General features: G+C 34.3%; 2 protein-coding genes across 2 annotated transcripts; one reads left to right on the top strand and one right to left on the bottom strand.

Annotated features, from left to right (window-relative positions):
• Positions 1–2,852: 2,852 nt before the first annotated feature.
• LOC138710934 (muscle-specific protein 20-like) lies at positions 2,853–108,932 on the bottom strand. The gene is made up of 4 exons (XM_069842134.1): positions 108,716–108,932; positions 10,205–10,416; positions 6,650–6,770; positions 2,853–3,125 (listed from the first exon to the last, which is right to left on the bottom strand). The coding sequence occupies exons 1-4, from the start codon at positions 108,902–108,904 to the stop codon at positions 2,934–2,936; spliced, it is 714 nt and encodes a 237-aa protein (XP_069698235.1). The 5' UTR covers positions 108,905–108,932; the 3' UTR covers positions 2,853–2,933.
• LOC138710935 (myophilin) lies at positions 31,187–70,364 on the top strand. Its single transcript, XM_069842135.1, has 4 exons — positions 31,187–31,344; positions 57,273–57,472; positions 60,150–60,270; positions 66,093–70,364. Exons 1-4 carry the CDS (start codon positions 31,339–31,341, stop codon positions 66,273–66,275), a joined length of 510 nt encoding a protein of 169 aa, XP_069698236.1. The 5' UTR covers positions 31,187–31,338; the 3' UTR covers positions 66,276–70,364.
• Positions 108,933–111,325: the final 2,393 nt, after the last annotated feature.

Below are 111,325 nucleotides of genomic sequence, written 5' to 3'. Positions count from 1 at the left end.
GTTGTTCGTATGTGTAATACCTGCCTTTATTTCGATTAAATATTGCGAAATTCTTGTACATTCATTTATGCACGATTCAATAATTTTCAGTTGCACCGCACGGATATTTAGATATGTTGAAATTATAGGTTATGTTTACTGTACCAATTGCCCTTTTCTATCTAATTTTAGTGGTCTCCAATGCCCTGCCACTACATATGTATTTTATGTCATATGAAAATTATAGGTTATGTTTACTATATTTAACTTATATTCGCAATTATACATTACAATTAAACATAATGTCATGTATGACACCCGTCACATTCTATTTGTCTGTATTTTAATACTACAATTGAGTACTGAATTATTGTATTTATCTACTACCTAAGAGACGAAGTAACACAATCGTACGTACACTACTTTCATAGGAGTGGTATGGTAAATTTTCTGTCTACAATTAATGAAAGTAGATGTGCTAAATTAAAATCACAATATAAATTCGTTTTTATTGAACCTCAAAATAGCTTCCATTCTAAACTTAAAATGTTGCTGCGAACAGATTATGTTAACACCTAAAATTCTCTTCACATTAAAATAACACAGTTTTGTAATTATTTCTGCAACATATTATGCAACAAGAAGTAAACGGAACTTATGGGCACATTACACTAAATAAAACTTAGGCTATGATACGCAATAAAGTTATAATATAATAATTCACTGAGCTCCATACACTGAAATAGAAAACCCGAACATACATTACGGCCTGGTGTAGATCGAAAAGGCATTGACTGTGCCGTATTTCGCTTTGTTGTGAAAAGTTGTGTAAACTGTGAAATGTTCGTTATCGGTTGTAATAACTGTAAATGGCTAAAATACAATAATATGGGACAAGGAGACGTTTGTGGTACTATAAATATTGTAAGAAAAAGAGGTCGGAGTTATCCTTCTTCTGAAAGATCCAGGAAGGTGAGTTTATAAAATATAATATATACTTTATGAAAAAAAATATATAAACCTTATGTATTTCATATTTCAATAGGGGAAGGAAGGTATTAATTTTTTCAAAAGAATACGATATCGAAAGTACAATACATTTTATCGTCTGCTGGGGAAAGGATCTGTGATGAGGCGATACTAGCGATCCTGGTGGTTAGCAACTATCTATGGATGCATATTTCAACTGTCTATGTATGCATATTTAGTAAGTATTGAGCTTCGTGACTGTATAGCAGAGGTCTGCATCGGACGTTTTCGCTCGAGCGCCAAGTAGTTCATAGCATAATCCGATAGGTAGCGCACATGCACATGATGAGAAATCCTCGAACGGTGTAAGCCGAGCGTTAGACATTCGTTCTTGTTACAGTGATGAACTGTGTAGTAACATCATAGATATTTATGATTTCAAAATTTTGCAGTGTTTAACTAACCTCTCCATAATATAATAATAATAATAATAATAATAATAATAATAATAATAATAATAATAATAATAATAACTGCCTCCCATTGGAGGTAGCCCAGAAGGACTCAGTATACTCTCCTACATGAATTTTGCAATATTAAATGTTTACATAAATTTTGTAGAAAGAAAATTAAAATAAACATATTTAGTAGTATTTAGTAGTAGTATTAGTAGTATTTATTTATTTAACCTGGTAGAGATAAGGCCGTCAGGCCTTCTCTGCCCCTCTACCAGGAGATTCCAACTACAATATCAACAATAAAATTACAATTAGTATTAAATTTACAATTACAATTACAAATAATATTACAATTAGTATTACATATATGAATAGAAAGTGAATAAATAAAAAAAATTAAACAGAGTGAATATGATGACTCAGAATTTGGCAAGATCGTTTCAAAACTGAAGTTATGATGTCAGCAGTAAGTGTCTGTGGTAGTTCAAAAGTCTTCCTGAAGCGTTCAAAGAACTTGGGAATCACACCACGAGCTCCAATAAGAAGACCAATCACCTCAATTTCTTCAAGCTGGTATTTTGCTTTGAAGTAATCAACTACAAAACTTGCTTTAAAATGTAATATAAATGTGTAGGTAAATGTTTTTTTTCCCCCACACAGGAGTGATTTTGTTTTTGCCACATCTGATAGATGTTATTGGATGTAAATGTAATTATTATAAACGGAGAACACAATCACGATAATGCAAGAACTGTATCAAGTTTTCTAGTAATAATAATAATAATAACAATAGGCTAATAATAATAATAATAATAATAATAATAATAATAATAATAATAATCTCTAATAATTAGTGTATCAATCCTTGCGTCTGTAACAGTTGTGCAGCATGATTATTCGTGTTATTATATTTTCTGTGACGTTATCTCTGTACTAATATTGTTATTAATCTAGACTACTGCTATATCAATAACATTTTGTAAAACGTTTCTACATTGTCGCAGTATATAGGCGGAACACTATGTATGGACCTATCATATTATATATGGTAAATCAAATATTGAATAATTATTAATTAGCAATAATAACTGTATATCGAAGTTGTTCATACTATTTTATTTATAACTTCATGTTCCTGTTTTGGTACGTTCCATTAACTGTTTCATTAAACGTTTGTCATAAACGCAGAAATAAAAGCCTTAGTTTTATCGTGTGAGCAAAACATACGTGTATCTTATGTGTCGCCTTCCATACAAGATAAGACATGTCGGTGAGATGACCTTGTACTGTGCTTCTATTTATTACGAGCGTATCACGACCGATCGTATCTCACTCGAGGGTGCGACACTCGACCGAGTTCAAGCGGGCGATTTAACTCCAATGCAGCACTGTGCTGTATATACTAGACTGTGATTATATGCTAAATAAACAAAGGTACTCCTAGTGTTCTGTGTTAAATGCAGTTTATTACACACAGCTGTGTAGTATACATCTCAGAATTAGACAATGTTGTCTGGCGGACACGTTTCACTTCCCCAGCAGAATCTTCCTGGTCGCGCCGAAGTTCTGGCCGGCCTGGGTGGCGCCTCTGTTGGAACCTGCCTGGAGTCCGATCACAGTTTCACCAGCTCGGAGTTGTTCTTCACTCCAGTCTCGTCTGTGTTCTTCCGACGGCCTTGGTCCCAGCCAGGGGCCACGCCATTCAGGGTGTTTGTAAGCCTGTAACAAAAGAAGTAGCGGTTGTGTGGGTAAGACACACTGATTTTCTTTACTATACAGAGTAGAAGGTAACCAGTGTACCAAAATGAAACTGGCAATAGATCATGAGGAGAGGTCTGAAAAATCTAAATAGTTTTTTGTGCGAGATCGTCCGTATTTACTTGGTTTCCGCACAAAACCAATCCGCGGAAAGTCTCAAATTCCATATTCAGTATTCCCAACCTAACACACATAACAATTTCCCTCTTCTTACCGCTTAAGTGACATATTGATTTTACTGCTTTAGGCTTTTAACATATTATTTTTAGAGACGTTCAATATAGTAATAATTATAAATTGGAAACTTACCACTGCAATTTCACCTAAATGGCACTGTTAATTATTGTTTTTAAATATTTGCAAAAATTAAGTAAACTCTACAACTCCACTAAAGTTACTGCATTCGTGATGCAAGTAACATTAAGGAAGCCGTGAAAAAATCAACAAGATTCCAGACTCATCATAGACTGGGGGAAAAAAAGACAGCCGTATATCACGGCCTGCTGGAGTATAGTAAACACAGAAAAAATTTTAAAGCAACAATGTTGAAGATAGATATTTTTGTTTTGCAAATTTGCCGTCATTGAACAGAAACAAAAATGGAGATTTCATTGCAACTAATTAGAAATTCCTCTTTCAGGTATGTAATAAACGATCTTCGCACAAAATAATGTACGATACACGAGTGATATGTTTTCTTTCAATTCTCGGAAATTAAAAATGCGACTGAAATTAAAAAAGCTCAACTACGTTTCGCTTTTTCAAACTTTTCCTCGAACATGAAAACTTCAACATACCGCTCTTGTAACGCATATTACTATTTCATAACATTGACCATTCTAGAGAAAATCATTATGTTTCTAAGAAACAGTTGGCTACATCACGACTACTGCAATAACTCTAGCAAGTGCAGCCACCCATCTCTGACCTTCCCCTCCCCCTCTGCGGTATTCAGTCACACGGACGCGATCCTGGGGCAAATCGTAAAACAGCGAACGCGAAGCTCCGCCCACGACCCCTTTCCACTTTTCCCTTACAAGGTCACCACACATTCTAGCGAGAAAGAGTGGAAATAGGGGTTTAGGGTGGGATGACATCTAGTGGAGGAAAGTGGAACAAAAAGAGTGAATGCGGCATCTACGAAGCAAAAGCGGAACTTCGTCCTGTTTCTCTCTCCAGCCTCTCCTTCTCTCTTCCTTGCTTCATGTCTCTCTCTCTTTTTTTTTTTTCTTATGACTTAGCAGAGGGTAGTATTCGATCCGTTGATCTTCCTAACGTTCCTAACGAAACGCACGCACGCTTTTTGGTCACGCTTTAGACCTCTCGGCTACCGAGACGAGTTGGTGGTATTTATGTTTAAGGGAACTGCCATAACGTATTGCAGAAATGCAATGTGTGTCGTTGGATATGTCTTAGTACGTATGTGGTTGTCTAATGCACATTAATTTGGTTGTATTGTGTTGTGTTGTAAAATATGAAATACGTGCGAGGCGGTAGGCAGTGATCCACCGAAGCGGGGCAGATAGTATAGAGAGAGAGAGAAAGAGAGAGAGAGTAGAGAGAGCAGAGAGAGCAGGCGAGCGAGGTGCCGAGCGGCGAGGGTGGGGATAACTTCCCCTACTGGCGTTCGCTGTTTTACGATTTATCCAACAGACTCAAGACACTAACCATTCAGATTATTTTTTACGTATCTACTTATATAGCAATCAGCCATTTGTTTCGGGTCGTTACCGCAATAGAGCACTGCAAACATTGGGCAAAGACTATTTTTTTCCAACTTAACCGTGCGTCATCGAAGGAGAAGTGTAATAAAAGCTTTGTTAGGCCTATATTTAACACGTAGAATCACCTCTTAAATTTTGGTGCATCGGTAGCCTTCCACTCTGTAGTCTATAGACCCTATAAATTCTATATTAACGTCCCTCTTTATCCATAAAAGCTATTTAGAGGCGAAAAATAACACATTTGAGGAATGGCAGAATAATAATAAGGAAATCTGAAGAAAAATATCATAGGATCAACAAGCGATGGCCACCGGCGTAGCTCTGTCGGCTAAGGCTCTTGCCTACCGATCCAGAGTTGCGCTCGGGCGCGGGTTCGATTCCTGCTTGGGGTGATTACCTGGTTGAGTTTTTTCCGAGGTTTTCCCCAATCGTAAGGTGAATGTCAGGTAATCTGTGGCGAATCCTCGGCCTCATCTCGCTATCACCAATTCCATCGATACTAAATATTCTAGTATTTGATACAGCGTCGTTAATTAACCAATTAAAAAAAAACAAGCGATGAATATCACAGACTTATGAGGCCTTACGGAAAAGTCGTACCTTCACCAAAACGCTTGAACGAAATTGCCATTTTCAGTTGATTATCTATGCGGGAAACAGATGACGATCGCAAAGTATGTTTTATAGTATCGTAAAGAATTTGCATTTTAAAATGTTGGCAAAAAAAAAGAAACACGTGCTAGGGAAGTGATAAAAACAAACAAATGCTAGGGAAGTAATAAAAACAAACAAATGCTAAGAAGTAATACAATTTTAGCGATAAACAGCCGTGATTGGATAAGCACGCCTTTCGTACCGTTTTATTGATCAAAAGTAGTATGACGTAGTAAAAGTGTAATAGTCAATGCAAATCAGTACATTGTACGTGCAATATACTCGTAGATATAGTTATAGGTCATGATACCGGTCAAATCTTTTATGTGATTAATTTACAAAACTAGAATATTTTATAATATTGATACTATAAAATCAATGTTTTTCTCGATAAATTTTGATGATGTGTGTAATAAAATAAGGAAAAAAAAAAAAAAAACAAGCACATTAGTGAAATAGAATTTTAGGAAGTCAATTAATACTATTTTATTGTATTAGAGTACCTTATTTTTTCATTATTTATTTTCATGTTGTTTTATGGTCTAGATATTAATGTAATAACTATGTAACCAATTGTATTCAATTAGAATTAGAGTCTGGCTGGGCGGAAGAGAAGGCCTGCTGGCCTTAGCTCTGCCAGATTAAATAAATAAATTATTATTAAATTATTATTATTATTATTATTATTATTATTATTATTATTATTATTATTATTATTATTATTATTTCTTCTAATCTTTATATACTTTCTTCTGCTTTTATCATCTCCCTACCATTTGTTTGTTTGTTTGCCAACATTTTAAACTGCAAAATTTTTACGGTACTATAAAACATGCTTTGCGATCGTCATTTGTTTACAGCATAGACAGTCAACTGAAAATGGCGGCTCCGTTCAAACGTTTTGGTGAAGCTAACATTAGTGAAATAGAATTTTAGTAAGTAAATAAATATTTCATTGTATTATAGTACTTTATTTCTTCTAATCTGTATATACTTTCTTCTAATCGTGTAATAGTTAATTAAATCCCACTACATTTTTCTAAATAAATCAAAATCTCTAGTGAGATTACTGTTGATAATTTATTTCAAAACTAATTAAGTACTTACTGTTCTTCCAATGGCGAAAATGGTCATTGTAACAGTGGCAATATTTTTACGATCCCAGAGGTCAACAGTTTGAAAGAGATCTACGTCCGGGACTCCATATGCAGTACAAGCCTTCTGAAATCTGTATGAAACAAATGCTATTATTGGAACCAAGACAATAAATAAAGCGTAGGCTACAGACCTACGACTATGGTGGCACATAAAGCATTATTCAATACATCTGTTTCTAGTACTTCAAAAGATGCTATAGCAAATTTTTCGTTCTTAATGGATGGGCAAATAAACAAATGAAAGTGCTTATTGTAAATTAAAAAAAAAAAAAAATTGTACGTCGGTGGACTGGAGTTTGACTTGGACTCCGAATCTCCTTACTAACGATCTGAATTAGGACTGGAAAGTGAAATATACGTTTATTAGTAAGCCTACATGATCCTTGAGTCCGTTTAATCTGTATCCTGCTGTACTTTCAAGATTATGTTACAACTTATGACATCAGGTCATGCGTATATTATGCTACACAGAGTATTTCAAAAGTAATGCATAATTGCAATGTGGAGATTTTTGACAAAACGCTCAGATACTTCAAACCACAGTCCAGTATATACAGTCACGAAGCTCAGTACGTACTAAATATGTATCCATTGATAGTTGCTAACCACTAGGATCGCTACTGTCGCCTCATTACAGACAATGCGAAATAGTACCGGCACAGTCTCTTGTTCCTAGCAATCTCAACAACTCAAGCTTCGTGACTGTATATAGCCTACTAGACTGTGTTCAAACCTTGTATTTATAAATTAATATTTTTATGGAAAAATATTCTTGCAACAATTGTTATGACGTTATCGAAAACAATTTTGTATGACACCCTACAGGTTTTTAAATATTAGCTGAAAGAACACATTTTTTTATACCGCGGAACGTAATTTTATTGTAATTGAATTTGGCGTTTCTCTGAATTTCTTAAATTTATGAACAAGAAAATCACAATTTAATTTTAGATATTCAAAATGTTCACAGTTTTCAGTGCAAATTGGTTGTATTGAGCATAACAAAACAATCTAATGTCGGTAGGGCTATCATATCAGTGGAAAGTGTTTTTTTTTTTTTTTTTTTTTCGGAAATTTTAACGTCGTCGTTGTGGACAATTACTATACATAGGATTTTACTAATAGAGAATGTAACAAGGAATACTTTTTCCTTTCTCTTATTTCGATAGAATGAACGGTTTTCATGTAAATTAAACAAGAAGTTTAGCAAATTCGTTGCCTGACTAACATGACTGGATGTGGCAACACGGATCAGCTGTTCTCAACTTTCTTTCAATAGAGTTAGGGGATAATTTTTAGCCAAGGTCGTCATGTCCCGGTATTACGTGATTATCCAGTAGAATTGGGTGTCTTCCGATCTGAGGTGAAGCTTGTATTGCCATCAGCTTAATCTATATCGCAGTACCGATATTTTCTAGTTCGGAACGTCTGGACACAATTTTAAAATACGGAGAGACGAAATGCAACTCGCGTGCCGTTCAATGCTTGTACGCAGAAAGGTTTTCAGTAGGACATTTCTCAATGCAGAGACATTCATCGCTGTCTGCTAGCTGGTCCGTAACACGGGCAGCGTAATTCCAACATTTCGCAGTCGGGATCGACAACGACCTGATGAAATTCTTGACAGGGAAGAGGAGATTTTAAATTTAATCGAGAAAACACGGACCGAAGCAGTCGTTTGATTTTGCAATACGAAGCCTTTTGTTTACATCTCACGTCGGATGAGTTCAATGGACTTTTTATAGACTCCAGTTTAACATGGGAAAAACATATCGAATATATATGCACAAAGTTATCAAGAGTTATATATTTACTAAAGAAATTACTGACTTGCGTTTCTCAAAATTATTTAAGGCGTGCCTACTTTTCGTTCTTTCAGTCGATAATTAGGTATGCCTTAATTTTCTGGGAAAATGGTAGCAAAATTGGGAGTGTCTTGATTTTGCAAAAGAAAGCCATTAGAATTCTATGTCAATCAAACTATCTTGAACATTGTCGACCTCTTTTCAAACAATCACAGATATTAACTGTCATAAATTTATATATATATATATATATATATATATATATATATATATATATATATATATACGACCTAGTCCTTTACACTCGACAAAATATTAATAGCCAATATACATGATCATGAAATTAGAAATAGTGAACAAATTAATATCCCATACTGTAGATTACATAAAGCTAGTACAAATTTTTCTGTCATGGGGATGAAATTATATAATAAGCATCCCAGTCAATATTATAAGTTACCAGCCAATAGTTTCAAAGCTAGATTTTATAATTGGCTTTTAATTCATCCTTGCTACTCTGTAGATGAGTTTCTTAACATAAATTCATACGAAATTGTTTTTTTAATAAATAAAGTTATTTACATTTAGTTAATTATTATATTAAGAGTGAAGTGTTTTCATTAATTTTAGAGTTTCAAAATGTTTTGTGTTTTCATTCTAATTAAACTTTACTGTTTTCAATTATATGTGTATTTATGCTCGACCATGCCGAAATGTACTAATTATACACCTGGTAGCAGTCCTTTAATGCATGTCATTAAAGTACACCTACTCATTAAAGTACAGGTCTTCAGCCAATGATAACTCAGCTTACATGTGTTCAGCCAATGACAAGTCAGCTTTGTACCGTTATAAAACCGCAAGTATCGATTATTCTCGGATATGCAATCGAAAGAGAATTAGCGAAAAGTCACGGAGGCTGGAAATCCAATACTGTCGCAGAAGGTTACGTTCTGTTACTATAATAATTAGCGTTAATTGTAAATAATATTCAAATAAATTCAATTTGTCATCTCGTTTTTCAATGTCGAATTCAATAATCAAGGTTATAATATTATAATATTATCAAGTTTAACGGGACTACGTCAAGGTCAATGGCATTATTGTTTCTCGGAAAAAATCAATACTTTCGCGTCTGCGCACATCTCACAATTCACGACCTAGAACAAGGTCACGTCCGATCTTGTCAGATACAAATAAAATGTATACATCTGAATACCGGTAATTTCAAGTTAGAAATATGGTCGAGCATAAAAAGTCGTATGAAACTCGCCTATAATGGTAATTAAGAAGCTCGTATGAAAATTATGAAACTCGCTTGCGCTCGTTTCATAAATATCCATACTCGATTCTTAATTACTATCATTATAGGCTCGTTGCATAATGTACTATTTCAAATGTATGTTTTTTTTTTTCCTCCATTCTGCATTGTGACGAAGCCTATCACTGTTTGTTTAATGGCTTAATAAATTGAATTGAATTGAATTGAATGCCTCCGTGTGGAATCTTAGGCACTGCGATGTTGCCAGCGAATTTAAACTTTCCATGCAATTATTTATTTTACCATACACTTAATCTCAAAATTTATAACATATTTTTTGTTTATTTATCCTTATTTCAATGGACAGAGTTATAGCGCTTCCATTCTATATAGCTACAGTTGGAGGGTTCATAAATCTATGTAATTGGTGAATGCTTACTGGCTGAGGTTGTCCATCATCTTGTAATCGCCGCCTGTAAGGTTGATTTTGGGGATGAGACCTGGCTGCAGCTTGTTCATCAACTTGCACAGAATGATGCCATCCCGCAGGACGTCCTCGTACTGCACTCCGTGGGGAAAGCGCTCCCCTATGACGGCCTCTATCCACGCCTGGGCCTCCGCTTCCTGCTCCGGCTCACGCTTGCCTGCAACCTGTATAACACAGAGGCCAGTAGTGGTTACTGCAGTGCTCAGAGACGTGGTGTGAATTTCTCCCTGTACAAAAATTAATTATTCCTTAAGTAAAGTGTCCATCTACACGTCATTGGGATGCGCAGCACGAAGGTAGATAAGCTCTCATGATTTCTGGACCTCTGTACTTTCCGATTGTATCTCTGATCCTTTCTGGAAGTTAAGGTGGGGTAAAAAATTCCGCCGTTATCTAGGCTTGTAATCGAGCTCTACTACTCCGTAGCCTGTCTCTCTATCGACGGAGTTAATTCGGTTTTAATTCCGTTATATACAGGGTGTTTCCGGGCTAGTGTTACTTTCAGGGATAATGGGAAGGGCACATGTATCAATTTGAGATAAGGAACCCTGATCCGGAAATGACCGAGTCAAAAGTTATAAGCAAAAATAGTTGTGTGGAAATGAAATAATTTTATTCCTCTGTACACCTTATTTATGTGTATTTATCTGTACAGCTTACACATACTGTATTCATCTGATGTTGTTTACGTTGCCTACTTACAGTATTCCATTCAGTGCGCTGTCTGAGGGGTGGGGACAGGAAACTACACTAAAGCAATGCAGATAGCGTGATGTGTAACGGACATGGTCGGTCCTGATATACACGTCTGTAGACAGCAGTGTATGTGTACAAGTTGCAGTGTCCAGTCGATCAGTCCTAGTGAAATGGAGGAGTACACGAGAGCGGATTATGCAGACCTGATTTTCGAATACGGATGAGCCAATGGGAACAGGAGACAAGCTCACAGATTGTATCGGGCTAAGTACCCACGTAGGAGACATCCGGCCCATACCATCTTTCCACGCCTGTTCCAAAGTTAAGGGAAGGAGGGCACGTGGTGCGAAATTACAATTCCATTTCCACACAACTATTTTTGCTTATAACTTTCGACTCGGTCACTTCCGGACCAGGGTTCCTTATCTCAAATTGACACATGTTCCCTTCCTCATCATCCCTGAAAGTTAGTAACACCAGCCCGGAAACATCCTGTAGATATTTTTAATTATTTGCTGTCAAATATTTTTTTCGTAGAAAATTTATTGTTGTTTGTTAGAGCTATTTATCATTCAGGGACGTCATTTGAGTTTTTACTTTGGGGGTGGGGGACTTTTTTTTAGGGAAGACTTTATAAGCAAGGTGTAACTCGTAGCATACTCCTTCTCTATTTCGTCTGAGAAAAAACTATTTACAATGCCGTAAACAGGGGTAAACTTCACCACAAAAAAATTTGGACCATGATACCAGATGTCCGTAAACAGGAGTAAACTTGACCACGAAAAAAAAAAACTATGATATCAGAATATATTTTTCTCCATTTATTAATAGTTGTTTTTATTATTTTAAGTACAAATACGGATGACATGATGGTTTAATTTTCATGATCAAGTTTACCCTAATTTACAGTGTATTTCCAGTTTCCACATATAGGCACAGTTTTATCTTCTTATTTTACTTAAACGATGCGTTATTTACATGCACTTTGCTGTTAACATGATGTAGGTGCAAACAAATTAACACAAATTTATGTATACTTACTTATGGCTTTTAAGGAACCGGAAGTTCATTGTCGCCCTCACATAAGCTCACCATCGGTCCCTACCCAGAGCAAGATTAACCCAGTCTCTACACTCATATCCTAACTCCATCAAATCTATTTTAATATTATCCTCTCATCTACGTCTCGGCCTCACCAAACGTCTTATTCCCTCCGGCCTCGCAACTAACACTCTATATGCATTTCTGGATTCGCTCATACGTGCTACATGCCCTGGCCATCTCACACGTCTAGAATTAACGTAAAATTATGTCAAGTGAAGAATACAATGCGTCCAGTTCTGTGTTGTGTAACTTTTTCCATTCTCCTGTAAGTGATTCAAAAGAAGTACAGAGCGTTCGCCATTGGCTGAGGCCAGGAAAGCGGCATGTACTGATACGCCGCTTTGTGCGCGCAGTTGTTGAGACACGCTCGACAATCAAGGACATCAAGGTCGACAAGTTATCAGTTGTGAGCCAGATGTTGCAGTATTTAACACGTACAGTGCAGTTTCTTGACACAGTTGCATAAATATTCAGCGTGTGTGTAAAATTTGTTAACAATGCAAAATGCAAAATTCACTCTTGAACAAAGAGTTTTTATGTATGATGCATATGTGAAAACAGAGTCATGTAGAGAGGTGCGTAGCCAATTTGAAGTGAAATATTCGGGTGTTCCAATTCAGGGTAGAGAAACTGTTAGAGGTCTTGTTAACAAATGAAGGACAACAGGGTCGATAAATGCTACAATTCCTAAGCGAAAACGAGGAGTATTGACGGGAGAAAAAATTGATGAAATCAGTGCATCATTTACACGCTCTCCTAATAAATCTCTAAGAAGTGTTTCACAGGAAGTTAGTGTTTCTAAAACATCAGTCTTTACTGCTGCTAAACTTTTAAAATTAAAACTGTACAGAGTATAGTATAGAAAGCGGAAGTTTACGGATAGACGATTCCCGCAAGCGACACCGAAGGCAAGCCGCTTTCCTGGCCCCACCTGTAGGCGAACGCTCTGTATATATGTATGATATAAATGGAGAGAAAAAAAAGTATTGATGTTGACAAATTCTGAATTAACATGTTTTAATGGTGTAATATGCAAATTTATTTAACAAATTCTTGTTCCATTACGCGAAATTTAAATAAGGGCGTCGCAATCTTACAGCAAAGATGACGCTGAGAAAATTTGACCGTTTGCCTAACTAGTGCATAATGTCTTTTATTTCTCATGGGGCGGAACGCTTCCAGGAGCATCGCCAAATGGAAATGGGCTAGCCTCCGACTTGGATTCGTATACGTTTACAAGCTTACACGGCGATGCAACTGGGCGACAACTAATTAAAGGTACGGGTCGGCATAAGAAAGACGAGTTTGCACCTCAACCTTTTAGTGACAGACTAAATTACACAGGGCGCCCAAGAACAAATGTGATTCAATTCTTGCAGAGTATGTTACTGTAAAGTTACACGCGAATAATAACCTAATGCAGGCGTCGTCAACCGATAGCACAGTCGTGCTGGTTGAAGCTGCATAGTGCACAAATCTACACGTGAATCATTTGCTGTGCAGGAGAGGGGAGGGGATGACAGTTGAAACCAGCTCAGTGGCGGTCTACCAGTACAGTCATTCAAGCGTTGTCTGTATTCCTTATACTCTCATAGTCTATTGGTTATGCACCATTCCATGTGTTTCTTATCCTATAACTTAAAGAATTTGAAACATGCAATCATTAATTTCTTCTGGGAAATTAGTAAACAACCCGAGCACATTAAATATGCTGAAATCACCCAAATAATACACTGAGTTTAACAACCCATTTTGTTCCTAAGGCTGGAAACAGTTTCTTCAATGTTATGTTTAACGTAAATTAGGCTATCCCATCTTTCAACAACAGTAAACTAAATTAATACATGAAAATAAAGACCACAAATATGTACAACTATTAAAAATTAATAAACTATATTCAATATTTGTTCTCCATCAAACTACAGCCTATATAAGAGAATTGTTTTCCTTTACACTACATTTAATAAACATTTATGCTCGACCATGCCGAAATGTAGTAATTATACACCTGGTAGCAGACCTTTAATGGACCTCATTAAAGTACACTTACTCATTAAAAGTCAGGTCTTTCAGCCAATGACGACTCAGGTTACAACTGTTCAGCCAATGACAGGTCAGCTTTCTACCGTTATAAAACCGCAAGTATCGATTATTCTCGGATATGCAATCGAAAGAGAATTAGCGAAAAGTCACGGGGGCTGCAAATCCAACTGTCGTAGAAGGTTATGTTCTGTTACTATAATAATTAGCGTTAATTGTAAATAATATTAAATAAATTCAATTTGTCATCTCGTTTTTCAATGTCTAATTTATTTTTAATGTTATCTCTGTAGGTTCTTATGGCCTAGCAAGGTCATTGTGAACATCTGTTCCTCGGAAAAAATCAATACTTTCGCGTCTGCGCACATCTCACAACATACGGGACATTGGGCAAGGTCAGGTACAAAGAAAATTAATAATATCAAGTTAGAAATATGGTCGAGCATAAAAAGTCGTATGAAACTCGCCTATAATGGTAATTAAGAAGCTCGTATGTAAATTATGAAACTAGCTTGCGCTCGTTTCATAAATATCCATACTCGCTTCTTAATTACCTTCATTATAGGCTCGTTGCATAATGTACTATTTTCCTTTCTAGAAACAGTACATTAAACTTACTTTAAGATAACGAATTGCGAAATTAGTTACATTTTACCAATAGAGTTAGGGAAAGAATGTGTAATGTTTAGTTTATTATTGTTATTGTTATTATTATTATTATTATTATTATTATTATTATTATTATTATTATTATAATACACATTAGTTATTAGTAATTTTTGGATGAAAGTGGTTCGTTCTTCTCCCTTATATTTTTCATAATAATTTTAATGATAGAACGAATAATATCGTTGTAGGTTGAAATTCCTTCTGTTATTCAGAACTTTACCACAAATCAAATACGTGGGCACTCCCGACTTTTCAACAAATAGAAATGACTCTTCCCATAATAACAAATTCAATGGCGTGGATGGCCTATCGACATCCCTTCTTCTGACATTTCTGGTCCGCCACTGTGTACTACAGAGAACGAACTGCGTCCGCGCGCCTGCACAGACATCGCTACACAGCAGGAGAGGCGCTGCACGTAACTAGATAGAAAGATGCATTTATTGATGCATTTATTGATGCATCATAAATTATACAAACTCATGTACACAAGATCCTTCGCACGAGCCCGTACGGCCATTCGTGCTGCAACTATGCACAGTTTGAATCTTCAAAGAAAACAAAAATAATACTACTAATAATAAAACAGTAAAACAACAGTTATTATGATTACTACCGTTATCATTAATTATCACAATTACAACTAATCTAACTTCAAACCAAATTTAAAAAAATAATAAAAATAAAATAAATGTAAGATATGAAAAGAGAGAGAAAAAAAAAAAGACACAGTGAAACATATATATATAGGGGAGAGTCGGGTAGTATCGGACAGCGCGTTTCTTTCATCTACCACCATATGGTAGTACCTGAATGACATGGTTACGTTTCTCTATGCGACATCACAGAAACGTAACCATGTCAATCAGGTACTATCATCGTGTGGTAGATGAAAGAATCTCACTGTCCGATATTACCCGATGTCCGATACAACCCGACTCTCCCCTATATATATATATATATATATATATATATATATATATATACATATACACATATATATACATATATACATATATATACATATATACATATATCAACAATTCAATTCCTTATTGAGACTGCACGAAATAATCCAACTAATAAATCGTCGGTTTCTTGGTAAAAGTGACAAATGTCACATTCCAAGGCTTCCAAGTATTATGATAATTTAAGACATAATTTTATATTAAAAACTAATAATGTAGCACATTTACCTCCAAAATAACTTCCTACTAACATCTAAAGAAGTACAGATATCTTTGGATGGATCATTAAACCTTTAAATGCCTTTTCCCAACAATTTTGTATTTTGGACTTGGTCACTTTTACCAAGAAACCGACGAAATATAAAGGTAGTTACAGGAGAATGGAGAAAGTTACACAACGCAGTACTGCACGCATTGTATTCTTCACCTGACATAATTAGGAACATTAAATCCAGACGTTTCAGATGGGCAGGGCATGTAGCACGTATGGGCGAATCCAGAAATGCATATAGAGTGTCAGTTGGGAGACCGGAAGGAAAAGGACCTTTAGGGAGGCCGAGACGTAGATGGGAGGATAATATTAAAATGGATTTGAGGGAGGTGGGATATGATGATAGAGACTGGATTAATCTTGCTCAGGATAGGGACCGATGGCGGGCTTATGTGAGGGCGGCAATGAAACTTCGGGTTCCTTAAAAGCCATTTGTAAGTAAGTAATAAATATAAAGGTAATACATAAAAAAACATACACACGCAATAAAATAAAAATATAAAAAAGACACAATAAATACAAAATGAACATTATCCCCTAAAAAAATGCCTGTGTGTGCAATTTGGAAAATAAAGGTTCAATTTTTTTTTTTTTTTTTTTTTTTTTTTTTGGTTGCACGTAACTAACGCCACGGTAAGTTGAGGACGCCTGACCTAACGTAAAAGTACAAAAGTTAATGGAGAAAAAGAACATTGGTGAATTTAGTCGAATTCTCTTTCCCTCTTTATACATTTTGTTTATAGTTCCAATGTACAAAATTAAACATTTTAGGGCTTAGGAATCAGAAGTTTTGAATACGAAATCAAAATTAAAAGCAAAATTAATGATAGCAGATAATTATGTAATTTTGGAGAGGTTCTGCAAAGATATCTAGACGGAAAAATTAGGAAGAAAATTAATGGAGATACAATTCAATTATTGATTTTGTTAAACAAAAACAATTGGAGTGATTTGGGAACACAAAAAAGGGTGACAGATGAGAGACTGCTTAAGATAATCATGGAATGGAAGTGCACGAAGTGAAAGTGGAAGGCCACCTGACATCTGGATGAAGAGAATTCATACATCAATTGGGAAGAAAATTTGTGCGCGAGTAGTTGAGAACGGAGGATAAAAATGTGCCTTAAATTTGTGCCTTAAATTTTAAGCCAATGTGTAATCATTTACTCTTGTAAACATTGTTAAAACGGAAATATAATCAACTATGTTACAATAATCTTTATGCTCGACCATGCCGAAACGTAGTAATTATACACCTGGTAGCAGACCTTTAATGTATGTCATTAAAGTACACCTACTCATTAAAGGTCAGGTCTTTCAGCCAATGACGACTCAGGTTACAACTGTTCAGCCAATGACAGGTCAGCTTTCTACCGTTATAAAACCGCAAGTATCAATTATTCTCGGATATGCAATCGAAAGAGTATTAGTGAAAAGTCACGGAGGCTGGAAATCCAATACTGTCGCAGAAGGTTATGTTCTGTTACTATAATAATTAGCGTTAATTGTAAATAATATTAAAAAAAATCAATTTGTCATCTTGTTTTTCAATGCCTAATTTAATTTCAATGTTATCTCTGTAGGTTCTTATGGCCTAGCAAGGTCAATGTGGATATCTGTTCCTCGGAAAAAATCAATACTTTCGCGTCTGCGCACATCTCACAACATACGGAACATTGCTGAAGGTCAGATGCAATTAAAATTAATAATATCAAGTTAGAAATATGGTCGAGCATAAAAAGTCGTATGAAACTCGCCTATAATGGTAATTAAGAAGCTCGTATGAAAATTATGAAACTCGCTTGCGCTCGTTTCATAAACATTCATACTCACTTCTTAATTACCTTCATTATAGGCTCGTTGCATAATGTACTATTTTACTCGACCATAAGTCTTACTATAATACTATGTTCATTTGGCTGTATGTGAGGTGGCTGTATCTTAATGATATATATTGAAGTACTGCTATTCAGTATTTTATTGCAACTATCTACTATTGCGATATTGATTAATATTGAATATTTTCAGAGTATAAAATATTGTTTTTATTTTTTTCTGAACATAAAAGGAGTATTTCTTTTGATAATTGAAAATGTTCGTTGTTATTTGTTATAATGAGGTTAGATTCATAATTAGATTGGGAGTTACGAAGTTTATAATTACAAATTATTGTTTTTATATATTATTCGTTTATTATTTTCTTGTTCTAAAGCAGTGGACAATTGGAGCACATTTTTGGTTACCACCTGGCTGTACAGGTTTGTCGTTCTGGTTCACTGACATTGAGACTGCGATACTACTTTTCATTCGGTAGAGATATAGTCCAAGCTCACACAACTTAACAGTTTTGGTACAGACTTCCTAGCTCTGTTCATATGCTGCAGCGTCTACAGATATAAATACAGGAACATCACTTTATTTTTACCAACATTTTTAACATTAACCTGGCTATACTCGGAAACACTGTTGCCCCCTTCCATTATAGGAGTTTGATGTTACTAGTGCAATATGTAAACAAATCATTTTACTAGGTATAGGAGGATAGAAAAGTAGTGTATCCATTTATGTTGTAGGGAAATACGATATTACGATTTTCAGTTTGATCATCACTTTTACGGAATTTATCAAAATACAGTAGAGTAGTAACATTTTTTTTTCAAAAACTTAACTTTTCAGGCGGCTATGTTCGTTATGTAATGTCTACTTTATTTAGCATATTAATTATTGATGTTATCATACAATATAGAGAGTGCATTTAAATTGAGGGGGTCATAAGTAAAGGGCTGTAAGTGCACTTAAGTTACTTTTGAGAAAATGGAATTTAAATGTTTAAGCTTTCGTAAAATCGGTGAAATTTTTTATTTAAATTTTAATGTGTGATGCGATTAAAATATCCCTTTGCCACTAAAATTTTAGATACTTTTGCTTACACTGGATGCACTTAACTCATGTTATTACAAATGTCACTAGCATTCCTTTGCTTCTAGCCACCTCAATTCAAAAAAAGCTAATCTGAATTTTTAAACAAGTTGCTGAAAATGGTTGCCGTTCATTACAATGCAGGCTTCAATTCAGTACGCGTATTATTAAAAACATTTTGAAGCATATTCTCTGAAATTGAATTTATCGTTTCTTGAATATAATTTTTTAGTACGATATTATTAATATAGGTCCTTTCTTCTATAGAAAATGCAATCATATTTATGAAACACACTATACACTGCAGTGTTTACTTCACTGCTTGAAGACTTCGAATGCAACAGCGGCCGTAAGTTTGTGTGTCTGACGGGAGCAAGGACATTAGTGAAGGGGTGAGAGTGAAGTACATTCAGAAATACAGGTACAATAAAAATGCAAGTAAAAATAAAATGATGTCCCTGTATAATATCTCCTTGCAGAGTGCAACCAGAATGGCACACATTGAGGTACACTGAATGTAAATAAAATTTTGAGAGTTGTGAAGCTTTTTGTAAGAAACCACACTGCTTTATGTCATCTGGCTTCAGAGTTATGATTACTTTCGTTTTTATATTGTACCACAATATTTTCAGATACTTCGTACAGGTAAATGTTTGATATTTCCACGGAAGGTTCATTGAACCTCCGAATGTTGAAAAATGTAAGACTGAAGTTTGGTAAACATTTTTCACTTTATGATTGGAAACATAGCTACCTTGAATTGCATAGTTTCTTGAAGGAGTGAACAAAAACTTTCCTTGTAACTGGATGTCCACTGGCATGAAAACTATCTATGTGTACGATATAAAATAAACAAAACGTTATAAATAAACGAATGTATAAACATTACAGCAGTCATGGATCCATAGCAAAACCGGCTGAAGTTGTGTTCTACATCAGCACTTTATTAACAGGCGCACTATAACTTTTGGCAACGCATTGGCCTTCATAACCGACTCCCGATGCCAAATCTTGATGACGTAACATAAACTGTGTACCATCACAGCATGTACCATTGCCAGAACTACCCACAGTTGTAAGGCCCCTTTCATGCAACAGTAGGCGTCCAAGACGGTTTGCGTGCCAATAACCTCAGCCGTTTCGAGATACACTCCGCAAAGAACTCCGATATTCTAAGTGCATTATACTATGTTTCAAGACACTGCAAAACACACACACATACACAAATACTAATGTTAGTCGCTCTTACTGTTTTAGTGCTTGTTAATGGATTCGTACTCCGACTATGAATGATAGAATTTTAGAAGGCGATAAATATCTCTAGCACGATAAGAGAAGTAAAACGAATGATCTTGTGTCTTAAAAGTTTCGGCGTATAAGAAGAACCTGAGCCAGATGAAATTATTGCCGAATTGTTTCTCACTCCACCAAATTTCTCAGCTTTCGGAAAGATGTCTCTGTGGATGAATTCAGATTGAGATTTTAGATATCTCTGAAAGTCGAACAGAAAAAGTACAGAAAGAGAGCTGAAGAGCTTGGTGGAATAAGAGTCTATGCCACTCTTTCACCAAAATCATTTTTTTTCCTTTTGCAAAATATCTTAGCAGGTACCACCTAGTGTACACAATTTTGGTTGTGGAATATGTCTAATTTTATTAATTAATTGAAGGACATGATGGAAGAAAAGCCTATTCCAAGTTTTAAACTTCTGAGAAAAACAACCAAAAAGGAAAACAGTGCGTTGTGCTCCTCTAACCCACATATGTTGGAAGAACTTAAAGACAATATAAGAATTTTTTCATCACCCACCAATTTTTTAGGGAAAGGGTTTAATATAATTTGGGTGTTTTATCCTTAAAAATACGAACTATATTTGGGTGTTTTCACGCCTAAAATACGAACTATATTTGAGTATTTTCATGCTTAAAAATACAAACTATATTTGGGTGTTTTCATGCTTAAAAATACAAACTATATTTGGATGTTTTCATGCTTAAAAATACAAACTATATTTGAGTGTTTTCATGCTTAAAAATACAAACTATATTTGGGTGTTTTCATGCTTAAAAATACGAACTATATTGGGTGTTTTTATGCTTAAAAATATAAACTATATTTGGGTATTTTTGTGCTTACTTACTTACTGGCTTTTAAGGAACCCGGAGGTTCATTGCCGCCCTCACATAAGCCCGCCATTGGTTCCTATCCTGAGCAAGATTAATCCAGTCTCTACCATCATATCCTACCTCCCTCAAATCCATTTTAATATTATCTTCCCATCTACGTTTCGGCCTCCCCGAAGGTCTTTTGCCCTCCGACCTCCCAACTAACACTCTATATGCATTTCTGGATTCGCCCATACGTGCTACATGTCCTGCCCATCTCAAACGTCTGGAGTTTATGGTCCTAATTATGTCAGGTGAAGTATACAATGCGTGCAGCTCTGTGTTGTTTTTGTGCTTAAAAATACAAACTATATTTGGATGTTTTCATGCTTAAAGATACAAACTATATTTGGATGTTTTCATGCTTAAAAATACAAAATATATTTGGATGTTTTCATGCTTAAAAATACAAAATATATTTGGATGTTTTCATGCCTAAAAATACAAACTATATTTGGGTGTTTTCATGCTTAAAAATACAGTAAGTAGTTGTAAACCGCTTTATACATAGCCCATAAGAACCCAATATATTTGAGGTGTCAGCAACACCCCACGCGACTCAATGTTACAAAGTTAGACGCAACTGTCTAAGGATTAATTGGGTTATTTTACGACGCTGTATCAACATCTCAGGTTACTTAGCGTCTGAATGATATGAAGGCGATAATGCCGGTGAAATGAGTCCGGCGTCCAACACCGAAAGTTACCCAGCATTTGCTCGTATTGAGTTGAGGGAAAACCCCGTAGAAAATCTCAATCAGGTAACTTTCCCCTACCGGGATTCGAACCCGGGCCACCTGGTTTCGCAGCCAGACGCGGTGACCGTTACTCCACAGGTGTGGACTCTAAGGATTAATGTTGTCCGTCAACTGATATCTTCTTCTGCCCCGAACATGTTTTCAGTTCACTATTCCTTCAGTATATCCTTTACTAGGCAGTTTCTCCTTAGCCAGTGACCCAGCAAATTTCTACTTATCCCGCTTGAAATTACTTTAATATATTAAACATGCACAAGGAGAAAGAAATGTCTGTAAGCAGATGGACAGACAAACAGTTTTCAGGAATCATTTAAAAATACGGTACGTTTTAATATAGATTCCGTAATCAATTTTTAACGTTACTTTAGCCTATATTTCGTACAGGCTAATAATTTCTCTGGCCGACCCATGAGCTATGTTATTGATCGACTTGGGTCAATGCCTCGAATACGCGGAGAGCCTTCTAGCAATTGCTGCTCTCCTGTGACAGTCATTTGCGTGAGTGTTGGCTGGTTGCTATCCCTGGAATGCGAGTGGTCGGGTAAGCTGTACCCACATATCATACCAGCAGGTGTTCCGGCTTCGTGTGGGACTCTGCTCCTTTTACACATCCCTCTTAGAACATCAGTGACGAGGTTCAGTTGTTACAGGCTGCAGGCAGATAGGGATTCTTTGGCAAGATTTGTATAACCCAAACCTTTCCGTTCTTACTATGACACTGCATTTCTGCAAGCAACTGACTATGCGTTCATTTATTTACTTCTGTTGTTTTTGGATGGCTACTGTTGGTTAATATGAAATAAAATAAGCTTACTGTAAATAGAAAACCCAAGAACCTTTTAGAGAACAAGAATCACGAACTCTAATACAACAAAATTATTCATCAGAGACAGAACAATGCCGTACAATTTCCCTGCTACTTGTAAATGGTTACTATTGGTTAATATGAAATAAAATAAGCTTACTATAAATACAAAACCCAAGAACCTTTTAGAGAACGAGAATCACGAATTCTAATACAACAAAAGTATTCATCAGAGACAGAACAATGCCGTACAATTTCCCTGCTACTTGTAAATGGTTACTATTGGTTAATATGAAATAAAATAAGCTTACTATAAATACAAAACCCAAGAACCTTTTAGAGAACGAGAATCACGAATTCTAATGCAACAAAAGTATTCATCAGAGACAGAACAATGCCGTACAATTCCCCTGCTACTAGTAAATGGTTACTATTGGTTAATATGAAATAAAATAAGCTTACTATAAATACAAAACCCAAGAACCTTTTAGAGAACAAGAATCACGAATTCTAATGCAACAAAAGTATTCATCAGAGACAGAACAATGCCGTACAATTTCCCTGCTACTTGTAAATGGTTACTATTGGTTAATATGAAATAAAATAAGCTTACTATAAATACAAAACCCAAGAACCTTTTAGAGAACAAGAATCACGAATTCTAATGCAACAAAAGTATTCATCAGAGACAGAACAATGCCGTACAATTTCCCTGCTACTTGTAAATGGTTACTATTGGTTAATATGAAATAAAATAAGCTTACTATAAATACAAAACCCAAGAACCTTTTAGAGAACGAGAATCACGAATTCTAATACAACAAAAGTATTCATCAGAGACAGAACAATGTCATACAATTTCCCTGCTACTTGTAAATGGTTACTATTGGTTAATATGAAATAAAATAAGCTTACTATAAATACAAAACCCAAGAACCTTTTAGAGAACAAGAGTATTCATCAGAGACAGAACAATGCCGTACAATTTCCCTGCTACTTGTAAATGGTTACTATTGGTTATTATGAAGTAAAATAAGCTTACTATAAATACAAAACCCAATAACCTTTTAGAGAACAAGAATCACGAATTCTTATATAACAAAAGTATTCATTAGAGACAGAACAATGCCGTACAATTTCCCTGCTACTTGTAAATGGTTACTATTGGTTATTATGAAGTAAAATAAGCTTACTATAAATACAAAACCCAAGAACCTTTTAGAGAACAAGAATTACGAACTCTAATACAACAAAAGTATTCATTAGACACAGAACAATGCCGTACAATTTCCCTGCTACTTTTAAATGGTTACTATTGGTTAATATGAAATAAAATAAGCTTACTATAAATACAAAACCCAAGAACCTTTTAGAGAACAAGAATCACGAACTCTAATACAACAAAAGTATTCATTAGACACAGAACAATGCCGTACAATTTCCCTGCTACTTTTAAATGGTTACTATTGGTTAATATGAAATAAAATAAGCTTACTATAAATACAAAACCCAAGAACCTTTTAGAGAACAAGAATCACGAACTCTAATACAACAAAAGTATTCATTAGACACAGAACAATGCCGTACAATTTCTCTGCTACTTTTAAATGGTTACTATTGGTTAATATGAAATAAAATAAGCTTACTATAAATACAAAACCCAAGAACATTTTAGAGAACAAGAATCACGAACTCTAATACAACAAAAGTATTCATTAGACACAGAACAATGCCGTACAATTTCCCTGCTACTTTTAAATGGTTACTATTGGTTAATATGAAATAAAATAAGCTTACTATAAATACAAAACCCAAGAACCTTTTAGAGAACAAGAATCACGAACTCTAATACAACAAAAGTATTCATTAGACACAGAACAATGCCGTACAATTTCCCTGCTACTTTTAAATGGTTACTATTGGTTAATATGAAATAAAATAAGCTTACTATAAATACAAAACCCAAGAACATTTTAGAGAACAAGAATCACGAACTCTAATACAACAAAAGTATTCATTAGACACAGAACAATGCCGTACAATTTCCCTGCTACTTTTAAATGGTTACTATTGGTTAATATGAAATAAAATAAGCTTACTATAAATACAAAACCCAAGAACCTTTTAGAGAACAAGAATCACGAACTCTAATACAACAAAAGTATTCATTAGACACAGAACAATGCCGTACAATTTCCCTGCTACTTTTAAATGGTTACTATTGGTTAATATGAAATAAAAAAAACTTACTATAAATACAAAACCCAAGAACCTTTTAGAGAACAAGAATCACGAACTCTAATACAACAAAAGTATTCATTAGACACAGAACAATGCCGTACAATTTCCCTGCTACTTTTAAATGGTTACTATTGGTTAATATGAAATAAAATAAGCTTACTATAAATACAAAACCCAAGAACCTTTTAGAGAACAAGAATCACGAACTCTAATACAACAAAAGTATTCATTAGACACAGAACAATGCCGTACAATTTCCCTGCTACTTTTAAATGGTTACTATTGGTTAATATGAAATAAAATAAGCTTACTATAAATACAAAACCCAAGAACCTTTTAGAGAACAAGAATCACGAACTCTAATACAACAAAAGTATTCATTAGACACAGAACAATGCCGTACAATTTCCCTGCTACTTTTAAATGGTTACTATTGGTTAATATGAAATAAAATAAGCTTACTATAAATACAAAACCCAAGAACCTTTTAGAGAACAAGAATCACGAACTCTAATACAACAAAAGTATTCATTAGACACAGAACAATGCCGTACAATTTCCCTGCTATTTTTAAATGGTTACTATTGGTTAATATGAAATAAAATAAGCTTACTATAAATACAAAACCCAAGAACCTTTTAGAGAACAAGAATCACGAACTCTAATACAACAAAAGTATTCATTAGACACAGAACAATGCCGTACAATTTCCCTGCTACTTTTAAATGGTTACTATTGGTTAATAGGAAATAAAATAAGCTTACTATAAATACAAAACCCAAGAACATTTTAGAGAACAAGAATCACGAATTCTAATACAACAAAAGTATTCATTAGAGATAGAACAATGCCGTACAATTTCCCTGCTACTTGTAAATGGTTACTATTGGTTAATATGAAATAAAATAAGCTTACTATAAATAGAAAACCCAATAATCTTTTTAGATAACAGCAATCACAAACTCTATTGCAACAAAAGTATTTATTGGGGACAGAACAATACTATACAATTGTCCAGCTGCTTGCAAATAGTTACTGTTTGTTAATATGAAATGAAATAAGCTTAATAATAAATAGGAAACCCAATAATATTTCTAGATAACAAGAATCACAAATTGTAATGCAAAAGAAGCATTCATTAGAGACAGAATACTATCGTACAATTGCCCTGCTTCTTGCAAATTGCTCTATTAGTTAATATGAAATAAAATAAGCTTCCTATAAATAGGAAACTCAATAATCATTTTAGAGAACAAGAATAAAAACTCTAATAGCTTACAACAGAAGTATTCATTAGAGTCAAAAGGGTATCACACAATGGCCAAGACATAAAATTCAGGATTTTTTAAAATAAAACCATCTCACTGAATTGTAGCACCTAGTACATACAACTTCCAAATATTGAAAAAAAAAAGTCTACCAAGGCCTACATTGATTGGCTGATGGATGAGGTAAGAGATATAAGAGTTTTTCATAAACCTAAATAGAAGCGTGAAAAAGATTGGACTTTACCAAGCATTGAGATCCAATTGCAAAAATGTATTGTTATAACAACTGTAATCAATCCGTTTTCCGTTCAACGGCAACCGTTTACTTCAACTTTTTTTCTACAATTCGCTCTCTATTCTTTTTCCTCTTGCCCCTGTTTTTCTATTCCTTTCACAACTCCTCCCATTGAACGAGAAGTCATTAATTAACCTTATCTATACTAATAATAAAACTGTAACCTAAATATTTCTAGTGATTTTCGCTTTTAAACAAATAATTGGTGTCAGTATGTATAATGAACTATTCTGAGACCGAAAATCGCAAACGAGCGCAGAGCGAATATCGAACTTCGCCATATTCGATAAATTTGAACCGAACATAGCGCCTGTAATTCACGACACTAGTTCAGTGGTTACTTCCGTGTATTTATTCTTGTGTAGTTCTTATATGTAACAGTGAAAGACACTAGGAATCTGCTGTCAATAATTATTATGAAATTAAATTCATCCCGTAATTCTGGAAAAAGTTGCAGCGGTAAAAGAAGGAAAGTAAATGACAAAATCAATTCACATATGTGCAGTACAATAAATGGAAATGCATTCGAAATAAAAACGTGAACGGTTACAGCAAACACTAAAATGTTTTAATTCGACCCGTATAGCATCTCCTCTGCTATCAAAAATAGAATTGAAGTACGATATGAAGAGTTCGCGGGAAAAACGATGAATGTCACAGTTTTTTTAAGGTTGATGTCATTATCTAATTCAATGGATCACTACGAAATTTAATGTTGTTGTTATGAAAAATGGTAAAAAGGAGAATCATCACCACGAATACAGTAATTCTTTCCTATATTTTCTATAGAAACAGCACTACATATCGCAGTTATAGACTCAATTAGATCATTATCTAATCCTTAACAGAAATGACATTCATCGTTTTTCCCGCGAACTCTTCATATATTATTGGATTATTATTGTTATTATTATTATTATTATTATTATTATTATTATTATTATTATTATTATTAAATTTAATATTCTGACCCAATATTTAGGGTTTGCCTTGTGACACAGAATAGCTCATAATAAAATTTAAAATGAAAAATAAGGCCATACAAGCAGGTTTCAAACAAAAGAGATTAAGACATAAGGAAAAAAATAGAACCTAGTACAATTTTTGTTTGTATGTCTGTTACATTTTCTCGCGATAATGGCTACGAAAATTGATATGTGAAATTAGTTAGGGCCTTCTTAGTTTTTAGGCTATATGACATTCAAAATACTTTCTTTAGAAGGGGAGTTATAATTGAGACTGAAGTACATAAATCAAAATATGTCGCTTAATATTGATTTTATATGGCAATATTACATAACAAAAGTTGCTTTAAAATGTTTCCAACAGATTTTATTCTAAGCAAAATTTTTATAGGACCGATATTTAACGAGATAGAAGAGTTTCAAAATAACAATGCGCTTTATATCCGTGCCGCCTCAATCAGGTTGGTATAAGAAAATGAAAACAAATGACTGCGATTATTTAAGATGAAGATATTCATTTAACACTTTTTTGACCACGCCTCAACGAGTAAAACTCATATTCAGGAGATATACAGAAACTGATACATAATGTTGTACAACATAATATAACAAATCATGAAGCTACAGTCTGTGAAAAACATGAAACATGACAAGAATTAAAGAAAGAAAATGAACGAGAACACTAAGTATCACTGAAGTTTCAGAGAGAAAGAAGAAAATGTTTAAAACCATCAAATGAATAAGCCAACCAAAATAAATATTCTTTCCAAAAACGTTTTTTCTTAAACACTTCTTAAAACATCGGAAATTTAGTAAAACTTTGTATTCTAATGAAAGTTGATTATAAGTTGTTATTAAAAATGCTTAATCCCTTTCGTGCCATAGGTAAGTTACTGAGCCAATCTAGGAAAAAAAATATTTGTAGTAAGTGTAGCGAGTTATTAGTAACTATAGGCCTACTAAAAATCAACAGATATTATTTCAATCTCTCCCCACAACACCAAATCCTCGGCCTTTTTATTCGTGATTGATTCCCGTTTCCCCTCACTATCTCGACTATGGACAAGTTCACTACAATGTAATTAGTAATTATTCTTTACTGATTTACGTTATCACTTCTCTACTGTGTTAATATTATAAAAATTACCTGTCTGACTAGTTTCGACGTGGTGTCCGTTATTATCTGAAGCCTAGTGAGGTGCCGTGGTATCTTCTGTTCTCGTGTTATGGTAGATTGTGTCGTTAATCAGTAATTATATAAGTGTTAAAAGAGTATATCCAACAAATAATTCTTTCTTTAACTTGTATTGCTTTACAGTCTTAATATAATCGAGATGAAATAATGGAAAATGATCTTTGCAATAGTAGAAACCTTCTGTATTCTATAACCCCCTTAATTAGATAACTAGGCATTAAATTATGTCAAAGTTGGTACACCTTGTGCGAGTAATTGAAATTTATTGCATTCCTCGTCGTACTTTCGCACAGGAAGCAGAAGATTCACTGCAGATTTTGAGTTGTTACACCTGTTACCTCAAAGCCAACACTAACATCTAATTGGAAATTATGGGGATACACATATTTGTGAACTGAATCTAATTAAGTGACATTGTTCAAATACTTGCTTTAAATTTGTACACTTTCTGTACAAAACAATAATTATAAAGTAAGAGGCCATCTCTTTTACATAGTATATTACAGTGTACTAGCGGTGATGCATTCAACCGGTAAGGAGAAATTTTAACGTTTCATGAAAGCCACGGTAGTAGTTGAGAATTCCACATAGAACATGGATGTTGTCCGTTATCAAGATAACTTCCCCGTAGTTCAATCATCTTCACTGATTTGAGCACTTTTATTCTTTTTTGTGGGATCAGTTCGGCGTAGTGTCGTGCAATGTTCGAACATGGCAGAGGCAACCAAGACATTACAAACTTCGTCTTATTTCATACGGAAAACTAATAGCAAGATTTGTGCTAAAATCCTTAAGAGGTTAAAACATGAAGAGGTGGGAGTGGAGGGCAATGAATTTAAACAACGATTCTAGGGTAGATTCATTTTTTTGAATATTTCAATGCCTGAAATATCACGGTTATATAGCCTACTGAATTTAACGACTAGAATATTTAATCTGATAGGAAAGGTAATTTTAAGCTAGATTCGACATTGCACTATTTCAAAATTTTAATTCCTGTTGGCACTGCAATAATTATAGTAGCTGATGTAAAATATGCTAGTGTATCAACATCTATTCCTACAGTAAATATATGATGTGCTTATACTACAGATCCTAGTAAACCAATTGCTAATATAGCAAAGATTATTCCTAGATTTCCAAAGTTTCCTTTTTACCTCAATAGGCCTGCACTTATAAAGGTAGATCAAAACTTGGACTAATTCCACAGCTAAAAAAAATAAATAAGTAAAGAAAGAAAGAAAGAAAAAAAGAAAGAAAGAAAGAAAGAAAGAAAAAGAGAAAGAAAGAACGTAAGAAAGAAAGAAAGAAAGAAGGAAAGGAAAAAGAAAAGGAAAGGAAAGAAGAAAAGGAAAGGAAAGAAGGTAAGAAAGAAAGAAAGAAGGAAAGGAAAAAAGGAAAGAAAGAAGGAAGGAAGAAAGAAAGAAAGAAAGAAAGAAAAGAAAGAAAATAGAGGAAAGAAAGAAGGAAAGAAAAGAAAGAAAATAAAGAAAAGAAAGAAAATAAAGAAATGAAAGAAAGAAACGAAAGAAAGAAAGAAAGAAAAGAAAGAAACGAAAGAAAGAAAATAAAGAAAATAAAGAAAGAAAGAAAATAAAGAAAATAAAGAAAGAAAAGAAAGAAAAGAAAGAAAAGAAAGAAAGAAAAGAAAGAAAGAAAGAAAAGAAAGAAAATAAAAGAAAGAAAGAAGGAAAGAAAAGAAAGAAAATAAAGAAAAGAAAGAAGGAAAGAAAAGAAAGAAAATAAAGAAAAGCAAGAAACGAAAGAAAGAAAGAAAGAAAATAAAGAAAGAAGGAAAGAAAGAAGGAAACGTGACGATTTTAAGGTATATTCAGTACCAGAAAACAAGAAAATTGTATGGTAAATCCAACATTTAGAACATTATTTTCAACGTCTGAGAAAACAAGATTGTTCTAAGGTAGATTTAATATTTGGCATATTACAGAGACTGAAAACACTACATAGGTTACCACAGGAATTTCAACTTCTGACATATTTAAATATCTGAGAAAATGATGATCCAAGGATAAGTTCAACATTGAACTATTTCATTACCGGCATTCAAAAGTCAACGATTCTAAGACAAATTTTTTAAATAATCTCATTTCTATAAATAATATCTGAAACACACGACTTTTGGGCTTTGATTCAATTCTCTTTTAATTATATAAATTTCATGTTTTGTCTTTTAAAACCATTTTCTATTTTTTTTTTCGGTTTTAGTTTTATATGCAAATATCTATAGTTTAAGACTGAAACAACGGATGTAGTAATGATGCAACTTTTATAACTTTCTAGAAATTTCCACGAAGCTGGAACATGGTAACACAATATGGCGCCGGATCGTTGTCTTCTATTTGGGTGCTGAAAAGAGCAATGACGTCTTCTGAAGAGGGGAATCTGTGATTACACAAGGAAGAAGATGGAAGACACAGTCTAGATGAAGCGCATTATATTTAGGAGCCTCATCCATCTCTCTCCTGCTCTCTTCATCATTCCCACAAGCGGGTTTTCCCCTAATTCTAGCGTCGGGGCGCCCATGCAGACGTCGACATCGCAGAGGGAGGAAGATAGAGAATCATCGTGTATTTTTCCAGAGTGGTGCCAGGAACTCTCTGAAAAAGCTTGGCTTGGGTGTAACCCACTGTCAGTCGGTCGGAAGACGTCAAGTCGTTCAGTTCTTTCTTGCTTCCGCTTTGGTGCAGAGGAATTAAATAATCTACAACAATGCCGGTAAGATTTCACTCGGCCACCGTCTTCTGGATTCTTTCTTTCTGTATGACAATATTCTGTTTGGTAAAAATTGTTCAATGATCAATGGAAATTTGTTTAATTAAGCATTTACGGCACTTAGTAACATTTCATAATTTAGTCCTTATTCAGCTTCTAGTTTCATTATAGATTTATTAATTTGTCCTACAGAATAATATCTGTAATAATGACAATTAATATTTGAGGAGAAAAATTCGAACCCGGGTCCTTGGTTCTACGTACCAAGCGCTCTGACCACTGAGCTACGCCGAATTTAATCCACAACACCGGACCGAACCTCCCTCCTTCAATGTTTCCCTTTGTGGCATTAGGTTATTTTATTTAAATAATCAATTATATATATATATATATATATATATATATATATATATATATATATAATATCTTATATTAACAAAAAATCAAATTACCAGCAAATAACAAGAAAATCAATTATAAATATAAATATAAGACCAATAAAGAAAAAAATTTCTTAAAATAACAAAAATAAAGTGCCTGAATAAAGGGTTATCGTGATAGGATAAATAAAGTAATCTAAAATTACCTTTATTACATTTAATAGAATTAAACTATTACCTAAAACATAAAAAATTCTTGTGCATCATACACCAAAATGTATTGAAAACTATATTATATTAGAAAAATAAGCTAAATAAGCTAATGGGTTCATACCCCATTTATAAAGGAAATCCTCTCTTCTCTAATGACCAACAATTCAACAAAAATCCTCTTATTAACAACTCTAATAAGAGGTATATTAATTTAAATTTCATCTAATTCATGATTAGGGGCATGAATAGGGTTAGAAATTAATTTATTATCATTTATTCCTCTAATATCAACCAACAAAAATGTATACACAATGGAAGCCTCAATAAAGTACTTCATTGTACAAGCTCTAGCTTCATCAACTCTACTATTCCTAATTACTAGAAAATTAATAATTGAAGAATTATATACATTTTCTAACAATTATTTAACATCAGTAATTATTAACACACCCTTATTGTTAAAAAGTGGTGCTGCTCCCTTCCATTGATGATTTCCAAGCATTATAGAAGGATTAAGATGAAACAATTGTTTCATCTTAATAACCGTTCAAAAGATTGCTCCCTTAATATTAATTTCATATTTGACTCCAAGTTAGGCATATATGTTGACGTATATGTCCAATGTCAACTGCCATTATTCTGTAGGACAAATTAATAAATCTATAATTCTCATAGCTGCAGTGCATATGTCTGTACAGATTACTGTGCACTTAACTGCGGAATCCCGACCAAACAAGTCACTCAGCTGAGTGCGCTCCTAATATAATAGCAGTTGACATTGGACAAATACGTCAACATATATATCTAACTTGGAGTCAGGCCACAAAGGGAAACATTGAAGGAGGGAGGTTCGGTCCGGTGTTGTGGATTGAATTCGGCGTAGCTCAGTGGTCAGAGCGCTTGGTACGTAGAACCAAGGACCCGGGTTCAATCCCCGGCGCCGGAGCGAATTTTTCTCCTCAAATATTAAATATTAATTCTATTTTCATGTTTTTTGTTACGGGTGTGAACCACTGATTAGTGACGTGTATCAAAGTTGGTACTAGCTTTGTTTAGCCTAATAAATATAGGCTTACAGCTGTAATTTTGAAAGGCATATTTTTACTGTCACCACCATTAATAAAACTGCCAGTTATATCTGCTAGTTTTAATCTCTACAGCAAATACAGTTCTTGCTCTATCTTATTTTCGAGCGTCCCAATGAACTCATTTCCAGAGATTAATATTTTAATGCTTCAATAGTTGAAGCAGTTTGGACTTTCTCCATTGCTAATTGTCAAAAATTATTATAACAACGTTTCGAAGAGTGGATCTCTCTTCGTCTTCAGGTGAAAACCTAGTCTCGGATCAGTCAGACAGGCTAGCTGTTTGTAAAGATCCCCACAGTAGGTTTTCAACTGAAGACGAAGAGAGATCCACTCTTCGAAACGTTGTTATAATAATTTTTGACAATTATCAATGGAAAAAGTCCAAACTGCTCAACTATTGAAAAATTCACCGTTGCTCTCCCCCCCCCCCTTTCACTTAGATCATTTTAATACTTGTCTACAAATATTTTCGTGATTATACATCTTGATTACACAACTGTTAACACTGTATCACTTCGGAATATGTATTATAAGAACTTTATTGTGTTAAATTTTAACGTACCTTGTTAACATGTTTCGACCTATTTTCGGTCATCTTCGGAACTCGAAACATGTTAACAAGGTACGTTAAAATTGAACACAACAAAATTCTTATCATACATATTCCGAAATATTTTCGGCTAGCTCACAATGTCAAAAAAAAATACCTTTTAAATTAATTTCAACGTGTTTTATTTTTTCATATGTTACAAATATGTAGTCTTAACTTTAATTTCAGACCCAGAAACTTGTACCCGTAACCTAGTTCCTCTTAAAAGCCTAATTTTTGTGGTCCGAATTTTAATAGTTTCCTAATTCACTGCCTATATTTCACACACTAAAGAAGAGTAGATATGCCATTATCTTATAAAAATTTTAAAGATCAATCTCTTTACAGTTGGTTTTTTTCATCTCTTGTAAAATGGCTCCAAGTACAGGAGCTTATTTATTATTTAAAACTGTTTTGAAATAAGATGCATATTTCCCTTTCACTGCTTGTTACAAAATTGTATACATTAGTTAATTACCATAGTAACAAAACTCTGACATAATACTCGTAAGTGGAAACAAACTGAGACAGTTTCATTATCTCAGATAATAATTTTCAATCAGTGATAGGTCTAATTACATTTGAATCCAGTAGTGACGATAATGTGTTTGAGACTTCTACTTCATAAGAAAATAAAATTACTTCAAAACTGGGTACCCACCGGCTTAGCTCAGGCGGTAGTCGTGCTCGCCTGCTTATACGGGGCCGCTTTCGTGCATGGGTCCAATTCCTGTTTCGGTTAATTATCTCGTTGAGTTTTTCCGAGGTTTTCCCCCCAACTGTCTAAGTCTGACTTCGAATTTTCCAAATATAAGCTTCGATTTTTTTACTTGGTTATTTAACGACGCTGTATCAACTACGAGATTATTTAGCGTCGATGGATTTGGTGATAGCGAGATGATATTTGGCGAGATGAGGCTGAGGATTCGCCATAGATTACCTGACATTTGCCTTACGGTTGGGGAAAACTTCGGGAAAAACCCAACCAGTTAATCAGCCCAAGCGGGAATCGAACCCACGCCCGAGCGCAACTCCGGATCGGCAGGCAAGCGCCTTAACCGATCAAGCTACGCCGCGCCGGTGGCTATAAGCTTCGAAAATCCTAATTAAACATGAATTTTTAACATTGGTTTAAATAGGAGTTTCAAGGGAATAAATATTTATTTGAATTATCCGATGTCGAATTAGTTGATATCTGCTGTATTATTACTTATTATTATTATTATTATTATTGTTATTATTATTTTATTACTATTATTATTATTATTATTATTATTATTATTATTATTATTATTACGTAGGAAAAGCAAACCAAAATGTCCAAACTTTGAAATAATGGGGATAATGACGTGAAGATTTGTATCATGTAACAGGAGTAATTAAATAATTTTAATAAGACAGATCTAAGCAGATTAGTCTTAATTACACCACATATTCAACCATCCAACAGGATACGAGCAAATGACTATAATATATTTAGAGGAAAAGAAAATGTTTACTTTGTGTTCTCAATTCATTAACAGACCACGACAATATGTAGGCCTACAGTACGACGTCTTCTAGTTTGAAAACACTGGTCCAGAACATCAAGTTAAAATGTTGTTTAGTCTAAGTCAGGGCAGGTACAAATGTTATGTTACTTTTTATTTCATTGACCAAGGTCAAGGTACCTCTGTTCGCTTTACCGGCGTTCCGTTGAATAATTTCAAAAACATATGCCAACCAGAGACATTACCAACACTATTGTCTTTGACGCAGGGGGTTTTTTTTTTTAGAAGTGCAGCCAAATTCGTTAATTTATAAGCAATTGTAATGAAGGAATAACTTCAAGACATATAAAACAAAGGTTTGCTTTATAACCCCGTGCTTAAAAGTTTATTTATAGTCTGGATTCTTACAATGTTGAGTTTGTTTTGGCCTCACACACAGGCAGCTTTCTCTTCCAATCAACGGTCTCGAAATATTGTTTACTTACCTTTTAATTTTAAATTTTAGAGGTTTTTTTTACTAACTAGTGCATAAAGCGTTGTATTTGAAACAGTGCCAAGAGGGCAAAGCCTTCTTTGTTGTTTCTATCTTGTCAGAAAATACATTTTTGTTAAAAGGCTGTGATAACCGCCATACTCGCAATGTTAAATTCGTCATTTTTAGGTAGGGGAGTAGTGGGTACAGAGAGACACAAAATATTAAGACATATGTATGCAAGTGAAATTTCAAGTGTTTTTAAAATCAAGTGCAATAGAAATATACATTAAAACATGGAGTACAATAATATATAAAGAGAAATGTTAATAGATAAAGGACATCATATACAATGCGTGTTTGTCAAGAAAATGCAAATGTCTCGCTGTTCCCATTCAGGAGGGTACAGTGTGACACCAGTATCTATTAACGGACATTGAAATGATTTACATTTATTTCAAAAGAAAACAAAAACTTGCTGTCTCTTTATCTTGCCATGTTCTGTAGACTTATTTAGAATCATTTTGATGTCTGACTTCGAAACCATTGAAACATCTGGAACATTTGGAAAAGTGAATTTTCCACGATTTTTCAAACTTTTGCGAAAAAATAAAATGAATTTTTGGTGACAACAAAGCTTATAATTATAAGAATTTAATTTAATTCTTTATTATTTTTAATATATATATTTTTTAATTTTGTGAGTAATTTTTTATTTAAGAAACCATTAAAATGTAATGTATCCATTATTTTAAGCTATAGTTCCTAAATTGGTTACTAGTATGTTCATTTTTAATGTTAATTACCGGTAAATGTAATATAATTACAGTTTATTTTTGCAAATCATTGGTAAATGGGAACAGTGAGACGTCTCAGTGTACCCTTCAATAGCATATCTCACTGTTCCCTTTACGCATAGTTCGTTTAAAAATGCGCCATCACTTCAAAATCAAAACAAGAAAGACGAAACTTAGCCAAACATAACGTCAAATACCATAGTATTAGGTAATAAAACGTTCATATTTCTAATTTAATTTATATATCCAATATAACCTTTATTAAACACAAGCCAAAATTTTACTTCTAGAGTAAAAAATTACGAATTATTTTTTTCATCGCTCACCTTTATAACTAGAATCAAATCGAGTATGAAAATACTGTTACTTTACTCATGCAAAATACAACTCCACTGTTACAAACATTTCAACATCAAAATTTACCATCTAATAAAAAAAGTCTCACTGTTCTCCCTGTCTCACTGTACCCACTTCTCCCCTACATACTACAGAAGAACTATCAGCATTATTTGTATGAAATTTGGTATGCATGTAGCTGTATGTATTTTGTATATGCAGATATTTTGGCAGCGGAAATATTTGAAAACAATTATTTTCTAAATTAATATTAAAAAATAGCAATTTAGTAAACAAAATTGTAAAATAAAAATGTTACATAGACTCAACAAGGGCCGCAGAAATGTAGTGATGATTATTCTAAGACGTTATCAAATTTTGTTACTAACATTGACTAATAATTCCGAGCATTTTAGAACTGATACATCGACTCCTGTCAGATGGTCTCTGTTTAACACTCATTTTCAATCGGACCACATTTTGCACAAAGGAATCACTCCACATAATACCTAAGCTAAGAAAAATGCACTTAAAACTTAAACGTAAATATTAAAATCACAAATAAATACAATTCCATGGTTATTGCTTTAACAAAAAGCTTATTATCGGACATATCTTATTTGTTCTTATTCTCCACTCGTCTCCTTTCTGTGATTCAAATATCTTTAGCAACACTTTTCTTTCCCATACATTAATATTCCCCTCCATAGTTTTCCTTAGGACCAATGCTTCACTTCTACGTATCACTACAGGTCCTCAATTTTATCGTTCTACTTATGTATAAGCATAAGTTTTGTATAGCCTTATAGGCTCATCTCTGATACATGACTTAAAACATAAATATAAGCCCTCATCAGATATAGCAGATTGATCAGTCTAATGGATTTTCAAGGAAACCACTTTTATCAATTTCAATATGATGCCATCTAGCGACTACAAAAGAAGCCACGTTATAATCCTTATGGAATTTCATGGAGGAACTGTACTTCCATCTCACATATGAGCTATTCCATCTCAAATCGACCGAAATGTAGAGAAAATTGACCTTACAATTTCTAAATACAATGAAACTTTTTTGTACGTAGAGAACTGTGATACAATGCTTTGTGCAAAGTTTGAGGTATCAGAACTTCATAGTGTTTAAATTTTAAATATTTAAATTTATCGTATTTTCATAAAATTAGCAACTTTAAACTGTTGTAGCTCCGAAACCCTTTCACCCAATGATCAAAATCATGGTTTATTTTGATGGTGAGAAATTAAAGTTTATATTGACATATAAACAGTTTTCTTACTTTTTATGGAAATGGAGAAATTTAGATTTTTCCTCATTAAGACGCCTTTGCCTAGGAAAAAATATTTAAAACATATATAGTTACATTCCGCATTGAAAGTACAAATAAACACATATTTTTTATTGGTGGTATGTTGATAAGAAAGTATTGAAAATATCAAATAAAAAAATAAATAGTACGCGCGTGAACTAACCAGCTGACTGTGAGACGGGAGCTTAGCCGAGACAAGCAAGTCCAGGAGACAAACACGTCATGTGTCGTCTAGCAGTCATGGCTGTGCTAGCTATCACAGGTTTTCATAAACACAGGAATAAAATGACGCCCAATGCACGCTTATCTTCAGCTCTCGGCCAGTGCGAGCGGTACTGCGCCGTTCAAGTCTAGGCGTGTGAAAATAATCTATTTAATACCCTCGAAACTTATAGCCGTACCACTAAGCAAACAATGTCGAAACCCTCTTAATAATGCAAGGTTTTTTCTCAATATTTTTCTACATTTTTACAAATGATCAAAAAGCCTAAAAACAAGTAAAATCAGATTATCTGTCTCTCTGTGTACAATAAAAATAAGGATTACTTCTTAACATAACCTACCAAATGTCAGCTTCAAAATAAGCTCTCGTTCAATGTTCTGCAGTAAATGGTTCCAGAGTTCTGAGCGCTGAAAGAGGCTTGTTTTTATATCATCATCATCATCATCATCATCATCATCCTTCACGAATTAGGCCTCTGTAGACCTGTTTCGGCCCCATCTAGCAGTCTTCTTAACGGTCTTCCTGGTCGACGATGTCCTCTAGGTTTATATTGCATCATAATTTTTGGGATTCTTGAATTTTCCATTCTTCTTACATGATCTAGCCAATTGAATTTGTATCTGGTGATTTTTTCTTCTACTGACTCTACTTCTAATTGTTCTAAAATTTCTTCATTCCTTTTTCGGTCTAAAAGAGTATATCCTGCTGTTCTCCTGAAAAATTTCATTTCCGTTGCTTTGATTCTGTTCATGTCTTTTTTCTTTAATGTCCAAATCTCGCTTCCGTATAGAAGGGTGGGTAATGCTAGTGTATTATAGATTTTTGTACTAATTTAGCTTTTAATGTATTGTTTATTATTCCTAGAATTTGTGTAAATTTGGTAATTTTCTTGTTCACATCTTTTTCATTTTGATAAGATATTTCACAACCCAGATAATTGAAATTTTGCACTTGTTCGAGGCATTGGTTATTGTGTATTATCTTACTTCTCACTGGGTCTTGTCCTAAAAATGCCATTACTTTTGATTTTTGTGCTGAAATTTCCATCCCAAAATCTTTTAATATTTCATTTAATGTATGCAATCCTCTTTGTAAATTATCCTCTGAATTGGAAATTATGACTTGATCATCGGCATAGAGTAAGGTATTTAATGTTAGAGCACTGGTTATTTTGATTCATGATGTGTAGATTTGGTTCCATTTTAAAATAATTTCATTTATATAAATATTAAATAAAGTTGGTGATAGTGGACAACCTTGTCGAACTCCATTATTAACTAATTTTCTTTCGGATATACAGTTATTTATTTTGACACTTATTTTGCTGTCCGTGTAGATTTCTATTATATTTTGGAATAGCAAATTTGGAATATTTTTTTCTTGTAATATGTCGAATAAAAGGTCTCTTCGGACTTTATCAAAAGCTTTCACAAAATCAATAAAAGCTATATGGGTTTCTAAATTAAATTCTCTTGTTTTTTCCAACAATAGTTTGATACTAAATAATGGATCTACACATGATCTTCCTTTTCTAAAGCCATTTTGACACTCCAGAAGGAAAGTTTCAGCATGTTTTTTTAATTTGTCATTTAAAATCCTACTAAATATCTTATAACATGTGTTGAGGATACTAATCCCCCTATAGTTTTCAACATTCTGTTTATCTCCTGTTTTATATATGGGAATAATTACACTATTTTTCCATTCTTCCGGTAAAGTGGCAGTCAGATATATTCTGTTTAGAAATCTTAGTAATCTTTCTTGAAATAGATCTCCTGCATATTTATACAATTCTGAATTTAGATTATCTTCTCCAGGTGATTTACTATTTTTCGTCTTCTTTAATGCTTTTTGTAGTTCTTCTTTTGTAATGCATTGTTCATCTGGGCTTGTTTTTATAAAATACGCTAAATTTGTCGCTCAATAATACGAAAACCGTTTGCCTTTCGATAGTATATTTTTGAAAGTGCACTCCCCTCAGCACCTTTTATAAGTAGGGAAAAAATTAGAGTATAAAAAATGCGAGGTTTTTTACTGATCGATTTCATATGGAATAGTCCATATACTGTATATGATCAGGAATATAAGGCTATACAAAACTTATGCTTATGAGTTCGAATTCTATGTAAGGAATGATTAAGTTATGGTTATATATAAGTAGAAAGATCAAGTTGAGGATGTATAAAACCTTTATGAAACCTAAAGATATTGTTGCTAAAGATATTTGGATCAGAGTAAGGAGACGAATGGAGAATAAGAACAAATAAGAAATCAGAGGCCTGTACATAGATAGCATTAAGATAGGCAGACTGAAAACATTTTTTTTTTTTGCTGCGATCTTCTTTGTTTAGCAGCTTACATTCTAATGCCTCCTCAGGTTAAATAATATTCCCATAACGCGGATAGAAAAAATATAAAGTTCGTTTGGTTATATTTTGAAACCAAAGACAAGTTTTCATCCTTCCTCTATAATTTAAGATCGACAGGTTTGAAAGTTTCATATAAAGGGGCTACGATGTGATTGTCAGCAGATTCTCCAAGCCAATTGTTTTATATAAGCAAACAAATCTGAACTAGGTGTATATTTTACTTGCTAGTTCCGCTATGATATTATTATGTTATCATATTAGCATCGTTTCATTAGTTTAACAGTCTATATTAAACCTTATTGTAGTCTAAAAGTAAAAAAGTAATTATTATACAAGATAGTACGCTACAGTAACAGGAGCAACAACAACAATTTCAGTAATATCAATCAACCAATTAATCAATGTCTTTATTAAGTTGAGAACCTCAAATTAGAGGCCATGGACTTCGACAAAATACAGTAAGCCTACATAATGACACAAAAAACCGCTAAATTACATGCTAAAAATGCATTAATACTATAAGAAGGATTTATAATTAACGAGCTATGAATAATTTATTACAATTGTTGACTCCTAAAATTGTATTCCAATACCAAAAACTGTTAATATCGTAGAACAATGAAAAATAAAACAGAAATAGAAGAAACATAACGTAATTTAAAAATGGATAAAGTCTTAATCGATCAACCTACCATTCGTCCTTTAGCAGGGTACAAAAAGTATGGATAGTCAATATGAGTAATAGGGTAACTTAGTCGGAATAGGGTCAAAAATGACAAAAATCAAGATGACGCTTAACAACGTAGTATTTATTAAACATAAAATATACCAAAATTTATATTAGTCTTTAAGCAACAAATCACATTAGTGTTAAATTCAATAATAACAAAAACCTATGAACGATATATGTCAATTTCACTTTACTGCATGACCCTATTCATCCTACCAAGTTAGACTAAATCGGGCCAACCATTAGGGCGAATGGGGTCACTATTACAAAGTTCTTTTGGATCACCAAAAACAAGAAATAAGTTCCAAATGTTAATAATTCAATCTGCATTTGCCATAAATGAACTTCTTCTTTCTCTTGGCCCCAACACAATGTTCGTGGTACCATTCTTTTCCGCCTCCCATGCATTGAATCCAGTCTCCAAGTTTCTCTGAGCGAGGATCACTATATTTCACGGAACAGGATCTACAGGTCCTTTTCTTGTTCCTGATTGAACGTTTTTGACCACCTTTATTTTTTAACAGCCTATCTTCACCGCTTTGCAGACGCGCTGTAGACATGAATACGGAACTCCATACAGATCGGCTGCATGGCGTTGACTCCTCCCCTCTTGAAATGCCTTAATGGCTTTCTGCATTTGGTCTTCAGTCCATGCACGAGACGTATTGTTTATATTACTAGGCATATGAGACAAATATATGAATAAATGGACTTAAAATCCATGTATAGACATTGACCCCATTTACCCGTAATTGTGTGACCCTATTCACCCGAAATGTAGTGACATTAGAAACCATAGGTTGGTACTACTGACGTAACCTTTACAGCATCCTCAATGCCATAACCTATAGTATAAGAAATGCACTTGAGTCTATGAACAATTCAGGGAAATTCTTAACTACGTTCATTGCACAATAACGGAAACCTTAAAAACGATCATTTAAAATACAAACTACAAATAGCTCTTACCTTTTACAAGTCTTCTTCCCTCTATTATTCACAGTTTTAACACAAACATTAACCACAAACTTTGGCGCCAAACACTTAGAAGAAGTTATACTGATTGACGATAGATGGAACTACATGATAGAAAACATTTATGCTTGCCGTGGGAAAGAAATATCTGAAACTGACCCGATTCAACCACTGACCCGATTCCGACTAAGTTACCCTAATATCACACAAAAGCTCTAATGCATAAACACAATGTGAAACACCTGAAATGACTACATCTTCCTTAATTTATGCCCTGTTTCACCAGGGAGTGAAACAAGGATGCCCATTGTCACCAGCAATTTTTAATGTATATATAGACGCAGTCATTGAAGAATGGCAAAGTATTTTAAAAGAACATTTTATAGTCGGCAAAGAGAGCATAGACACTCTTTTGTTTGCCGATGATCAAGTGATTTTTAGTAATTCAGAGGACGATTTGCAAATAGCAACAAATAAGTTATTAAAAGTTATTAAAGATTATAATCTTAAAATATCTTTAACAAAAACTAAAGCAATGGGCTTTCTGGGGACTGGGCATCTAAGGACCAAAATAGTAATAGAGGATAAAATAATTGAGCAGGTGAGTAGTTTCAATTATTTGGGTTGCAACGTATCCTATTGCGAAAATAACGATGTTATCAACAAAATAAATAAATTCCAGAGAATGTGCGGTACAATAAAAAGAACTTTATCACGGAAAACACTAAACGAGACCCAACTAAAATTCTATAAAGTAATGGCAGTCCCTGTTCTTATGTATGGCAGCGAAAACTCGATCAGAAAGAAGAAGGATAGAGGCTGCAGAGATGAGATTTTTTGAGATCAGTGGCAGGTTGCACTCTATTGGACCAGAAAAGAAGCACAGACATGAGGACGGAACTGGGAATTTTCAACTTAAACGACAGATTAGCAAGACAAAAGAAAAACTGGAAAGAACATATATTAAGGATGAATGAAGGCAGATTCCCAAAAAAATACTGAACTACAGACCGGAAGGAAGGAGGAATGTCGGAATGCCCCGCAATAGATGAGAGGACACTTTCCAAGAGGAAGGAACAGGCCACCAGGCCTAAACCTTGAAGATGATGATGATATTTATTTCTACAGGGAATACGAGATGTTAAACCAAGACTTGACAGTAACAAGAATGATACTGAGCCGCAGGCAAAGAAATGAGTCTGCGGCCCGAGGTGATGGGGAAGCTGTTTTGTTTTTCAAACTCTATTAATAAAACGACATCATCATATTGCAGAATCATAAGTGGGCGTGGCCACGTTCTACAGTCCAAATATAAAACTGTTAATCGTAACAGAAGTGGTCTGTATGGAGTGAGAGGTCTAGTATGAATGGTGTGGATTACACGTTATTTGACAGTCTGTTGATACGTATTATTTATTTATTTACTTCTTCGTTATTTTATAACGCTTTATCAATTGCTTTATTTCTCTAGCGTCTGAGTGAGATGAAGGTGGTAATGCCAGCGAAATGAGCCCAGGGTACAGCGTTGAAAGTTACCTAACTTTTGCTCTTAATGGGTTGAGGGAAAACCCCCGGAAAAAAATTCAACCAAGTAACTTGTCTCAATCAAGATTTGAACTCAAGGCCTCTCGTTTCATGGTCAGATATGCTAACCGTTACTCCACAGCGGTGGACTTGATAAGTCTTGCTTAGCAGTAAATTACGATTATGCATCTCATTCCTCACGGGTTCATTCTTTTCCCTGTCGACCTGTAAACATCGTTATAGGGAGAATACAGCTTTCAAAGAGCCTTTGTTTAAATCTATGAGTATATACAAGATATTTCTGTACGTAACATTAAGCGAACAAATTGAGATTCCCATGACGTATAATCGGCACGACTTTAGGACCTCACTAATCCAATACTAGATATTGTGCTCACAACGGACACGCATTCACATCGTAGGCCTAACTGTATTTGCTTTCCATATAGTGTTCAGACTGTGTTAAATGTAATAATTCTTGCAAATCTAGTCTTTCAGGTAAAGCTTCCTGTAAAGCAGATTTGAATAATTTCAAGGGAAAAATTGTTCCGGGGCCGGGTATCGATCCCGGGACCTCTGTTTGAACGTACCAGCGCTCTGCCAACTGAGCTACCCGGGAACTCCACCCGACACCGTCTCAACTTTTCCCTTTATATCCACACAACTCGCGCGGGCTGACGAAACGCCAGAGACCTACATCGAGTGCACACAAACTTTGTGTGACTTGGAATTGTGGTTTTCTGTTAACGTACACAGTGACGTATATATTATGCAAATCTAGTCTTTCAGGTAAAGCTTCATGTAAAGCAGATTTGAATAATTTCAAGGGAAAAATTGTTCCGGGGCCGGGTATCGATCCCGGGACCTCTAGTTGAACGTACCAGCGCTCTGCCAACTGAGCTGAGAAAGTAATAATTCTTGTGTTATTTCGACTGAAAATATGTATTACTCTTATTATTATTACTATAATCATCATCATCATCATCATCATCATCATCATCCTTGTATGTATTGGGCCTAGTGGCCCGTTACGGTCTCTTGCCAACGCTTGAACAATAATAATAATAATAATAATAATAATAATAATAATAATAATAATAATAATAATAATAATAACAATAATAACAATAATAATAACAATAACAATAATAATAATAATAATATTATTATTATTATTATTATTATTATTATTATTATTATTGTTGTTGTTGTTATTATTGAAGAAGAGTTAAATATGCTTATAGGGCATTCGGAGTTCAGCATATACCATTGGGTACATAGGCGTCTTCTTAGCGAACATCCCCCCATTATAATATAAAAATTAGTTATTTAACGTAAATTATATAACATAACAGAAGTAAATTGAAATAAACATAAAGAAAATTAGGGTTATGACACAGTCTAGTATGTATATACAGTCACGAAGCTCAATATGTAGTAAATATGCATCCAAAGATAGTTGCTAACCACTAGGATCGCTAATATCGCTTCATTATAGACAATGTGAAATAGTACCGGCACAGTCTATTGTTTCTAGCACCCTCACAGCTCAAGCTTCGTGACTGTATATACTAGACTGTGGTTAAGAGACAGAGATTGAAAACACAGGATCGGTTTGAATGGAAGGCTGTGATTAGGAAGGCCAAAGTTATACTGAAAGGATCATAGTGTCATAGAAGAAGAAGAAGAAGAAGAAGAAGAAGAAGAAGAAGAAGAAGAAGAAGAAGAAGAAGAAGAAAAGAAAAAGAAGAAATCTAAATAATGTAACTAAGCATTGCTTTAAACATAAACGCTTTATATTGCTTTAGATTTAGGCCTATATATTAGTTTCTTTTGTACTGTATTTCCAAGGGCAGAATAAATGAAGTAGATTTGCTTCTGTTATTTTATACTAGCTTAAATTACCCGGCGTTGCCCGGGTTTTAAATTTTGGTCTATTTCTAAATAAACTGTTTGTTAGACTTATCGGAGACCTCGGGAAGGGAACTATATAAAACCAAAACGAACCATATTTACTTATGTTTTCTCCTCCCTAGTGACGAATATTAAAGAAAGTGCCACTAATATCCAAAGAAACTGACTAATCGAAATAATTCCATCTCACCTATGAATAGAGTTTTAACAACATTAAGACCTTATGCTACAGGGATATTTAAGATATTTAACATTGTGATTGATGATAACATTTATCGTACCATGGCATTATGCATTATTAAGTCTTTCTGCCCACAATATATTTAATTTCCTTCAAGGCCAAACTACAATCTGTAACGGATCGATTCAATCAAATACATGGATTTCAGGGTGTTTTGCAGTAACGGAGACTATACTCATCAGAATTCACTCTCCTGGAGAAGGCAATGTAGAACACTACCACAACAGAAAATCATATTTTTCTATAAACGGCCAAGTCATTAGTGACCATAACTTATTAATAAGAGACGGGTTAACAGTAACAGTAAAATAGGCTCTATATTATTATTGCAATATTATAATATTGTAATATTATCACAAATATTACTATAACTTATAATAATTGCTTAAAATCGAATGGCTATAATAGCAATATGTGGGATAAAAACATCATCTTCTTTCGTTTTTCCTGTTAATATTGCCACTCATATTACGTTTCGCATGAGTTTTTGACACAAATTCTTGTTAGTGCATAATTTTGGTGAGTCAGTATTTCGCAATAGTAGGTCTACTATGGCTATTCAATATTAAGTAAATTATGTGGTAGCAATCCTTGTAGTTTGAAAGAATTCTAGAATTCAATTGGATAAAACAGTCTGCTCACTATCTACAAAACTGCATCGAGGAATTCATAATACGGTCCTGGACTGCGTAAAGATACTTATTGCATGAATTATCTAGTTTTAGCCTTCGTGATCTGTAACAACAATGTAATTTAATTTCGTGTCAAAATTTCCAAGGCCTCGTGAAAGTCTATGTTGAATACAACAGACAATAATAAAGAACAATTGACTGTAGAAGATTTTGCATTTTAATATAATACATGAATATTTGATCTATTTATTTTTATTTTTTATATATTTAATTAATTTAACTTCCATTTGCACAATTTTAATGTAGCCTATGTTCTTCTCCTGGTTATGAAGGTTAAATGTGCAAACTTTGGCACATATCGGTCAAAGCGTGTAGATTTGTATAGAGAAAACACACACACATACATACATACATACCCACATTCAATTTTATGTATTAAGATAAGTTAGAAAATAACTAAATAACTAATTTAAGTTATGTTACGAAGAGGGGGGAATGTCCACTAAGAAGTACCTATACAGGCTACCCAATGATATTTTCTAAACTCCGAACGCACTATAATCATTATAACTTCCTGAAAATTATAGAAAGTTATCCAAAAAGATGGCATGAACAAGTAGTCAACACGTTTATAACAAATATCTATAAAAGTAAACCGAAAGGAAGGCGAAGGAGACAGAGTGACCAGTTTTAAGCAATCTTAATCTTTGCTGATGTGGATCTGAAACAGATGTAATGATCTTAACCGTTATGTTAATTATGATTATTCCACTTCACGCATCGTCTCTGTATTCCTCATCCTTCACTGTTGCTACCTCTCGTCACTGGAACTCTCTGCCGCCTGAAGTCAAGGGCTGCCGAACATTGAATTCTTTCAAATCCAAGTTAGAAAATTATCTTATGACGAGTTGCCAAACTAACTTACTATTATGACAAGTGTTGTATTGCATGTTTCCACGTATTCACATTTTTTTATGTTCTAATGATATTCAACTTATTTTATATTTTTGTTTTCATATTTTCCGATAATGTTATATCTCTAATGTGATAAGTTGAGCTATATATAATCTTAATTTTCCTTATTGTGTGTACTTAGAAATATTGTATTCACTGTATACTTTGTACTGCACTATTTTATTACTATTATTATTATTATTATTATTATTATTATTATTATTATTATTATTATCATCATCATCATCATTATTACTATTCTTATTCTTATTATTATTATTATTATTATTATTATTATTATTATTATTATTATGAATAATTGTCTTTTTTTTGTATGCCTCATTTATTTTGACCTGCTGTTCACATATTATTATGCTTTTTTCTTTCTTTCTGTATGTTATATACTATGTCTGATTTCTTCTTATTTGTTGTTTATTTTTTATTATTATTATTATCTTATTCAGTTTTGTGTGTAAAATTGTAGTGTAATTTGTAAATTTGTAGTGTTTTTGTAACGCAGTCTTTACTCCTGGTTGAGTGTTAGAGAAGGCCGTATGGCCTTAATTCTGCCAGGTTAAATAAATCATTATTATTATTATTATTATTATTATTATTATTATTATTATTATTATTATTATTATATGTGGCTGAAAATATATATCTGCAACTTTATGTCGCATATTCTGTACTTACAAAATATTTATTTGTGCGTTACATTGTAAATCCTCATACAATTCGCGTAATAATTAATAACAACGCAATTTATCGCAATTTGAAGTTATTTTCCGTTAAATATGTACAGTACCAATTACAGATATTCATTTTAAGCAGACAGGAAATACTGAAGTTGTGTACACACTACAATAAGATCACTGCTGTAATGTAACAAAATATTAAGTCTATAATTAAAGGCGTATTTTATTAGTGATATAATTGCATTCTTTTCTTTGAAATTAATAGTTGCGAACTTAGTGTTCACCAATTTAATCCGCACAATTATTAAACGCCAGCTGTGAAGATTATAAAAGTTTTGGCACCTCGCTGCTGTTAGTCCGTTACGCCAAGTGTGCCGCACCAACCAATGAAAGACAGGTGTTGTCCTGACGTAGCTGCAAGTACTAGATAATTTTTGTCGCCGAGGAAAATACAAATAGAATTGGCCAGAAGCAAATGGTACATGTATTTTATTAAAGGACACATACTTATAACGAGCGTCAAGTATGAAGACGTCCAAGGTTAGAGCAATTCCGCTCACTAACAGTCATATGGTTTCATGAGTCAATGAGGTTTACTCAGTTGTTTATCACTAAAATAGACACATCAGCAGGTTGATTGATAATTTACATACTAGTATAGATTAACAGCATCTATACTTAGGGAAAAAAGAAATATCAATTATTTTACATAAAGAGTGTAATATTCTTTAGCTATGTGTGTCAGAAAAATGAATTACAATGTTGCCGAAATAATAATCACTTGAGCACTTAGCAACTAAGGAAAATTCCTTCGTAAGAACATACGATTGTGTATTCGCAGAAGAGGTGTGAATCGGGCCGCCTTCGTAAATTGACATATGAAATTTACTTCTGAAAATCTAGGAATAATAATAATAATAATAATAATAATAATAATAATAATAATAATAATAATAATTCTTTATTTATACTGGCAGAGTTAAGGCCATAGGGCCTTCTCTTACACTCTACCAGATCACAAAGTATACAAGCAGTTAAAATGTAACAAAACGTTAAAGAACAGATCACTAACATATTACAAAAAAAAATAATAGCATAACAAAATCGACACTAAACAACATGAAAATAATACCATAATAGAAAAAAGAAAATAAAATACATTGGAATATAGCAAAAGCAACTCATTTAGTACAAATGGTTAATATGGAAAACGTAAGGAAGAATATAACAAAATAGAATGTAATAAAATAATAATAAAAAAAGAAAAAAAAAGAAAATTAAATAAAATTCACAATAAAAGGCTATGATAATAAATTCATCAGCTGATGAAGAGAACAAAAAGGGGAAAGGAAGGAAAAGAAATATATAGTCTATATTTTTACAAAACTATCGCAGAGAAAAGGACTTATAACTGAAAAGAATCTGAATTGAAAAAAGTGCAATTTTAATTTATTTTTGAAACTAGGCAATGTCCGACAGTCTCTGACATGTGGTAGAGAGTTCCAGAGATGAGCTGCAGAGACAGTGAAAGATGAAGAGTAGAAGGATGTTCTGTGTTTAGGAATGGAGAGTGTGATATGGTGTTGTGAGCGAGTATCTATTTCGTGATATGAAATCAGTAGTGACAAAATTTCACACGGGTAGAAAAATGTTACATTGAAGATTCAGTATGATATACTCACCATAACAACATAATCATCAAAATTATAATGCGAAGAAAATTGCAAATAGTCCAAATAGGTAACAATTTCAATGGTCCCTTGCTGCCATTCACTTACGAAGGATGTACTTGACTTCGGAAGCTCATAACCGAAAAAATGCATATAATCTAAATCACTCATCACAAAAACAGTGGTATGAGTCATTTCCATGCGCGTCTTACCATGAGAGACACTTGCATTAACACCTATTCAAGGTCTAAGAGAAGAACTTTGGTAATGCAAAGAAGCAAAATGTCAATATAATAGGGCCAAAAACACGCATACGAACATTTCAACGTCGTGACTATGTTGCTATATTTCCCTTAAACAGTTTCACAAAATCTTTGCTTAAAATATTTAAGCTATGGTACTTGAACAACAAACATTTTTTCTGCTGATGTCATAGTGTTGCTCAGCTATTCAGTCTTCAAAGTGCAGGTGTGGGATTTCAACGAAGTGATCAAAGCAAAGTGGAACTGAACAATATGCACATCTGACGAAAGCCACATTTTCACCTTCAACGTCACTTCCGCATCAAGCAGTTTTAAATTATGTAACTATCATAAGACAAGCTGAAGCTGACTTCATGGGAAACAATCTGTAGCAATAAACTTTAAAAGAGTAAGTAATGTCACAATTTGATAGGTCGAAGGCGTATAGATCTTCAGTTCACTTTTGGCATCTGCAAATGTGGGCACTAGAAGCATCTAAAGTGGTTGGCCTGGACAATTTCAAACCTTCAGTTACTTTTATCAACAACTTCAAAGCTGAACATGGCTTTTCTTCCTGACATGTTACTACGTTCATCACACGTAAGGACACAGACGAAGATCACGGTATTCATCAGAAGGCACAAGAATTTGTGGAGGAAGTGAACAGATATCTAACAGAGGGGAGTATGGACAAATAAAATGTTTGAAACAGTGACTAAAGTCAATGTGATTATGAAATATCTTCATTGTCAACACTATCTCACAGAAGAGAGAAAACTACAGCTGGTGTGTTGCAGTCTGGGCATAGCTCTACATACAATTATACAATAATTGAATATCTCCCGGGAATAAAGGTATAAGTTGCATTATTTCCCTATTCAGATATGCCCTTATTCCGGGGAGTATTCTATTGCTGTGGCGTTATCAATGAGTGGCAGATCAGCTAACAACCTGATTTCAAGAAACACAAGACACTTTTGGCCAAAATGTTTCAAAGAAACTTGAAGCAACATGTCCACGAAACAAACATTCATGTGAAGGAAAGTAAAAGTGGAAAAATGACGAAAGAGCAAACGAAACGTTTTTCAGTCCTTGGTAAACATGTAAGTGAGAAGAGCCTATTGGTGTGTGATTTCTGATCAGGCTATAAAGATCGTACTCTCTTAGATGAAAATATTCAGAACAAAGATGTTACGCCCAAAATATTGCCACCGAAGACAACAAAATATTGCCAATATCTTGATGTGTACTTCTTTAGGAAATATCACACCTGCACGTTGAAAAGTAAATAGCTGTGTAACACTATCAGATCAGTAGAAAAAAAGTTTATTGTTCAGGTATCTTTATCATTTTAAGCAGACGTTTTGTGACACTGTTGAAGGGAAATGTAGCAATACAGACATGATGTTGAAATATGTGTGCTATTGGTCCTATTATATCGATATTTTGTTTCTTTTCATTACCAAAGCTCTTCTCTTAGATCTCTTCTCTCCTCTTGAATAGGTGATAATTCAAGTGTTTCTCGTGGTAAGACGCGCAATTTTGCATGGAAATGACTCCTACCATTGTTTTTGTGGTGAGTGATTTAGCCTATATTATAAGTTTGTTTTTATGCGGTTATGAGCGTTCGAGGTCAAGTATATTCCTTGTTAGTATTATTTCCTACAAACCTAGCAACTTGGATTCGATTCTGGACACTAAAGTTGATATCTATCGCATTTTTACAAAGACTGGATTTTTGCTCCTTGTCTAGTGTTCGACTTTTATTGTTTCGGATAGTGAATTTGTACCATACTAAAATACATATCAGAATGTCTTCGTACTTGAAAAAAACTATAATGCGTTCTGACAGGCGACGTAAACATTTCCGGTAGAGGAAGGGAGAAGGATAACCATAAATCAATGGCAGAGGTCACACGCTCCAGGCTTACTTTGAAGTTGGGCGGAGGTAGAATGCTTCAGATCGCCCAACTTCAACATAAGAGTGGAATGAGACCTCTGCCATTGGTTGATTAGCAAGTATCCTTCTACCTTCCTCTGTTGACAATATTTACGTCGCTTATCAGACATTATGGAACGCAGTGTAGTACCGATATTGCTTTAATTCTAAGCAAGCTACACGATTATAGAATTAATCTTAATAATAATAATAATAATAATAATAATAATAATAATAATAATAATAATAATAATAATAATAACGAATATTCTATCAGGTGGAAGGACGCACTTGGTTACGAATATTTAACTTGGAATTACAAATCGAAACTTTTGGCTGTTTGAACTGAATTTGCCTGAAGAAGGAGACAAAGACAAAAGTTAAGATTGCTGGAATTTTTAATGCCGAGCTCTTGGTAAATAAGTAATTAGTTTTTCTTAACTGGCCTTTTATAAATCAACATAAGTTTTAACTTATATTTTCATGTCGACAGCTTCATCAGAAACGTAGATGGTTTTTTGGATTAGCGAATTTATGAATCGACATTGTTTCTCTTTCCAATCTAATTGACATAATATTATCAGTAGTTGAAGGTGTCATGGAGGACCAGAGTCTAATTTTTTATGTAAATAAGCCTACATCTATATCAAAGAGTCAGTGGAGGAATCCGGTTGACAGAATCCAATAATAAATTCAGGAAACAAAAAGTATGAAACTAGTTAAACTTGTGATAACTCAAACTAAAAGGCCTATGATACTGAAATATGTAAAATATCGGAAAATACAGAGCTTTAAGACAGTACTCTGTATTTATTTACATTTATAATGTTAAAGCAATAATTAATATTGGTTACTGCTTATTACAGCAAATATGTATGTCAAAGTCCCAATTAAGAGAGCATTGCTCCTAGGCCTATAATATTAACAGAATATGTAAAAAAAAAAAAATGATAAGTGCTCCAAATAGGGTTTCAGATTTCAAGTAGGACAATATTTTGAAAATTAGCCTATAAGCACTTACAGTAGAGCGTCTCGTTTAGGCACAGTGAAAACGTAAACAAAGTGCAGGTAACATGTGGGAGGAGAAAGAGCCGTACGATAAACACGAGGGATGCACAAGGTTTTAGTGCAACATTTATGGCGGATCATTAATATTGAAATTATATTTTCCAAAAACACACAAAACAAAAGAACACAAACTGCATAACGTTATCATATAGGCTACACATTTTAACTAACAAGCAATTGTAGCGTTGAAATAATTCAATATAACAAATCAAATTTTGATACTTATATCGATCGTCTAGTTCAAAAGTGCGACAACTCAAAAAAACAAGTTTTGAGATATCTTTAGTTGAAAGTTTCAAATAAATCACTTAGAAAGGAACAGAGTTCTGGTTCATAACCACGACAATTAGAAATGAGTCAGTATTCAGGACGAGTTTATCACAATTTCCAGTTCATTATTAATACATTTCGAAATGTACTAATAATGAATTAGCAAAGTCCATAGTTATAATTACTTCTAAAGCAGTTTATTTCGTTTTTTTTTTCTTTTTGGTTGTAAATATGAATTATCTCAATACTGAATCGAAAAGAGCACCGAAAGGGTCTTTCAGTAGTAAAGGGTGCGTCAGAAAGAACGGATGGATTTCAAACTATCGATACGCAACGAGGAGAGAGATATAGTGAGGGGGACCACGACTGTTGGGTCAGCCATAGAATGCAGTTTCAGTTGAGAATATGGTGTTGGTCTGGTGTACAACGTGCTTTCATCGTAGAGACATTTTTGAAAAATGAAGAGTCTGTGATCGCCACTCAGGACTCATTTCGACATCGGATGTCACGCTAGGATTCCAACTCGGAATACAATTTTGCGGTGGGTGGCTTCATTTCGTATCTCAGGTTCAACATTAAAGAATAAATCACCTGGACAAAATTCTATTGCACTGAGATTGTCCGAGGCTACGGTAAGATCTCGCGCCCTGCGACTTCTTTCTTTGGGACCATTTGAAGGCGTAAGTTTGTAAACATCGATCACATACACTGGACGAACTGAAGACAGCGATTCGCGAAGAAATCGTGGCAATTGCACCAGCTATGACTGTGAAAGTGATGGCGAACATCAGAAAACTCCTCGATGCCTGTATTGAAAGCCAAGGACATCATATGGATAATGTTGTTTTCCTTAAATAAACTGCATGTATTGGTGAATATGTTGATAACAATAAATTTTTGATTTGATGAATCTTTACAATTTTCTTGCCATGTGAAATCCATCCGTTCTTTCTGACGCACCCTGTATAAATAACTAAAAAATGGCAATTTTTGAGTTGTCGCACTTTTGAACTGGACGATCGATGATATTGCTTTCAAGCAGCATTTTTTACAGTCATGAATTTCATTCTCTGTATGACTAACATAATATGACAGTCTTCTGTACTGTATCTGAATAAATTGAAGTTTGAGAAGGGATAATTATGTTTAGGAAATAGTGTCGTCACTTCAGACCAATATACTGTAGTTTTGTTAATTCGGCAAAAGAAGATGGTGGTATTATGTAGGATTTTCTTCAATCTCAAGTAATAATCCTATTCAGATCAAAACCCTTGTATGTTATATTCAAGGGGAAACGTGGTAACCGTGGACAACAGATGGACCTACTGTAGTAACATAAAATTTATGAAATCGCGACTATCACGACAAAAATTTCAATGAATGAAATCCTACTTATAGTGGAAATGGATGCTTTTGAGGTACAATTTCTTGGTTCTAGATGTCGGCTACTTGTCTTACGGTCGTTGCAAAGTGTATTTTAGGAGGTGAATGGAAACTTAGCGTCGTAATGGATGCGTCGGCAGAATGTCGACATGTTAGGACAGGGCGTACAGCTGCTTTGGTAGAGGAAATACAACCGACTTGACTTGCTGCCGTGCCAGAAGTCCAAGAGCTATTTCCGGACTCGTTTACTGCGTCCCGTATGAGACGCCCACCCACATCCCGACGGCCGTATCACCATTATTCAAACTCGGAGAGGGTGTTCCAGGCGTCTGTTTTTACGCAATGTTTGTGAGGGATCGTGTTCTGTGGTGTTAAACAAACAGACACAGAACATGGTTTGGAAGTTGCGTTGTAGGTATTGCAACAGGAATTTTCTCAGACCCAAATCGAGATTATTATTGCTGAATAGCACTGTATTATGCAATACCGTATTTGCTTCATTAAAAGTCTCAAATTTAAATGTCAATATTATGACAGGTGTTGTATTGCATGTTTCCACGTATTCACATTTTTTTATGTTCTAGTGATATTTAACTTATTTTATATTTTTGTTTTCATTTTTCCGATAATGGTATATCTATAATGTGATAAGTTGAGCTATATATAATCATAATTTTCCTTACTGTGTGTACCTAAAATATTGATTCATTGTATGCTTTGTACTGTACTATATTATTATTATTATTATTATTATTATTATTATTATTATTATTATTATTATCAATAATTGTCTTATTTTTTATACGTTGTATGTCTCATTTATTTTGACCTGCTGTTCACATTTTATATGCATTTTCCTTTCTTTCTGTGTGTTATATATTATGTCTGATTTATACTTACTTGTTGTTTACATTTTTTATTATCTTATTCAGTTTTGTGTGTAAAATTGTAGTGTACTTTGCAAATTTGTAGTGTTTTTTGTAATGCAGTTTTACTCCTGGTTGAGTGTTAGAGAAGGCCGTATGGCCTTAACTCTGCCAGGTTAAATAAATCATTATTATTATTATTATTATTATTATTATTATTATTATTATTATTATTATTATTATTATTATTATTATTATTATTATTATTATTATAGATAACAAATATATGTCCCTTTCTCTTGAGGTTTTTCTGCAAGGAATAAATTTAATTTTGTAAATTTACTTCTTGAAACAGGTCTGTAATAATTTTCCTGTAACTCAATTCGAATTTTTTTTCCAAAAAACGAGAGATTTTGTAGTCAATATAATTTTTGTTTCCCAAAATAACATTCATATCAGAATTTTAGATTCTAAAAAATTCTGGAGTACCAACAAAAAATGTGTTATAAATAAATTCATTTTTAACACGTTTTCAATTTGACGACTATGGTAGCAGTGGTTCGGAATGTCTGATGTTGGATTCTAAGGACCGACTATTTTTTTATTGAGTTATTTTACGACGCTGTATCAACATCTCAGGTTATTTAGCGTCTGCATGAAATGAAGGTGATAATGCCGGTGAAATGAGTCCAGGGTCCAGCACCGAAAGTTACCCAGCATTTGCTCGTATTGGGTTGAGGGAAAACCCCGGAAAAAACATCAACCAGATAACTTGTCCCAACCGGGATTCGAACCCGGGCCAGCTGGTTTCGCGGACCGTTACTCCACAGGTGTGGACCAGGACCGACTATCCTGACTTCTGTACTTACCAAGTCTCTCCAAGCGAATTCCAGATTACTACCAATTACGAAAGAGTCGCGTCTTTCCCATTTCTGCAACCTCCAGTAACTAGTCTATCACATAACCCCAATATGTCATCCACTCAGTCTCCGCAACTGAATAGCCATCTGGCTGGGAAGTATTGCAACTGGCTAAGTGTGCTCCCCTCTGTCGGGAAGCAAGAAACAACATGAAGCATAAGCAGCAACCACTGCTAAGTGGAAACGCCCTTAAAATAGTTTTCTTCCACTGAGAAATCTTGAATATCAATTAAAAATCTCTCTAATTTTAATAAGATTTTCTACGTAATATTAATTATTTTAAATAAGTATGGCAAATAACATTTAACTATCCTTTTATATAAAGGAAAATTTATTTCCCTAAAGAAATTGAAATTTTAAAACTAGTAGGCTACAAATTAAAAGGAGTACGATATTAAATCACAAATTATCCTCCCTCACTAAACATTTTTTCATTAAATCATGTTCAATTTTGTAACAGTATTTTCTTGTAAAAAAATCAAATAGACATTTTGCTGAATTTAGTTTCTATTGTTGTCTCTTTCTCAAAAAGTAGTGCCCAACTTTATAGTCCTTTTTCGCAGAAAAAAAAGTCTAAAATGTAAACAAATTGAAGTACTATGTTAAAGTAACATCTTTTTCTGCAGGCTAGAAACAAGGAACAGGAAGCTGAAATCCTGCAGTGGATTGAAACTGTAACTGGAGAGAAGTTGCCACCGCAACCGTACGAGGATGTACTGCGGGATGGTATCATCCTCTGCAACCTCATAAACAAAATTGCACCTGGATCCGTCAAGAAAATACAAACAAAGGGCACCAACTTCCAGCTTATGGAAAATATTCAGAGGTAATATCAATTTATAATACGCCTATTCCTTAAAATTCACAGTTTTTTGCACTACCTATAGGGGATAGTCGGGTAGTATCGGACAGTACGTTTCTTTCATCTACCACCATATGGTAGTACCTGAATGACATGGTTACGTTTCTCTATGCGACATCACAGAAACGTAACCATGTCAATCAGGTACTATCATCGTGTGGTAGATGAAAGAAACTCACTGTCCGATATTACCCGATGTCCGATACTACCCGACTGTCCCCTATACATTTGTCTATCATCATCATCGTCTTTGCAGGTATTAGGCCTAGTGGCCTGTTACGGTCTCCATCCATCTTTTCAGGGGGCGTCTCAAAGATCGTCTTCCATGTGGTATATAACGGAGAATTTGTCTTGGGAGTCTGGCACGGTCCATTCTATTGACATGGTTAAGCCATTTTTGTCTATATTGGTTGAGATGTTCATAAATATGTGTAATTTTCAATTTTTTTTTTGTAATTAGTTCATTCCTTTTGTGGTCAAGCAAGCTGTAGCCGGCAGTCCTCCTTAGAAATCTCATTTCCGCAGTTGTTAGGCGTTGAACATCTGAGTTTCGGGCAGTCCAGGCCTCACTACCATACATGAGGACAGGTCTTGCTAGAACTTTATATGCTTTTAACCTGGTATGTTTTTGGGTTTTCGTGGTTGTGAAAACCTGGTTGATGGTTCTTAAGGCTCCATTAAAATGTTGAATATTTTCAGATATATCAGTAACAGGTAAATATATCAAATTATAACCTAAATATTTAAATGAGTTTACCTGTCCTAACGTATGGGCTCCAATGCAAATTTTACTCCTAACTGGCTGTTTACCTTGGAACGCCATAATTTTTGTTTTGTTTGGGGAAATTTTCATATTGAAATTTTGTGCTATTATATTCAGGTGATGTACTGAGTATTGCAGCTCGTCTTCATTTGTAGCAAAAAGAACCTGATCGTCTGCATATAATAATGTATCTACAGTACAATTTCGGAAGAGCGGAATGTTTCCATGAATTGTTAGTCGCCAATGTCTGATGATGGAGTTGATGTATATATTGAATAAAAGTGGTGAGAGGAGGGCATACTTCACGAACTCCACAGTTTATCGGTCTCCATTCGGTATGTCCTGATCCAATAGTAATTTTGATAATATTGTGGTTATATAATTCGTAAATTGTTCTTATAATTGTCTATATACGTTTCAAATAATTAATTATATGTTACGATCCAAATTTAACTTACAAACCCGTAAATAGCTGCACTTCTATATACAGTAAACATTAAGAATTTATTTTTGATTTCCACATCACTTCCTCAAAAGGAACCGAACAAATAGGCTATATAAAATGATTACAGACTTTGATAGTAAGTAGTATTCACTAGTATAAATACAAATAGGCCTACTGCTAATAAATATGGGCTCAAAAATAATATTTGCTGCAACAATGCCCTATTTTGTGGCGTCCACTCATTCAACAGTAACATAGTAGCAAAAAGCACGATTTCGTTCGAGAGTTGTGGTTGTTCACAGTTAACAGTTCCTCCACAGTGCGTACGTTGATGTGGGACTCTGGGCCTTATCAGGTAGCCTACTCGACCTGGCTCTTTATTAGGGCTGAGGCAGGATGACCCACTTGTTAGCATCGGGTTCACGAATGCCTCCCAGGTCATCTGTCAGATTTGAATAATCATCGCATATGGGCGCAACGCGTTTGCGCCAGGTACTTAAAAAGATAGCATGTTATTCCGCCACAATGCCTTAGCGCTGAATATATAATATTTCTTCGAAATATGTATTATATGACTTTCTTGTGTTAAATTCTATCGTACCTGGTTTACATGTTTCGACCTATTATGGGTCATCCTCAGAACTGGTCGGTCATTATTGGTCTTGGCGTCTGTTTTGTTTCCTGTGATGGTGTGTTTGTGTGGTGTAATGTGGAGTCAAATGCTAACCACACCTACAGAGACATCAACACAGATATGGTAATACTACATATCCAACCAAAAAGGCAGAAACTAAACACACTAGAACAATATGAAATATACTGACACACAAAAACACACCCTAATGAAATTCTCAACACACAACTCAATTTCAGAACACACACACTCTTTGACTCTCAGCCTCGCGTCATAGTAGTAGTTTTTAAATTAATTAATTAATTTAATTAATTTGTGCTTAGTTCACCGACTAATTCATTTTTAACAACAATTGATTTAAAAAGTTGTTCTCGATAATTTAGCGTTACTGTACAAGTCGATGGATCCAAACTTCACGAGTTCAAACCCAGCTGAGGGCGATGGATTTTAAAGGATAGTCAAACAGATAGCATTACTTCCTCCGGGAGAGAAGTAAAGCTGTGAGTCCCATAAAGTAGATTTATACCACGTAAAATAATCTTCTCTCTGATAGAGGACTCCAGGTAAAATTCATCTGTCATTTCTTGACCACGTTGAATTTCGACGCTGAATAACTAGTACAATTGAAAGCGTCATTAAATAAAATATCACTACTACTATTCCACCGGCAGAGTTGAGAGAGGAGAGAAACAGGAGATTTAGTGAGTCTCAAAAGTTGTCACAATATACGGACAGTATTTCTACCAAGTGTGGTATTCCGGCTTCACGCAATATTATAACACTGATATTCTTCTTCCAGATTCCAAGCAGCTATCAAGAAATACGGTGTTCCAGAAGAGGAAATCTTCCAAACGGCTGACTTGTTTGAGAGGAGAAATATTCCCCAAGTGACCTTGTGCATTTATGCTCTTGGCAGAATTGTAAGTAGCTACACATCTAAATATTGCTAATTTATATTTGCTCAAGGAGCAGCAGTAACTCAGTTGGTAAAGCACCGTACTGTGAACTGGAAATTTCCGAGTCGCTTTTATGTAGACTCGACTGGACTGTACCCGAGCACGAGCATATGCTCATTTCGGGTATCTATTCAAATGTACCATTTCAAATATAAATTATGAATGAATTTGAATTTGAAAATTGTATATTCGCAAAAACAAACTCAGTCTTAGCTCTCGAGTGATAGAGGGGTTTTTCTCTTCATCCTAACTTCCAGGACGACTCCTGAGTGCACTCACAAGGGAATCGTACCAGGTCGTATAGTTTGAATTTAAAGAAAATGCATATTTAAGCTAATTTTCGTTCGTTAAGAAACGTGGTGATAGTCGTTCGTTTCGCTTTTTCCTCGTTTACGAAATATAATGACCTGAAAATCGATGCTACTTATGCCGCTTCTTGCTCGCACTTAGATCCTCATAGTTGCGTGACACCGAATCACAGCTCTCGCATTAATGTTCTAGTCTATTTTATTTTTCTCTTATCGCACTTAGATCCTCATAGTTGCGCGACACCGAATCACAGCTCTCGCATTAATATTCTAGTCTATTTTATTTTTCTCTTATCGCACTTAGATCCTCATAGTTGCGCGACACCGAATCACAGCTCTCGCATTAATATTCTAGTCTATTTTATTTTTCTCTTATCGCACTTAGATCCTCATAGTTACGCGACACCGAATCACAGCTCTTGCATTAATGTTCTAGTCTATTTTATTTTTCTCTTATCGCACTTAGATCCTCATAGTTGCGCGACACCGAATCACAGCTCTCACATTAATGTTCTAGTCTATTTTATTTTTCTCTTATCGCACTTAGATCCTCATAGTTGCACGACACCGAATCACAGCTCTCGCATTAATGTTCTAGTCTATTTTATTTTTCTCTTATCGCACTTAGATCCTCATAGTTGCGCGACACCGAATCACAGCTCTCGCATTAATGTTATAGTCTATTTTATTTTTCTCTTATCGCACTTAGATCCTCATAGTTGCACGACACCGAATCACAGCTCTCGCATTAATGTTATAGTCTATTTTATTTTTCTCTTATCGCACTTAGATCCTCATAGTTGCACGACACCGAATCACAGCTCTCGCATTAATGTTATAGTCTATTTTATTTTTCTCTTATCGCACTTAGATCCTCATAGTTGCGCGACACCGAATCACAGCTCTCGCATTAATGTTATAGTCTATTTTATTTTTCTCTTATCGCACTTAGATCCTCATAGTTGCACGACACCGAATCACAGCTCTCGCATTAATGTTATAGTCTATTTTATTTTTCTCTTATCGCACTTAGATCCTCATAGTTGCGTGACACCGAATCACAGCTCTCGCATTAATGTTCTAGTCTATTTTATTTTTCTCTTATCGCACTTAGATCCTCATAGTTGCGCGACACCGAATCACAGCTCTTGCATTAATGTTCTAGTCTATTTTATTTTTCTCTTATTTCACTTAGATCCTCATAGTTGCGTGACACCGAATCACAGCGCTCACATTAATGTTCTAGTCTATTTTATTTTTCTCTTATCGCACTTAGATCCTCATAGTTGCACGACACCGAATCACAGCTCTCACATTAATGTTCTAGTCTATTTCATTTTTCTCTTATCGCACTTAGATCCTCATAGTTGCACGAAACCGAATCACAGCTCTCACATTAATGTTCTAGTCTATTTTATTTTTCTCTTATCGCACTTAGATCCTCATAGTTGCACGACACCGAATCACAGCTCTCGCATTAATGTTCTAGTCTATTTTATTTTTCTCTTATCGCACTTAGATCCTCATAGTTGCACGACACCGAATCACAGCTCTCGCATTAATGTTCTAGTCTATTTTATTTTTCTCTTATCGCACTTAGATCCTCATAGTTGCACGACACCGAATCACAGCTCTCGCATTAATGTTCTAGTCTATTTTATTTTTCTCTTATCGCACTTAGATCCTCATAGTTACGCGACACCGAATCACAGCTCTCACATTAATGTTCTAGTTTATTTTATTTTTCTCTTAACTCACATTAAAAGAGTACTCTTGCTGAAATACAAATTCAATTTAAATCTATACTAATAATAAATCTGTAGCCGAAATTTTTCTGGTAATTTTCGATTTTCCAAAGTAATTAGTCCTAACATATATAATTAACCACCCTGAAACCGAAAATCGCTTTTTTGAAATTTTTGTCTGTCTGTCTGTCTGGATGTTTGTTACCTTTTCACGTGATAATGGCTGAACCGATTTATATGAAAATTGGAACATAAATTAAGTTCGTTGTAACTTAGAATTTAGGCTATATGGCATTCAAAATATTTTATTTAAAAGGGGGGTTATAAGGGGGCTTGAATTAAATAAATCGAAATATCTCCCTTATTATTAATTTTCATGAAAAAATTACATAACAAAAGTTTCTTTAAATATAATTTCCGATAACTTTTATTCTATGCAAAAGTTTGATAGGACTGATACTTAATGAGATAAATGAGTCTCAAAATTACAATAACAACGCTATCTAAGGCGGTGTAATGAAATAAAAAACAAATGACTTCGTCTATAAGGGGCCTTGGACAACAACAATCGAAAGCAATGAAACATAGCCTACAGAGAATGTTTCTGTGTTTGTATGAAGTAATATCGGAAGCTAAATTAACCGATTTGTATAATTAATTAATAATTCACCATTGGAAAGTGTAGTTTCTCTAGATGGACATAATGCTATAATGTTATTACAGTAACTTCTGAGTGAATCGAGGACAGGTAAGATTAAAATAGTTTTTTATACACAGAAAACTTGACAGGCATTCGTTTCCTGTATTTCCTAAAATAATTTTTATGACCAAATGAGTGGTCTCTGGATCAAAAGGATCGCATTTTAATTTTTTTAATACAATTTAAGTACCGGTAACATAATAAACTATTTATCCTTCTATCAAACACGAATGTTCCCTGGATCAAATGTCCTATTTTAATTATGTAATTACTTTATATTTATTTCTAACGGGTGCAGCGGAGCGCACGGGTACGGCTAGTTTAAAATATGTATTAACTTTTTGACTCAGCTTAAATATGATAGTGTGGATTCGAAATGAAGTGGTCGAAACAAAGAGCCATTGAACAGTACAAACATTTTATATAGGATGGTTTTTCACACCCTTCCGTAACACACACACTGTTTTCAACATGCAACATTGTTGCGAAGTTATCAAACTTTCTCACATGTTTCCCGATCACATATCTCCACACCTCTACCACGTGTATATTAGCATGTCTTTGAGGACAGGTGAATGAAACTGGTGATACACAACAGAATGCAATGGAATTATGAAGCCTTTATCGTGCAATGTGTCTGAAATTTGTTCAGAGATAATTTTATGTATGAAATACTCTTCTAGCATTCGAATTACAATTTCTATTGCCCAAAAACTACACATCCAAGGGTTGCAAAGATCTTGTAGTTTTTGGAGGGATAATTTGTGGTTTAATTGCCTTACATGTAAAGTATTGTTTACTCCTTCAAAAGTAAATATAGTGTCACCTATCTGACCACTCCAGGAATCCAGAAGTAGTAGTATGCCTTTCTTAACATCCTGGAGAAATACATCTCTTAACCATCTTCTCGCGTGATTTTTTGTCAGTTTACCGAAACTACTTGCATCGACCACATTAAATGGCTTATAATTGTCTACCCGTTGTTTTACTTTAGGTCCAAATTCCCCTTTCGGTTCTTGAAAACATAGTATGTACAGTAGTTTTTTTAGTAGTTTATTTTACGACGCTTTATCAACATCTAAGGTTATTTAGCGTCTGAATGAGATGAAGGTGATAATGCCGGTGAAATGAATCCAGCACCGAAAGTTACCCAGCATTTGCTCATATTGGGTTGAGGGAAAACATCAACCAGATAACTTGTCCCAACCGGGATTCGAACCCGGGCCAGCTGGTTTCGCGGCCAGACGTGCTAACCGTTACTCCACAGGAGTGGACTGTACAGTCGTGTTCCTAAACAATGTCACGGTAGTCTAAATTCAGAACCATTCAAGTATCAATGGAATGGCAATCTGTTTTATTCATGTTCGCGATTTCATGGCCGTCCAAAGCGGCCATATAATGAACAAAGCTGTTAGGAATAGTTGAATGATAATCTTGTTGCAATGGGTACTAGATGTAACTTCATAATAATAAAGGCTAAAATGTAGATATGAATGTTACTTATTTGTGTTACGTGTAATATTTAACTAATGAAAGATCGAGATAATACATTAAATTCTTTCTGAATGAAGTTTGTACATTGAATATTACATTTTCTTTGGCAGTGCGTAAAATGAATAGCAGTGCCTTGTGATTACTTACTTTTTACGCACTAATGTTTTAAAGGGCAGGGCATAGTTGCGCCCCACGGTCAGATCAGATAAGATGCAGCAGATAAGAAAGGGTCCCTGTTTTGTGGGCATAGTTGCGCCCCGTTCCCATCAGGTAGAGAAAGGAGCATGGTATAGTTGCGCCTCGATGAAATAGGTAGAGAAAAGACACTACGGGAACTCGAGTCTCATAATCAACCAACATTATTGATTTCTTATTCGATTTAATATTTATTAAAATGAAGACATTGAAGTTGGCAGTACTTTATTAACTGTTTTTCTACTGTTTATGCAGTGATTATCAATAGCCTACTGTTAAAATGAACACCATGAAGTTGGCAGTACTTTATTAACTGACATAATTATTCAAATAAGTGAGCCGTTGGAATATGGGACCTTAGCAGTCTTGACATTTTATTAGTGATTTTCACACAGTCTGTGACGTAAAGTGAGGTTAATTTAAAATGAATGTTAAGTTTAGTGAAAAGGGTAAAGAGTTAATAATGCACAATGGTTCTAAGTTTCAATTTTCGAAACCCTGTACCGTAGGGTTAAGATATCGATGTAGAAACAAAAAATGCAATTCATTTATTGAGTGTGATCAATAAAAAAGTGTTATTTTAAATAGCAAAATTGATCATATGCTAGGTCTACCTGATTTTAATGCAGCTATCATTGTAATATTTTAAAGTAATTTATTTATTTTATGACAATCACTTTCGTGTGTACTATGTCCATCGGGGCGCAACTATGCCATGTCCATTCTGCTACCTGATTTCTTCGGGGCGCAACTATGCCATGTCCATTCTGCTACCTGATTTCTTCGGGGCGCAACTATGCCATGTCCATTCTGCTACCTGATTTCTTCGGGGCGCAACTATGCCATGTCCCATCTGCTACCTGATTTCTTCGGGGCGCAATTATGCCATATCCATTCTGCTATCTGATTTCTTCGGGGCGCAACTATGCCATGTCCCTTCTGCTACCTGATTTCTTCGGGGCACAATTATGCCATGTCCATTCTGCTACCTGATTTCTTCGGGGCGTAATTATGCCATGTCCCATCTGCTACCTGATTTCTTCGGGGCGCAACTATGCCATGTCCATTCTGCTACCTGATTTCTTCGGGGCACAATTATGCCATGTCTAGATCTCCCAATTGACCGTGGGGCACAACTATGCCATACCGGTTTTAAAGGCTCACTTTATACACTGATAACAGTAGGTAAAATGCAACTTTACGCACTATTGAAGAAAAAAATATAATTTTGTCGGTCCTTATTTTGCTCTTCAAATGTTTTTGATATTGTTTGCTTAACACATCATTGAGAGAAGTCTAAAATTACACTGAAAATAACAGTGACGTTACTTTTTCTTTCCACAGACTCAGAAACACCCAGAATATACAGGACCAAGACTAGGTCCAAAAATGGCTGACGAAAATAAAAGAGAATTTTCAGAAGACCAACTGCGAGCTTCTGAAGGTCATCTTGGCTTGCAGATGGGATTCAACAAGGGGGCATCTCAATCCGGACATGGAGGTTTTGGTAATACCAGACACATGTAGATGGTTACGTTTGTACAGGGGTTCTGTAACAAGAAACAGAACAGCTGCTTCTCTACATAACAGACGTCGAGAACTGATTCTTGAGATGTATATGATTGAAATATTAAAAATCTATAAAACTGATGCATCATCAATCTGATTGTATTGCCAGTAATATAAAATAAAGAACTGTATCCATATAATCTCTCTAAGTATGATAAAAGTATGAAATAAAACACATAATTTAACATCTAGATCAGGCATGTCAAAACCCTGCACATTGTGCAGTCGCGCACATTGTGCACTGGTCTCTGTGCAACGTGCAGTTCCTTTTCCCCTACCTGGAGGGAGCGAACATAATTGTTATGATGTTTCCCTCAGCCAACAGTAATTATTTTAAAATGAAAGGCTTTCATCATATCATGTGGACCTAATAGTGATATGAGAATTTAAATCATATTAGTAAAGTTCTCAAAATATGATATTCGCCTGCTCTTATTTCTTAATTAGTACTCTCACAGCAAGACAAACATGAAAATGATGTTGTTTTGGAGTCTATACTAACACAGCCATCAATGGTTAGACGACTTACAACTTTTATTTGATAAGTTGATAAGTGATGAGAATATAGTGAGGAATACATGTGAGGCTCGTGAGGTTGTAAGGGAAAGAAGAAAGCAACTATTTTTAAGGCGAAAAAATTTTCTGGAAAAATAATACATAATGGCGAATTTTCCATCTCACGTTACTATATTATCTTAATATACTTACGTTAATAAAACTTTAAACCTGACATAAAGAAAATGTCCTCGCTTCACAGCTTGTGAACTACTCTTTTAACTAAATTCAGTAACGCTCCAAACTTGCTAATACTTGCTCTCAACGTTTTCCAAATAAACTATATATAAATTTAAATTCAAGCTTAATTTATCCAATTTATTAATAATAATGTGAATTTATATTAATATACAGCAAGGAAATGATTCCAGTGTAAAAGCCTCACAATGTCCTATTGCATGTAATTGGGAGTAAAATATATTCTTTCTTAGCATTTGTGCACCAATGGTCCCAATAATGCTTGAGGAACAATGCAAGAGTATTACTTTGAAATAATTAGTACCTACTATGTAAAATGAAATATTGTGTTCGTTTTTTGTTGTTTCAAAATTACTGCAATATTTCTATTTTCTTCAAATACTGTACACAAATCATGTAAATAAATGATTCTTTACAAACGACTGCATTGTGAATTGTAACTGAGTAAGTCTATTGTTTCTGTGTTACAATTATTGTAAAGTATAGACACTGACAATAATTGTGTTTTTTCCTTCTGCTAAGTATGTTTATAATGTCCAAATGTCAATTTAATTGAACACTAGAAGCGCAGAATAGATTCTTGTACATCCCTCCCGCTAAGAACTGGTAAGAGAAACACGTGAATGACGCAATCTGCACAGACAGGCGTTCCGCGCACATACACTGCACATTCAGTGTCTGATTTTTGACATGCCTGATCTAGATCGTAAGAATAAATTCCTAGAATCTTTTATTCTGTGGACGGTTTTTAAAACTACATGTTTGCATTATTTAAAAATTTGTTTTATAAGAAATTATAACAAGTGCATTTACTTCTGTGAAGTAAAGCAGTATTAACAGGCGTTTCTTTTTACCGAAGTGTTGGATTCTTTGTAAGTTCATGCATATGTATATACACTTTTTGCTGGTTGAGTGGAAGAGAAGGTCTTACGGCCTTAACTCTGCCAGCTAAAATAAATCATTATTATTATTATATAATATCTGTTTTCTGTGAAGCTATTGGTCTGTTTCCTTTTAAAGAACTCCGATATTTGATAATCGATATAATTGTTGAATGCAGTCAGCAACGAACCCGTGAGCTCTTGAAGCAAGCTCGCGTCGAACGTTTCCAACGATTGGGGCTTCTTACTGTTAGTTCAATTTTGCAATGTTAAGAAGCAACACATATCATACTCTCTCACCCTGTCAGCCTTAACTTTTCTTGTAGAATTATGAATGATTTTTTATATAAATATAAATTATAGTTTGTAACCACATTACATAGAAGAAGTGTTTCTTAATCTGACCTGAAAGAATATTTATTATCTGGTTAAGTATGTAATGACGGATAAAACTCGAAAGAGAACAATAAAAATGTTCTTCTACATTGGCACTGTTTTGAGTGGTGATGTTATGGTGAGTACAGTTTACTTTAAATACTACTACATTCTTAAAATAAGCTATTGCACGTCAGTTCTTTAACTAAATGTCTTTTAATTGGACTGGGTAATGATTAAGTGTCAGAAATCCTATTATTTATTTTGTGTTTTAAAAAAGCACAAAACTTTCTCTTTAAAACAATATAGGGAAAACTCGGCTAATTCCGCAGTACGGGTAATTCCGCACTAGTGCATATATGATTTTACTACGGCTTTACAATAGCGTGAACGTAAGTTTTAAGAGGCTGTCAACAAGAAGCATGTCCTCTCCAGTGCTATAGAAGGAAATCATGGATATTGACCGACACCTCTGTCAGCAATACAGTGAAACATCATAAGTTGGCTGTTTTTCGTGTTTTGCTACACAACTGTGAAGAAAGTCAGCATTGCTGCATATAAATTGTTCCTTTTATGTTACTTTCAAAATGTATTTCATAATTATTTACTACTGCGGAATTAGCCAAGTCCTACTGCGGATTTATCCGCACTGTTGCGGAATTACCCGAGTTGTTTTTCAACTGTAATGTATGTACAACTAAATATATTTGCATTGTAGTAGGTTTCTTTATCTCATTTGACAATGAAAGATTTCGTCCATATCTACATAGCCTACCTTGATAATATTTTTCAATAAAGATTTTGATAAAAACAATATGACAGATTTACTTCGTAATATTGCGGAATTAGCCGAGTCTCCCCTATAGCTTCTACTGTGGGGTGTATCTCTGCAGATAAACCCTTTACGTGGCCTCTTTCAATTTGACGGCGTATGTAATTCATACATCCTTCTTTTTTTTTTAATGCAGCTTTCCGTAATTTGATATTTATCAAATTTAAGTACATTTTTCTCTGAAAATATTTAATCTATTTACTATAAAATTTAGCAGTATTTTCTGTAGCATGTGTTCTACAAAGTAGACCTACGGGCTTATGAATGTCACACATATAACATGAGGAAAAAAGTATAAATGCATTTGAAAAAAATGGCAAAAACTATTAATCAAGTTTCAATATTTTTTTCTGTTTCATCAATGGCAAATTTTTAACTAAATCATGCTTTATAATTTACAATATAGATTACTTGATAACTTAAAAAAAAATAAGAGTTATATGAGTGAAGATTGTAGCAAGTAATGTGCACCTGAAGTCTGAGCAAAGTGGGAAAACATTATCTGTTAGGGCCTTTCCTTTACACTTGGATAAGAAACTAGTTAATTGACTTTTATACCACTGAATTCAGGATGATTTATTGTATAACTATGGAAATTTTTATTCAACTCTGAACATTAAAAGGCTAAAAATATCGAACTAAAATTTTGTACTGAAATTCTTTAACCACACAGGCATCACTACCTACTCTCCTCGAGCACAGAATTATAAGGCTTACAGATAAATAATTTTGCATTGAGAATCTTAAGTATACTCTTTGGTACTGGCGATCATCATTCAATTTTAAAGAAGTCTCATATTTTCAGCACCAAATTCTCAAGCTTTACCAAATAATGTAGGCTACAGTTCCTGTTTGTTACATAATATCGATAGTTAAGTACTTCTTTACATGTATTAGCATGCTTTCATCATGGAGCTGACATTATAATTCTAACAGACACAATAAGCTCTGAACAAAGCAATGAATGAGAAAGTAAGTGATAATGAGTGCATTATAATGTCTATTGCTGTAATATAATACTCATGTTGTAAGGTTTTTATTACATTAAAGATAGTTTTTCCTAGAAACTGTTGTGTAACTTACTATTTTTGTAAATGTTTGATAAATACTTAAACTTATTTTCTTAATTTAAAACATTTTGTAATACGGATATTGTTTGCTGAATAACATTTTGTCAGTAGATAACAATAAATGTAACGTATTTTGTTGGTATCTTTAATTTCAAATCAAGGTTTCTTTTGAAAAATCTAAGCCTAATAATTGACCGATTTTATACAATTCGAGGAACTACTACAATAAGTTATAATTATGTCATACTGTCTAATACAGTAGCGTATAAAATCTTCCTTATTTTTTTGTTTTTTCACAGATTAAGGGAAATTTTATTCAGTTTAAAATAGTACAATTATTTTCCAAAAGTAATAATTGCACATTCGGTGAATTTATATATTCTAAGCAACCTAAATTAAGTATAGACTAACCTTTAAATTTCATTTATGCTGATTCCCAAATCGGAAATTACGGAATCATTTTTTCAATGAAATTCTCAAAATTGTTTCTTTTCATTAATATAATGTGCAATAATCTGAAAATGTTCAGTAAAAATTATACGAATCATGATCAAAAACTTTCAATTCAATAATATTGCAGTCGTTACGAATGCATTTCGAGGTTAATTTTTTGGAAAAGAAACCTTGAGTATCAGTTTCGTAATAACTCCTCATTCTTCTCTTATTTATAAAGACTATTACACTTTTACTACGTCATACTACTTTTGACAAATAAAACGGTAAGGAAGACGTGTTTCAACCAATCATGGCTGCTTATCCTACAATTTTTATCACCTCCCTAGAATTTGTTTTTATCACCTCCCTAGTATTTGTTTCTTTGTTTGCCGACGTTGTACTTGCAATAATTTATTGTACCTTTTAAAATGATTCATATTTATTTCATCATCCTTAATTAAAACTTTTCTATCATTTATCTTGTTTATATTATTAAGGTTATGTTATAGCTTCTTCTGTATGAGATTATGGATAGTCACGTATCAGAGATTGTTTAATATATATACATACTACATACAGGGTGAATAAAAAGTCTGGAAACATATAAATATCTTCCAAATGCTTGACTTTCGATTACTATAGGTGTTAGCAGTAGGCCTATTTGTAAGACTAAATGCTCTACCAGTGGCACATTCGATTCTAGCCCTCAGCTTTTTCAAAAGCCGCTATTTTGGATGCAACTTTGAAATTTTAAATGGAAATGGGGTCATGTAGGTACTCAAAATCATGTGACATTTTCTGAAAAAAAAAAAAAACATTGGTGTAATCCATTTTCAGATAATATATCTCTAATCATTTTCAAGCTATTTAAAGATGACTGTCATAATGACACAAACATTATTTACTGCATCGACAGATATTTTGTAACCTGGTACAGTACTAAGGAGGCTTTGGAAAAGGTATTTTTATGCAATTCTGATAATTAACTTTTCCTGCTTTACTGTTTGGTTAACCTGGGGCAGTTTCAATGCATTTTTGTGATTATTTGAAGTTTTCCTATAACAAATTTCTTGATTTTCGTGATGGCATTATCGAAAGACGGAAGAATAACTGATATCATTCTTCATTCTGGTGGGTTAAGCCACAGAAATGTTGCAGCAGACTGGACGAACAGTTCCCTGAACATTGGATTGGTCAGCGTGGACAAATAGAATGGCCGGCCAGGTCTCCAGATTTAATAACCCTTGATTTTTTTTTCTTTTTGGGTTATATAAAGAGATTGGTATATGAAGAGGAAATTCAGAATGTGAAGAGAACATTTTATAGCATTTCCGGGGTGACTTCAGCACAGGCTTCAATGATACGGTTCTTTAAATGTTTCAAATTCTCAAGTAGCGCTGGTCTCCTATGCCCGAGGTTGCTGGTTCGATCCCGGGCTAGGTCAATGGCATTTAAGTGTGCTTAAATGCGACAGGCTCATGTCAGTAGATTTACTGGCATGTAAAAGAACTCCTGCGGGACAAAATTCCGGAATACCGGGAACGCTGATATAACCTCGGCAGTTGCGAGCGTCGTTAAATAAAACATAACATATTTTTTACACTAAGTAATGTCATTAGTTTCAGGGGTTTTTCTTTGAGATATTTCAAACAAAAAAGTTCAATACAATTTTACTCGTTTTTGCTTCATTTTTGAGATAAAAATTGTTTTATATGAAACAGTTCATAGCGTGTTTTGGGAAAGTCATTGATTTAATTCTCAATATGCTCAGTAAATTTAAGAGTGCAGTGTATTATGACAATAATGATTGAAAGAATTTTAGTTTTGTCCTTTAAATGTACAGGAATATAATATGAACAAATGTAACTTTTCGTTCTGAAAAGGAATTCTAAAATGTTAATTTGTTCGTTTTTTTTTTTCTCGAAAAGGAAGCAAAAGAAGTAAATTTTTATTAAACTTTTTTGTTTGAAATATCTCATAGAATAACCCCCTGAAATTATTGACAATATTCACGGTTCATCCTGTATATTGGAAGTGAACTCTATGTGCAGCGATAGTAACGCAGCACAGACTAAGTGATCGGTATCAGCACAGCTAGCTCAAGCAGGCCGGCTTTAAATGAATCACCCTGTATCCTATTTATGCATTTTTACGTCGTCTTTCCAAATAAGGATATCTTATCGTTAGATGGCAGGAGTGTTCCATGCGGCACAACATGTTGTAGGGCTATATTATGCTGTATGCTACAGTTGATTGCGTTCTCCCGCTTGTTGTTTTTTTTTTCTTGTGCGCATCAAAATTATATTTATAATTATTTTGTATAATCTAGTATAATTTAATATAATTCAGCATTTTCTTACCTCATAATTTAATTCAATTTACAATAAATAATAGCGTAAACTTGTATAATACAGAGATAGGTGAGGAAATCTGCAGTTTGCAGAATATAGATGTGAGTAAATTGAATATTCATGAACCTGAACGAGAATTTTGAGAACGAGGTGCACGAAGAAAAAAAAAATAAATAAAATAGGAACTTTGTCGAAAGTAAATATTAGCTCTTTAATCATTGGTATTGTAAGTACCGTACGCTAAAAAACAGGATATGTAGCCATCAATGTGTTTTTTTTATAGGGAAAGAACTATCGAGATTGAATTCCTCGTATTTTTTCTCTAGTTGCAGAAAGATCAAATGCAATGTTTGATAAGATGATATAATATGATCGCAGTAGTATCACGATTATTGCTGCGTTTTGTAGGTTAAGGACATGCAGTTTTGAATACTATGTAGGATGATTTTGAAAATTTGAAGTAAAAACATAGTTTTAATAATTAATCTATAGCACATTAAAAACATTATTCACGAAATGGATTTCACTATGGAGCGCCCTGGCTAATAAACATCTCAGTTAATCCAGAGTTTACTGCAGGCGTAAACTGCGGAGACTCCTAGAAGTACTGAATATAATCTAAGCTAACATATGATGAAAGAATAATGGAACGGAGAAAAATTCTCTCCGGCGCCGGGATTTGAACCCGGGTTTCCAGCTCTACGTGCTGATACTTTATCCACTAAGCCACACCGGATACAACTCCGACGCCGGTTAGAATCGTCTCAGATTAAGCTCCAACTCTTGGGTTCCCTCTAGTGGCCGCCCTCTGCACTACGTCATAGATGTCTATGAACGCAGGACCGAAGTCCACACATGTGCTGAGGTGCACTCGGTATGAGTGACTAGTTGGCCGGGATCCGACGGAATAAGCGCCGTCTTAAATCACGAAGTGATTTACGCATATCATATATATATTTTTTAATGTACCGAAGTACATATGATATTTCCATGCAGATATTCTGCGTCATCATACGATGAAAGAGTAATGGAACGGAGAAAAATTCTCTCTCTCTCATAATATATATGATATGCGTAAATCACTTCGTGATTTAAGACGGCGCTTATTCCGTCGGATCCCGGCCAACTAGTCACTCATACCGAGTGCACCTCAGCACATGTGTGGACTTCGGTCCTGCGTTCATAGACATCTATGACGTAGTGCAGAGGGCGGCCACTAGAGGGAACCCAAGAGTTGGAGCTTAATCTGAGACGATTCTAACCGGCGTCGGAGTTGTATCCGGTGTGGCTTAGTGGATAAAGCATCAGCACGTAGAGCTGAAAACCCGGGTTCAAATCCCGGCGCCGGAGAGAATTTTTCTCCGTTCCATTACTCTTTCATCATATGATGACGCAGAATATCTGCATGGAAATATCATATGTACTTCGGTACATTAAAATAATATATAAGCTAACATAGCTTGCTGTCGAGGTTGTATATGTTTTTATTAATTTAATTTTCCCTCTTCCAAAATGAAACTGTAGCCAGGAATTCCTTACTTGAAGTAGTTATTTTTGTTTAATTGCTAACACTTTCGAGGCCCAATTTCATTAGTTAAATTTTTAAGGTTCAAAGCATATATTCAGAATATTTCGAGACCTGAATGAAGACAAAAGGCTTTCCCTGGTTTTTACATTTAGGAACACAACAAAAATTTGCCATTTTGAGTTGTTTTTAATAGTATTTAATGTACCAATACACTACGTAAATCGTCAATGTTTATATACCGGAAAACAAATGCACACGCAAAGCGCATCCTTCAAAGTACACGCGCGCTATCTATTGGTACTAGTTCAGGATATCCCTATTGGCACAGAACGTTTATGTTGTGCCCTCCGCTTTGACTCAGGTATTAGCACTTGTAACTACAAACCCAGCGTAGGCCTACCCAGGTTCGATTTTCTGTACGAACATGGTTATTTCTTATCATCCGATAAGAACTACGTATGTTTTATTTTTACTTCTGTATGTCCGTTGCTTAAAGTTACGATCTTACGTCATGCTGACCACAAACTAGTCCCGCTATTTATGAATGTCTAATGTTTGTTCATAATATTCACACAAGTGGACACAGACTGGATCAAAGAGCTCAACCCTTGAAGATGAAAATGGTTGACTGTCATAATAATGATGATTTATTTATTTATTTATCTACTTATTTATTTATTTATCTACTTATTTATTTATTTATGTATTTATTTATTTATGTATTTATTTATTTATCTATTTATTTATTTATCTTATTGCTAGTAAGTTTGAAATGAATACAATTTAATACAATGAAAGATAAACTAGCCCACTCCTGAATGAGTAAGACTCGTGCTCAGGAGGGGATTCCAATACAGACAAAAATAAAATTAAAAGTGAGAGTGAATACAGATTAAAAAATGTTTAATATGTTTAAAACGAAACTACAAATCCAATACAATTTGTTTTTTTTTTTTATTAATTTGGAGAGGATTCGTGGTTAAAGTGAAAGTATAAAGTGAAAATTAAAATTAAGGTGACATTCAACATTTAATTTTTTAAGGTGACATGTATTTATCTAGCCTGACGAGTTTACTTCCTTGGTTTGAATTGTAAATTATTTAAAAATAGCGTGTAAGAGGGCCTTAGACTAGAAATGTTTAGTTTAAATGTAGTTCTGTTTATAAGTATGCATAAGAATGCAATTATTTGACTTATTTGAACTGTTGTATCAGTGAAGCGAGGTGAGTCAGTGAAGTTATGGTTTTACAGTGCAGTGAACAGTTCCGATCAGTGATAATTTATAGCGTCAATGAAATGTGTTCTATAGTGTCAGTGAAATGTGTTACAGAGTGTCAGTGAAATGTGTGCTAAAGTGTCAGTGAAATGCGTCATAGTGCCACTACAGGGAATGAGATGAGAGTAAAGTGAAAGACTATTGAAACTTATGTAGGACCTATAGATAATTATGTAGGTTGTGTTGTAAAATTAGGCGTTTTATTTTATGTTTTATTATTATTGTGTTAAGTTGTATTGTGTATTCTTATTGTATTGTGTATAATATTGTATATGTGTTGTAAATTGTATTATGTATTGTAAATTTTATTGTGTATAGCTTATCATTTTAACTGTGTATTGTTAATATTGTATATACCACTGCCACCGGGTGCTTGCCCACTTGCAGTGTAAATAAATACATACATTAAAATTATATTAGAATAAAATTTGTTTAATAATCTGGGCCCTTGACTCATGTTATGATAAAAAGCTGCACTGGTTTTACATTTTTGTTCAGACAAACGCAGAGAATTCATATTTTTAGTTCTATATTTATGTATATACCTTTCAAAGTTATTAAGATTTTTATGAAAATATTTTAATAAAATAAAATAATAAATTTGTTTAATGTCGAAAACTTTGAAATGTTTAAACAACAATTCAGTTGGGTAATATTTCGACTTTTTTTAACAAATGTTTAATACTTTTTTTCTGTAGTAAAATTAACGGTTAAAAGTTGGATTTATAAGTTCCACCCCAACCTATAATACCATACATAGATATAGATTGAAATAATTCTAAATAAATTATACGTAAACAGTTAATTGACAAAAATATTTCTTAGATAATAGTGATGACAGGGTTTGATGATGATGATGATGATGATGATGATGATGATGATGATGATGATGACAACGATGAACATTTAACGTTTACATAGTGAGGTAACACAAAAACAAACTATTAATTTTACATTTTATAGTGCACGACATTAAAGTCACTATCAATGCAAATATCAGTGTGACTGGCAAAACAAACTTTTGGCAGGTACATCGCAACATATGACCGTTGTAATAAATTAATTGTTGTCACGGTAGGATGTTTAGATAGGTGTGTCTACGGAAAATATCGCTGCGGACAATTACAAGACGTCATTAACTAAGCACGGCTAAAATAATTTCGACCTCAGATTCTTGACAATTGTCCAAGCGTAGGACTCTTGTACAAGGCTTGCGGCTTCTTCAGAAGAATTCCATTTGAATGACATGCATTCCTAGCGTCATTAGCACAATATGTCCAACCCAACTCAAATCTAAGGTAAATATTGTAGCTGTTATGTTTCACAACAAGGAAGGCGTAACTTTCTGCCTTTTACCTGAGCTGATTGAAATGTTTCAAATGACTGTCCTGCTGGAAGAGCACTTGCCAAGGGGTGGAAGACTGAAAGGGAACGGTATGGCCAGATGGTCTGCGTCATTTCAGATGTTATCTCGTTCTTCTCGGGACTTAAAAAGAACTGACTGATGTGGGCTATTCCTGTACACATTAATAGGAGGCTGTAAAGCAACCATGGAATGGTTGCTTGCACGCTCGCTGACTTCTGGAAATTCTGGCATTGCACAACTCAGACATATATTAGGCCTACACCGGTGGCTCAGTGCTAGCGCGCCGGGCTTATAAGTAGGGACCGGATTTTTATGTAATATCAAGGTGTGAAATATGTACATATTTATGTAAGAAAAATAAGCTGAATACCAAAATACCAAAATATGTAAAATCATAAAAATATCTGCGCTGATTTGTATTGTTAAGCCTAGATATTTGTAGTCTGGTACAATTTTTAATTTTCTTTTCTTCACGACGATTTCTACTGTTTCTGGTGCTCTTCCGCCGTTTCTGGAATATCATCGTTTCTGTCTTGTTCACATTTATACCAAATTTGTTTTCATTGCACCATTTTACCATGATGTTTATTGTTTCTTTTAACTTTGTAAGGTCTTTAGACCCTACTACTATGTCGTCCGCTTATGCGTATAAGATTGATCCCTCCTTGATTTTTACAATACAGAGTAGTTGTATGAGAAAGGTTGCCTTTTGTTCATTCATATTTACAGTGGGCGGTATGGGTTGAGTGCCTCTTTTACTTCCTGGAACTTAGATGTTATGTTTCGTCCAGAAATTTATCCTTTCTCGGGTAGGTAAAAAGACTTATTTCAAATTGTAAACTTCCCCAGCAGCAGTTTTCTTTTTCCTTTTAAAGAAGTAAAAATTAATAAAACCCCCAAATATGTAGATTTATGTAATATCAAGCCATAATATGTAATGTGGGACAAATATGTAAAAATATGTAGTATCAAATTTTAAGATATTAATGGTAATTACAAGATTCGCAAAGATTTGTTATTTATATACGGTTAAGTTGAAAGGAATATAATATGTAGGGTAAACATTGGTAATTTCGTGATAATTTCTTGAAAACTAATTTAAAATGCAAATGTAAATATATCCTTATTCCGATTTTTTCATCTAAAAGACGATAACTTGCTGTACAAATCTGGAGAAATTAAAGACTGGATACGTTCTTGAATATGTGCCAAAAACCACTTTTACAACTTAAGCTGAAAGGTTGGTTATTTCTTGATAACCTTGGTAATTTCGTGACATTGCATTGATAATTTCGTGAGATGTAGAAGAATTGTGGAAAAATTCATTAAAGTCAAATGAAATTCTCATTTATTGTTACAAGACTTCAAACATAGTAATTCCGTCTTATATTCATAGCAAGAAAACTTAGAAATACATATCAACACATAATAAGAATGAAATCAAAGTAAAAATTGAAATTGAAAAGGGATATTCTTTGCCCTGAAAGGGTGAACACTTTTATTACGGACTTTACTATAGCCTATATTACTAGGGTAACTCCAAAAGTAATGCATAACGTTTCTTTAAAAATTATATTTTTATTCTACAGCTTTGCTATTTTCACAGAATGTAGATGCATTCTTTAGGAACAAAATGTCACTTTTCCACTTAATCCCTGTCCCTTTCAACTGCCTTACGTAACCTAGGAACGAGGGCCTGTAGACCAGCACGGTAAAAGTCTGGACCAACACGTCTGAGCCACTCTTTAGCAGCGTGCACAAGGGAGTCATCTTCTAACCTCGTTCCGCGAAGGGATCCTTCAGTTTACCAAAGAGATGGTAATCGCACGGTGCCAGTTCAGGACTGTAAGGCGGATGTTTCAGTGTCGTCTATCCGAATTTTCTGATCTGGTCTGTGGTCTTGTGACTGACATATGGCTGTGCGTTGTCGTGCAATAGCAGAACATCCTACTTCTCCCGATGTCGTCGAACACGACTCAGTCTAACTTGAAGTTTCTTGAGAGTTGGAACATACCCGTCAGAATTAATGGTGGTTCCGTGTGGCATGATGTCCACAAGCAAGAGTCCTTCTGAATAGAAAAACACAGTAGCCATAACGTTTCCTGCCGAAGGTGTACTTTTGAATTTCTCTTTCTTTGGTGAATTTGCATGATGCCACTCCATTGTCTGCTTCTGTCTCCGGTCCAAAATGGTGGAGCCATGTTCCATCTTCTGTCACAATTCTTGCAAGTCATCTAGCACTTATCATTGACACTTAGCATGATAACAAATCAAACAGAAGCTAGACTGAACCCATTGCGTCTCCTTTTCTTTTTTGTTATCACATCTTATCTTCAGATTTCTAAAATTCCTATTGTAATGCATTTTATACTATTTTTAAAATTGTAACACTTAATGCTCAACAAAATTTCGCCTCAAAGAGCTAAGATTTCTATCAGTAAAGCTAAGCCTATATGGCGACTACAGCTGTATCTAGAATTTCAAAAACATTTCCTAAAATTTCATGAAGATACAATAAATATTTGTACCAAATATCATATGCTTACCTTTAGTAACAAGCCTGTAATGTAATTACAAACATCCACAAAATTTGTATGCCTGAGAAGTCGACGCAAACTTGCTCTCTCCAAACATAAAAGCTCACTGAAGCAACGACAATAGTCACACAAAGCTTAGCTGTATGTTTCTAGAAACTGGACAACATATGCAATCCCTTGGCGGAAATTTGGATCTCGTAACACCATTGGTTAGTTCACAAAAGAGCAAAGAAAAAGTATCACGAAATAACCACTGCCACGAAATTACCAATGTTTACCCTAATTACATAAAAATCCGGTCCCTACTTATAAGCCAGGGGTCCGGGTTGAAATCACGGCTGATACACACTGAATTCATAACTTGTGTTGGGTAAGCTCGTAGTCCAGGCAACACAGGGGTTTTGTCTGGTACTCCGGTTCCCTGTGACATCCCAATAATTCTACATCATAATTCATTATGAGTGTAATATACAGGGAGCGAAACTTGTTGCCCGATTAGAAACGTTTGCTGTTTCATGACTATTGGTACGAGTTTGTTTACTTGCGCATAGGTATAGTTGAGGCCATTCACAATGAAAATTAAACATAACCGTAACATATAAACATACTCTATATAAAACTCTAGTTAGGAGTAAGCTAGAGTATGCGTCTGTAATATGGTCACCTCAGTTCCAGTCCCATCAGATGCAAATAGAAAGGATACAGAAAAGATTTTTACGTTATTTATATTTTTAAAAACATCACATGTCATCTTATGACAAGCAAATTTCATATAATCAGTTACTTTTCTAATTTAATTATAAAACTTTAAAATCTCGACGATTAATAAATAGTCAAATTTTACTCTATAAGACTATTAACGGTATATTGAATAACTGTGATTTTCTTAAATTCCTTCAGTTCGATGTAAAAAAACAGAATTACGTCATAGGCAACCTTTTGTTATTCCCATTCCTAGAACTGTTTTCTTCAAGAGCTCTCCATTGTTCGTTATTCGTAATACTTACAAGTCTCTGTCTTTAAACTGTGATTCTCAATTATATTTCAGTTTAACAGTTGAAAAAACTTCATACAATATTAAAAAGAATTGTATTTCCTTAGATATTTAAATTATGAAGAAGTGTATTATAAAGTTTTTGCTCTAGTTTTTAAACAATTTTGCATCATTATATTGACATTTGGCACTATATTAACTGCCATATTATATTCTAGCATCTATTACCGTTATGTATTTTCTTTCTTTCGTTTGTGTTGTTTGTTTTGTTTTATTGTTTTTTTCTTATTATGTATTTTGTGTATGTATCTGTGCAAGCCACCTGTAATTGGAAGCCTGCTTCTGTTGGTGGTGGATTTAAATGAATAAATAAATAAACACAGAAGTTTTCGGCCAGGCTACCAAATGGGATCATTCACAATGATTCACATAAGCACTGACATTAACATTACCGTAAGACGTTAACATGGAAGTTTGCAAACTCCAAACTTTTATGCTTATGCTTACGTGATTTGCAAACAGAACACAATCGTGGAGCGCTGAAATATAAGACAGAATATGAGGAAATGGCGTCGTTGTTGTGTTTCCATGGTTACCAAGTATGTTTGCTGTTATTTTTATGTTCCCATCGTGAATGATGGTATGACTTCTTGATTTTGCCGTAACGTTTACATTATTTTAAGTTAACGCTTACGTTATGTTTAATTTTCATTGTGAATGAGCCTTAATTTGGTCAATTTTCCAACAGTGTTCACTAAAATTCATAAATTATATTAAAATTAAAAGGCACGTGTTCATACAACTGTTATATTCCCTTTTAATTTTGATATATTTTACGAAAACGAATAATAGTTCAGGAACACTGTGCTATGAAAAAACACGTGGAATATCTCTCTTTATATGGGAAATACAGCAATGAAGAGAAACAGTTTTCTTCAAAACCTGAGTCAAGTATACATAAATTATTTTCGACATATCTAGATTGGTATGTTGCAATGTCCCGTCAAACAATTGAGTTGTATTTAACAATCATTCTGCTAGAGTCAAGAAATGTGGAAATGACTGGGACCGTGTGTTATGTGGAAGAATAATATTGTTCAAGTATATTTACCAATCCGCAGAAGTCCCAATAGTCATTAAAGCGAGTAAGAAAATATGCTTGAAAAGAATTAGGGGTTTTAAGGGGAGAGGATGGTATTTTTGGGTGAAAAATGAGTAAATTAAAAAAAAACATTTCTTTAAAATACTCTGTGATATGTGTGGAATGCATAGCCCTTTTATTGGTTTACGGTAACTTCATTTTTTTGCTACATTGCCAGACAAAAATGGATAAAATTTCTGAACTATTAAAGATACATGCATGAAATTTAGAACACACATTCTTTAGACTATTAGGAAACTTTTCTCTGTAACAGAATCTTGTTAATTGATTTCATTTAAAAAAAAACGTCCGTTTGTTTGCAAGAAAGAAAATCCGAAAAAAAGTGTTATTAAATTTTAATTGTTTATTTTACAAACATAGGGACTAATATCAAAATTCTGTTACAGACAGTTTGTAGAACATGCTTTTGCAAATACATTGCAAAAACCTGTTTGAATCTATCTTTAAAGACGGTTTAGATATAACAGTTTCAGTACAATTCTGCATTGGGTATATTTTTTTTTAATTTGGCCCCCCAAATAATTTTTTTTTTATTTATTTATATTTGGTTGAGTTGCTACAGCTATGAGCTCTCTACATACAAAAAATTAATATTTTACACCAAATAGGAAAAAAGGTAAAAAAATACCATCCTCTCCCCTCAATATGATGTGCCACATATGAGATGCACTACCAGTTTCACAAAGCTATTGTTCATTAGGTGATATAGGCCAGTAAGAAATACTGTATCATATTTCAGGTTTACTCCAGTCACGTCTTGTGACGTAGAAGGAACATTTACGTACAAATAGTTTTTTTTTTCTGAATATAGGAGTATTTCTTTTGATAAATTAAAAATGTACATTATTAACTATTGTAACAAGCATAGGTACATATCGCTATGTGTTTGAGTTTTTATATTTTTACGTAAATTATTTTAAACTGAAAATTATGAAGGTCTTAATTGACAATTACTGTCTTTTTATATTATTTGCTTAGTGTCTTTCTTGTTCTATGGTCATGGACCAGTGGCACAAAGACAAATTTAATTACCACCCGACTATTCGTGTTTGTTGTGCTGGTTTGTTAACGTTTAGAGCTGCCTCACTACTGTTCATTCGGTAGAGATATAGTCCAAGCTCACATAACTTAACAGTTTTGGTACACTGACGTTCAAAGGTATCTGACTTACGATTTTATGATCGTGTAAGCGAACTTTCCAACCACGGGATAAGTCAGAACTAAAGATATAAAAAAATTGACAAACTTTGAAACAGTTCCGCTAGTTCTCAATAGGTGGCACCATTATTGGGACAGCTAAAAAGGTATCAGAGAAAATGATTATGTAAATTAAGCGTTAATTATTAACACACTTGACATTATTAGCGGTTTCCAGCTAAACCCAGTGTTGTTTTACCTTAGGTTGAGTGGGATGAAAAACTGAATTCCATAATGCGGGAATATTTATCTACAATTGGCAACAGTGACTATTATCTTCGACAACTATTCATAGAAGCAATAACTAAATAATCCATATTTACACCAACAAATTATCGATCACTATCGATTAGTTGAATCAGATATCTTTGAACGTCAGTGTACTAACTTCCGAGCTCTGTTTATTACATATTTATTTCTAGCAATTATTCTATACTTCTTGTTTGTATGTAATCGGTTTCACTTTTTATTTTTCATTTCGTAAGATTTTAAGTTACCAGCACTGAAAAGTAAAAGAAACGCAACCAGGAAAATTATAGGCCTATAACAGCGCCGAAAGGCAAACAAATTCAACACGATACGTTCGTTTCGATGTAGAACGCAGTAAGTGCAGTCGATTTTTTTTTACGTTGACTGATATATTCACAGAGGTACGGATGCTATTTTTCTATCACTTTGTACAATAGTTTCTCCACATAATATGTAGTCTACTTTTAAAGGTGAAGAGCTAAGATGGATAAGCTTCACAGACACTGTTAAATGAGGTGTGAGCTAATCATGTGTAAGTAACCGGTGATTACATTTTAATCACGGTTACATTTTAACCGAGGTTTCGTAGTAACCGAAATTGGAGCACATCGCCATTAGTAATAGAAATAGCTAAAGATTTCTTTTTATTTTTTTATTTTAGTAGGTTATTTTACTAGCTTTATCAACATCTCAGGTTATTTAGCGTCTGAATGAGATAAAGGTGATAATGCCGGTGAAACGAGTCCAGGGTTCAACAACGAAAGTTACCCAGCAATTGCTCATATTGGGTTGAGGGAAAACCCCGGAAGAAACCTCAACCAGGTAACTTGCCCCGACTGAGGATCGAATCCGGGCCACCTGGTTTCGCGGTCAGACGCGCTAACCGTTACTCCACAGGTGTGTACAATAACTAAAGATAAGTCTACTTAACGGCATATGTACGTGAACGACCACAAATATTACCAGAAAATGCAGGCTCTAAATTTCTAAAATTTTATAAGGAAATGAACTCACAATTGAACAAAAATTACAAGGTATCACAACAAGATTTATTAGAACTTAAATATCTAATAAAAGTATAAAAAAGGTTACTAATAATATTTTAAAAAATTCGCTTTTTACTTTATATTAAATTTTTCAAAATTTGAAAATTTTCACACATATTATTTCATAACTTCACAACCATTAGAGACAGAATTCCGAAATTTTGTACACTGATTTAACATGCATTTATGCAGAAGGTATACTATAATAATGCCCATTTCTTTGAAAATAGAAAAATTAGGTCACAAAAAATTATGTAAATTTTGATATATTTTATATAGAACAAATAAAGAATTAACTGTATTAAAATAAAGAACTCTACATGTCTGAGAGTAGTCTACTTTTCAGAAATAAGAGTTTATTACAAGCAGGAAAAATATTAAAGCTGTCAGAGAGACCATAACAATATTATGGTTACCAAATGATGTAACTGCAGGATTTTTTTAATACTCAAATAAAACTGGTTTAAAAATATTATTAGTAAACTTTTTTATCTTAGTGAAACTTACAGCAGAGTCCGTATAGGCCAGTTTCTATCTGATGCTTTTCCAATTCACTGCGGGCTAAAGCAGGGAGATGCACTATCACCTTTACTTTTTAACTTCCCTCTAGAATATGCCATTAGGAAAGTTGAGGATAACACAGAGGGTTTGGAATTGAACGGGTTACATCAGCTTCTTGTCTATGCGGATGACGTGAATATGCTAGGAGAAAATCCACAAACGATTAGGGAAAATGCGGAAATTCTAGTTGAAGCAAGTAAAGCGATAGGGTTGGAAGTAAATCCCGAAAAGACAAAGTATATGATTATGTCTCGTGACCAGAATATTGTACGAAATGGAAATATAAAAATTGTAGATTTATCCATCGAAGAGGTGGAAAAATTCAAATATCTTGGAGCAACAGTAACAAATATAAATGACACTCGGGAGGAAATTAAACACAGAATAAATATGGGAAATGCCTGTTATTATTCGGTTGAGAAGCTTTTGTCATCTAGTCTTCTGTCAAAAAATCTGAAAGTTAGAATTTATAAAACAGTTATATTACCGGTTGTTCTGTATGGCTGTGAAACTTGGACTCTCACTTTGAGAGAGGAACAGAGATTGAGGGTTTTTGAGAATAAGGTTCTTAGGAAAATATTTGGGGCTAAAAGGGATGAAGTTACAGGAGAATGGAGAAAGTTACACAACGCAGAGCTGCACGCATTGTATCCTTTACGTGACATGATTAAGAACATTAAATCCAGACGTTTGAGATGGGCAGGGCATGTAGCACGTATGGGCGAATCCAGAAATGCATATAGAGTGTTAGTTGGGAGGCCAGAGGGGAAAAGACCTTTAGGGAGGCCGAGACATAGGTGGGAAGATAATATTAAAATGGATTTGAGGGAGGTGGGATATGATGATAGAGACTGGATTAATCTTGCTCAAGATAGGGACCAATGGCGGGCTTATGTGAGAGCGGCAATGAACCACCGGGTTCCTTAAAAGCCGGTAAGTAGTAGTAATAAGTCTTATTGTGGTATCTTGTAATTTTTGTCCAATTGTGAGTTCATTTTCTTGAAAACTTTTAGAAATATAGAGACTGCATTTTCTGGTAATATTTGTGGTCGTTCACGTACATATACCCTTAACTATTAAAAGAAAACCTTCACAAATTTCATGAAATCTACCGAAATCAAACTCGAGACTTTAAAGTGAGAAGTAGTCAGCTGACCGAGCTACAGCTGGGCCATCGTATGAGTAGCACTGACATCTGAAGTGACAGCTGGCAGGCAAGAGAAAGCTCTCGAGAGATCAATGTATTGCAGAAGTTTAAGAGGGGACGTAAAGGAAATATCGCCGGAAGTCAGGTATCGCCATTATTCAGTAAACGAAATCGGGCTCCAACGCTGTTGCTCCGCTAATTTTAGCTATGTCCCGTCACGTTGGGGCGCCCAAATATGTTCAAGTCTGCTACAAACCACGCCCAAAACGTCAGTTTAAATCTGGAGTCTTACGGATCGTTCCCTTCCTCCCCCGACCTCTCATTTCCTTCCCTGAATTGCGTAGAGCTGAATGAACAATTCACGAAACAGACACTCTCAAGTTCACATGCAGCTGGCCTGGTAGTTATTGGGTTATTTTACGACGCTTTATCAACATCTAGGTTTTTTAGCGTCTGAATGAAATGAAGATGATAATGCCGGTGAAATGAGTCCGGAGTCCTGCACCGAAAGTTATCCAGCATTTCCTCGTATTGGGTTGAGAGAAAACCCCGGAAAAAAACGGAAAAAACCTCAACCAGTTAACTTGCCCCGACCAGGATTCGAACCGGAGCAGCCTGGTTTCGCGACCAGACGCGCTGACCGTTACTCCACAGGTGTGGACGCCTAGTAGTTACCACCATTTCCTTTTGACCAAAGTATCGTGGGTTCAGACAAGAAAGAAAATGCTATTAATGGAGAAAAAAATGTTCATGACTGCAATATGAATTCAAAAATACTGTGTTAAGGGGTTAGGTACAGCTTGCAGCAGTAAAATTTTTGGAAATATTCAACATTTTTTTCTTCCGTTACTGTATATTGTACAACAATGAAAATTGATATGTGTAAAACATTGTCCTTCCTCTATATGAAAAAAAAATATATATATTTTTACGATCTAATTTTTTTTTTTTTTCCAAAATTCAAAATGATGGCAGTGATGAAGCGTTTCCCTCACAACTAAGTCAATCCCAGACAGGGAGGTAAATGCTATTAATGGAGAAAAAAAAATGTTCATGACTACAATACGAATTCAAAAATACTGTGTTAAGGGGTTACGTACAGCTTACAGCAGTAAAATTTTTGGAAATATTCAGCAATTTTTTCTTCCGTTACTGTACCTGTAATGAAAATTGGTATATGTAAAACATTGTCCTTCTGCTATATGAAAAAAGTATTTTTACGATCTAAAAAAATTATTTATTTATTTATTTTTTCAAAATTCAAAATGATGGCAGTTTACTGTGCAGTGATGAAGCGTTTCCCTCACAACTCAGTCAGTCCCAGACAGGGAATAAAGTGCTATTAATGGAGAAAAAAAATGTTCATGACTGCAATACGAATTCAAAAATACTGTGTTAAGAGGTTAGGTACAGCTTACAGCAGTAAAATTTTTGGAAATATTCAACATTTTTTTCTTCCGTTACTGTATCTTGTACAATAATGAAAATTGGTATGTGTAAAACATTGTCCTTGTGCTAAATGAAAAAAAATATTTTTACGATCTAAAAAAAATTATTTTTTTTCTTAATTCAAAAAGATGGCAGTTTACTGTGCAGTGATGAAGCGTTTCCCTCACAACTCAGTCAGTCCCAGACAGGGAAGAAAATGCTATTAATGGAGAAAAAAAATGTTCATGACTTCAATACGAATTCACAAATATTGTGTTAAGGGGTTTGGTACAGCGTACAGCAGTAAAATTTTTAGAAATATTCAACATTTTTTTCTTCCGTTACTGTATCGTGTACAATAATGAAAACTGGTAATGTGTAAAACATTATCCTTCTGCTATAAGAAAAAAATATTTTTACGATCTAAAAAATTATTTTTTTTTTTTTTCAAAATTCAAAATGATGGCAGTTTACTGTGCAGTGATGAAGCGTTTCCCTCACAACTCAGTCAGTCCCAGATAGGGAAGAAAATGCTATTAATGGAGAAAAAAGATGTTCATGACTTCAATACGAATTCAAAAATACTGTGTTAAGGGGTTAGGTACAGCTTACAGCAGTGAATTTTTTTGGAAATATTCAACATTTTTTCTTCCGTTACTGTATCTTGTACAATAATAAAAATTGGTATGTGTAAAACATTGTCCTTGTGCTAAATGAAAAAAAATATATATATTTTTACGATCTAAAAAAATTCATTATTATTTTTTTTTAATTCAAAAAGATGGCAGTTTACTGTGCAGTGATGAAGCGTTTCCCTCACAACTGTCAGTCCCAGACAGGGAAGAAAATGCTATTAATGGAGAAAAAAAATGTTCATGACTTCAATACGAATTCAAAAGGGGTTTGGTACAGCTTACAACAGTAAAGTTTTTAGAAATATTCAAGAATTTTTTCTTCCGTTACTGTACCTTGTACAATAATGAAAATTGGTATGTGTAAAACATTGTCCTTCTGCTATAAGAAAAAAATATTTTTACGATCTAAAAAATTATTTTTTTTTTTTCAAAATTCAAAATGATGGCAGTTTACTGTGCAGTGATGAAGCGTTCCCCTCACAACTCAGTCAGTCCCCTGACAGGGAAGAAAATGCTATTAATGGAGAAAAAAAATGTTCATGACTTCAATACGAATTCAAAAATACTGTGTTAAGGGGTTTGGTACAGCTTACAGCAGTAAATTTTTTGGAAATATTCAACAATTTTTTCTTCCGTTACTGTACCTTGTACAATAATTAAAATTGATATGTGTAAAACATTGTCCTTCTGCTATAAGAAAAAAATATTTTTACGATCTAAAAAATTATTTATTTTTTTTTTTCAAAATTCAAAATGATGGCAGTTTACTGTGCAGTGATGAAGCGTTTCCCTCACAACTCAGTCAGTCCCAGACAGGGAAGAAAATGCTATTAATGGAGAAAAAAAATGTTCATGACTTCAATACGAATTCAAAAATACTGTGTTAAGGGGTTTGGTACAGCTTACAGCAGTAAAATTTTTGGAAATATTCAACATTTTTTTCTTCCGTTACTGTACCTTAACTTACTTACTTACAAATGGCTTTTAAGGAACCCGAAGGTTCATTGCCGCCCTCACATAAGCCCGCCAGCGGTCCCTATCCTGTGCAAGATTAATCCAGTCTCTATCATCATACCCCACCTCCCTCAGATCCATTTTAATATTATCCTCCCATCTACGTCTCGGCCTCCCTAAAGGTCTTTTTCCCTCCGGTCTCCCAACTAACACTCTATATGCATTTCTGGATTCGCCCATACGTGCTACATGCCCTGCCCATCTCAAACGTCTGGATTTAATGTTCCTAATTATGTCAGGTGAAGAATACAATGCGTGCAGTTCTGCGTTGTGTAACTTTCTCCATTCTCCTGTAACTTCATCCCGCTTAGCCCCAAATATTTTCCTTAGCACCTTATTCTCAAACACCCTGAACCTATGTTCCTCTCTCAGAGTGAGAGTCCAAGTTTCACAACCATACAGAACAACCGGTAATATAACTGTTTTATAAACCTTGTACAATAATGAAAATTGGTATGTGTAAAACATTGTCCTTCTGCTATAAGAAAAAAATATTTTTACGATCTAAAAAATTATTTTTTTTTTTTTTCAAAATTCAAAATGATGACAATTTACTGTGCAGTGATGAAGCGTTTCCCTCACAACTCAGTCAGTCCCAGACAGGGAAGAAAATGCTATTAATGGTGAAAAAAAATGTTCATGACTTCGATACGAATTCAAAAATACTGTGTTAAGGGGTTAGGTACAGCTTACAGCAGTAAAATTTTTGGAAATATTCAACAATTTTTTTCTTCCGTTACTGTACCTTGTACAATAATTAAAATTGGTATGTGTAAAACATTATCCTTCTGCTATATGAAAAAAATATTTTTACGATCTAAATTTTTTTTTCAAAATTCTAAATGATTGCAGTTTACTGTGCAGTGATGAAGCGTTTCCCTCACAACTCATTAGCTTGTTAACTTTTTTTATGTTCTCTTTCATTTTATTGCTGAAACTCATATTTACAATATCATGCTCTTTCAACTACATTCCTTAATAAATAATATCTTTTTTTATTTTGTGTTAGAAGAAAATACTGATACCTGACCATTGACTTCTACTTCTTCTTCTTCTTCTTCTTCTTCTTCTTCTTCTTCTACAGCATGGAATTAGGCCTTAGGTCTGTTTCCACATCAAGAGATCGAGTCTCCCCACCTTGTCATCGGACGCCCAACATTCCTTCTACCTTTAGGTTGGTAGTGGAGTAATATCAGTGGAAGTCTGTTGGGTGACACTCTTTCTATGTACTGTAGCCAATTAGATCTTAGACTTTGAATTCTTTCTGTCGGGTTAAAAATATTTAATTCTGTTCTGATCTCTTCGTTATATTTCTTGTCTAATAATGTATAGCCTGCTACTGAACGTAAGAACTTCATTTCAGTTACTTCTATTCTTTTTTTATTTGATCTGTTAAGTGTTCAATTTTCGCAAGCGTATATCAACATTGGTACTGCCACTGTTTTATAAAATTTTAACAGTGTGAATTTTAGTGTTTTATTTTTCAACGTTCTTCTTATTGTTCCGCACATGTTATAAAATCTATTTAATTTGTTTTAAATGAATTTATTTTTTATCAGACAATATATCAAAGATAGAGAAGTGATCTTGTATCATATTGTAGATATGACATGCATAAATACACACAGAAAATTTAATCACAGAATGTTGGATAGTTTTTTTAGTTATGTGGGGAACGCTTTATCACTGTACAGTGAAGTGAATTTTGAAAAAAAAAAATGTAATTTTCTTTTTAAATCGTAAAAATATGTTTTTGCATGTAGCTGAAGGGCAGTATTTTACACATACTAATTTTCATTATTATACAAGACACAGTAATTGAGGAAAACAATGTTGAATATTTCCAAAATTTTACTGTTGTAAGCTGTACCTAACATCTTAAGGACCGGAATGTCCCACAAGGAGACTTCACTTGAATATATGATCCTATGGACCTACTAGAATTTAAAGTCAGTTTTATTTTTTGCATATGTGAAAATTAATACTTCACTCTAATAATTTGTCTACGTCCGTAAGTTCGTTCGTGTAATACTAGGTGGCCATTTTGTATGTGGAACATAAACAATAGAGCTACGATCTTATGTTGTTACTCTGTGGGGAAAAAGAAAGACACAGTCTACGACTAGAATAAGAGAGCGATCGTACTGTACAAGTGATGTAATGGTGGCGCGCTGTGTATTAGTACAAGGAACTGCCGTTCCACAAACAGAATCAAAAGTGCATGCTTGTGTGTGTGTGTGACTCATACTGAGAGAACACTGAGGTCATTATAAGTAGAATTAAAAGAGAAACCGTTTTCAAGTTGGGCGTATGAAACAAAATGAGCTTACAAGGATAGGAGATCGACACTACATCTACCTTCTACAATGCTTCATTAAATTGATACTAAAACTTTGTGTTGTACTAGTAGACTATATTGTAAACCTCTTCTGTATCCAATATTTTAGGAGGTGATAGTATGCAACAAAATAAGAAAATAATGTCCAATAAACATGGGTCCTACAACACATACTTTCTGAGATCTGAACACTTGTTCATAGGAGGTGCTCAATGTGACGTCCATTCATGGCAATGCATTTCTCTGCCCTACAATACAGCAGACTACCAGAAAATCATACTGTAGTTGACACCCTTGGCATGGAATAATGATACGTCGCAAGAAATACTGAAAACAAAAATCTGGTTGCGAATATGTGCGGTGTTTAGCAAGATGGTGTTGTGAATTTTTGTAATCAGCATGTGTGGGCCGATGAAAATTCCCATGCAGTTGAAGAAACAAGGCATCAGCACCGATTCTCAATCAACGTTCTTGGTGATAGATTTATAGGGCCATACGTGCTACCACAGAGACTTTCAGGACTTTCTTATTAACATATTGTCTGCCTTGCTGGAGAATGTGCCATGTCAGCAGAGACTAAAGATGTGGTTCATGCACGATGGCGCACCAGCACATTTTCTCCGCAATGTGCTTGAACACCTGACGTTGACCGCTGCATTGGTCGGGGAAGCTCCACACCTTGGCCTGCTCGTTCCCCAAACCTAAATCCCCTAGACTTTTGGTTATGGGGACACATGAAGGAACCAGGTCAATTTTAAAGAGTGCGTGATTCCTTATGCTAAAAGGCAGAGAAATGCATTGCCATGAATGGACGTCACATTGAGCACATCCTATGAACAAGTGTTCAGATCTCAGAAAGTATGTGTTGTAGGACCCATGTTTATTAGACATTATTTCCTTGTTTTGATATATACTAGCATCTTCTAAAATACTGGATACTTTTTTTTAACATTCTGTATATTTCAACTAGACTGTGACTATAAATTAAGACTTTATAGTAGTATTACGTTTTTTGACTTGTTCCATATTCTAGCTGTGAAGCAATGTACGAATACCCTGGAATGTTAATAAATACAGTACAATACATATTAAAATAGCGGATGGAGAAAGACAGAATAGGAAATGTCAATTTTCATGGTATAAGAAATACTCTTGGCTAAGAGGATGCTCTGAGACAATTAAGTTATATTGTTATATTTGTATTCTTTTTGGGGATGAAAATGAGTGGTCATCATCTTATTGTGGGGTTTGTGTCACAAAAATGTTTGATAGAAAAGCTCAGAAACATCTGCTGTATAAAAATATATAAGGCAATCAGAATTTTTTCAGCCTATTCAGTATTTACACCTTAGCTTCGGCACTGATTAGATAGATATACATAATATGTGTATTAAGAGTTAATGATCAAAGTAGTAAAATAAATATAGAACTTTTTTCTTTACCTTCTAAAAGTTTTACCAGAACTTCGAAAGTATTTTGTTTTTCCACTTTTAACCCTTAGGAATTACACTATGAAGAATGTTGTAAGATCATAGAATTATTTATATATTTTTGTTTTCCACAAAATAACTCTACATGTCCTTGGAACCGAGAGTTCTCAGAAACAAATTCCGCATTGCAATAAACTTAGAAGTGAATTTACTTTACAACTTCAACTAGAACACTAACATAAACCGTTGAGATCAAAATGTTTAAATCCTAGGAAACTGTAATTTACACAGCATCTGTTTTCCAGAACGCTTCCAACCGGCGCCTTTCTTAATGTTGTTTGCACATTTTAACACGTGCGCAAGAGTTTTGGCTTAGGTTGATAAACTAAGAGAATAACGACGTAGAAACCATTAACCCTTTCCTAAATGATCTCGCAAAGAAAATGGTATGATGACCTGTTACACCTACAGGTAAAATGTAAATGAAAACAGTCCCAATATAAGACCTTGAAGAGTTGTAGGACAAATAAAATATTAATTTATTTATCCAAAGGCAGGAACTCGACTTTGTGCTAATCACTCAAACGTCCCATCTATGATCGATGCGCCAGAGCTTTAGTTCTTTTTGCCGCCGCCGTAGCGTTCCCTCAGAGCATCATGGAAGGCGAACTACATAGCAGCTCATGAAGCTGATGATGTTTAATGGAGCAATGGTGAAATGCCGGTAGGGGAAATGAGAGTACCACGCAAAAATCTACCAGTCTTTGTTCACCAGAAATTCTTACTAGGCCCGTCGAAAATCTAACCAGAGATACCAGCATGAAAAGCCGATGGTCTGGCCTAGATTCTCAGATTTTTTATTCTACATTTAAGAATGGCACAGTGAGATCACCATTTAGGTAACACAATAAAAACACAAGACAATGCACACACCTGCTCACCACAGTCTAGTACACTGACGTTCAAAGGTATCCGATCTACGATTTTATGATCGTGTAAGCGAACTTTCCAGCCACGGAATAAGTCAGAACCAAAGATATAAAAATATTGACAAACTTTGGAAGAGTTCCGTTAGTTCTCAATAGGTGGCACCATTATTGGGAGTCGTTAAAAAGTGTCAGAGAAAATGTTAATGTAGATTAAGCATAAATTATTCTTCTATAGTCCCGTCGCTCTAATTTCCGGCAGCCAATCGCGTTGCAGGTCGGCTACATTTAAACGTTTGCGTCTTGTGATTCGCTGATGTAGACGTTATTCATTTCTTAAGGCTCGATAAATACTTAATATAATCGCCCGCCATTTGGGTCTAAAGTTGGCGTTCGCAGAAAGCACACGAAGACGTTATTTGACGCTCAATTATTTGCTGAATTACAGTGCGTTTGATTTATTATCATAGGAGCTACGACATGATAATGTTTAACGGTGTGGCAAATAGATTCCTCGTATGTAGCTCGGCAACGAAAGAACAAAAATGGCGAACGATACTACCTACCTAGACTTTATAGAGCCTTCACTTCCTAAGACGTAAGCAAAGAGGAGGAGTCACGCCGGGAATAACAGCGTCGCGACTATAATAGGCAATATCAGCGGTTTCCAGCCAAACTCAGTGATTTGCAACCACTAGAGTGGTATGAAAAATTGAATTCTATAGCACGGGTATATTTATCTATGATTGGCAACAGTAACCATTATCATCGCCATCTATTCATAAAAGTAATAACTAAAGAATCCACACTTGCAGCAACAAATTATCGATCATTATCGCTTCGTAGGACCAGATATCTTTGAACGCCAGTGTACAAGGTATCCGACCTACGATTTTTGATCGTGCAAGCGAACTTTCTAACAATGGGATAGGTCAGAACCAAAGATATGAAAAATTGACAAATTTTGAAAGTGTTCCGCTACTTCTCAATAGGTGGCACCATTATTGAGAGTCATTAAAAAGCGTCAGGGAAAATGAACATGTAGGCCTAGATTAAGCATAAACTATTCTTCTAATAGATAATATCAGCGGTTTCTAGTCAAACTTAATGTTGTTTTACGATCAATAGAGTGAAATGAAAAATTGAATTCTATAACACAAGTATAACTTATTTATCTTTACTCAGAGGAAACTTGAAGCATAAAGAGTCACATGCCAATTACAATAGTTTGTCTTCTGTAACATAATATGGAGAAAAAAATCGTCGTAGAAATTAAGGACTAACTAACCAGTGAAATATAACATTCCTTCCTTCTTTATCGTTACATCCGTGTGCATTGCTGCAATTAAAAGCAGCACACGAAAGAACCATACTTATTCAGCTCTACCAAACAAATGGCCGCTCGTCGGCTGTTCAATTTGGGAGCATAACACTAGCGCCAGTGAGCGGTCTAGCGGTTATTTATCTATTTGGGTCCAATAAAAGAAACAGCTCACTAACAAACTTCTGCAAAAACTGAACAAAAGAAACATGCACATTGTGCGATATTCCTTCTGTTATTATTATAACTTATTTATCTACGGTTGGCAACAGTGACTATTATCTTCGCCATCTATTCAAAGAAGTAATAACTAAAGAAGCGACACTTACACGAACAAGTTATCGAACATTATCGATTAGTGGGGGTCAGATATTTTTGAACGTCGGTGTACATACAGTCATGAAGCTTAAGGTCATTTTTTGCATTTCTCGCGATACAGCGCTCCAAGCGGCTAGCGACTAGGCGTACTAGGAATAATAGACTGTGCCGTATTTTGCATTGTTGTGAAGAAAAGGAAAAGTTGTGTAAACTGTGAAATGTTCGTTATCGGTTGTAATAAATAAATGTTAAAGGCTAAAATACAATAATTGAAATAATAATATGGGACAAAGAGGAGATGTTTGTAGTGTTACAAATTGTAAGAAAAAGAGGCCAAAGTTATCCCTTCTTCCGAAAGATCCAGCAAGGTGAGTTTATAAAACATACTATAGGCCTATACTTAATGAAAATAATAAATAAAACTTACATATTTAATATTTAAATAATGGAAGGTAATAATTTTTCCAAAATAACACGATAACGAAAGTACAATTCATTTTGTCGTCTGCTGAGGTGATAGTAGCGATCCTAATGGCTAGCTACTATCAAGTTCAATTGTCAATGGATGCATATTCACTACGTATTGACTGTATGTACTAGACTGTGTTCTCACTATAGGCGAAGTGTTGACATGGTGTCATATTATTTTAATTTCATGTTGCAGAATGTGTCGAAATTCCTAAGCCTGACAGTGAAGCCTTTCGGTTTCGACATTTTACGCATAAACTGCCTGCATAGTATGGGACTGTGAGTAATCTGGCATGTGTCAAGGTTTCATAACGCAACTGATCCAGATTGCTAAGGTGTCGGGCTAGTCCTGTGACTTTCCATCTAATTATAGATCCAAACTACTACGCTTCAGCGCTGTGACGATTGCGTGAGGCCATAAATAACTTGGAAACGTACAAATTGGCACTTCCATATTTATGTTATCATGTTGTCAGTAACGTAGGTAGGTAAATTTGTAAGGTGTGTATCAGCAGACAAAAACTGAATTAAAGCACTTAATGACAAGAAAAGATCATGATCTTGAAATAGGCATAAGGTATTTTGTTACGAACATCATTTTACAAAATTTGAACAGTAGGCTTACTTAAAAAAAATCCTAATCGGCAATAAGCAATAGCAGGTATTTCTATATAACTTGCCTGTAGCCTATCTATTTAATATGTATTTGTAATGCAATACTATTTATTATGTTCTTGTATATAATGTCTTTTTCATGTCGTATGTATGAAACTTCTATGTAATATGTCAGTTTTGTGAGTGCCGGTAATATGTATGTAATTTCTATGTAATATGTTCTTGTGTATCATATGTGTGTAATTTTTATGTAATATCGTAAACTGGGGTTACTTTGAACACAGAGGAAACTTTGAACATTTTTTCAGAAAATCATATTTAGGTTTCTACATGCTGCACTTGTTATAGATGGAGGTAAATTATCATAAAATCATTCTCATACCAAATTTACCTCCGTCTATAACAAGTGCAGCATGTAGAAACCTAAATATGATTTCCTGAAAAAATGTTCAAAGTTACCTCTGTGTTCAAAGTAACCCCAGTTTACGGCATGTAGGGGAGAGTCGGGTAGTATCGGACATCGGGTAGTATCGGACAGTGCGTTTCTTTCATCTATCACCATATGGTAGTACCTGAATCGCATGGTTACATTTCTCTATGCGACATCACAGAAACGTAACCATGTCGATCAGGTACTATCATCGTGTGGTAGATGAAAGAAACTCACTGTCCGATATTACCCGATGTCCGATACTACCCGACTCTCCCCTATGTTTCTTGTGTGTCATGTGTGTGCAATTTCTATGTGACATGTCTGTTTTTATTTAAGATGTCTGTCTTTATGAAATATGTACTTATTTAATGTAATATATATATCTGCTTTTTGTCATATGTATGTAATTTTTATGCAATAAGTCTGCTTTATATGTCATATATATATACATACATAAATACATACATATATACACATTTATATACATACCACTTGCATGTAATACAGGGTTGTTTCCGATCTCTGATAACGAATTTGAATGACATCATGTGCGTCAGGAGTCACACAACAGCTGAACTGTGGCGCGAGGTGACAGACCAGTAGTGAGTGATCTCATAGAATGCACGGCGACTCACAGCCCAAAAAAAAAAATCGAGCATTTTTGGGAGGGGTAGGCTACATTACGACCCTTTCCAATGCCAAGTACAGTTAAATGAAAATAAAAGGAGCCTGCAATAAACGAGGTTTCGTTATTTCCAAGAAAGACATCTTCTGTGTACTTAATAAGATTGGTAAAGCTCTAATGGAATTAATTTGTATCATCTCGTGGAGTGCGGCGACTTGTGACGGGGGTGGATTTGCTTGCTTTTTCCACTCTGGAATTAATCTCATCCGAGCTTTGCCAGTTTTATTAGGTACACACAAGATGCCTTTCTTGGAAATAACGAAACCACGTTTTTTGCAGGTTCCTATGATTTTCCCGTAACTATACTTGGCATCGGAAAGGGTTGTTATGTACCGCTCCCAAAAAGGCTCGATTTTCTTGGGTATTGCTATTGTGATACACCGTGCACTCTGATTATGAAATCACTCACTACTGGTCTGTCACCTCTCGCCGCAATTCAGCTGTCGGTGCGATTCCTGACGCACATGACGTCATTCAAATTCGTTATCAGAGATGGGAAACAACCCTCTGTACGTCTGCCAGTTATAAGTAATGTAATATATATTTGTAAATAATCTTTGTGTATTTGTATCGGAAATGTATTTAATATATAACCCTAATATACTTTATGGTAAAGTAGGTTCAATAAATTTGAATATTCATTAAGGTAGTCCTATATAGTTTGCAGTGTAGCAGTAGAGAAGAAATTATGATAAGAATAGAAAAATTTTGGTTTATAATTTAAAAAATGGTACAAAACGAGATTGTTAAACAGATATTTGGTAACAAATGGCAATAAAATAAATTGGGCTAGGACTTTAAAAAATTTACCTGACAAGATTGGTCTGGGAAAACTATGGAGAGAAAATCATGTAAGTGAAAATAATATTTTGAATAATACAAGACAGATATAACATATAGAAAACCAACAACTATTTAGTTATATGAATGACAAGACCTCACTACAATATTACAGGAGTGCCTAAACTACATGCGATTTATCTTTTTTATATTATTTAGGTTATGTTGTACTGTAGCTTCTGTTATATGAGATTATGGATAGTCACAAATCAACATTGTTTAATTGAAGTGAAATGCAACTGTGTTTATAAAAATTGAACTGAATCAACAAAGCCTTCTTGAATAGTAATATTCATAGAATTCAAAGACGATTGTATAGTTGGCACAACTGGTCACAAGAGAACAGCCGATCATAACACACTACTGCCATCTAGTGGAACGTTTGTAATGGTGAAATGGTACAATAATACATTTTCAAGACAGTTTAGTATTTCAGTAAATTAATTAATATTTTATTGTATTAGAGTACTTTATTTCTTCTAATCTTTATATACTTTCTTCTATTCATGTAATAGTAGCTACTTTAAATCCCACTAAAGTTTTTCAGACGTTTGAGATGGGCAGGGCTTGTAGAACGTATGAGCGAATCCAGAAATGCATATAGAGTATTAGTTGGGAGGCCGGAGAGAAAAAGACCTTTGGGGAGGTCGAGACGTAGATGGGAGAATAATGTAAAAATGGATTTGAGAGAGGTGGGATATGTTGGTAGAGACTGGATTAATCTTGCTCAGGATAGAGACCGATGACAGGCTTATGTAAGGGCGGCAATGAACCCTGAAAGCTATTTGCAATAAGTAAGTGTTTTGATTTTCTCTAGATAAATCAAAACTTCTGGTGAGGTTATTATAGGTAATAAACAAATTTTGACTTTAGTAAAATAACAATGAAGTAAAGAGGTCAAGTGAAACCAAAGTATTCAGGTAAAACCTGCTTCTCAGCATCGGTTTTAATCACTAATCTTAACACGAATTCCCTGTGATCGAATACCAGTCGGCTAAACATCCGAGTGACGGAAGGAACTTCCATTTTTATACTGTTCTGCATGGTACAGTATGTCTAATAAGTTTATTCATAAAAAGAAACTCTTTCAACATTGTGTTCTCCAGTCGGTGGATTCCACACCATGTACTTACTTGTAGATCTAATCTTAATCCCTATTGTTGATCACTTTATTCAACTAAAAAAAATAATCACTATGTACCCTACCACATGCACTTTAATAACTAAATAATAATAATAATAATAATAATAATAATAATAATAATAATAATAATAATAATAATAATAATAATAATAATAATAATAATCAGGGAAAGGATTTATATGTAAATACATATTTACTTATAAAGCTAATATAATTTATATTTTGCATTATCTTTATGTTTCACAATGTGTAGGGTTGAAAAATCCTACTTTTATTTTCCATATTTTTCCATATTTTAGAGTTTAGTACATATTTTCGTTAATTTCCATATATTTTCCATATTTCATATAAAACAGTCCATATTATATTAGGTTTAACAATAAAACAAAACAAAATTCCATTAACTTTTAAAAATACATTTCAACAATAGAGATTTAAACACATGTTCAGTAATCCCTTTAACATCAGAGTTATTTGAAAATTAGCAGTCCTATCAACAATGGGAAAGTAAGTTACAAAACTGTATTAATTTAATTTAAAATTTTTAACAGACTTCAGTTGTGCAGCTCAACAGTTAAATGCCAGTCAGAGTACACATAGGTTCAGTTTTGTAAATCATACTATAAAGACGGTAAATATGCCAAAAGTACGTCATTCAGTCAATTTAAAATCAAAACTAACAAGTTACATTTCAGAATTTAAAGAAGATGGTTTATCAACTGACAATAAAATATTATTTTGTAATTTGTGTCAGTGTGCAGTATCATCTACACAAAAGTTCCTGGTGCAACAACACATTACAACTAGTAAACATCAGGCCAACAAACAACTAAATTCCAAGCAGAGACAATTGTTTTTAACACAACCAACAACATCGAATGTAAGATCTGAGTTTAACATCGACCTGTGCCGTTCTCTCATCTCTGCTGATATTCCTCTCTACAAACTAAAGAATAAGGTCTTCAGGGAATTCCTTGAAAAATATACTCAACATACAATCCCGGATGAGTCAACACTTAGGAAGACGTATGCTCCATCCATCTACGATGAGACAATACAGAAGATAAGAGATGAAATTAAAGATAGTTCAATTTGGGTTTCCATTGATGAGACTCCCGACAAAGAAGGTAGACTTGTTGGTAATGTAGTTATCGGTTTGTTAAGTGAACAATATTCTGAACGAATTCTTTTACATTGTGATGTTCTAGGAAAGTGCAATAACAAAACTATAGTTAAACTGTTCAACGAAGCTATGGGTATCCTGTGGCCAAAGGGTATTATGTACGATAATGTGTTATTCTTTATTAGCGATGCTGCCCCTTATATGGTCAAAGCTGGACAAGCATTATCTGTTGTATATCCTAAATTGACTCATTTTACTTGTGTGGCGCATGCATTTCATCGTGTGGCAGAAGTGGTCAGAGACAATTTCCCTAAAGTAGATTTGTTGATTTCATCAGTGAAAAAAGTATTTCTCAAAGCTCCCAGTAGAGTTAACGTGTTGAAAGAAATGTACCCTGAAATTCCATTGCCACCAAAGCCAATTTTAACTAGATGGGGTACATGGCTAGAAGCAGTTGAATATTATGCCGAACATATAGACTCTATTAACAATGTTCTCCTTGCATTGGACTCTGAAGATGCAGTCTCAATTGATACTGCGAAAACAGTTACCTGTGACATAAGTGTGAAGAATGACTTAGCTCACATTCAGCATACATTTTCATGCATCATAAAAACGCTCAAAAGTCTCCAAAATAGGCACCTTTCACTATCTGAAAGTTTTGAAATTATAAATAGTACTGTGGAACAACTGAATCGTGGTAGAGGTAAAGTTGCAGATGCAGTAAGAGCTAAGGTGGACACTGTACTTTCAAAAAACCCTGGATATGAAGAACTACAAAAGGTTGTTGCTGTGATGAGTGGTGAATCAACAGTGAAGATTAACTTGGACTTATCCCCAGCAGACATTGTGAAATTGAATTATGTACCAGTTACTTCTTGTGACGTCGAACGCTCTTTTAGTCAGTATAAATCTATCCTCAGAGACAATAGAAGAAGATTCACTTTTCAGCACTTGAAAGAAATGTTTGTAACCTATTGTTATGGTAACAGACAATAAAAATTGTGTTTTGTTGAAACTACATTGGAAGATAAGGTACGTCCATTATATTTTTTGTTTAGTTTGATTAAAATGTACCAATATTTAACGTACATAGTCATTTTTTTATAATTTTAAGTCCATATTTAATTCCATATTTTGGTAAAAATCCATATTTAATTCCATATTTTGGTAAAAATAACTACATATATATTTACATATTTCATATATTTTTAGTCCATATAAATCCGTTCCCTGATAATAATAATAATAATAATAATAATAATAATAATAATAATGAAACAAAGTACACAAGTAATAATTATAGTCTTACGGTCTTACTAACAAACCATGTATAGTTTTTATACGATACTTAAGCACAGCTGAGACAGAAAACGTTACAAATAAACCATGCATAAGCGATGGACGTATAAACAGTCTATAACTATACAATGGGAATTGCTTTGCAGTAGTTATATACACAAAACCCCTTGTTTAAGCGTTGTATATAGAGAAAAAATGGCCGCCCCTCTAACAGCTGTTCGTATCGACTGACATTATATGATGATGGTTGCCTTGTAATCACAGAAGAACAAACCAAAGAGCGCAGAATAATTAGAATAATATTGCTGTAGCTTGTACTCTTTGATCAAAATATAGTGTGGTAATCGATGAGAGTCAGTTGTACTATCGATACTTAACACGAAACACCAGAGCGCTCTACCGGATGCAATAGAAAACCTCAGATATTCTATTACCTTTCGTAATGAAGTAATGACGAAACTATGACGTAGCTGTGTAACAGCTATACTGTTATATGCGATGCTTGTAGTGATTGTTAGTAAGGAATTTACACACGACTTATAAACGAGTTACTCATTATGTAAGACAGTTAAATGTCTGTATAAAGAGTTATTAGTAAGACCATAGTCTCGCTGTAGCTCCACGGTTAAGGCATTATGCTGCAAGTTGGGAGGTCGCGGGTTCGATTCTTTAAGGGGTTAGGTACAATTTACAGCAGTAAAATTTTGGAAATATTCAGCATTTTATTCCTCCATTACTGTATCTTGTACAATAATAAAAATTAGTATGTGTAAAATAATTTTTTTTTCAAAATTCAGTTCACTGTGCAATGATGAAACGTTTCCCACGTAACTCAAAAAATATCCAACATTCTGTGGTGATTTTTTTTATGCATGCAATATGTACAATATGATGCAAGACCACTTCTCTACCTTTGATAGATTGTCTGATAAAAAATAAATTCATTAACAAAGATGGTCAAATATCAATATTTTCTTCTAACACAAAATAAAAAAAAAGTAATATTTGTTAAGGAATGTAGTTGAAAGAGCATGGTATTGTAAACATGTGTTTCAGCAATAAAATAAAAGAGAGAGAACATGAAGATGTTAACAAGTTTGTGGGTTATGAGTTCAATTTAGGCGCATCAAATCTGCTATATCAGTGAAAGAATTTTCTTTATGATTCATGGCGTCAGCTGTATTGTTGCTATGGTAATAATTGATATAAAATGCTTCATAACACGTTGCTAAGTACAATAACATAGCAATAAGGGCAAACTTTTGCAGTACAAAAGTTTGAAGTAATGGCCTACTGTTGCAACGAAAGTTGTTCCTGCAATAACACATGTGCAAAATATAAAATTTTTCAGTAGGAAGAAAAGACACATTTATTCATTCTATGGCAGTGTTACATAGGAGGTTATGAATTCTTACATTTTCGAAATAAATAAATATAATTACATATAGGAGATTTTATTATTTGCTGTATCACTATTTAAGTTATTTAATAGAACAAAAATCTGAAAATCGATAAATATGTCACATAGGAGTTATTGCAGGATCAACGACGTTATATTAGTTGTCAGTGCAAACATGTTAAATACTTCTTTATTAGAGCAAGACGTTTCTTTTCATGTAAATTACTATTGGAATTGTTCTCTTCCCTCTTACAATCACAGATTTTTCATCTTCACTACAATAACACACCAATTACTGGAAGAAATTAAGTAGGCCTATTCTTATACCAAGCCTTGCTATATCCTAGCCGACCCAGCCAATCAGAGGATCACAAGCAAAAAGTGCAACATATTAATGTGTAAAGAATAGGTTCTTGTACATAAATTAAAATATTGCTAAATGCTTCAAATAAGAAACAAGAGTTAATATTACCCATTAATAATTCGTTCATTAACTCAGTAATAACTTGAACTATGATCTTTTTTGTTTTTTTACTAATTTCAGCACCGCAGCCTAAGGCTTATTGTACCTAGACCTACAACCCTACTGAACACACGCACATACTGCAGGACTCCCTCGTTTACTGGGTCAGGATATCCGGGGACCACTGCGAGACACCACATACACTGGGATAATGGACAGACAACCAGTCCCCGTGAAGAGGTCCGAATTAAAATCCCCCTGACTTCACGACCGGGAATCGAACCCGGGCCATCTTGATCAGGAGTCCAGCACGCTACCTCAAGATCAAGGAAGCTGACAACTATGATTCTTACTCTTTATAGTGGGCTGATATAAAGCGATTAATTGTCAACAATTCAATTTTTATTGTTTTACTATCACCCACTACACAGTAGGTACCGAAATTCGAAATTCGATCAAAACAAACCGGAAGTACGCAAGATTATATGACCCGCCCACAGTGATGCCAATTTATAACGGCATATTTAAAAGCGATTAAGAGTTTGCTAAATACATAGGTAAATTGAATTATCTAATTTATTTTCGCGTAATGATGCTATTACACTCCTCGAGGATCAATATTAGGTCCCCTACTTTTTATAGTGTTTATAAATGATCTTGCTCCCCTAATAAAATATGTAGGTCATCCCATATGATTTGCAGATCACAAAGGTATTGTAATTACAACCAATAACTCCAACACATTCCAATCTTCAACAGAGGGAACTCTTCAAAATATGTGACTGGTTCTCAGTCAATAAATTGGTATTAAATTGTAACAAAACTAACATAATTCAATTTAAATCCTGTCCAAATTCAACCTCGCAAATTTCTAGCGCAATAATTAAGAATAGACCCTATTTGAAACAACAACCACCAAATTTCTTGGTTTAAAAATCGATAATGTGTTAAATTGGAAAAATCATATTAAAGAAATTACCCCCAAACTAAATTCAACTTGTTTTGCTATTAGATCGATGCAAAAGATAGTAAATATCAATATCTTAAAAACAATATACTTTGCATACTTCCACTCGGTAATGAGTTTTGGAATAATATTCTGGGGAAATTCCACAGATAGTAACAGTATATTTCTATTACAAAAAAGAATAATTAGAATTATAGTAGGTGCCAAATCTAGGGAATCGTGTAGGACTATTTAAAAAAAAAACTACAAATAATGCCCATGGCTTGTCAGTATATCTTTTCATTAATAATCTTCCTCGTATGTAATCGTGAGAACTCTGTAACTAATTCAACAGTTCATAGCATAAATACACGTAAAAAATTGACTTTCATACTCCATCGGCAAGTCTATCGTGCTATCAAAAAGGAGTGCGTTATATGGCAGTAAAATTTTTAATAGCCTCCCTGTCGATATAAAAAATGAAACTCAAAACATAAGATTATTTAGGGCCAAATTAAAGAAGTACCTAATTTCTCACGCCTTCTATTCTGTAGATGAATTCATGACATTCAATAACACTTCATGAAATTGATACTAAAGCTATGTGTTGTACTAGTAGACTATACTTTAAATCTCGTCTGTATATATTTAATCTAGACTGCGACTATAAATTAAGACTTTATAATAGTATTAAGTTTTTTTGACTTGTTCCATATTCTAGCTGTAAAGCAATGTATGAATACCATGGAATGTTAATAAATACAATACAATACTTCTTTGAATCTGTACTGAAGAAAAATTACATGTTGTGATTGCGAAACAAACCATAACATATAACTTGTGTAGGCCTATTCTTAATATATGTTTTTTAATTATACAATTAATGACGCCACTAATTTGCACTTAAACAGAATAACTATCATTCACAACCAATTAAAATTAACAACGTTGATACGTAACACTCCTTTTATCCTCTTGACTGTTAGGTACTTTGGGGTTTGTTCCGACCTTGCCAGCTACTTAAGTTTTCATACTGAACATAAATGTAACAATAAATTTAATTCAATTTACAAATTCACATAAAGTAAAATATAGTTTAACACTTGAAAGCATTGTGAAGAAAGTGTAAGTCATAAAAAAAAATCATCCATCATAGTCAAATAATCTCCCACTAGATGGCACTGCAATGGTTCTCGGTTCAAGGTCGCTAGATGTCGCTGTCGAACTGCTCTTTAGTCAGGTCCTCTCATCCCAGTCCACTAATGTCCGCCATCTTTGCGCCATCGGTTGCTGTTGTCACGCAGAACGTTCTCCGAAAGTATCGAAATATCTGTTTTGGAAACTTATTTTATGAAATATATAAATTTAAACACAAATTCCTTCCAATCCAACTATAGCGCAATATATATATATATATATATATATATATATATACTACATGTCACTCATGAAGCATTAAAAGGTTAAGTGTTTATATTATTATTATTATTATTATTATTATTATTATTATTATTATTATTATTATTATTATTATTATCCGAAGATTCGTTCTTTGCTTGCTCTGTTGAAGCCACGTTCGTTAAGTTTGTGAAAAAATTATTTTCAACAATGAAAATAGTAAGAAACAAATTTAGATCACGACTGACAGACAAATACCTTCGTGATCAACTACGACTGGCAGTAAGTGACATAATTCCTGATTTTGAAACTTTGTCGCAGAGACATTCTGAAGACAATTAATTTTAGGTTGTGATAATGTGTCCCATGTTTTCTTATTCATTTCTTTCTTCGTTACACACACTAAACATTAGTTTGTAACCCTATACTGTATAAAATTAGGTATATTTAAGTGCTTGACGTAAGGAAAATGGAAATCCGTTAATAAGTCAGACAGTTGCTTCACTTCCCCTTCGGGGTCCGCCTCCCTCCATAGGTGCACGATCACATTTTCGCCACGGCTGGTCTAGTATAATGCTTCTTCAGTAATACCAACACAAGTAATACATTATCGCAAGAGACCGAAAATAATTAGAATTTCATGTGCGAAACTAGACGAGATTTGTTTCTAAGTAGGCCTACTTGTCTGTAAGATCTCATATTTGTACACTAATAAGTGCAGTTTATAAAGGGTTTTGTTTAGAATGTTTGTCTTGTACTAGTTTATCAAATTCGATTTAGTATTAGTAGCACATAATATAGGCTTGCTGTAAAGGTTTTGAGAAAGATGGTTTTATGAGGTAGAGAGCTAACCTGTTAAGTAGTCCGAGTTCTCAGGTTATGAATTATTATATGCTGATATTTAATAACTACGCGTATTTCTATTGTCACTTTTATGACAAATATTTATACAACGACATTAAATTCTTACAATATAACCACAAACACAACCTTCAGACAAAACTATCCACAATGTGTTCAAAATGATACATTACAAAACTCAGGAACACAGGCAACCTAGACGCTACATCCGTTTTAACATAACTGAAAATTGCATCTTACTAGAATATTATAGAGTCAAAAAGAGTCGTGATACCCAATCTCTGAATGATTATGAATATTATGATTATGACGAAGACGATGACAAAGACAATGAATTATAAGGAGAATTGCGATGACGAGAATAATATAACTAGAATGACAGTGACAAAGGCGAAAATGATAACTATGATTACAACGAAAATAATGACGATGACGAGAATGGAAATGGTGTTAAACAATGATAATAACAATGACAAGGATAATGACTGTGACGATGACGAGAAAAACAATGGCATCGCCGATGACGAAAACGACAATGACGATACCAGAACAATGATAGTGACGATGACTAGAACGACAGTGACAGTGACAGTAACAATGATGAGAATGGCTGACAGTTGCGATAATGAGGAAAACTGTGACATTGATGATGACGAGAACGACAATGACGATAGCGGTGACGAAACCCTGACAGCGGCGGTGACGAGAACGAGTGACAGTAGCGATGACGAGAACGCCAGTGACAATGACGAGAACGACAGTAACAATGACGATGTCGAGAACGGCAGTGACAGTTACGATGACAAGGACAGTGAGTGGTGATGACGAGAACAAAAGTGACAATGTCGATGATAGGAACGACAGTGACAGTGGCGATGACGAGAACTACGGTGACAATGATGGGAACGACAGTGGCAGTGGCGATGACGGAAACGAGTGACAGTGGCGATGACGGGAACTACGGTGACAATGACGGGAACGACAGTGGCAGTGGCGATGATGGGAACGAGTGACAGTGACGATGACGAGAATGACAGTGAGTGACTATGACGAGAACGACAGTGACAGTGGCGATGTTGAGAACGACAGTGATTGACAGTGACAGTGACGATGGCGAGAACGGCATAACAGTGATAGTGGCGATGATGAGAACGAGTGACAGTGGCGATGATGAGAACGACGGTGATTGACAGTGACAATGACAATGACGAGAACGGCATAACAGTGATAGTGGCGAGAAAGACTATGGCTATAAGAACTGTGTTAATGAATACGGCAATTTCGTGTCATTAGATTAGAAATATCATGGATAAACAGTAGAGTATACGCTAATGGATGATCAGTGGGTCAATTTTGACATTTCAACTATTTTCGTGTTTACTTCGGAGTTAGAAAAATATTAATATTTCTAAACTCTTGATGATAATGAAACAATTTCATTCTCAGCAGATGTCTCTAACGACGTCATGGTCTGCATTAACATAGAAAAATAATACATTAATCACAAAACGCGTCTCCGATTCGTGTCAGATTTCAACAGCACAGACCCACCTGCCACAAGGGTCGTCCTGGCATGATGAACTCTTCTAGAGGGTATTGGGTCCGCCTGCTGCTGCCGCCGCCGCCGGTGAGAGTACTGTGCCCGCCAGTCTTCCGTTTACACCACTCCTCGGAGGGGCAAAAGGGGAGGGGGAGATTGTGGTTTTTAGGGCAACCCCGTTTTAGGTTGCCTTGTGTCATATTCAAGAGGGGGAGGAGTGCTTGGACTCGGCTACTACGGTTTAACGTGGAATAGGATGGTGAAACATCGGCGTGACGTCGACGAACTACGCGCGACGCCCACAATGCAGCGCCCGAGCGACGCTTTGACATGTGTCAGCACTTCGTGACTCTTGTTCTCGGATTATTTCTTAACATCTCGTTATTTCCCTCATTTGCAAGTAAGAGTTAAAAACAATACGATAATGTGATAGAGAACGAAGCTGATTACTATTGTATACATTGCTTACTTATTAGTTATTTCTTTTTGTTTTTCAAAGAGAGAGGGTTACATCGATGCAGAATTCCTAAAATGAAGACAAGTTATCAATTTGCCTAGTTATTACGTGAATAGAAAATTATTTACGTTATACAGCACTTAAAATAATTTTGAGGTTTGAAGCTAAATGTACTAAAATTGCATTAGACTTTTTTAAAGAAAGTATGTATTTTATTTGTAAAATTATTATATTATTTTATTTATGTAGTAGTATATACTGGGTGTTCATTTCAAAGTGTGTCATGACGTCACTGTTGTTGGGTCACCGATTTGAAGCGAGTTTCAGCTTATATGTTAGAGGAGTTGCCTATTATTTAAGGCGTTCTTCAATCTGAACTTGAGAACGTGTACGGTATAACTTGAACGTCGTAGCAACAGATGGCGGTCTGTACGGTCTGTGTGCTACCATAACCTCTTTCGAACTGTGTTTTGCGCCGGTAAGTCGTACGCAGGGTATTTGTTATCATCGGTTGCGTACGGTAACATTCCACAACACAAATCAAATGCTCCGTGTCCATGTTGACCGTCGAAGTTAATGTCAACAAACACGTAAGTAATCGTCTTAACCCTCTCCCCATATCCCGACAGTACGTATTTCCAAACAGTTCACATTTCTGCCACTACCGGCATTACCGTACGTACTCTTCAGAATGAACGCCGTACTTGCTAGGCAACTTCTCTGCCTCATAGGTTATACACCTCTGCGGAACTGTAGGAAGATTCAATACTCTAGGCTCATCGGCTAGCCACATGACGGCATACAGCGAGCCATGACACAATTTGAACTGAACACCCAGTAGAAATGATAACCGTCCAAATCTTGGATTTAAAATATTGGCATCCTAATGAATTCAAATTAACAAAAAAGAAAATATAAATTAATGTTAGAAAAATACATACTGAAATTAAAAAAAAAAAATAATAATATTCTGCGACAAGATCATAACGATGAAAATTTATTGAAAATAAATAATGTACACTGAATATTATAAAGGTGAATAGAGATGGTGATTGATGATGTTCAATGAAGATTTTAAAATGGTTGATGCAATTGTCTGAAGAGTCTTTTCAGGGACCTTTAATTTTCTGAGGATCTCCTATGTAAATTTGGGAATTGTTCCTCGCGCACCAAACATAAGTCCAATGACATTCCAATCTAGAATATTATATTTATGACTGAGATCATCACAGCATGGAAGGTAAATAGCGCGCTTCTCTTCATGTACTTCATGCAATTTCGTAGAACAACCTTTGGTTTCTGTAATTCACTAGCCTCATTTCAACTTTTTTTCAATTTTATTATGTTATTCGTCGTACAGGATGTCTTTACATGGATGACTGAGGCGTTACACCGGTTCTAGAGGTCATAGTTACTGCCAAGGGGTATGGAGTGGAATTAAACAAGAAGAAATGTCACTTCTTGAGGAAAAGAATTTCATTCTTAGGACACATAATGAAGAATGGATAACTTTATCCATCGCCAGGGAAAACCAAGACTGTTATACAGTTTCCGGATTTGAACCCGCAGCCATACCTTTTACAATTTTTTCTGCTGTATACACCACAAATTAATAATAATAATAATAATAATAATAATAATAATAATAATAATAATAATAACTTACAAATGGCTTTTAAGGAACCCGAAGATTCATTGCCGCCCTCACATAAGCCCGCCATTGGTCCCTATCCTGTGCAAAAATTAATCCAGTCTCTATCATATCCCACCTCCCTCAAATCCATTTTAATATTATCTTCCCATTTACGTCCCGATCTCCCCAAAGGTCTTTTCCTCTCCGGTCTCCCAACTAACACTCTATATGCATTTCTGGATTTGCCCATACGTGCTACATGCCCTGCCCATCTCAAACGTCTGGATTTAATATTCTTAATTATGTCAGGTGAAGAATACAATGCGTGCAGTTCTGCGTTGTGCAACTTTGTCCATTCTCCTGTAACTTCATCCCTCTTAGCCCCAAATATTTTCCTAAGCACATTCCCTAACGCCCTTAACCTCTGTTCCTCAAAGTGAGAGTCCAAGTTTCACAACCAGTAACATAACTGTTTTATAAATTCTAACTTTCAGATTTTTTGACAGAAGACTAGATGACAAAAGCTTCTCA

Source organism: Periplaneta americana, chromosome 12 (genome assembly GCF_040183065.1).
Source record: "Periplaneta americana isolate PAMFEO1 chromosome 12, P.americana_PAMFEO1_priV1, whole genome shotgun sequence".
Taxonomy (NCBI): Eukaryota; Metazoa; Arthropoda; class Insecta; order Blattodea; family Blattidae; genus Periplaneta; species Periplaneta americana.
Note: the sequence above shows the minus strand (reverse complement) of the source record. Positions and strands in the feature narration are given on the sequence as shown.

Bases quoted from the DNA above. Each gene is read 5' to 3' on its own strand.
- LOC138710934 (XM_069842134.1), bottom strand. From the start codon at position 108,904: ATGACACAAGGCAACCTAAAACGGGGTTGCCCTAAAAACCACAATCTC. The intron at 6,771-10,204 runs GTAAGCATTCAC...TGTTTCATACAG, and splicing joins ATGATGGACAACCTCAGCCA to ATTTCAGAAGGCTTGTACTG. The intron at 3,126-6,649 runs GTAAGTACTTAA...CTTTTGTTACAG, and splicing joins TTTTCGCCATTGGAAGAACA to GCTTACAAACACCCTGAATG.
- LOC138710935 (XM_069842135.1), top strand. The intron at 57,473-60,149 runs GTAATATCAATT...TTCTTCTTCCAG, and splicing joins CTTATGGAAAATATTCAGAG to ATTCCAAGCAGCTATCAAGA. The intron at 60,271-66,092 runs GTAAGTAGCTAC...TTCTTTCCACAG, and splicing joins TTTATGCTCTTGGCAGAATT to ACTCAGAAACACCCAGAATA.